Here is a 144,179-nt window from a genome sequence, read left to right as displayed (position 1 = left end):
TACAGTCACCTATTCGATGTGCCGGTAAACCACACACGCTCCACCGAACTATGACAAACATTGAGTCACCCTTTGCTACCTTTGCTTAGAACCATTTAGTGTGCTGGTAAACCACACACGCTCCACTAACGTCTTCGCAAGGGCACAAAGTGTAATTTCATGGAATTGCATCAATTCACTTTTGCCTAAGTAACTAAGATTGGGGATTTGTAAAACATTTAGTTACTTTTGTACTTCATTATACTTATAATGGAAAGTTTTGTCCTATCCTACCCGTTCGTCTAACGACCCTCCACTAGTCAAGAGTGCGGTGGGTAAGAGTGGATACCCATTCAATCGCCATTTTATAGGCAATTTCCTTAAACACCCCTTATAGACCAGCTTCGTGAATGAGGCCTACTAACGGTAAGACTGACTTTTACTCATACATATATATAATGTTATACTTTTAATGTTATATACAGTATAGGGTGTATTTTACACTTTCAAAATATTAGGTGGTCAAATATAGCAATTATACTTTTAATTTTAAACCAAAACTTTTATGGTTTTATTAAACTTCTTTTAATCATACACCTTAATTAATTAATAAAACCATAAGGGTGTGATTTGAACTTTTCAAAACAATACTAGGGTTTTAGAATTTAACATTCCTAAATTAAACTTTTAATCAACTTTTAAATTCCAAAACTTGAGGGCAAGTTTTGAAACTTTTCAAAACAATTAGGTTTTAATCTCACTTTAAAATTTTCGAAATTTAATACTATTTAAATTAAAATTTTAAATATTAAAACTCTTGATTTAATAATTTAAATTAATAGTTTAATTCAAGATAATTATTAAATCATAAGGGATTATTTAAATCATGAAGGATAATTACCAATTAAACAATTAATTTATCCTAATCCTTTTAATCCCTCTAAAATTCGAAAATCATGGGATAGGATAATTCAAAATCTTTAATTACCATATATAACCATTAAAGGATAATTAAAAGATATAGGATAATCCAAATCCCTAAAATTTAGGATCTTATCATGGGGAGGAGGTTAATTTCGAAAATCATAGGGTTTTGCAAACCCTAGATTTCGAAGTCTTGAGGCTTAAGGAAAGGATTTGAAAACCCTTTCAAATTTTCGCAAATTAGGGTATAGAAACCCTAATCTCGAAATTTCTAGCCTCCTAGGGTTTATTGGCTATAAACCCTAATATGTCAAGTTCATACAATTGTATAATACTAATTGAAAACAATTTAACCTAAGGCTTTGATACCACTGATGGATTTTGTACAAACAATCCTATGTGTGCATGCAACCCTAGAATTGGATCTATGTTTTCACTATTAGATACACAACATTATGAACACATAAAGAAACCCTAATGTGGCCTACAATTTTCGAAATTCATGTAGAAGGTTAGATTACATACCTCTTGTTGTTATATTGTAATAACAACTTGAATCTTCAAACCCTAAGTCTTGAAAGCAAGCACCACAAGTGTAGTGTCTCTAATGGCTCACAAACACCAAGAGCAAATGGATAGGTAATAGAGAGAGAGGAGAGGTATAGAATTTCATCCCTAGGAACCCTTAGGAAGGAATGGACGAATTCATGAGCCTTAGGGGTCTTTATATAGGTGTATAGATTAGGGTTTCAGTCCTTATCCTTATCTAGTTGCTTGCCCACCAAGTAACAATAAGATAAGCCTTGAAAGCCCATATCTTTGGACGATTTCAAGGATACATATCTTTTAGATTTCATCCACCCATATTCTAGGATAATCGTTACCCTATTTTGCAACTATCATATAATTACAATTCAGCCCCTCTAGTTTAATTAATTACACTTGATCACAAAATTAATTCCTAATTAATTATTGACCAATATTAATTAAACAAATATGATTTCTCCTTTAATATATTATTCTTATAACATATTAATAAATCATAATAACCTCTTTCTCTATTATTTCTCCAGTCAAGTTGCTTTGGTGAAGGCAACCCAAAAGGACCATGCATAATCGGGTAAAGTATTTACAAAATATGGTTACTGGCTTAGACACTAATCCAACAAAAACATGGGTAGATGTACTAAGACGATGTGTGATAAAATGTTGAGAGTCCTCGATGTTGTTGTTGTTGATTCTGTCATCTAGCGGAGTATAGATGACAACCACAGACTCTTCTAGACAGTCCAGTGGAACGCTAGTAGGCTCGCCACCTGTAGGTGTTTGTGAACGATGTGTTCACCGGTGTACTCCCTCCCCTACATGGTTGCCTTAAGGACATTTATTGCTGAGGAACCCCCTTAGCATTAGCATCCATCCCGATGGTTGATCCTTAGTCTAGGTCCCTTTTGATAGGTGTTTTCGGGACGTAATGTGAGGATAACCGGAATGAGTAATCGGGTTATTGTTGGTTGATGAAATTAATAAACTTATTTATTGTGGGTTGAAACCCCTACGTGCTTACCAGGCTCCCAAGCCTGACCCACTCAGTTTCATGTATTACAGGTAGTGGCGCTCGAGCATAGATGTGATGTTTTGGATGAGGGATTACGGATATAGGCCTGTAGATATGAAATAATGTAGTAAGGCTTATATTGTACTGTTTATGCTTTTGATCTGTATCGAACATGACATCCCGTGTCTTTTTAATGAAATACATTTCTACGGAAATGATTTGATAAATCTTTATCATACTTTTAATTTGAGAACAAATTCCGCAGCACTTTTATGTAAAATATTACTTTGATTTTCAAACAAGCATAAAAAAAATCGGTCTTTTATGGTCGTAAAAATGGGGATGTCACAGTTTAACCGGAGTTTCCTAATCAGGTTGAGTACTAGCGTTAGAGGTTCCTTCATCATTTGACTCTTGAAGCTCTTTAAGATCAATTTGCCTTCCACTGTCCCCTTGGCTTATGAGTTCTTGCTCTCGGAAAACCCCTCTCCTCGTAACGAATACAACATTGTCACTCGGTCTATAGAAGAGATCTAAAGTGCTTTTGTGGGTAGCCGATGAATATACACCACTCACTTCGAGGTTTGAGCTTGTCATGAGTCTCTCGTCTTACGAAAGTCTCACAACCCCAAACCCTAATATTTGCTAATGAGTGAGCTTTCCTTGTCCACATCTCGTGGGGTGCTTTGGCAACCTTCTTCGTAGGGACTAAGTTGAGGATATGGGCAGCAGTCTCTAAGGCATACCCCCAAAATGAGATAGGTAGCGAAGCACGACTCATCATGGAACGAACCATGTCTAGCAAGATTTGATTACACATCTCAGCCACACCATTCAACTGTGGTGTCCTGCCCGGATGATTCTTCACTTCCTGCTTAAACTCTTTGAACTTTTCAAAGGTTTCTGACTTGTGCTTGATAAAGTAGATATACCCATATCTTCTATTAACATCGATGAAAGTCACATAGAAGCGGTTTGCATCCCATGTGGTGGATCTAAAGGGCCCACACACATTGGTGTGTATGAGATCCAATAAACCCTCACCCCTTTCACAAGAACCAGTGAAGGATGACTTGGTCATCTTTCCAAGTAAACAAGACTCATACACGTCATCATCCCTATGGTCGAATGACTCCAACACTCCATCTTTTTAGAGTTGGGCTATGCGTTTCTTGTTGACATATCCAAGATAACAATGCCACAAGCATGCTTTGTCCAAACTATTGGAAGAATCGATATGCAACACATCATTTCCTAAGTTGTCTACAACCATCACAGATTCATATATTCCATTACAAGGCAATGCTTCAAAATAGAAAACACCATTAAAAGCTTTAATAGAACCCTTTTCATTATCAAATGAATATGTAAATCCTTGTCTATACAAACCATGAAAAGAAATGATGTTTCTTGCCATTTCTGGAGAATAGCAATAGATATTTAAATCTAGTCCTAACCAATTACTAATCACTAAAGAGTAAAATCCAATCTTGGTGAAAAGCGACGCTCTTCTGTTCCCCATGATCAAGTTTATCTTCTCATGCTCCACATCCTTATTTATTCTTAGGCCCTACAAACTAGAACAAATGTGAAAACCACACCATGTATCGAGAACCCAATAAATAGCATGTGATGAATCATAAGATCGAATAGTATAAATACCTTTGTAGGACGGCTTGATCTTTCCATCCTTGATATCTTGCATATATTTCGAGCAACTTCATTTCCAATTCCCTTTATCGTGGCAGTGATAACACTCTGCATCCTTTCGGTTTGAAGTGGGTACAGTAGGCCCAACTTTGGTTCCACTAGAAGAGGTGCCATCATAGGACTTTCCCTTATGGTGGCTCTTGGAGGGAGCCTTCCTCTTCTTACCCTTTCCTTGCCAAATAGCCAAGATTGTGGAGGAGTTTGTGCAAAGGATTTTTCCTTGAAGTTGCTCTCAACATTCCTCAATAGACCATGAAGCTTGCTCAACTTGACCTCCTATTTATTCATGTGGTAGGTCATGTAGAACTGGTTGTAGCAAGGAGGCAAGGAGTGAAGAATCATATCACTTTCCAACTCTTCATCGAATTTAACATTTAACTTCAGTAGGCGGTCAACATATCTCTGCATCTTCTGCAGATGTGCAGTGACAGACTCTTCGTCCCTCATCTTGATCGTGATCATCGAAGTGATGATCTCGTACCTCTCCTGCCTGGCACTATGGTGGTACCTGTCAAGTAAATCCTGATGCATTTCATAGCGATAGAAGTCCTCGCATGAATTTTGGAGTTTGGCAGTCATTGTCGCCAGCATGATGCAATGGACTTTCATGGCATCACACTCATGGGCCTCAAAGGTAGCGATCTCCTCGGGAGTAGCAGTGTTGACGTTCACCTCCTTCAGCTCCTTCTCGAGGATATACTCCTTGTCCTCGTAGCGGGTAACCATTCATATGTTCCAAATCCATTCATTAAAATTGGTCTCATCGCAAATTACCCTCCCACACAAATTCATGAGTGAGAACGAGTCGGATGAGGTTGAGCCTGAAGCATTGTTGTTGTTCAAGTTAGACATCTGAAAAAAGAAAAGAGACAAAGTTTGATTAGATAAGAATCCCTAATTAAACACCCAAATGAGAAATTAGGGCTAGAACCCAAAAACATTATTTGCAATTAAGAAGAGGGATGTCGTAATCTAAACAACAAATAATTTGAAGGTAAGTGAATGATGATTCACTAATTCCCACCATGAAAAACAAAAGCAATTAAGTTTTAAATATATTGAAACTTCTAGATCCTTTGAGATTTATTGAACTTTTCAATGGCATGTTTAAATCTCGATATGCCCCTCAAGTTTGTGATTAGGATACCGAGGATCACAAACAGGGTGTGAATAACCATGTAAACGTACATGATGCCCTTAATGTTACAGTCACCTAATCAATGTGCCGGTTAACCACACACACTCCATTGATCTATGACAAACATCAAGTCACCCTTTGCCACCTATGCTTAGACTCAAATTAGTGTGCCGGTTAACCACACATGCTCCATTAACGTCTAGGTAAGGGTACAAAGTGTAATTTCATGGAATAACATCATTTTCACATTTTTCCTAAAGAAACTAAGATTGGGAATTTTTTATAAAAACATTTAGTTACTTTATTAATCATTATACTTTTAATGAGAAATTAGTTGCCCAACTACCCGTTCGACTAACGACCCTCCACCAATCAAGGAAGCGGTGGGTGAGAGTGGACACCCATTAAACTGTCATTTTATAGGTAGCAACCTTATACCCCCCTTACACATCGGCTTCGTGAATTAGGCCTACTAACGGTAAGACTAGCATTTATCTTATACATATATAATAGTTATTCTTATAATATTATAATAGTATAGGGTGAATTTTAAACTTGTAAAATTCTAGGTTTTGGAATTTAATTATTTCAAAATTAAACTTTTAATCAAAAATTGAAATTCCAAAACTTGAGGGAAAGTTTTGAAACATTTCAAAACTATCTAGATCAAAATTCAAATAAACAATTAAACAATTAATTTTGGTGATTATCTAATTTTGACCTAATCCATTTTCATGCAAGATAATGATCAAATAATTCAAATAATTAATATTTATCAAATAAGGAAATAATTATCAAATTAAATGACAAAAATCTTTTATTTTGACAACGATAATCATAAGGAATCAATAAAATTCGTATTTTATCAATTAGAAACAGTTATGGTAATTATCCAAAGTCAAAACTAGCAAAAATCCTGAATATCCCTCTGTCTGACAGCCCAACTTGCTGAGCCCCTTACAGGACTCGACGAGTTCATCCTACTCGTCGAGTATCTCATAGGGCTCGATGAGTCTGTCAAGAAGATAGCACAAAAATCAGTTTTTAGTAATGAACAAATACACCATGTATTAAATACAATAGAAACCAAGCAAGGCTTTGATACCACTGATGGGTTTTGATTAAAAGAACATCCTATGTGCACATGCAAAACCCTAAAGCTTTGGATCTAGGTTTCTCTATTTTACATGCAAATTTATCCAACGCTTGCAAACCCTAATCTAGCATACTATGAAAAACGAGCTCTATAATAAAAGAAGTTTAGATGATACCTTTCATTAGTTACAAGAATCTTCAATCTTCAAGAGCTTAGTATCATAAGTGTACTACCTCTAATGGCTTACAAACACCAAGGCAAGAAGATGATTTAGAATAGAGAAGGAGAGAGGCACAATTTCAGCTATAGTAACTCTAGGGTTTCTTGGGTAGCCGGAATCTTTAGCCCTGGGGTCCCTTAAATAGTTGGGTTGCTAGGGTTTCAGTCAAAACCCTAATTGGATGACTTAGGCCTTAAGCAGCTTCAAGAACCTTCTGGAATAAGGCCCCATGGACAAAATTAGAGTGGGATTTCAATCTAAAATTCGTCCCCCCTTATATCCATAAGGAATCACAGCCCAAACTCAATTATCTTATAATTGATAGTTCCAGTCCCCCTTATTTAACTAATCTTTTTAGCCACAAAATTAATTCTTAATTAATTCTTGATCAATATTAGTTAAACTATATGATTTCTCTTTTAATATAATATTCATATACTATATTAATAAACCATAATAACCTCTCTCTCTTACTCTCTCTCTCTCTCTCTCTCTCTTTCTCTCCACAAGTCATCTTATCCCGTTGCTTTGGTGAAGGCAACCTAAAAGGACCATGCACAACCGGGTCAAGTACATACCAAATATTGTTATGGGCTTAGACACTAATGCAACAATTATAGCATAACCAACATATCAAACATGTATAGATATTATGGGAATTACTTACTTGATCTTTGTCTGATTGCACTCATCGCATCCTTTTTCTCTTTTAAATAAACTTTTTAGAAAAACAATTTCCAAAAATCTCCTAATCCTTAGGTTGAGTTTAGATGGACCCAAAGTTAGTCTGAATCCCTCAAACTAAGGCTCTGATACCAACTTGTAACGTCCTAGATTTCAAACCATCTTTTATTTTTAATTCAAAGATAGTCATTCCAATCTCATTCTCGAGATTGAAAAAAACCACTTGTTTAAGTTTGATAAACCATAATAAAAACTATAGTCATAAAATATTAAAATCAAATATATGGAAGCCTCCAAAAAATATAGCAATAGATGCAATGCAATTAAGGTGCGCCCTTTCTTTTGTCTCCAAAACAACCTGAAACATTTTAAACTTAAACCAATAAGCACAAAGCTTAGTGAGTTCCCCAAAATACCACATACCAATGTGAATGTTATGATACCATCATAGTCTTACACGTACTTTCATTGCTATAGTACCATTACAGTCTTTCCTACTATGATCCCACAATAGTCTTTCATGTAATTGCTATGGTTCCATCATAGTATTTCATACAAGTGCTATTGTACCACCATAGTCTTTTATATAAGTGTTATGGTACCATCGTAGTCTTTCATATAAGTGTTATGGTACCACCATAGTCTTTCATGCAAAAGTCACAAAGACAATCTATCATACTATGACACCTAGTGTCCTATATAGTATAGTGAGAAGATTCACATGTCAAAAAATCTAGATAATCACAACCGCAAATGAATATTAGCAAGGTCGGTCTCATGTACCACCTTGACACCAAATAAGGGTCAAACCTCAGTCTCTAACCCAAAACCCTAAAGTCTGACCCAATATCAAATTAGTCTAAGTCAAAAAGTCAACATGTTGGTTAAAAGGCACCCAACGCTCCCTTCTAGGCCACCCCACGCCCACTAAAGGAAAAATAGTCGACTTGCCAGATAAATCCAACACAAAACAAAAAAAACTCAGAGGCACACCACCGCCTCCAGAAGGTGTGTCGTGCCCTAGCATATCTCATGTTTATTTTCGACTAAAACCATTAAGTCAAAGACTCCAACTGTCATATCTGATTCTCATTAATGTCTTAATGGATAAAGTTTCCAACTTTACCATTTGAGACATTCCAAAAAACTAAGATCTAAAACCTTAAATTATGAAATCTCCAAAAACTCACTATTCTTCATGTATGGAGTAAATAGAGTTCTTATATGCAATCTTTACTCCACCAAATGATCAAATCTAAACTAACCTCATGGAGTCCTTTAAACTCCAACGGAACAAGCCACAAAGGGACTAAAACCCATCAAAATGAACCAATAATACCACTAACTCCTAGATCCATGGATGAAATACAATAAAGCTTGGATCGTTATGACTTACTAAGGTCCAGAAATGATAAAAAGGCTGATCACTTCAAATAAAAAGCTTCCTTGAACAATCTTTCTTGATTCCTTCACTTAGATCACCAAAGGATTGCCAAAAGAGTATTAATTGGATTTAGGAGAAAGGATGAGCTCTAAACACTTCAATGAATGTTAGGGTTTCATTAGAGGTGTTCTTGGGGAGGTGATGCTAAAAATGACAAAACTCTAGGGATTCATGCACTTAAATAGTCCTAAATCCCAAGAAAATGACACCAACCCATGGGCATGGGCGCCCCACATTTGTATACGACAAAATAGTTGCACCTAAATAAACAGAGGCACCCCATGTCTCCATGCTAAATCCTGAAAAATGGTGATTATTTCATTCGTGTCTCCTACTTTGTTCATTGATTCTACTTTTCCTTGGACTTAAAAACCACCAACCAAAAAATGGAAAACACAATCAGAACCCGGGTGTTATAGATTGGAAAGTGGGTTGAGGGAGTGTGTTGAATCAATTGTGGTTTGCTTGCCATTAACAGTCGATTGGAAGGTTGGTGGTAAGGATCGACTTGTTTGAGGTAAACGGCTCGAATACCAATAAAAGGTGAATTAGAGAACAATAATATTAATTTGTAATGTGTGTTTTTACAGAGAGATACATGACACTTAAATAACTAAGAACTATACAAGGTAAGGAAAAAAATACTAGGAGCTACATAAGGAATTATCTTAAGAAACAACAACCTTTATCTAACAAGAATATTCTAGAAAGCTAATTTAATTAAATGTTTTGGGTTTGGTCGTTATAGTTTCACCATCAGGATATGGTCTACATCCATGGGGAGAAACAAACACGACTTGTATTATTAATTAAGCATTCAAAAAAGAAAAAAAAATATAGGTTATAAATCACTTACAAGTGACCAAAATTGAGTAACATAAGCTTTGTCTTCAAAGAAATCACTAAAGAAAATGGCTATTTGGCTGCAAGTAGCTATACCAAGTGGACATTTCAGTGAAAATTTGCAACTTCAAGTTGCAAATTTGGTTTGAATCACAAAACTCAAATAATAGATACATAAAGTAGTCGAAAAGTGTCTAGCATGTGATGATTTTAAGCTGTCCAGAAGATTTTCCAAATGTTCGAACGGTTAAGTATACGAAGCATTGTACAACAAGTTGGATGTGCTTAGGTTGGATCATAGTTATCGATAGCGAATAGCGGTATATAGCGATGGGACACCTATAAGCTACGTAGCGAATATCGGTAAATAGCGACCGCTATTTCGTATTTAGCGATAGGTATACAAATATTAAAAATATATATTATGTAACTATTATAGCTATTATAACCAATAAATAAGCAAACAAACCATTAAACTAGATAAATAACTTAACCAAGTTAGTTTTTAAACATAAATAACAAAAGGCAAGTCTAAAGTCTAAACTCAAAAACCCAAATCAAAGATCATCTAGATCTTCATAGACAAGCTCATCATCATCATCTTGAATAGATGATGGCTCAAAAATTTCATAAGCAACTACATCATTTTCTTCTTCACCCAAGTTATTTTCATCATCCTCGTCTATTAAACATCTTCCTCTGGAGCTCGATGCGGACTTGTCAACAGCCCCCCTATTCCTACTTTTTGTAGAATAAGGTTGCTCACATGCCCCAACAGCATCTGCAACTTGACCCCATGTTAAATTCTCACCCTCGAAGACCGGGGCATCTTCCTCCTCTTCTTCGCCTCCCATCAGCCACTCAGTTGGATCTATAACATTTGCATCGTCCAATATAATTGGGTCAATCGTATCACGCATATTGTACCTCCTTCTTAAAGCCCGGTTATACTTGATATAAACAAGGTCATTTAACTTTTGTTGCTCTAGCCGGTTTCTTTTCTTAGAATGTAACTACATAAAAGTAAGTTAAAAATTATAATCATACAATACAAAGTATATCTATACTTAAACTCAAAAAAACCGAGTTACTTGCATGTTCAAATACGCTCCAATTCCTCTCACAACCTGATGAGCTACAAGTAAGACTTAGCACCTTGACCGCAAACTTTTTTAATGCCGGGGTTGATGCTCCATATTGCATCCACCACTCCGCTAATTTAGTAACAAACTAATATAAAGAATTAAAGATATGTTAAAATTTATAATTATACGCAGTATATTATTTTTATATTATTTACCTGGTGCAATTTTTACTCTCATTTTCTTCACTATCGGGTTCCCGAAGATCCATTGTGCACTTCGGTATATTGGAAGCTCGGCATGAATCTTCATCTCCTCGTCCTCATTCAATGCTAATTTATGAATACACGACATTAATCCACTCATCACTTCATCATCATTTTCCACATTCGGATTTTCATAATACAGGGCCAGATTCAAGTAATACTCAGCAGCATGCAAAGGTTGATGCAATTGGCAATTCCACCTCCTATCACTGATTTTGAAGACTTTTGCATACTTATCTTCTTTGTTTTTGAAAGCATCAGCAATCGCCTCTTTTGCTCTATCCATCGCCTCATATATGTAACCCATTGGAGGCTTTCTCTCTCCATCAACTAACCGAAGCACACTTAACAACAGACAACCAATTTTTACTGCAATATCTATATTGTTCCAAAAGTTAGGCGTCAATATAGTATTTGCCGTGTGCGTGCCTCCATCCAACTTTGAAAACTTGCTTCTGTTCCATTGTTCAGAAGTGAACATTTTTTTTTTAAAATTCCTCTTGTTAGCCTTAAAACAATTTAGGGTGATGAAAGTTGTGGCAAATCGAGTCTTTACGAGCCTCACCATGTCCTTTTGCCCAGTGAACTCTCTCATCATATTAAGTAGCAAAGTACGATTGTAAATATACGTGTTCACCGTGATTGCCTTATCAAGTGTCCTTTTTAAATGTGGCAATTTGAAGATGTCCTCAAATATCAAATCTATGCAATGCGTTGTACAAGGAGTCCAATAGATGTACGGGTATTTCTCTTCCACAAGCTTGCCAGCAAAAACATTGTTGCTAGCACTATCTATGACAACTTGAACAACATCACGCGGGCCGACTTGTTTTATGAAACTGTCAAATAAAATGAACATGTTATCACCGGTATGTGAATAACTAGATGCACCAACCGATTCAAGGAACATACTTCCCCGGGGAGTGTTCACTAAGAAATTTATGAGTGCACTTCCTTTTCTGTCCCTCCATCCATCTGCCATTAAGGAACATCTATATGTTGTTTTTTTAGCCTCATTTTCACACATAATTTTCTTAGTGTGCATATTTTCAAGCTTCAACATCGGGACTTGGACCTCATGATAGCTAGGTGGTTTCATACCGCAACCATGTCTAGCTATCGCTTCAATTGCGGGCCCTACACTATCGTATGTCACAGCATTGAATGCCACACCTGCATCATACATCCAACGTAAAAACTTTTGGACCGCATCTGCTCTTAAACTTTTTTGGACATCTTTATGTTGTGGAGTTCCAACCAAACGCCCATTTTTCTTACCCCCTGTTTCAGATTGGTTGTAATACGCATGCATAGGCCCTTTAGTGTTTTTATTAGTTGCGGTTGATCCGAAAGATGAAATAGGGCAATGCCTCTTTTGAGTGTTCAATTCATCATCATCTACTTCTTCATCTAGATCCACAACATCATCAAAGTGTGGTATGTTATTCATTGCCTCTTTTGCTTGTTTCTTCTTATCAAAAGCTTCTTTATAGAAAGCTTTTACCTCAGCTAGGACTTTTGAACACTTTGCTACGTGACGGTGTCACCAGCAAGATGGTGCTTGTGCCTTGTAATCCCCCCTCTTAACACAAAAGAATAGAAATTACATTGCACACATTGGTTATTTCCTTCAACCTTTGTCCCATAAGCCCATCCAGGATCAGTTTCCCTTTTATTAACCATTTTTAAGAAAGTAGCAGTGATCAAAACATGAATTAGAAGTGTAATACTAAGCCTAATCATCAAACCAAAGTAATACTAAGTCTAACAACAAAACCAATTGAAAACAGAAAAGAAAAAAAATTGCAAAATCTTCCAATCGGACCTGAAGTCGTCGGAGAAAACGTTGCTCGAAGCTAGAGAAATCGCCGACTCGCCAGAATAATGAAGGGGTTCGCTGGTGGGGTTCGTTGGAGGTGGTCGCAAGGATTTGGAGGTAGCGGAAGTCCAAAGCATAGAGGGGGGAGGCGAAGTAGCGAACGACTATTGATTTTAAGTTAGCGTAAGTCGCCAACTCAACCCTAATACGTTTATTCAGCTTTTTATTTAAAACACACACACACACACCTGTCGCTATATTGGCCGCTTTCTGTCGCTATTTGCTCCATAGCGGTCGTTGGCCACTACACCTCGTTATTCGCTATAGCAACCGCTATGGTCGCTATTGATAACTGTGGGTTGGATGTGTTTTTACCATGTTTTATACATATTCGCATCACATTATTACATTATGTATATATTCACTACATGTTCATGCATTTCACAACATCTTGGAATTTTGATCAAAATTATGGTGTGGGTTATTATTCAAAAGTGGGAGTGTCACTCTGTCATGCTATCAATAATATTATTGATTTAACTTTTCCGGACAAATGCAATGTAATTCATTTTGTATATAATATAGTAAAGTGTAGTATGCCTCATTCTTTATTGTTGGTAATTTTCACTGCAGGTAAATTCATTGTTTCTTTAAACAACCTGTCGGTAAAAAAAATGTGGTTTGCATGATATCATAAATCTCTTTTGGCATGGATTTGCATTTACATGTGGGGTTGATCCATTTAAAACATTTTAAAGATTTACCCCAATAACGTGTCAAAGATATTTCATCGTATGAGTTATTTCACAAGTATGAAAAAAAAGTATACGCGGGTAAAGATGGTTTCACTAAAAGTGTATTTCGTTTATCTGCAAAAAAGCAATCCATGTTGAGTGATAAAGTTTATATATGATTGTCATATATGTGCATAAAGAATGTTCACATGAATCAAATTCTAGAAAGAGGGTGAGTGATTTGAATTGTTGAATTTTGCAAGCATATAAAAATACAATTTGTAAAAAGCTTTTGTGAAGACGAACGACTTCCATTTTGATGATAGAAAAATCAAAGAATCAAGGTATGTTTGAAGCATTTGTGAATTATATGACGAAAGTGAAACAATTAGGAGTATGTATATGGGAGTAAATGTATGTTCGTTATGTAAATCTCTTATCACTTTTATGCTTTAATATGCTTTAGCTAAAAGTGTATAATCTTATCTTAAGTCTTAGAATAACCTTTTGAATGGATATATAAGTTAAATTGTTTTAGTGAAATACTGAATCACAAATCGGATTTTCTAATATGTATCACAATGGCACGTATAAGAAATATTAATTAATCATAATTATTATTATAATTAAATGTGAAATGCATTAATTATAGAGATTATTAATGAATTTTATATTTAATTATGGTAATCTTTCTTATAATTAATGTGTTTAACATTTAATTATGATAATAATTGTGATTAATTAATACTTCTTATATATACCATTAGAGCACGTATTAGAAAATCCCATCACAAATAACGAAATTAATTGTTGATGATTTTAGACAAATATGTACTAGATAAGATAACAAGTTTATAAAAATATAATTACTAAAAAATTAAAAATACGTAACCCATAAAATAATATAAATTTATTGCAGTTCTTTATAATTTTTTTCCCTTCAATTTACACACAAATTTAACGAAAACAATGGTATTTTGATTTTTTTTTAAAGAGTATCTAATGTAAAATGGATAAAGTTGTTGCAACCAGAAAACAATTATTGGTGCCACCCTTGTTCAAAACAAAGACGAGGGTATTTTAGTCTTTTAGAATACGCCTCGATTATTTCCAATCACAATAATTAAAAATGGAAAATTAATTGAAAATCAAGAATAGGGGGAAAGGGGGCAGAACCTCCAAATTAGGGTTCATATCACGACCGATAGGAAAAAGCAAACGTAAACCCTAACCCCAGAAGACCAGAGATTCAACACGCGAAATCCATCTCGATTTGCGTTTCACAGACGCAGACAGGAAATCGACAAGAACATAAGGGGGAAATCTAGAGATTAGAGTCTCAATCAACTGTTTTTTGGTAATCTTCATCCATCGTCAACACCCTTTTGTTTGTTCTTTTCATTTCCAAGAATTTGATCGGTCATGCGAGGCGGCAAAGGAGGAGCTGCGGCGTCTAAGGCGGCACTTCCGGTGACCGTCGGATCGGGATCGGGAACAGAAATTAGGTTTAGAGGGGTGAGAAAGAGACCATGGGGTCGATTCGTTGCAGAAATTAGAGATCCATTGAAGAAGGCCAGGGTTTGGCTTGGTACCTTCGATTCGGCGGAGGATGCTGCTCGTGCTTACGACGCCGCAGCTCGGACCCTCCGTGGAGCTAAAGCGAAGACGAATTTCCCCTTCACGATTGCGTCAACGGCGCAACATCAACAAAACCTTAACGATCGCCATCCTTTCTTTGACTCCCCGGAGCACGAAATTATCGTACCTCAGAGGCCGACGTGTAGCGGTATGAGTAGCACCGTGGAGTCTTTCAGTGGCCCAAGACCGCTGACGACGGCGGATGTTGTATTACCTCGTGTACATCACCCTCAGAAGCAACCAGCGGCCACCGATAGTTGTTGCGATTACTGCGATTCTTCTTCATCTGTTGTGGTTGATGAAGAAGATGCTGGGGATATTGCTTCTTCTTCGTTTCAGAAAACCATGCTGCCCTTCGATTTAAACATGCCACCTCCGGTTGATGATTCTCCCATAGGCGATGACCTTCACTGCACAGAGCTTCGTCTTTGAGGATGAACATCTATTTGATGTCTCAATTTTTTTATATTTTTCTGCAGAAAAATGTCTTCTCTTACATTTGACATGGTTAAGCCTTCATTAAGATATATAAGTGAGCCTTATCTGATGAATGAATATGATGTTGTGAGCAAGCTGTTCTTGATTTCTTAAGTAAGCTTATAAAATCTGATAACTCTCTTGATGTCAAATGTTTCTTCTTGTCATTCTGCTTAATCTAAAAATGGAGGATCGATTTCTCAAAGTAACTATCGATTTGTTTCCTTTGACTTTGCTCTATGCTTATATACTTGATTTAATCTCTGTTCTTGCTAGTTCTTGTGTTAGAAACTGTAGTTATCTCCATGCTATATGCTCTTTCTATTGCTTTACATTCTATATAGTGTTGTTTGTTTTGTTTTGAAGAAGAGAAATTTGAAATGTCGTGGAATATTTTGGTAATCCTTTCGTTTTCATTCTTTAAAAGACTTGAGAACAAGGTGTTTGGGGGATCTTGATGAATGCATCTTGTTTGTGACATCAATGTTGTTTATGACACCCATGGGAGGAGAAGAAGATCGAGGTGATTACATATATGACATCAATGGGGATTACAAAGACTCGAGGATGAGTCTTTTTGTATAGGAGGTGGTTATGTCGGAAACTACAGCAAGACAAGTAGGGTGTAATGAAATGTCCTAAATGTGTTGTCACCCCTCACCTCTTTTGCGAATATAGGAGGTTTATTAGGGATATTATTTCCTTTTTAAGCCATTTTTTTCTTATTTTGTAAGAAGTTTATGACTTTATGGTATTCAAATATATTATATAGATTATAAGTATCATTAAATATATTTAGAGTTGATTGTTAACTTTGAGTGTTCATTTTGAAGATGGAACTTTATTTTGGGTTGATTTTGGTTGTGTATTTTCCATGATTGTAAAGTTGATCTATGTAGCTAGAACTTAGAATTTATTCTATGACAGTATTTGTTCTACTTTAAAATTTATCATTTATTAAGATCCAATATAATTTTGTTTAATAGAGGAAACTCCACTTAAAAACTAAAATAATATATGTGAATTGTGTTAAATAAAGCATGTTTGATAAAAGTTTAATCATAACCCCGTTAAGGCATTGACCATATAAAAAATTCTCACATCACATAATAACTATCTTTTTAAAAAATAATAAAATAGGATCATGAATTGTGAAAATAAAATGAATTTTTTTTTATAAATTCTGAAGGTGCTATCTTGGATGTTAATGTTGAAGCTGGTATTTTCCAAAATACATTATTATTTTCAAAATGGTACCTTCTGTTTAAGGTGATGTTGTCATTCTCAAACACGACTTCAACAATTTCCTTCGACAATCCTATGGATAAGTTTAATCACATGTTGCTTTTCTTTAGCACAAACAAAAGTATGTTTTCTCTGTTTTTTATAGTATGAAAACTTTTTTTTTGGAAAATCATGAACATATTAATCTTAGAAATTAGTTGAAAAACTTTGAAACATAAAATCATGCAATATTATCATGTTTGATATTGATGAACTTCTTGGAAAATGATGAACATGTTCAAAAAGTAGGAACATGTTTAAATTGTTTTACAATCAAGCATTCACATTCACATAATATCATTTGTTTTGAAAAAAAAAACGTTATAGATATGACTTATTAGCATGTTACTTCCAATACCCGATTAGATAGTCCCAACAAATGTCTTAGCCATCAACGTTGTTACGACCACTTCATTTAAGTATAAAGTATTTTTAAATTGAGTAAATTGCAAAAATGATCCCTGTGGTATGCAAAATTTTGGGGTTTTAGTCCAAACCACGAGTTTTTTGGAACCATAGTCCTTTTGGAGTGGTTTCTATGTGGTTTTGGTCCCTGGACTTAACTCCCGTTAAGTTGGAACTGTTAAGCCCCCCTCACGTGCCTCACACGTGAGGGTAATTTCGTCATTTCATATGTCAGGGACCATTTTTGCATAAACGTTTTTTTGGATTAATTCCTTTTAAATACCCCCATTTCCTGCGATCTTCTTCCCCAACGTCTCTTTTCTTCTACCCTTCTTCTTCTTGAGCTCCGCTACAACAAAAATGGTGCTATGTTTTTGTGGAAAAGTTGTTGTGGTGAAAACGTCTTGGACCCCTTTGAATCCAGGAAGGAGATTTTTTGCATGCCCTATGAATGATTCCGTTTGTGGGTTTATCGGGTGGCTTGATCCCCCAATGTATGCTAGGTCTAAAGCCATCATACCTGGTCTGCTAAGAAATTTGAATTCAGTGCAGGAACGGTGCAATGAGTCGGTTAGAGGTATGAACATGCTACAGGATCAATGCAATGGACTGATATGCAAGAACAACATTTTGGTGGCAAATGTCAGAGCATTGAAGGATGATAATTTGAAGCTGAAAATGTACATGTTTGGAAGTTGGTTTTTCTTTGTGATTGTATTCTTTTATATTTGGTTTGTGTAGGGGTATACTCTGAAGGGTGTTTTGGTCATTTTGTTGTAATTTTATGTGATCAAGTTTGTAGTGACTTATGATGATAATGATATATGTACAATTTTATGATGCAAGTGTAATGAATGTTTTACCAAAATGGTATGAATGTATAAGAATTAACATATGAATAGAAATGGTATGAATGTGTTACAAAAATATATATATTAGAACCAATTGTACATAACCAAAATGCACATTTCATTAAGATTTGTAATATAACAACCAAAGTTTCTAAACATAACAACCAAAGATTCTAAACATTACCAAAAGGGACACATTACCATACCTAAGATAACAACCAAGTTTTCATAACAACCAACCAAAAATTTTCAACAAAATATTGTAAACATAACAACCAAGTTTTCATAACCAACCAAAATCACAGAAAACTCCATGCATGCATGACACATTACTTCTTGGATTGATTCCCACCTTGCCCTTTACAGGTCCTAGAGTTGTGTCCCTTGTTCTTGCATTTGCTACAAGTAACACTGATATGCTTCCTTGATAGCTCCTGCACTCCATCATTTGTTGGTTTTTGGGAACCTCCTTCTTGTGCAGCATTCACTCCATCACCTTGACTTGCCTTCTGCTTTTTGCTTAACCTTTCACCCTCACTTTGTCTTCTCTTTTTCTTAGGCCTTCCCACCTGAGTGCGATGTGGAGGAGGGATTAGCTTTGTGGGACATTCACTTTTGGGCCATATGGATCTACCCTTAATTGGCTCCACCTTAAAAGAATAAGCCTTTTTCCATGTCTCTAGAAAATACACCTTGTGAACCCATTTGTAAATGTCAAGCTCAGCCTCTGGGTCTTTATGTTGGGTTTTGAGCATTCTAACACTCCTAAGTGTACATGCAACCCTAAATACCTTGGATCTATGTTTTCTCTATTATACATGCAATAAGAATATCCAAGGTATTATCCTAATCTAGCATACAAAACAATGAGTGTAACAAGATAGAATACATACCTCTTTGATGTAGAAAGTCTTCATGAAGCTTGAGTGCCTAGCCCCAATAGTGTGGAAGCCTCAAATGGAATCACAATCATCAAAACACTTAGAATAACTTGAGAGAGTTCTACACTTCATGAAATCGGCTAGCCCTTTGTTTCTCTCTCTAGTGGCCAATTTTTGTCAAGAATAATATCATTATATAGTGTTACAATTAGGGTAAATCCTTAATTGTCATGGCTTTCCATTTCCTTGGATCCATGGGTTCAAATACACCATGGAGCATCCATGGACCATCCTATGGGTTTTAGCCCAACTTGATTATCCATGGAGCATTAGCCCACTATATAAGTATGGATGATTTACACAATCAACCCATATATTTAATTAGTCTTCTTTTGATCACTTAATTAATTCTAGATTAATTCTTGATCAATACTAATTAAATAATCTTATTATTCTTATTATTAATATACTAGAACTTATAATATATTAATAACCATAAGTGTCTTATTTCTCTCATTATAGTCTATCTAAGTGCATGACGGTATGCAACCCAAATGGACCATGCCGGGTCGGGTCAAGTCTTACCAATTATAGTTATGGACTTAGACATTAATCCAACAGTCTCCCACTTGGATAAGTCTAAAACTATTATTGCGTATGACTTCAGGAACCAACTGGCAATCGTAGCTCTCAAAAGCTTCTGTCGAACTCTGACCTTGTAGATGAACTCTGATCTTGTCAATGACTTGTCCATTAGATAAGGGATCATATAATCCTCTGTTCTCATGATATCAGCCGGACAAATACATGGAACAACGTCGTACTTATTATCCAGCAGTTTGTTTCCCGATTTTCGATTTGTTTGACAAAGAACTTAATCGAACACATCAATTCAGTTCTAACCGGCCGGTACATAGGTCACAACAAAATCATCGAGGGGCCCAGATATCGCTTCTATTTCTAGAAGGAACAGATAAACTTCGACTCATATACTTGTTCTACTACTTGTTGAATTGTACACAAAGGCACGTTTTATAACATCAAGTTACTGATGCGTTTACGTGCAATCAATGCACAACCAACTCATAGGTAACAACTCATATCTCTAGGTTTGAAGATTTATATGATATTACCATCTCACGATCACTCGAGATAAATTCCATGAAGTGATACAAGTGAGCGTGGGTTTATTCCAATACTCATAACTTATGAGCACTCATGAATGTTGTAGCAACCATTGCCATGACTAAACTCATTTAGCCATCTACAAACCCGATTCATGACAGTCTTGATTCATACCTACTTCCAACATATGAACAACTGTGGAGTGTTTAAATAACTTAGTCATTCAGAAGGAATAACCTAGCTATTTTGGAAGTCAAAACATGCAAAGTGAAACACAATAATAATCGAATCTAATATGGTCTCAGAACCCTTTTGAATATAAATAAAACCACCTTTTATTTATCACCATATTGATTACACATTATTCAATGTTTCAAATAATCAACTTAAGACTTGAATAAAAACAACAGTCGTCCCATGCTCCTAGCATGTACACTTTGTTTTTCTAAACAATAGTTATGCCATACACCAAGTATGAATACTATGTTTGTCTATGATCTTTTTCTTTGTAAACTAGATCCATTGAACACAACTTCAATGATGCTCTTTTCACACTCCCAAATCCTTACTGCAAATGCAAGAATTCCAAATTCATGTCATTTACTGAAATCTGTTAGATTCTAAACTTATATGCATTGATCCTCTTGTAATGATTATGCACGAAGTCAGAAAGACTTGACAACAACCATTACAGAGCATTCCAAAGGAGCTCAACTTCTATGGAACGGAAGTCTCATATTCAAAGTACATTGCTTTGAACATCCTTCTTGCATTAAGGTTTTCTAATCTTACATAGATTGAATAACTTCCACTTATGGAAACATTTCCATAGTCCCATTTTGACTATCACTTCCGAACAAGAGTTACCTCCTTACAGATTATGTCAATATGGTCCTTCCATAATTATCACTATACTTCCAAATGTCCCTGCGCAACCAATCTTTGGCAAACCTCAGATTGTCCTCGACAATTGCTTAATCACTTTAGTCATATCCAGTTCTAGACTTTTCCCTTCTAAATGCCTTAAGCATTTGGAAAATTTAGAAAGGATGAATATTATAGCACGTGAAATCGATCCTATATCCGAAGCATATGGGACACGATTCATGATGTCTCACATAAAGACATGATACTAGACCAGTCTTTTGCTACAATATTTTTTATTTGCCATGTTTTCAAAATTTAACTATGAAGAGGGATGCCGTAATCATAATCGAATTTTGAAAATGCAATATATATAGAATTTCCTTAAGTCGAACCATTCAGACATAAAATTCATATATATATTCTTGACTAAAGATGATTAAAATCTCAATCTAAGCTTTAGAATTGAAATGAAGTATAATTTCCTCTCCCTTAATTATAGCAAAACAAGTTTTCAACCCCTGCAACTTCACGAATTGAAACTTTGTTTTCTATAATTAACATTGCTAACTTGCAACACTAAACATAGTGATCATGCTCCCACTAACATGATGATTATCAGAATAACACTTATGCTCCCACTAGCTTTGACATATTTCCAGAAATCTGCTAGACTTCTGAAATTTAGATTCATACACCCTTTCTTAGATAGCTCACATGTGTGTCTAAACAATTTTCAGAACTATGAAAAGGGATGTCGTAATCATAGTCTCAATTGCTTAGGCATTTGCCATTTCTCACAAGTCCATGTTAGCGTGCCGGTTAACCACACGCGCTCCACTAACGACTTTTGAAAATGCAAATAACACAATTGCTATCTACGTAAAATCTACTTAGTAAAAGCGTTTCCTCACCATCATTTTCATGAATCGGAGAGAAACATTATGACACTTAGATTTTATAGTGCATGAGTTCCTATCCATGCGAATTTGCCAAAACCATAATCACAAGATAAGGTTAGTGACAAATTTAGCCTTACATGGATTAAACTTATTCAATCTTACTTTCTTGTCACCTTGGTAGCACAAGGCCCACCAATGCTTCCAAGTTGAACTCTGATAACTCACATGCAAATCCAACTTATTTGAAGTAGGTACAGAAATAAGAATTATGTCAACACGATAGGTTGCAAACCTTAAGTCGTGTGCTAGTGATAAATTACAGGTTTCACTCTTGATTAAATCTTGAAACTCTTTCAGGATCTTTAAGGCTCCCACTGTCCCCTTGACATATAAGTTTTCCTAGTCAAGAACCATTCCTTGACAAAACAAATATTCAAGGGATAGTGCGGATTCTTATCAAGACTAACACTTCACACAATTGGTCTTAGTTGGTCTTTGTCTCATCCAAAACATCACAACTTACCAATCTCAAATGTACAAGAGTAGAAACATTTCACACTATATTTGATAAGTGTTTTAAACCTTACTTTATGTCACTCAATGTTACAATCTTGGAGTGTGACTCTAAGAGTTGTTTTGGAACGAAGTATGACTCATCTCCTTGATCTTAACCAATCCAACAATTCATGACCTCTCTTCTTAGCCATAACAATGCACTAAGACGTCCTTAGAGTATGAATTTGCAATATGGTTTCTAAATCATTAAGATGATCATAAACTGATACTAAAGTACTCTCCCATCTTTTCAGATTTGAGAAACTTTTATCCTTCTGCCTAATTTGATTCTTCTTATTCGTTTTGTCATACATTGTATCCTTTCCAATGTTACAGAATTATACTTAACCTTATAAGTATAATCATATTTACTAATCTTTAGTAAATCATGACAAATCAATCTTTGTGGTGGACCTTGACCAGCGCACACCCAGTGTACCTAATTCCTTAGTCCTTCAATTGACTCACATATACATGTGATCAAAGAATTAGTCTTAATTTTTCAAAGATGAAAAATCTCATTCATCATACAATACAACTTGTATGATTCCAAGTTTCTGTCCAATTGAAACTTGGGTGATGAAAAACTTTCTTCATTTGGTAAATTCAGACACTACCACAAATGAAAGAATCAAATCCACTTTCCAATATTGCTATTACTGGAAACATATAAGCAACAATTTTCCACCGATGCCATTGTAAGGATATTTTTTTTAAAATAAATAAAATTAAAACCCCTTTTTTTTCTTTTATTTTAAAACTTTGCGGAAAAACTTATCCTTACAATCCACATGAAAACCTTGTTGTTATCTATTCATAAGCAATATATTATAACTCTTAAGCAACAGCTCAAAATTCTGATTACCGAACCATGCGATCAAAACCCATCTTCGCAATCAAAATCAGCATATACTTCTTTAAGCTTCCTATCTTTTCTTTGATTCTTAAAAGACATCAGCATGTGACCCATTCACATTATGTAATAAGAATCTCCAAATAGAAACTTAGCAGAGTTAGATAGTGGACTTTACCTGAAGTAGAGTCAAACTTATCGACTTTAACATCCTTAGGTAAATTATGGCAGCTTTGCAACCAATGCCCCTTTCTTTGGCAATATAAACATATGGACCCTTTGATAATGGTACACGGGACTATCACAGACTTAGTTTTTCTCTTTACCATTTGGTCAACCGAGTTGACTATGGCCGATCCCTTTCCATTGGGAAGAGAATGCTTTTCTGGATTTCCTGTGTCACTATTGTCAATGTCCATCAAGTTTTGAGGAAGTTGATTTTAACAAATAGATAAGATCATTAAGGGTCTTATCATAGTCTGTTTCATAGGTGTTCCAAAAGAACTCACTATGTGACTTAGAAAGTGATGGAACCACCAACTTTCTCAAGACTTTGACACCCAACTCTCCCGGCTTGTCAATATGTGACTACATCTCCAAGATATGACCACACCAAGACCTTTACTTGTCAATAGGGCTCGAGTGACCTTAAACTTTTCAAGAACCTGTAGGTGAGGGAGAATAATTGGAGGAGATAGAGGAAGTGAAGCATGATGTTGAGGAACATCATCTTCAAGAGATTTGGGAAGATCATAAATGTCTAAACCAGACATGTTTTGGGAGATATTCAAGATAGTTGATTTAAAGTCCTTAATATGACACCCAATATGAAATATTAAAGCTAGGACCCAACAAAATATTTTATAATTTGGAAGAGGGATGCCGTAATCCAAGCTATAAAATATTTGAAGGTAGGTGAATGACGATTCACCAATTTCCACCATGAAAAACGAAATAATTTATTAGGTTTTAATTGGATTTGAAATTCCTAGATCTTTTGAGATTCATTGAACTTTTCAATGGCATGTTTCAATCTCGAGTGTGCCCTCTCAAATTTTGTGACTGGGATGCCGAGGATCACAAAACAAGGTGTGAATAACCATACCAATTCACTTGGTACCCTTAATATTATCACCTAATCAATGTGCCGGTTAACCACACACGCTCCATTGATCTATGAAAAACATTAAGTCACCCTTCGTGGTCCTTACTAGTCCAAGTTAGTGTGCCGGTTAACCACACACGCTCCACCAACGACTTGGTAAGGTACAAAGTGTGAATTCCATGGGCTAGTACCAAATTCACATTTTTCCTAAAGTAACTAAGATTGGGAATTATTAAGATTTTAGTTACTTAGTATTTATCGTTAATACTTTTAATGAAGGGAGAATTTAAAGTCATTGTCCTACCCGTTCGGCTAACGACCCTCCACCAGTCAAGCAAGCGGTGGGTGAGAGTAGACACCCATTAAGTCGCCATTTTATAGGCAACAACTTTATACCCACCTTATAGACCGGCTTCGTGAATGAGGCCTACTAACGGTAAAACGACTTGTTCTTATACATATATATAATAATTAACCATTAATGTTATAAATAGTATAAGTGTTGAATTTTAACTCTTTTAAAATTCTAAGGGCTAACTTGGAATTAAAGTATTCATAAGTGAAAACTTTTCAAATTCCAAAACTTGAGGGCAAGTTTTGAAACTATTCAAAACTAATTAATTCCATAACTTATGTGTTTAAAGTAGCTTTAATCCAAAAAACTCTTCAAATTCCATAACTTATGGAAGACTTTAAACTAATAAGAGAATTAACTTTTCTTTATTTTTATAACTTATGGAATTAATTAAGGTTACACTTTATTTATTTATTTATTTATTAATGAAGTGACTCTTGAATTTCCATAACTTGAGGACAAGTTATGGAGTCATAAAAAAAATTCAATGACACAAGACTCTTCATTTTGTAACCATTACCAACTTTTATGAGTTTTATGAGTCTTTAATGTGACTCTTCATGTAACTTGAGGACAAGTTACACAAACACATTTTATACTCAACTCTTAGATTAAAATGGATTGAAAACAACTATTTCAATTAACTTTTCTATTAATCTAAGCAACTCATAAGAACAAGATAATTCAAATCAAACTTTTTCATGTAATTAGTCTAAACCTTCAACTAATACAAAACATGAATCTATTGACAATTATCTTTGAAAATGGATTAGCATGAACATTACCACATTAAAAAACAAGTTTATAAGTTCAAAAACAACTTAGGGTAATGTTCCTAGTCCATTTCTAGCCAAAAACCTCGAAAATATGCTGTCTGGGGTCCAACTCGTCGAGTTGGATGCATTTTGCCTTGGACTCGTCGAGTCCTTTCATGGACTCGGCGAGTCTGCTGAGCTGACAGCATCAAAACTTGATTTTTCAGCTCCATTTGCAAGTATAACAAGAAAACAAGCCTAGGCTCTGATACCACTGTTGGGTTTTGAGCATTCTAACACTCCTAAGTGTACATGCAACCCTAAATACCTTGGATCTATGTTTTCTCTATTATACATGCAATAAGAATATCCAAGGTATTATCCTAATCTAGCATACAAAACAATGAGTGTAACAAGATAGAATACATACCTCTTTGATGTAGAAAGTCTTCATGAAGCTTGAGTGCCTAGCCCCAATAGTGTGCAAGCCTCAAATGGAATCACAATCATCAAAACACTTAGAATAACTTGAGAGAGTTCTACACTTCATGAAATCGGCTAGCCCTTTGTTTCTCTCTCTAGTGGCCGATTTTTGTCAAGAATAATATCATTATATAGTGTTACAATTAGGGTAAATCCTTAATTGTCATGGCTTTCCATTTCCTTGGATCCATGGGTTCAAATACACCATGGAGCATCCATGGACCATCCTATGGGTTTTAGCCCAACTTGATTATCCATGGAGCATTAGCCCACTATATAAGTATGGATGATTTACACAATCAACCCATATATTTAATTAGTCTTCTTTTGATCACTTAATTAATTCTAGATTAATTCTTGATCAATACTAATTAAATAATCTTATTATTCTTATTATTAATATACTAGAACTTATAATATATTAATAACCATAAGTGTCTTATTTCTCTCATTATAGTCTATCTAAGTGCATGACGGTATGCAACCCAAATGGACCATGCCGGGTCGGGTCAAGTCTTACCAATTATAGTTATGGACTTAGACATTAATCCAACACTTTACTCATCTCATTCAGAGTTGCAATTGCATGTCTGCATGGAATTCCAATTAATTCCCATTTTCTGCAAGTGCATGTTTTGTTCCTAACATCAACCACATGTTGATCCTGCAAAGCTCCTGTGACTTGATACTTGTCTCCCCCATTCCACCTAGCAATGTATTGTGAAGCAACTGTTTTTCTTGCAGCTAGGATGTCTGTTGCTGTGGGTGTTAGTGGACCTTTAGCCCTTTTCATTTCCTTCATGACATTGCATATCCTCTTCATTAGATACTCCCTTATGAATTCTAAACATCCAATGACAGGTTTATCCCTTCCTTTCTCTATCTTCCCATTAAACACTTCACACATGTTTGATATCAACACATCAGAAACTGCTCTTCCTGTGTGTAAATTACAATTAAAAAACATTTAATACAATTCACATACAAGTAAAACAGTTCACTAAGTGAAAGACATAAGGACCAAATTGGAATATATAGATGTACCTGAAAAATGACTCCTTGCCCAATGTTTAGGAGGAATTTGCTTCAACCATTCACATGCCTCCATATCATACTGACTAAACTCCTTCATCAAATGTTCAAAATCAGGAATGGTGGTAGCTGATGCACACCTCCATAAGTGGTCCCTGTACTCTGTTTGCCTCCATCTTTTCCTCATATTGTCATGAATATGTCTGATACAATATCTATGCTCAGCATTGGGAAAAATTTGCTCAACTGCAGTATGTAAACCCTGCAAAAATTAATTTTCAATCATTAGAATTAACTTACAACCACACTTTAAATGACCAAATGTATAAAAACTACTTCCAACTTTACCTTTTGCCTATCACTTATGAAAGTAAAATTTGAGTTTCTTCCAAGGTCCAAGTCATCCCTAAGGTTATCTAAAAACCATTTCCAGCTTTCTGTGTTTTCAGACTCAACAATCCCATATGCTAATGGGTAAATTCCATTATTGGAATCAAGACCAACTGCTGAAAGGACTTGCCCAGGGAATGGTCCTTTCATGAAGGCACCATCAAAACCTAATAAGTCCCTAAGGTATGCCTTGAACCCTTTTTTCAGTGGACCCAAGCACACATAAATTCTTCTAAACTGCCTAGTTGGGGAATCAGGGTTAGGCTCAGAACATACATCTATTTTCACTGTGGTGTCTGGGTTGGTGGCTTGAAGTTCGAGAACATAGTCCCTCAACAGTTCATACTGCTTTGTGTAGTCACCAGTTACATGCTTTCTTGCCTTATCCTTTGCCCTGAACACCTTGTCCATACTAACACCCACTTGGTAGGTCTTTTGAAAGTGATCTTGTATAGCTCTCAAAGGTATATCTGGATTCACCTCAACTTGATCAAAGATTTTCTTGCTGATTAAAGAAGCAGTACAAGCCCTGAGTTTCCTTGTTTGCAAACATGTGTGAGTTTGGTTTAAGGTCCTTATAAACCAGTCGGATTCAGGATTTGACCTAGATGCATGAATGTACCAACCACATGTTACTTTTTGTGTCTTTAATTCTTTACCCTTTCTTTTTGAAGTGGTAGCTTGACGACCCACTTGGCCTTTATTGGTGACAGGTACAACACCTCTACACTGTACCCTAAGCCTTACATTGTCATTTTTTTTAAAGAAAAGATTCCTTCTTGATTCTAGTGCATGCAGATCAATTGCCTCCTTTAATTCTTTTTTACTATTAAATTTATCTCCAACAGAAAAAGATTGTTTATGTACTACCCCAAGACTGCACCTTTTTTCTTTTCTCAAATTCTTGATAAGAGCTCTTCTCTCTCTGTCTTGGTCGGATCCTTCATCCAAAGATTCAAATTCTTCATTGTTAATCACTTCCATATCTTCAGGTTCATGCCCATGAACAACATTTATACAAGAACCTTCCACATCACTTTCAACATTGAGAGTGAAGTCTCCCATGTCCACATCCACATCCTGTATATTGTTGTCAACATCCATTATGTCATCCATATGATCTTCATCTTCTATTTGTCTCTCATCTTCTTCATACTCTGGATCACTATTTTCAGATTCATCATACTCTTCAAAATTTGGATCACTTTCTTGAGATTCATCATCCTCTTCATACTCTTGATTACCCTCTTCAGATTCTCCATCCCCTTCATACTCTGCATTATCATCATCACTCCCAATCAAATTTTCCATAAGGTTATCAAATAACTCATTCAATTGTTCATCAGCATTATTAACAGGGGGGTGTTGTAGCCTTCTTCATCAAAAGTTGATGCCTCTTGAACAACATTTGCAGCCTCCCTAACACCATCCATCTCATCAATATGAACACAAGTTGCTGCCTCCTGAACATTAGTTGAACCATCCAGATCATCATTCTTTTCCTTTGAAATGTGAACAACCTCATCAATATAATCTAAATTAAGCCTCTTGCTACAAGAACTTTCACCTATTTTGGAATTCCCAACCCTACCCCTTCTATACTCTGGTGAGAAACTATCATTCTTACTCCCAAAAAGAATCAGAGACATGAACTCACCAATAGGCTCACCATTACCATGGTTCACATTTTTCATTGGAGAATCTGCATGAACTTGACCCTCAACTTCAGCCCCTTGATCATCATTTTCTGGTAATTCCTCAATGACAACTTTACCCTTTGCATTTGGTGACATGAATTAAGTCAATAAATTTGTCTTTCCATGCTCTGTGTACACCTCAATCAACTTGTTATGTGCAATGTATTTAGAAAGGTTGATAACATCCTGATCATTCCCTAAAGCTCTAAGACCAAATTGAAAGTCACCATTGGGTATCCTAAAATGGTAGTATATAACTGGGGATTCATCAGCGAGTTCAGAATTCCGTGGGTCTGGGTAACCTAGGTCAAGCATTATGGCATCAAGTTCATGCACAAAAAACTCATCAATGTCCAGATAATCAACATAACGCATTTCACCTCCAATGTACTTTATATCAGGTAATTTAGTAAATTTCCCACCGTGATGAAGCTTAATACTAAACCATGTGGGTGCACCAGCTAAAAATCAAAATTATACATATTAACAAAGTTAAAATTTTGCATTTTTTTGTTCTAAATCAATAAGAAAATGCAAAGTATAAAAGTTAAAGAAAACAGAGCAGCTTACCATATACAGTTGATACATCAACAACTTCGCGTTTTGGTCTGATATGCCACATTACGAACACCATTTCGTATTAAACGTATGCCCTTATATGTGTAGTGTCGATTATCTTGTTTGGATAAGCAACGAGGGTTTTTTGCAGGTTCAATGGAGCAGAAGCAAGAAGGAGGGAGTTGGGGAGTTGACGAGTGTTGGGGAAAGTAAATGAGGGGTAAATGTCAATTAATCCAAAAAAACGTTTATGCAAAAATGGTCCCTGACATATGAAATGATGAAATTACCCTCACGTGTGAGGCACGTGAGGGGGCTTAACAGTTCCAACTTAACGAGAGTTAAGTCAGGGACCAAAACCACATAGAAACCACTCCAAAAGGACTATGGTTCCAAAAAACTCGTGATTTGGACTAAAACCCCAAAATTTTGCATACCACAGGGACCATTTTTGCAATTAGCTCTTTTAAATTTTAATATTTCGGAATAGGTTCTGGCGGTTACCCGACAGCTAACGGCTCCTAAAAAGGGAAACCGGAACCGAAACCGGTCCTTGGCGGTTCCTACTTTTAGGAACTGGAACCGGAACCAATGACTTTGATTCCGATTTTCGAAACAACGGTTTCGAAGCGGGTCCTGTTCCAAAAACGGGTACCCGCTATCCATGGTCACCCCTAGTCTTTGTATTCTAACACTTGTTTTTCTTAGTATATATTTTGAATTGGTTAAAGTTTTGAATTTATCAGATTCCGGTATTTGGAGCTGGAGGTGTGACAAGTTCCTTTATATCGTGGTGCGCATGTCATGTGTCTAGGTGTGGGGTGTCATAAGTAAGGCGTGACACACCAGGCCTATTGGGCCAAAACCCTAAGCCTCAATATTTGGGCCTATTTAATGACATTAATCCCTAAGGTTTTGTTATTCCCTTAGCCTCCAACTCCAAAGAGCCTCCATTGAAACCCTAATGTGTAACATCCCAAACTCCCAGGTTAAAATTTTCATTTATAAAATAATAAAAACATCCATTATTCAGAAATCAGAGTTAAAGAAGACAACGTGGAAACTCGAATCATAAATCTTCTGATGTGTGTATAGTCCTGCCTTCACAATCCGATAAGTACCTTCAAAACATTTAATTTACACCTGTAAGAACAAAGCTTAGAGAGTTCCCCAAAAAAATATCTCATATAACACAACATAACAATCAATTATGGGTTATTAGCAACCCTAGGGACTATCAACAGTCCTAGTGGGCTAACAACACGCCATGTGGATTAACAGCACACCACTCGGATTATCAGCAACCTTGGGAACTATCAATAGTCCCATGGACTTTCAGCAATCTAGGAGTTATCAGCAACTCAGTTTAGATATAGCAAAAATCAATATATAAGACCTAGTTGGTTAACATGCATATACTACCACACAGGGAAGTATAATGAGAGGACTCACCTCACAAGTAACAGCTAAACACCACATCTCTAACCCAACAAGGACTGATCCTACATGGCACCTAACAGCAATAAAGAGTGACCACTTAGCCTACACTCCAAAACCCTTGGTTTGACCAAAAGTCAACACATACCAAAAGTCAATGGTCAAAGTCAAAGTCAACAACCAACAATGTCAACCATCGAGCCTCACATCGTGAACAAACCTTGGTCATGTCGTGAGGGCAAACTCAACCCGATTCTAACTCGACTTGCTCCAACTTAGCCAACTCGGTCACGGACAACCCATTGGACAAACCTTACGACATGAACATTCCTCTGTCACGACGTGAGTACAAAAGACACAACAGGTGTAGGTTCGTTCATGGTCACGTCATGACACCCTTAGTGTCACGTTGTCACTATAGTCTGATCAACATTGTAATGATTTAATTCCTTAATCCATTAAGTCATAAACTCCAATTTTCTAGAAGGCTTTATCCATTCCAAAGCACCATAAAAATCATTATTTTTTAGAGATGCATATCCAATGAAAGTCTTAAACACAATCTAGGTCAAAATGACCAAAATAAGATCCTAACTTCAAGCATGCTGCCCAAAAGATCATGAAATATCAAATCCATAGACCAAAAATACTCTTGTGACAAAGTAGAATGCTAAAGTTGCAAACTTTATCACATCTCACAATGCAATCTTCATTAAATGGACCGAAAACAAGCTTAGAATCCAAATCTAGCAACTTATAAGCATAAAGGTGGAAACTTAAATTATACCCAAGGTCCATAAGATAGTTGGAAATTGAGATATTCTTAAGCAAGGCTCCAAAACTCCATCTTGAAATAGATTCTTTCCAAAATCCACCAAGAACTTCAAAAATGGATAAAAGAGAAGAGGGGAGGCTCAAAGTGGTAAAAAGGATGCTAGGGTGTCTCTTAAGGGGTTCTAGATATGATGGAGGATAAGAAAATACCCCTAAACATGAACCCTTTCATTTAAATACCTTGAAAACCCTAAAAATTGTGTGGGCTTGGGCTACACAGTTTTCACCTCGTGACATCTTGCTTATCACCTCGTGAGATGGGTTATTCCCCAGATTCCATTCCGGCTTCAAATAATCACAACTTCTTCGTTTCAACTCTATTTTGACGGTCTTTATATGAACGTGAAGGTATTAACGATCCCCACAACCATATATAACTACTTTTGGCTTAATACATGTCGAACTAAAACCATAATCCATGCAAGAAGCCTAATATATAACTTTTCCCATTTTACCTTTTTTATACAAAGCGCAATTCAATGGCTTTAATCACTTAACCCAATATTATCAACCTCTGATAGGGTCTAAACTTTATTACGTTGAATCCCAAGACCTTTAATTGATCATTTATGGGTTGTTATCTCGATAATAGAAACATCTAAAAACTAGGTGTTACATAATTTCTCTCTCTTTTTCTCTCTTGTGTTCTTGAGCCTTTTGCTCTTTGTTTGGTGAAGCTTGAGGATAAGGTAGATCATTATGGTGTTTTGGTGTTTGATTTAGAAGAAGATCCAACACCCACTTATGTTTTGGACCTTTTTAAGTCAGAAAGTCTCCTCCTTTATGCATTTTTCCTATAGATCTAGGTTGTGGGAGCTTGTATGGTCATTTTTTGTCCCCTTTAACATTGTTATTAGAGTTTTAGGGAACTCCAAGACCTCTACTTGTTATTTAGAACTTTTGTACCTTTAAAAGTGTTAAAGACCCAACCTTTTTCATGATCCATCCATGGATCTGTGAGTTTGATAGATTTTGGTCACTCTTATGTAGTTTTAATTAGTTCTTTTGATGTCACTTTTTAGAGTTTGAGGGAGCTCTAGAGCTTAGTACTAATGTTTAGGATCAGATCTAGACATTTGGTGGAGTAAAGAGTGCATGCATGAGCTCTCTTTGATCCATGCATGAAGAAATGACCATTTTGTTCACTTTTACAACTTAGGGTTTGAGATCTCAGCTGTTTAAGCCATAAAGATGGATAAAGTTGAAAACTTTGTCCATTAAGACATTGAGAAGTTCCACATCTAAGAATTAGGGGTCCTGACTTTTTGGAATAAATATTTAATATAAAGGTGGTTAAGCTTGAAGCAAACCTCACCTATCTGGGTGCCCGACGCGCCTTTTTAAGGCATTTCCCAAGTAATTCGTTGTTTTTTTTTTGGTGTGGCGTGCCTATTTGACTTTATGGATGTTGACTTTGACTTTTGACATTGATCATTGACTTTTTGACAAGTTTGACTTTTGGTCAAACTTTAAGCTTAAGACTGAGGTTTAATATCTGACTGTAATTAGGTGGTTCGTGTTGCTGATCCTTTCGAGTTGTGGGTTTGTTTTGGTTCATCTTTTGATTCAGGGGAATTTACTCATTATACTTTGTGTGACATTTTATGTCCAGTGTGGTAGATTGGTTTAGTACTCTTAGAGTATGGTTAAGTGTTATGTTGGTTAGTCTATTTATCTGGTATGCTTTGATTATAGGGGATGATGGTTATGTGCCTACAAGCCCACCAGAATGGAAGTTGTAGGCTCAACAGGTCTTTGGGATGATGACTATGTGCCTATAGGTCCATTGAGGTGTTGACTATGAGCTGATTATGGCTGGAAGTTCTACAAGTCTTTAGGATGATGTTTTGTGTGTATAGGCCCTTTGAGGTGTAGACTATAAGCCTTATTTGTATGCATTGTGTATGTAATGTTGATCTCTATTATTTTGGGGAACACACTAAGCGGATTGAATATTTGTCAGGTAGCTATATTGTCGGAATAAAGGACCTTGTTTAATTGTACCACACGCACATCACTTCGATTTTGTTATAGACTTTTGCTAATTTTATGTTACTACCCTGTTTTGGAAACTACGACTTTATAGTGTTGAACAAATAAGTTTTTATATTACTTTTGGAATGAAGTTTGATTTTATATTTTATTCTGAAAATAATAAATTTTGGTTTGAAATTTTTGACGTCATACATACAGTCGCACACAAAAACGGTAATATTGTCAAACAGTTAATTAAAAACGGTAATATTGACCGTTGCATTTTTTTCACTCGTTTAAAAACGGTAATATTGTCAAACGGTTAATTAAATAAAATTACTGATTATTTTTTTTAACTTTATAAATACATATATACCTCATTATTTTTACCTACACTTCTATTTATCTATTGATGGGTTTTAGACATAAGACATCCTATGTGCTCATACAAACCCTAATGCTTGGATCTAGGTTTCTCTATTGTACATGCTTTGAATCCAAGACTATAAACCCTAATTCTAACATACATATAATCATATTAACATGAGAATAAGTTTATAGCGTTACCTTGATTGTTATGTAGCAATAACAATCCCAAATCTCCTTGTATTGACTTTGGAAGGCTTAGAGTCACAAGTGTCACTCCTCTAATGGTTCACAAACACCATAAGCAAGAGGATGAAGAGGAGAGACGTTGGAGGCTGCCAAAAACGTGTAGAAACCCTTACAAGAAGCTTAGCCACGTTTTTTGAGCCTTAAGGGTTCTTTATATAGTTGGGCTATTAGGGTTATCTAACAAGGAAACCCTAATTTGGATGCTTAAGCCCTAAGCAACCCATAGACTCCTTTAATTAAGCCCATGGACGATTTCCTTATGGGTTTCCCATTAGAATTCGTCCATCCCTTAATACAAGGCAATCCATGGCCCAAATTGCAATTATCTTATAATTACAATTCCAGTCCCTTAAGTTTAATTAATCTCTTTTAGTCACAAAACTAATTACCAATTAATTATTGACTAATATTAATTAAACAATATGATTTCTCCTTTAATATATTATTCCCATAATATATTAATAAATCATATTTAATCCTTACTCTCCATAATTCATCCTATCAAGTTGCTTTGGTGAAGGCAACCCAAAAGGACCATGCACCATCGGGTCAAGTTCATACCAAAATAGTTATGGACTTAGACACTAATCCAACAGTCTCCCACTTGGATAAGTCTAACAACTATTTTGCGTATGACTTCAGATCCTGATCTGCAATCGTAGCTTTCCAAAGCCGCTGTCAACTCTGATCATATCAGATACGCGTGTCCTTAGATAAGGGATCATATATTCCTCCATTCTAGATATCGTATGAGATATGATTTCAAATCATTCTCTTTGTACTACTTCTCGATTTCCAATTTATGACAACAGACTAATTGAACAAATCAAATTAGCCCTAGCCCGGCCGAGCATTTACGTATGTCATCACTAAACCATCGAGGGGCCCAAAGATATCGCTTTTATCCTACCTTGGATAAAAGGAACGGATAAACTTTGATACAATGCTCGCTTGCACTCACTAACCAAATCACACACAACAATATGTTTTATAACACCAAGTTACTAGTGCGTTTACATATTATCAATGTGCAACCGATTCGCAAGATACAACTCACACATCTCGGTTTCAAGAATATAAGATGTTATCGTCTCACTAATCACTCGAGATAGTGATCCAAGTGAGCGTGGGTTTAATCCAATGCTCAAATCATATTCATAAGCACTCATGAACGTTGCAGAAAACATTTGCTTAGTCTAATACTCTTCTATACAATCCACACACCAATTCACGACAGTCTTCATTCATATCTACTTCCAACATATAAACGACTGTGGCCCGTTTGAATAATTCGATTATTCTTAATAAACTCAATTATTCTGGAAGTCAAAACATGCAAGGTGAAACACAAGAATAATACTAATCCCATATGGCCTCAAACCTTTGAGTATAAACAAAACACGTTTTATTTATCACCATATCGATTACTCATTATTTGTCGTTTTGGGTAATCAACTTCTTACTTGAATTCCAACACTTGTCCCATGCTCCTAGCATGCACACAATGTTTACCTATGGTTCTTACTTTTGTGAAATAGACAAATTGAACACATTTCCAATCATTCTCATTTTACAACTCCAAATCCATTTTCTTAAGTGTAAGAATATCAAATTCTTGTTACTTATAGAATACACTAGATTCTAACACTTTATGCAACGATCCTTTTGTAATGTCACTGCACTAAAGTCTCAAAGACTATTGCCAATGATATTACAAATTCCTCTATCGGAGATTGTTACAAGACAATTCCTTAGATATGATGTCTCTCACTCAAAGTACATTCCTTTGAACATCCTTTTGCATAAAAGTTTCTAATCTAGACATAGATTTTCAATATTTACTTCCCAATATGGACACGCTTCCATATTTTCCATATGACAACTAATTTCTTAATAGAATCTTATCTATTCGTAATGATGTCGATATTGTCCATCCAATATGGAAACATTTCCATAATTTCCAATACTATACTTACAACTACTCACAAGCGACCAATCCTCGTCGAACTTTGGATTGTCCTTTGATAGTTGTTTAATTATTTTAGTCAAAACCAATTCTAGTCCCTTTTCCCTCTAAATGCACTAGACACTTGGAAAATTTTAGAATGGTCAAACATTAAATCATTTGCAATCGATCCTATACTCGAAGCGTATGGGACACGACGCACAATGTTTTATTTTTCTATGTTCTCAAAATTCGAATTGTGAAGAGGAATGCCGTAATCATAATCGAAATTTTAAGAACACACTATGTACCTTTGACTAAATTTATTAACATTCCACAACCTAATCCTTTAGATTTGAAATGAAGCATAATATTCTCTCCCTTAATTATAGCAAAACAACCTTTCAACTCTTACAACTTTGCAAAGTATGACTCTTGTTTTCTATAATTAATATTGCCAACTATGCAATACGTGCCTTAATAATCATACAATCATAACATTTATGCTCCCACTATCATGATGATTATTATAAAACATAACACTTATGCTCCCACTAGCTTCGACATGTATTCATAAACATCTTAACTTTCAAAAAAAACAATACCTATTGAATTTCTTAAGTCCATGTTTCTAATACTTAGTGCTTTGATAATCTTTTATCAAGGCTTCTTGAACTTATACACCTTTGCCTTAGATAGTTCATATGTGTGTCTTAACAATTAAGACTAATTGCCAAACCTCACAATTCAAATTATGGAAAGGGATGCCGTAACCATGATCAAATTCGAGAATGCAATTTTACAATCACTATCTTCTTAAAATCTTTCTTAGTGAAAGCATTTCCTCACAATCATTTTCATGAAGGAGAAATCTTATGACACTTAGATTTAAACGGTTTATGTGTTCCTATCCATGTGAATTTGTTAAAACCAAAGTTTACGACAAATTCAAACTCATATGGATCGAACTTTCTTAATCTTGATTTCTTGCCTTATGGTAGCACAGCTGCCCACCACGTCTTCCAAGTAGTTAAGCAGCTCACCTTTTCCTATCAATGTACTTTCCATTGATCAAGGTCCTTGCCTTTTATGCATTCAAATGAGAACTCATAGGACTCACATGCATAATTAACTTGATTGGATTGGCACAGAAACAAAATAATGTCTTCACGATAGGTTGTAAACCTCAACTCGTGTGCTAGTGATGATCAATAAGGTTTATTTGATTTGTTCTTGAAACCTTTCAAGACCATTAAGACTCCCACTGACTCCTTGACATATAAGATTCTCTTGTCAATAAACATTTGTTGACAACCAAATATTCAAGAGTTAGTGTAGCTTTTATCAAAACACTTCATAAATTTGTCCTAGTTGGTCTTTGTCTTATCCAAGACATCACAATTTTCCACAATTGATGAATGTTATAAACCTTCTTAATACTATTCACTCAATGTCACAATCTTGACTTTAAGACTTGTTTTGGAACGAAGTATGATTGACTTCTTGATTTGACCATTTCTTCAATCTTTGATTCCTCTTCTTGGACATACAATTGTACCAAGACTCACTTAGAGGATCAATTGAGATATGGTTCTTAATCATTAAGACCTATCATAAAGCATAAAAGCTACTCTCCCTTCTTCTTAGAATGGAGAAACTCTTATCTTTCTGCCTACTTGATTCTTCTTATTCGTTTTGATATTGATCTAAACCCTTTAATCAATTCAAAATTACACTTAATCTTGTAAGTGTAATCATATTTACTAAGCCTTTAGTAAATCATGACGAATATCTTTGTTACTCTTATGGTGAACTCGATCAATACACAACTTTGTGTACTCGATCTCCTAGTCCTTCACTTGACACTTTGTCAATGAATTAGTCTAATTTCCAAATATGAAATTTCTCATTCATCGTACAACCAAGTTGCGTGATTCCAAGTTTCTGTCCAATTGAAACTTGGGCGATGAGAAACTCTCCCTATTTGGTAAATTCTTGACATTTCCATAAATAACATAACTAAGAATCATATCCATTCATTGTAGAAATATGCAAACATCAATTTTCATAACGATTTCATTGCAAGGAAGTAAACAAATAAATAAGACAAACCAAAATTTATTTTATTTATTAAAAGCAGCGGAAAAACATTTGTCCTTACAATGCAAAATCTATTGAAAACTATGTAAAAGAAAATTTCTAACAACTCTATCATAACTATCTAAGCTCAAAATCCAATCTTCAAGTCCATGAGATCGAGATCCATCACTTGTGATTAGATTCATCTTGCTCTCTTATCAAGCTTCCTTTCTTTTCACCGATCCTTCAAAACATTCAAATGCAATCTTATCACATCATGTACTAAGAATCAATGAATAGGAACTTAATGGAGTTAGATAGTGGATTCTTACCTAAAGCGTAGTCATACTTTTGACTCTCCCATCTCTTAGATCTCTTAGGTAAATAGGGCAACTTTGTCTCCAATGCCCCTTCTCTTGGCAATAAAAGCAAATTGACTCCTTTGGAACAACACATGGAACTACCTCAGACATCGCCTTTCCCTTATGATCAAACTTTTTGATCATTGCATGTCTTTCATTGCCATTGTCTATATCCATAGAGGTCTTGAAGGCAGATTCACCAATCAACTTTGCTTTTCTATTGCGCCAAACCATTGCTGATTCAGCAGCAATAAGCATATAGGTGAGATCTATAAGGGTCACGTCGCGGTTCATCATATAGTACTCTCTTACGAACTCACTATATGAGTTAGGAAGTGACCGAAGAACCCAATCAACAGCCATCGGTTCACCGACAACGGATCCCATCATTCTTAATCTATCAATGTGTGACTTCATCCCTAAGACGTGTGCACACACCGACTTGCCCTCTTTATGTTTACTTGCCAAAAGGGCTTGAGTGATATTGAACCTTTCAATTTTACAATCTTGTGGGTTAGGGAGAATAATTGGAGGAGGTGGAGGAAGTGAAGCATGATTTCTTGTTCCTCGATCGAATCGTGGAATATCATCTTCATGTGGAATGCTTGTTCCACGGGATTTAAGAAGACCATAGTTGTCGAACTTTGACATCGGGAGAAAAACGAATTCAAGTTAGTTGATTGATTGAGTCCTTGGTAAATCACCCAAATGAAATTCCAAGGCTAGGACCCAACACAATATCCTACAACTCGGGAGAGGGATGCCGTAACCCAAATTTAAATCTATGAAAACTCCTAGATCCTTTGAGATTCATTGAACATTTCAATGGCATGTTTAAATCTCGATATGCCCCTCTAGTTTGTGACTGGGATGCCGAGGATCACAAAGCGGGTGTGAATAACCATGCAAACTACATGGTGCCCTCACATGTTACAATCACCTATTCGATGTGCCGGTAAACCACACACGCTCCACCGAACTATGACAAACATTGAGTCACCCTTTGCTACCTTTGCTTAGAACCATTTAGTGTGCCGGTAAACCACACACGCTCCACTAACGTCTTCGCAAGGGCACAAAGTGTAATTTCATGGAATTGCATCAATTCACTTTGCCTAAGTAACTAAGATTGGGAATTTGAAAAACATTTAGTTACTTGGTATTTCATTATACTTATAATGGAAGGTTTCGTCCTATCCTACCCGTTCGGCTAACGACCCTCCACTAGTTAAGAGTGCGGTGGGTAAGAGTGGATACCCATTCAATCGCCATTTTATAGGCAATTTCCTTAAACACCCCTTATAGACCAGCTCCGTGAATGAGGCCTACTAACGGTAAGACTGACTTTTACTCATACCTATATATAATGTTAGACTTTCAATCTTATATATAGTATAGGGTGTATTTTATACTTTTAAAATACTATGTGGTTAACTTTAACAATTACACTTTTAATTCAATTAAAAGGTTAACCTAAAATTTTATGGATTTATTAAATCTCTTTTAATTATACTCCTTAATTAATTAATAAAACCATAAGGGTGTGATTTGAACCTTTTTCAAAACAATACAAGAGTTTTAGAATTTAATATTTCTAATTAACCTTTTAATCAACCTTTAAATTCCATAACTTGAGGGCAAGTTTTGAAACATTTCAAACCATAAGGGTTTAGAATTTAAATATGCATCAAAATTAAACTATTCAATCAAAATTTAAATTCCAAAACTTGAAGGCAAGTTTTGAAACCTTTTTCAAAACATTAGGGTTTTAACTATTTAAATTTCAAAACTTCAAAACTTTTGGGTTCAAATTTAAACTATAAAACCTAAAGGGGAAAATTGAAACTATTTCACAAGATAATTCAAATCTAAATTACAAATAATCAAACTTTATCTAATAAAACAAGTGATTATCTAAATTTTGACAATTATCTTCTATTTAGGTAAGGATAATCACATAATAATGAAAAAATTCGGATTTTATCACAAAAACGAGTTTATGGTAATTATCCAAAACCAAAACAGGAAGAAAATCGCGAAAACGAGCTGTCAGACACTTTGACTCGTCGAGTCGGGCTTGGACTCGTCGAGATCAACTGACTCGGCGAGTTCACCAAGTGACTCGGCGAGTCAAACCTTCAAAACTCAAAAAAATCGATTTTCAGTGCTTATTACAATCAAATATGCATCAATACAATAGAAACCAATCAAGGCTCTGATACCACTGATGGGTTTTAGACATAAGACATCCTATGTGCTCATACAAACCCTAATGCTTGGATCTAGGTTTCTCTATTGTACATGCTTTGAATCCAAGACTATAAACCCTAATTCTAACATACATATAATCATATTAACATGAGAATAAGTTTATAGTGTTACCTTGATTGTTATGTAGCAATAACAATCCCAAATCTCCTTGTATTGACTTTGGAAGGCTTAGAGTCACAAGTGTCACTCCTCTAATGGTTCACAAACACCATAAGCAAGAGGATGAAGAGGAGAGAGGTTGGAGGCTGCCAAAAACGTGTAGAAACCCTTACAAGAAGCTTAGCCACGTTTTTTAGCCTTAAGGGTTCTTTATATAGTTGGGCTATTAGGGTTATCTAACAAGGAAACCCTAATTTGGATGCTTAAGCCCTAAGCAACCCATAGACTCCTTTAATTAAGCCCATGGACGATTTCCTTATGGGTTTCCCATTAGAATTCGTCCATCCCTTAATACAAGGCAATCCATGGCCCAAATTGCAATTATCTTATAATTACAATTCCAGTCCCTTAAGTTTAATTAATCTCTTTTAGTCACAAAACTAATTACCAATTAATTATTGACTAATATTAATTAAACAATATGATTTCTCCTTTAATATATTATTCCCATAATATATTAATAAATCATATTTAATCCTTACTCTCCATAATTCATCCTATCAAGTTGCTTTGGTGAAGGCAACCCAAAAGGACCATGCACCATCGGGTCAAGTTCATACCAAAATAGTTATGGACTTAGACACTAATCCAACATCTATATCTATCTCTATTTCTTTTACCATTTAAAACACACACAAAAATCAACCAAACACAAAAACCCACTATGGATCAAAACTCGAATACTCCTCCTCCAAACATAAACACATCCACTCCAATGGGTTTTGCGGAATAGGAGGGCTACATGAACCTTCTCAAATCGCAAAACTCACCACAACTTTCATATTCCTGCAATTTTTTCAATCCCACCTCACCCCCACTACAATTCTCTACCTCGCTTTTTATGCAACAAAATGAAAACATTTAACATAACCTTTTTAAAACATTCGGTCTCATGTGACAAACAATCACACAACCCCCACCCACGCAAGAAACGGTTGTCGAGACGCAAGCCGGGGGTAGTCAGAAAGCATCGGGAAAAAAGGGAGATCAAAAAGCCGGGGTAGTCAGAACGCACCGGGAAAAAAGGGAAAGAGGTTGTGGTCCGGGTGGAGCAAACAGAAGCACCTCTAACATGGTAGACACTGGAGGAAGAGCATGTGTTGGCGGTGGCTTGGTGCGGGACTTCAAAACAACCAACTTTGGGGAACGATATGAAGAGAATTGCTTTTTGAGAAGCCGTGATTGTCAAATTCCGCACAATTTTGAACAAGAATGACACATATCGCAATCGTGATATGCTTAGTGGCAGATGGACACAAATTAGTCGGAAGTGCACCAAATTCAATTTCATCTACAACAAACTTTCTTCGCAACGACAAAGTGGTGCGAATGAGTTCGATGTGTTTAGAGCCGTGAGGGAGGAATATCACGTGCAAATGAGTCACCTATTTGAGCACGAAAAAGTTTGTGAGATCGTGAGGAATGATCCAAAATTGATAAAAACGCTAACATCATCGGAACAACGATCAAAGAGGTCTCGTGATTCAGGTGCGGTTGACGTTTCCGACGGACGCACGAACATCGACATCAACGCGGACACCGATGAGCTCCTGGACGAATTTGACGGCATCGAGGAAATCTCTCCGCCACGACGACCCATGGGGCGTGACAAAGCGAAGCGCGCTTAACGGCATGCCGAGGAGAATGAAAGTTGGCTTTGAGAGCACACGGAAATGAAACAAAAATGTGATGCTCACACGGAAATCGCAAATAAAATATATGAATTGCAACGTTAGCATTTGGAGTTTCTTCGTCATGAAGCCGAGCAAGATCGCATATCGAAGGATTTGGCAATTTGTACGACAAACGAAAAAAATATGCCACCGAGACGAGTTGAAATGATACGGAGGATGAAGGCAAGATCGAGAGTAAATACTTGGACGATGAATAGTTTATCAGTGTTTTTTTTTTGTTAAATTGTCGTGTGTTTTTAGGACTTTTTTTTTTCTTTTTTTGCTTTGTAATGCTTTTTTAAGTTTGTATGGTATTTTTAGTTTACTATTTTAATGAAATTATGTTTTATTAAATTGTATGTTTTTTATAGATATATGAAGTAAATAAAAAAAATATAAAACAAATTAGAAATATATGAAGTAAATAAAAAAATAAAACAAATTAGAATAATAGAAATTAAGAATATTCAAAAAAAATAAAAATAGAAAATAGTAGATTTTATCCCATTTATTTGGTATTGCTCATTTTCATCATGGGTGTTATAAAACCAAATTGTTATAAAACCAAATTGAGATAATGATGATGATATAGACATTTTTGATGTTGTAATATGTAATAACATATTATCCATACGCAAGCTAATACCTATTAAGTTGGAAGATCAATATGGTAACTATGAGGGACTCATATGGGTGGTCCTCCCTATGATAATATGGGTGGTCCTCCCTATGATGTTTGACTATTTGTGAACACATATATCGTATATGTTCCATACAGTAAGCCGCAAATTAAAGTGATATTTAGGTGTTGTTTGTTTTTCTTTTAAATCTTTTCAAATCATTTTTTGTTGCACGGCGCCGCACACGCGCAACACTTTCTCTCTCGCACCAGTTTGTTTTTTGGAAGGTTTCAAACTACAAAACATTTACGCGTGTGTTGCGTGGCGCACCATTTGACTTGCCTCTTCAAACCTCTTTAACTTTTATTTTTTCCAAGTGTTTTTTTTTTAGAACTTTGGTATAACTTTTTTTTTTAACTTTTATTTTTTTTAAAAAAAAAACTTTGATCTTTATAAACATTTATTTACGGATTTGATATAATTTCTTTTTATAGTTTTCACAAAAAAAAATTAACTTGGTTTAAAAAAAAAAAAAAACTTTCATTTTAAATTTTTTTTTACCATTTTTGTTAATAATATTTTGAGATTCAGTTGCATCTTTTTTAACATGTGTAATTTTTTATGAATTTTGTAGACATGGTTTGCAATACTTTCTTAATTTATTTTTTCTTTTTTTATGTTTTTTAAAATTAATTTTTTTCTAGAATAGAATTGTTAGTTTCTTTTATATTTTTTAAAGTTTTTTTTAAATTTTAAATTTTTTTTTTACATGTTCTTTTAGTATTGTTTCAATGTTTTAAGATTAGAATTATTAAAATTTCAGTGTTGAGAACTATTTTCAGTTTATAAAATTAGTTTATTTAAATTCTAGCTTACTGCAGCAGTCTGCAGACATTAAAAAACGAACATGTTTCTTATTATATATTGCAGTCGTTTGTTCCTCCTCTTCTGCTACAGACGATTGCAGAGATGATCCGCAGACTTCATGAATTTTCTCTTCGAAAAAACAAAAAACACCTTAATTTATAGTTAAAAGTCATTATGAATATGAATAATGATTGTCAAAAAATAATGGAGCAAAAATATATGAGATTATCTGAAAATTATAGTAATGTTTATGTAATGCTTCGATGCATAGTGTTTGAATATTATTCGCAAAATTGCTGTTTAGTTTGCTGTTATTTGATATGAGAATGCAATCTACTTTTTATATAAAGTTTAAAAAGACACTATTTTCATCATACTTAATTTCAATAAACATTACTATTTATCTTTGTGTAATTTTAGCAAGATTGGGTGTATCATTTATGAATACTTCTCATTTTTCTTTATTATTTACTCAAACCAAACACCCTGCCTAATTTTCGGCCCAATTTTCTCGTCTTAAATATTACTAAAAGAGAAACTTTATTACATCATCTTAAATAATCTGGACCATTGATTGTATTTCAATCTTATTTTTTCCACCCTTAGATCAAATTGCTGACATCATCTTCCCCATATGGAATGTATTTAATTCCAATAAATGATTTTCAATCATCAATCAATAACTTACATTCGTTGAAATGGAATGTATTTAATTCCAATAAAAACTTTCCATATTTTACATCTTGAATTTTCAGTTATGAAGATTTTAATATGATCAATTTTAAAAATATATTACTAACAAATCATTTCAAATAAGGCCTTAATATCAACCATTAATATAAATCCATTTATATTAGTAAACCAGTAATATAAAATCTTTTTTTATTAGGAAATCATTTATACCGAAAAATCATATTCAAATCATCACATACATATACGATTCATCATTGAATCCGCGATTCACATTTATTTTCAATCGTTTCTTTTTTTCAAACATTCTCATACAACATCGTTAATATTGCTTATAACTTCCATCATCATTTTCTGCTATCAACATTCGCTCTTGTGTGTTAGAAGGTCAGTACCTTCTTTCGTTTTTTATATTTTTTTCGATCATTTTTTGCTCCTATATCAAATGTATGTATTCATATATTTCGATTTTCTTTGTCACAAATTACATGAAATCAGTTAACTACTTTTCTGAAACTTTTCAAATAAACGTGAAAAGGTATTAGGTACCTTTAACAAAACAAAAATTAACTATCCTGGGAAGTGACATTAATTATGAAAATTTTACTTTTATATATTAGAGATGATTATGATTTTTTTTTAATTTTTATGTCATAAAAATCTGGTTAATTTTGGCATGATTTTAAAATATCATTGAAATTATTATGTTTTTATATATCATATCAACCTACTTTTCTATCTTCGTATAGTAACAATAAAATTTATTAATTTACACAACAAATATAGATATTTCAAATTTTGTAATATTATTATACCTTACAGAATACAACTCCTTCCAAAATAATTTTTCGTCAGTAATTTCATCCATAATTTCAACAAATTTAAATTTGTATTTTCTTTATATAATTTTTTTTTAATGATCCTGATTTTTTTTCTCCAAAAGTATATCAAACATTTACGTTTTAGATAATGCTGCCTATTATAATTATTATTTTCCAAAAGTATATCCATTTAATGAGGAATTTGATATAATAAAGGAAGTGAATGTTAATTAAAATGAGATATATATTCCATAATTATTACATGAGTTTATTAAAAAAATTAATATCAAGGTGTAAACATTAAACATTTTGAAAGTGAAATTTCAGAATACATACAAACGATAATGTTGTACAATAAAATATAAAAGTGAATAGACTAAAAAAAACACTATTAAAGCAGTCAATCTTGAAAATAACATAGTTATAAAAAATTATAAAGTAAGATTAAAATTATAAGATATTAGGAGATTTGTAAATAGTACATTTAGTAAAAGCGTTACTGTTATTAGAAAAAATAAGAGCGTTAAGATTACTGAAAATACAATATATAAACTAAATTATCACAATAGTAATGAAATGTGATTATTTGATATTTCATATAATTGACAGATATATCAAATTAAATTAATATACTAAAATTATTCAAAGTTGCGCCAAAACTAATGCAAAATTTTTACAAACACTAAATAAATAAGAACAAACATAAAAGCTAGCATTTATATGTATAATTAATTTAAAATAAACCAATCATGATTTAGAAAAGAATCTCCATTGATGATATACTAAAATTAAATCTATATAACATTTAACATTTTATAAATTATATTACATAACTTTATTTGAATAAATGAAATAGTTGTTAATATTTAATGCAATAGAAAAAACGGTATATTGATTGTCAATATATGTTTAAATTAGTTAACATTATTATGCAATGAACGTCTAATTAAAATGCTTATAAATATATAAATATTATAACTATATAAGACGAGGAAAATCGTTCAACTAATAAAACAAAAAAATGATGTCTACAAAGAGATCTTTCAATGATTATATATATTTATCGTTTTCAATGTATTTTCTACATATTTCAATAATACCAATAACCATATATTTTTTTAATAATCATTATACAATATCTATAAACGATTATATGTTTTTTTTTATGTATTTCCCGCGTTTAACGCGGGCTATAACCTAGTTCTATTAGTATGGTGGAAGTTTTTTTAGAGAAGTTGATTTCGTATTCTAAATATATGCATAATAAAGCCACGTAGATGAAAATATCGATTTATTAACTTAAGAATAAAAAATTATGTGAGTTATACTATAACCAGTCAAATAGATAGAATAAAAAATACCTATGTTTATTGAATAAATTAAAGTGACTCAACCCAAAGCATATATATATTAAAAAGGTTAAAAAGTTGAATCAAATAAATTAAGTAATGATAGCAAATATATAAATGTATAATATAGATTAGTAAGCTACTATTATGAGTTGAACAGCTGGTGCATCATAAGGAATGGTTGACAATTGACGCTGTTTTTGTACACGTCTCGTTTTATGTATGGGTTTGTGAGGAGTTAGCAATGGACTATGGACTTGTTTGTCCATTTTTTTATAAGGTTGAAATAAATTAATTTTAAAACATATCGATCGAGTCATAGTAGACAAAATTTTATAACATCTTGAAATAGGTTGGGTACATTTCTTCATTCGTTATTGCAAGTTTCGTATAAAATGATGTAGTAATTATGATTATAAAATGATTTATAAAAATAATAATCAAAATTTAAGAGCTATATGCATATTTATGTAGTCACTTTTAATCAAAATTTAAGAGCTATATGCATATTTATGTAATCAACTCATGGTATTAGGGTTCATCATCACCAAACAAAAGTAAATGGTTATTAGCCCATATTCATAGCGGAAATACACATAATCAAAGAGTAAATTGAGTTAAACATGGTGAAAAACTGAAAACTAAGAAAACCGAAGAATTAATGATGTTCTTCACGTAGATCTCTCTATCCCTTGTTCTCAAATCGAAATCTGATCTTCATAGGGTTTCTAAGAAGTATTTAGTCACTTTAGGTTTCCGGTATATGCACCTCTCTGAACAATGTCTCAAAATGTGACATATATATATATATATATATATATATATATATATATATATATATATATATATATATATATATATATATATATACGGAAAGGATCAAATGAGAACACCTAAAAGGTTGAGAACGCGAGAACAGCTATATTCATTTGTGATGTCATGTATTCATTTGTGGAGAAATGATAATTTTTTACGCACAATCAACATTAATATATTTTTTCTCTTCAATTGAAATTAAAGACGTAAAAATTTATCATTTCTCTAAAATGAATATATGGAATCGCAAATGAATATATTTTGTTCTCGCGTTCTTAACCATTTTGGTGTTCTCATTTGATCCTATTCCTATATATATATATATATATATATATATATATATATATATATATATATATATATATATATATATATATATATATATAGTTGTCATATAATAGGTTTCACGACGTGGAAGAAAGGCTCGCCATGACGTGGGAAACACTTTAAACGTGTATGCTTCAAGTCTTCTATGCAGATAATCGGGAAGGTTCCATGCTTCCACGTCATGGACCAATGAATGTCACGTCATGGGATCTTCTTTTGCATGTTGATACATATTTTATATGCTAGTTTTTAATTTATTTATATTATTTAATCTAACTAGTTAAAACAGATAGGTTGTGTACCTAGTCGCATAATAAAATAGTGAGGTAAGTAGGGTGTCGAACACTTGGGGCATGGGAATGATTTTAGACTAAATAAATCTACTAAAACTTAACTAATTTTAAGCAAACAATAAAGAATTGGGGGTTTGTTTTGATTGTTTCAAGTTCTAAAAACTTATTAACAACCAACTTTTGAAATAGCAAACAAGTATTAAACTAATGACAAAGTAGAAAATGGTTTTGGAAACAAGATTTAAAAAGGATTTTCGTTTAGATTTAATTCACTTATTCCCTATTTATGATTTTCGGATAGTCAAATGGTTTCAATTTTCGTTAATGTTTAACTTACTAATCATTTAATTTAATGAGATTATCTATTCAGTGATCAAGTGGACAAACAATCAAATAAAATAGTGTTTAGTTTGAATTATGCAAGACTTGAAGTATAAACTGATATTAATGTTAGTAAATACCAAGCTCTATATATGAATGTTCATCATATAATAGCTCACACATTAAAGTTACCAAATTTTCTATTTAACCCTAGATTTTTGTTCAAAATACTAATCCTACAACTTTACATTCATAAAATCATAAGATTTAAGCACATCAATATAGATAGTTCATCTAATCCTAATAATACTCAACAATAAATAGAAAATATCAACACTTTAATGCATAAGGATATTTATCAAGCTTAACATAATAAATATGTAACGACCTGAATTTTTCAAAGAAAATTTTTCATTTTTAATTAACCAACCACATTTCCAGAAATCTAGAATTTCCAAAACAATTGTTTCAAATCCATATTCATTACAACTTTATTTTCAAATATCAGGGTATCCCATAAAGTCATCGAGAAAGAGTGCACGCCACGCCTTCAAGCTTTGCCCTTGCCCTTGGACTCAGATGAACCTGAAACAAATCCACAAACTGTAAGCGAATGCTTAGTGATTTCCTCAGAGCATATCCCACACACAAAACACATAACACATATCGAATTAGCCATACGCTACATATATCACATAATTCATGCATTCGAAAATTGAGGAAGCCCTAGAACCCCCCCCCCTGGGTCATATACCAAATGCCACGGGAACCCCGACGTGGTCTTTGTCTGCCATGGGAAGGTCTTCCTGCCTTGGGAACCCCCACAAGGTCTTCCTACCAAACAAACATAATGCAAACTATACAAGCAAATATTTTAGGATGCCATGGAAACCCTCCAAGATCCTATACCAAAAGCCACGAGAACCCCCACGTGGTCTTCCATGCAAACAACCTACTATCATATCGCACATTCAATCAATAACTGTATCTCATAAAATGGGCCGACTTTGGTGCCTTAGACCCATTGATATGGCGAGCAAACTCATCTCTCACGGGCTGAACCGGAAAACTGTAGTCAGATATATCCCACGCTGCTCCTCCCAAACTGGCTATAATCAATGCATAAATGACTCAGCATAATCCCATAAATACCCCCAGGGTCAACCCTGGTCAAAGTCAAGGTATATAGTCAAGGTCAACAACCCATATTGACCTTGACTCGACGAGTACAATCAGTCACTCGTCGGGTCCACTGTTCACTTACCAACTCGTTGAGTCACCTAAGGGACTCGTTGAGTTCCTTGATGTTCACGATCGTAAACCATCAACCATACACCCCTGACCGTGAACCCTTGGCCATAAACCCTTGGTCATGAACCCTCTTGGCTCGCCAAGTTACCAGAGGGACTCGATGAGTTCTCACATGATCGGTTCTTTCCAGTGGGATTAAGGTCTCAATCTTTAGATCCATACTCTCCTAGTGAAGATATCACATAAAGTTGCAAAGTTTACGTGCATGCATAGCCTCACATGGCCATAACACCAAAACTAACATTCAAACAAAGTTCTTATGCATGGAGAGGGAATGAGCTCAATAAAAAATGCAACTTTATGATATTTGGGGCCTAAGAAGGTCCTGATTTGGAACCATATCCTTGTGATAGGTCCAGATCTAAGCTTGCTTCCATTTCCTCAAAGTTGGTCAAAACTCTCAAATAGAATTTATGCTTAAGGTAACAGATTCATACCTCAAATCAATGCCCAAGACGAACTACATGCTAGATCTAGTGTTTTCCCCCCTAATACTTCTTCTTCAAGCTTGGAATCCTCCCCAAAATCTCAAGGATAAGCTCCTAATTGATCTTACTTCACTCACAAGAAGGTGTGTTGTCGTAAACGTTCTTCTATGGTGCTAAGGGAGGCTACTGGGGCGGATAATGATGTTTATAAAAGGGGTAAACCCAAAATTTAGGGTTTTCTTAAAACATCTCGGGCTCGCCGAGTCGGTCCCGTTCCACGTTTCCTGATCTCACGACCCTACTCGACGATTTAACCTCCCAACTCGTCGATTCCATGCATAAATCCTTTCCAATTCAAACCTGGTGTTACAAAATAAACCACTAGATTGAATCTAAAATCAATAAATCAACACATAGTTTCAAAGACCGTATCCTATAAACGAAATTTAGGGCTTTTAACCCATAATTATAAAAAAAAAACTTAAAATTAAGCAAAATTTGAATCACGTGATTAGAACAAAGCAAACCGAGCTAATAGATGTGATTGTGCCTTCAATCTCTTCAAAATAAGATCTCTAATCGAATTATGATCTCCACGGGCTCCTAGAGGTGTCTCTATGTAACACCCGCAAATTCGGGGCTAGGAAAATAAGTTATTATACACCATAATAGTGACTTTTAAATAGGATATTATTTAGGATGAATTATCTTAACCAAGTTATAATATTTATGACAAGGATTCCACACATATAAAGAACACTAAAATCTGACTTCATATGAAGATGTTATGCTTCTTCGAAGTTTCGCGATTAAAACGACACGACTCTGCGTATCATCAAAAGTAATTTTATATAAATTACTTTTTAGCCTAAGGGGTCTAAACAAAAGGTGTGGTATTCATTAAACCGAGAGTGTGCATATAGAGAACGTCTAAATCTGACTTCATTAGATGAAGTTTATGATTTTTCTAAGATTCAACTTAGCAATATACAACTTAAAAATTGAATTTTAGATCGGCCAACTTTTAGCCGAAACAATCTAAACGAGAATCAAATATCTCGTTAATAGGAATTCAACAGTATAAAACAGTCGAGGACGGACGTCGGATGAGAAAAGTTATGCATTTTATATGGACTTTAACAGTCTAAGATAGTGTTTGTTTTTTGTCTGTAGATTTGCGTGACCTCTTTTGTCTGCGCTGCACATACGACGCACAGACATTAGTCTTCGCAGACCATTTGTTTTTTTGAAGACTGCAGACCTAAAAATGTCTGCGCGCCCTCTTCTTGGCACAGATGTGGACCAAAGTCTTCTAACATCTTCAGACATCTTCTAGCACAAAAAAAAACATTTATATCTTTATTTTTTTAAGTTTTTTTTAATTTATATTTTTTCCAACTTTATTAATGATAAACAATTTGAAAAAAAAAATTACAAAACTTTAAATAAACGGATACAAACATGATATTTTTGACAAATTTATAAATATAGATTTATTAAAATAATAGTCGTTGAAGTTGTTTATATAAATATGAAAAAAATCATAATATATTCTTATATTTTTTTGCAAAAATTTATAAAACATTATTTAATATAGTATCGTCAATTTCTCGAGAAAATATTTATGGTACGTTTTAATGGATTTAATTGAAAAACCATTTTATTTCCATCCATTTATGTATCGAATTCTTTGATCACTAATTATAATGTTTAGTTGTATTGTTGCAACCAAAGTTGTTGGTTTTTTATCAAATATATATATGTCAATTCATATCATTTTTATTTTTATTTTTATACAATAATATATAAATGTTGATCTGGATTCGTTAGTTATTTATAACAAAGTCATAAAAATATTAAAAAAATCACTTTGAAGTTTAAAAAAATCAGTTTATTTAGATTTCAGTTTATTTTAGTAGCCTGCAGATGTTAAAAAAACAAACAGTCTGTTTTTTTCAGACTGTAGACGTTTGGTCCACCTCTTCTAATGCAGAGGTCTACAGATGTAGTCCGCATACTGCAGACATTTTGCCTCAGAAAAAACAAACAACACCTCTATGTAAAATAAATAAAGTCAAAAGTAGCCGACAAAATCTAAAGGAAAGTTGTAAATCCCCTCGATAGCTATGCGTGAATATAAAGTACTTCAAAATCTATGTGGAACACATATCTTCTAGAAGGGGGCGACATGGCTCCAGCCAAAAACGAACACATATCAGCTATAGAGAGGGCCGACCAGATCAGTACGCAACGCACATCTGGTCTAGGCATGGCGCACAATATGGTTTTTAGCCCTCTAAATACCTGTTCACCTCCTGATCATTCATCACCCCTTTACAACCGATTCTCTCGACTTTTGCTCTGCCTTAGCCCTATTCTCCCTTAGTTCTAGTATACCGACAAAGCCATGCGACCCTTGACTTCCCAACAAGTAGTAGCTTTCGAGTAAAAGCTTTGCCAGTGCAATTTCTAGACTTTTGTCTAGGGAATCTCTGTAAGTTAAATTACACTCTAACTTTATTTTAGTGTAATTTATATTTAAATTCATAGTCGTTGTTATGAATTTATAAATAAGATTTGTAAGTGATTCCAACATCATATTACTGATTGATCTACTTACGGGGATGATGCCTAGGCCGGATTTAGTAAGGTGTTCAAAGTGAGATTTCCAAACAGTATACTCTTTATACCAAACGGACCCTACCTCCGATATGATCCTACCTAGTTATCCCTTATCAGCTATAGATCACTAGACATTGGAATTAATGCAAAATCTAGACTATATTATCATAGTCACCATAATCATGAAACTAGACTAAGACTTAGAACTATGTACATCTAGGTCTTTTGGAAAAGTGTTAAGGCAAATTCATGTCGTAACCTCGAGTCGTCTACTATTATCAAGTGAGTGCATGGTTACTTTCAAACTTACACATGGATACAATTATCCTAAATGCTTAATTTCTGTGTGTGTTGTCCTTGCAGTGTTTAATGTAGTTGTACAATATGATTGTTACTTGATTAAAGCGTATATTTATCCTACTTAATAATATGATTGGGTAGTCAAAGGTTGTACGAAATAACAAATGAGAGATCCTGAAAAGGCTGTGTGAGATAGTGGTTGTGATAGGTTAGTGAAAGTCATATGAAATAGTAAGTCATGCCTGGCATGTCTATCCCAAGTACTATTGTACTGTTGTGCTAAACCAAAGTACTAGTGTACTATCGTGCCTTCCATAACTATCCAAAGTACTAAGGTGCTATCATGTTGCCGTGTTTACCCAAAGTATTATCATATTGTTGTGCCAAATCAAATAGGAAATATAGGTGTCTGTTGAAAAGTTCCTTTAAGTGAGATCCCTGGAGATCATCATACTAGGATTAGAAAGTGAGGATACTATTAATGGGGTAGTTGGGGTGTTTGAATGCAGAGAAATATATATAATTAAAGATTATAATATGGTGGGTTGAAAACCCTATGTGCTCACCAGGTTTTCCAACCTGACCCACTCAGTTTCTTGTATCACAAGTAACGCTACAAAGGTACTGATAGATAATATAATTATCTGCCGAGAGATTAAAGGATTTCTTAGGGTGCTATAATATTGATTGTAAGGCCCGTTTGTGTTTATCTTTTGTATCAGTTATGATATCCCAAGATTTTTTTTATAATCAATGAAAAACATTTCTTCAGAAATACTTTTACAGGACCAATTCCGCATTTATAAACGAACTTTGATTTACATAAGCATAAATGAAAAGGTTTTTAAATGACAGTAAATTTGGGGATGTCACAGTTGGTATGAGAGCATTAGTTTAAGAGAACTAGTAGTTTTAGGAAAATTCTATACTTCAACTTAAAATGCTAAGAAATGATCGTGAGATAAGTGTCTATTATAATTTAGGTAATACACTTGAATTGACACAAGCACTAGTTCACTTTAGGATAAGATGTCTAATTTTCTTTATATGATACATGACTTATGCATGCTATAGCTATAAGATGCCCTATGATGTCTTAGGCTACCTATCTAATTGATATTATTAGGTTTAGGGTCTGTTGCTGACCTAGGATTAGGAAGTTTTATGTGTTTAGGTTTCTAAACGTTGAACTGACATATAACTTTTCGGAGTGATAAGGAGAATTATGCATCTATGCCTTCTCTATCTTAAATTTCTCATTCCGAACGACTACTTTGGTATACAGAACATCATGGTGAGGGCACGTAGTGGATTAGGAATTCATAATGAAAATCGTTAGCCTAAGCCCCACGTGATCAAGTGTACACCTAAAATTGTGCAGATAAATGAACATGTTACAATGGCAATGATTAGAACCATGTTAGCTAAACATAGGGAGGAAATGAGACAGTTTGTCCAAAAGAACGGAAGAGAACCCTCTATGCCTATTGTACAACCCAAATTGAATGAAGGTCAGTCGGAGGAAGGAAACTATAGCAAAACCGTGAGTCAAGTTAAGCCATAAGTAATTAGGATGAATGACTCAAATGGATGGGTATATAGGAACAAATGCAAGTATAAGGACTTTATGAGTTGCAAAACCTCATCCTTTACCAGAGAAGAATACCCGATGGGAGTTATGGACTGGATTTTGGAGATAGAGCAGACTTTCATCACCTGCGGTTGCACAGGAAAGTAGCAAACCACATATACGGTAAGACAATTTAAGAGATCAATTATTTGTTGATGGAACACACTGGGAAAGATAATAAGCCTAAACGATGCATTGCAGATGACATGGAAAGAGTTCCTAATGCATGTCAAATGAAAGTAGTGTTCTTCTTAGAACATACTAGAACTGGAGAACCAATTCCTGAATTTGAAGAAGGGGAGTTTGATTGTGGAGGAGTACGCTAATGCTTTCACCGATAAGATGGAGTTCACCCTATGTATTTTCCCAGACGAATTATCCAAGATCGATAGGTACACCAAAGGGCTACCATGGGAGTACGTTGTGTCGGTTAAGCAAGCACCTACTTTTAAAGCAGCCGTCTAGGCTGCAAAGTCTGTGGAAGGTATGATCAAGCAGAGAGTCGCCAACAAGATTGAAGTTGGCGAGAAAAGGAAAAGTGAAGGACTCTCAAAGTCTAATAAGAAAGGTAAAATCTCAACGACTGACCCTAACGACAAGAAGTCTGTGGTAGTAATGATGGTGCAATAAATACAAGAAAAAGCATGTTGGGCAATACGAAAGAGAAGTGACATGCTACAGGTGTGGAAGACCAGGTTACTATTCTGACGAGTGTCAGTATAAAGGAAGGGTGTGTTTCGAATGTAAAGAGGAAGACATGTCATGAAGGACTGTCCAAAGAAGAAAGAAGCTGCCAGGCCAAATATTCCGCCAAAGCTAAAAGCGAAGGCATATTTTATGGGGCTTGATAAGGAAACAAGAGGGCAAGAATTTGGAGTTGATTTTATAGAGTACTTGAGAGAATGAGACAAATGATTAGTATTAAGTTGTGTGGCCTGATTTAATAGGCATACATCATAAATAAATCTTGTAATTGTTTTCGAAGATAATGCAATTTCTTAAACAATGTTATGTGCTTTCTGTGCAAATTCCCTTTTGTGATAAATTAGCCGACTGCAGGATATTGGGGATGAGTATGAGTAGGTGTGAAAAGTAGTAGAGGCCTATACTACCGGAAGCATAGGACTTGCACTTGGATCATGGAAAGTCACAAGGTTACTAAGACTCTAATATTTGAACCATTTTGTTCATTTCCATCATTACCTTTGTTTTGGTAGTAAATATTGATATTCCGACCTTAGTGGTCATATCGAATTGAGTCTGACTAATCTACAAAGTGATTTCGACGTAGCGGATGACTTTAGAAAAAGATAAATCAAAGAGATCAATAGAAGTACCACGATCGCCGCTAAAATTAAGCAACCAGTAGTTAGAAGTGATACATGCTAGAATGTGATTATATCACATTAGAACATGAAGGAAGGTATCCTTCCTATTAGAGTCTGACTCAAAGAGACTAGTGTATAACAATTGCATCATACGATGAGAGGTCATTAGAACATGACCCATTAGTCTGTTATGGTAGTCAAAGTAAGGATCTTAATTTAGGTTAAGTCTATCCTAGATGGACCAGGAGCATCCAATTTAGAAGAAAGAGTATGTGCAACACCGCCAACGGTCCAAAATATCTAAGAGTTGGAAACTCGAAGTACATAAGAGTTACAGTTACCACCTAGGATGGAAAAGAAACGTACGGAGTCATTATACAAGTCCTGTTTTGTTGATGATTCTGGGACGCAATCATCATAAAGAGAAGATAATTGTAACATCCGTAAATTCGGGCTAGGAAAATAAGTTATATACACCATAATAATGACTTTTAAATATGAGATTACTTAGGATGAATAATCTCAACAAAGTTGTAGTATATGTGACAAGGATTCCACATATATAAAGAACGTTGAAATCTGACTTCGTATGAAGAAGTTATGCTTCTTAGAAGTTTCGCGATTAAACCGACATGACTCTGCGTATCGTCAAAAGTAAATTTTTGATAAATTACTTTTTAGCCTAAGGGATCTAAATGGAAGTCATAGTAGTTGTTAAACTGAGAGCGTGTATATAGAGAACGTCTAAATCTGACTTCATTAGAGGAAGTTATGAATTTTCTAAGATTAAGTTTACCAGTATACAACTCAAAAATAGAATTTTATATCGGTTAATTTTTAGCCGAAACAATCTAAACGAGACTTTGAAAAACATTCATTTTTGCATTCCTACCACCTATTCCCTTTTATTTACCCCATTTTGTTTCAATAATTATTGTCAAATTCCAAGTGACACAACTATAAAAAGAAAATTCTACATATAACAATTGTCCTAAAAATATATCTAATTTTTTTTGCAACATCTTTATATTTTTGTGGAACTTTTTCTCCTTTTTCATTTCTTTTTATTTTTTTTCAATATTTTAATTTCAACTTTCACATATAAACAAGCAAATAATACTAACTTTTTCTATTAATACTATAGTTCGTGACTTTCTAAGATTGGAGTACTCGAAATATGTTAGGCAATTAATGGAACCCATGACTTTCGATGAAACTCATATGACAATTTTCTTCCCATCCATCCAAGCTTCTATAATTAGGTAGATAGATATAAATATCCCATGGGGGAATATTCACTGAGTCTTAAAGGCCACAAATTGACTCGACTCATAAACTATTACTTATTTATTATATAATTAAACTTAAAGTGCAGAAATTAAACGAATAATACTTGGAACTTGAATCGCTTTATTTTAACAGAAATGACCCAAGAGATACATCATCACCGATAGGCTTTTCATCAAGTCTAGATATTCACAAAGCAAAACAAATTATGCCCCTCAAACGACACAAATGTGTGCTTTTGTCTCATGATTCCACTAGAACTAGGAAGCCACAAATATACTATAACAAATTAACTTAACTAAATTTTAGATTTCGCATCAAACTTTCGACATAACACTAGCAAATTTAGTTCTAACGCAATAATATCAAAAAAAAAAAAATTAAAATTCTAGATTCTCTATTTTAGACCATTTTGTAAATCTATATATATTTAATTTTCGTATTCTTTTTTTTTCGCCCCCTTACTCCACACTTATTTCATACAATGTCCCTACTATTTGAATATAAAATAAATAACACAAAAGCTAAAAGGAAGAAAAATAAATAGACGCCCCCGATGTAGTAGTGGTGAGATCGAAATCGAATGTATTCCACATCATGGGCCAAGGTATTCTACGTACCCACACTTGTTGGTTGTTTTCCATCACAGGAACTAACGTTACAAAGATTAAGAACGAGTGAAAAAACACGAAAAAACAAACAAATGAAAAAGGAATTAAAAACACAAAAATAAAAAAGAAAATTAAAGCAATAAACCAAACCGTGGGTTGCCTCCCGAAAGTGCTTCTTTTTGCAGAGACATGAGCCGGACTCTTTCCCGCTTTACATTGTGGCGGCTATCTCGAGGATCACATCTTCCCATTTGTTGTCTGTATTGAATACTATTAGATTAAGGTGTCTAAGTTCATAACTAAAATAATATATACTTGTAATTATAAGCAAAATCCTTTTTGGGTTGCCCTAATAAGTACTAGAACTGGATTAGAATGACATTTGTAGAGAGTGCATCAATTTATTATTCTATTATATGATTAGTAAATTGTAATAAATGATTTGTTGATATATTATATGATTAATCTATTAATTGGAAATAGATAGTTGATTTGTTAATTTATTATGTGATTAATAAATTAGTATGAAACCAATTGTTGAATAATTGATTTGTTAATTTATATGATTAATAAATTAATATGAAATCAATTAGCTTTGATTAATTATTAATCGGAATTAATCTAGAATTAATTCAAGCTTACTTAGAATTAATTAAAGGTGTCGGGGATGAATTGTAATTGTTGATAGTTGAGCAAGGAAAGACAATTCCAGAAGGTTCTATAAGTTGGACGGTTTTTGTGGGGCTTTTAGGGTTTCTAGAAGCCTCATGAAGCTTATAAGGATAATTGGCTTGAATAGATAAAATATAAATATTTTATTATTCAAATCAGGGTTTATCCTAGAGACCCCCTACATATAGATATCTTCCCTTGGGAATCAAATTTAATGGCTCTCACTTCCTAAAGGGTAAAAAATTTACTTTCCTCTTCTCTCCTCACTTGTCTTCTAGTTCTAAGGTTTGGGTGTGAGCCATTAGAGGCATCATCATTTTGATGCTAAGCTTTCCAAGACCAACAAATACAATGGATTGAAGTTATTTGTTTACTACAACAAATCAAAGGTATGTAACCCTAATTCTTGTATTTTGATTATACTAGGTTTCAATTAGGGTTCATATTAGTTTTGTTGTTCATTGTATGTTACATTCAAAGTGTTATGACATAGATCCTTTAGGTTGCATGTTCCCTTAAGTCTTAAGTGAAATTCTACAAGCACATAGTTTTTGTAGTCTATAAAACCCATCAAATACTCCTTCATAATGCTTGATTCGATGCGTATTTACCTTGAATGTTGTTCCATCCTCTTTAATCAACTAAATTGCTTTGTATGGTAACACCTCCTTCACCATGAGCGGTCCATATCAGTGGGTTTTATGTATAGCTAAAATGTATTTAAATAATGCTTAAAAATATGTATAAATATAGCAGTATCATTTTTTTTAAACAATTGTAATTAATTTCTTTAGATTACAAACAATTGAATATACGTTTATTATTTTGGATTAATGCAATCATATATTGTATAATTAAATTTTAACTAGCCCTTACCACGATGAGAGAATGTGAGGTTAGCCAAGAAGAAAATCAGGTTCGGTTCTGAGGATTCAAATGTCCATGATGAGGCGGATAAAAAAGGCCCTTATGCCTTTCTAATAAACAATTTTACAGTTAACATAATTTAGTAACAATAGAGTAATAGAGTAATATTCACAATTCACTAAACCAAGAACCACCAACATTAACAATAGAGTAATATTTCACTAACCTAACCATACCACCACATCCTATTCTGCCACTCTTGAAAACAACCTTCATATCCTAGGTATTTTCTTATTCCATGCTATAGAATGTCATGATATGATTAACAAGTCTTCTACTGACCCCATGTTTTTCGTTTCATGATTAAGTTCTTAATTATTTGTCTCAAATCTTATTACTCACCTAAAATAAATCACATCTTCAACTGAAACATGCAAAATATTTGTGTAGGCCATCTTAGTTCCTTTTTTCTAATTACCAATTCAATGTCCTCTTTGATTTCATATTCTTTAATTTTATTTTAATTTTTGAAACCTTGTATTCATCATGTTGTTTGATATCTTGAAAATGTTTTGGCTTACTCCATTGAAAGACATCAAAGGAAGAAAGAGGTTTACATAATCTGCTATCTCTTTGAAATGGGTTTTTATGTCCTTGGATACTTTCTCAGGCATTCAAGTAAACAACTGGCAATTATAAATTGATAATCCTCATTCCTTAATTTATAATAATCTATTACAATATATGTATTACTGATTAGCTAGCATGACCAAGAATCAAGAATGAAGAATCATTGATAAAGTGATAACAGGATAATCGACCCTCACCTGATGCCCTGATTTGCTGATTGTTGTCGCTGGAGGTGGGACGCCTGGAAGGCTGCGATCGATTTTTTTTTACGACATCAAACACAATGTGATGTATTGATCGTTGTTGGCTTCCATTTGACGCTGCTTCTTCTGATGATTTTGGAATGCTTCTTCCTATGACGATGCTTCTTCCGATACATCATACATATTATTAAAAAAGATCAGGCCCCTTAAAATTATGGGCCCTGTTCCATTACCCATCTTGCACATGCCCTAAACCCGGCTTGAAGAAAATGAAAAGAGAATGTGAAGTTAGCCTTTATTACAGACATGACCTTGTATAAGAGAAAGTAGAGATGAAGTATTAAAGCAGTGAAATAGTAAAGAAGTAGGAAAAACTAGATTCATTTGTTGTGCATTTACCATTAAGTCGATTGTTATACTTTGTTCTTTTCTTATTGATAACTTATATTGTTTTGATGTATGTTTTTTGTCTAGTATATGCTCTTATTGTATCTATACAATATTTACATGATTTGTCTCTTCATCCAACTTTATTGTATCCTTTTTTCAAATTTAGATACATACTATTATGTATTCTTTATCTTATTCTCTATGTTTGGATAACCTTTTCATATTACATCACATTTTTTAGGTGTAGACACGTGAATAAGTCAATTTTATTTTTTAATCTCACTCTTTTCATGTATGTATTCTTTTTCTTGGGTTAATGTTTCATATTGCAAGAGATTATTTGATACGGACACATGAACATGACAAACTCTCTTTTTTCTTTTTTATATCGAAGGTAGTTGTTGAAAGTTGTCTCCCTACCAACGGTCGGGCTGCCTTTTTCTTACCTTCTATCTTCCTTATTTTTATGGGATTAGGGTATTGTTACTGTAATTTTTAGTTAGTTTTAAGAAGTATCCATTTAAGTGATTGGATAACACATACAATGTTGTAGATCAACCAGGGACGGATCTTAGAGGGAGCCCTGGGTAGACCGTTCTATCCCCTAAGTTTTTAGTCGCTGTAGAAATTTTTTAATAAAATTTTCGGGGTAGTGGAATTTTCTTGATGTGCTTCCCAAAAAATCTACGTGTGTTACCCCTGATATTTTGCTATGGATTCGCGATGAGAGCAACCTATTTGCTTTTTTGGGGCGATTAAGTCAATTTTACCATCTATCAACAACTTGTATACCTATTTCCATAGGGGGCGCGGAGGAAGGGGTAAAGTGGGCAGCTGCATAGAGCCCGATTTTTTTTTGGAGCCAATTGGTTTTATTATGTTATATATGTATATATATTTATTTAGAAATAAAGAAGACTTATAATAACGACAATGGTCTTTTTCATTTGGCTCGTCCAGGGCATTTAGGAAATTTAAATCCTCTAGACCGGCCCTGCCTATTTCAATGAACCAAATGAATTTCTCTTATTTCTAAAGACAAGGTGACCAAATCACAGTAACTCCTATTTCAAATCCAAATATTTTCATGCATAATATGTTGGATCCAACTGATTAGAACACAATATGCATGATGAATCCTTGGCCTAGGTCAACATGAATTCGACAATTCCAACTCCACAAACCTAGTTTTGAGCCATGGGTACGAGTTTTTGTTAATGTTACAATTTTAACCATGTTTGGTTCCAATGTCGGTTTACTTTACGGATATGAGGCCCAATCATTTGGGTATTTTGTCAAACCCCCAAAGACTTGTTCATTTGGATTTCGGCATCATTGATTAACTTAAATGGATTAACTTAATCTTCTTTGAGAAATCAATAATTGATTCGAGTATATAATATCATTTGGATCTTGACAAATGACAAGTTACTTTAAACTTATTAAATAATAAATCAATGATTGTCGTTTTTCTCAAAACAAAAACAATAAAACATATACAATAACCGTTGACAAATGCTTTTGTTTTGAAAAAGAAACTATAAATAAAAAATACACCGCAGCTTAAGTTGGCAAGTGGCAACTTAACCCAGACAGCTGTATATATATTTCATCACAAATTGCGAGCTGCGACCTGAGAGGAACCTAATCCATACAAAATGGAAACTTTGCTCCTTCCCTTCCACGAGATTCAAGCATTATATCACATGTCGCCCCTTTGCCACAACTCCCTATCTTACATGTGTCCTCACACTTTATATTTTTTTTTTTATTTTCCTGAAAACACTTGCTTTAAATCAACCTACTAGGTATTTTCCCCATAAATTAATACTAAAGTGAAAACAAAATTATAGATTGCTTCCTTCAATCTACAAAATATCCCAATACTATTACAAATGTTATGTGGCTGGTCCTTATAGTTTTAAAATTTAATATGATTGGTCTATATGTATAACACCATTAGATTTCCTGCAATGAACAATGTTTTAGGTTTCCTTTGGAATTTTAGAAAATTATATTTTCTATTTGAGTTTTCTGCCAGAAAAAAGATGGTAGCCGAGAAAAATGAGATGGCTGCCGGAAACAATATTGGTGAAGATGATGAAGTAAAGTTTAAAGAATAATAATATAAAATAAACATTATAGTGAAACCCTTCGGAAAGTGTAATTAAGATGGTCGTTGATATGCCTAATTTGCATATATATTTATACTAATAAAAAAGTAGTCCTTTTGTCATGTGTCATTATATTAGACATCTTAATTAATATGATGTCACTTGTCAATCTATTAGTTCATCATTTTAAATTTATTAGACATCCCAATTAATGTGATGTTATTTGTCAATGTATTTATTCTCCATTTTCAATTTTAAAATTTATATTATTGTTTTCATTAATTCACAAATAAAAAATGTCTAATATATATTAAAAATTAATTTTATATATTTATTTGAATCAACGATTATAATTTCACATAACTAATAAAAATATCTCGTAATTAATAATTTATTTAAAATAATTAAATTAATAATTTTGAAGTTTTATTATAAAAAATTAATTAATTTGATATATATATATATATATATATATATATATATATATATATATATATATATATATATATATATATATATATATATATATCAAAATGAATATGTGAAATTTGATGAGTATAGAAGGAAATACATGAAATACATGAATAGTCAAACTGGAATGAATTCAATGAAAATGAAAAACAAATTGAGCAACTGAGGCTTCCTAAATATATAGGATCAATCAATAACATATCCAAAATTGAATATGAATTAAAAATTGAATAAATATTTAACACATAAGAATTGGAAATCGAGTTTGAATTCCAAAGATCCTAAAATAGAAAATGTATTATAAGATGAATGTGGTTGTAAAATCGAGTTTGAATTCTTAGAAATTAATTAACTAATTTTAAATTATATACATGAAAACATATAAAATTTAAAAACATAAGGAAACAAATTAATAAGATACTAAATACTTTATATAACATGTAAATCAGAATAGTTAATTAAGAAAATAAAAAATTACCACAAAATGATAAATGAAAATTGATTTTAAGAATTAACTAGAAAATTACATGTTTCAAATTGCATGTGAATATAACAAATGACAAAAATCATTTTTATTAATTAGAGTAGATGTGTCTGTAAAGAAATTCAATTTATAATTACTTATGTAATGTATATAATAAAATCATTAAGGTACTTAACAATTTTAAACCGATTACTATACTTTTATAAATGAAAATTACATGATTTTAATATTTTTTCATTATTATTATCTAAGTAATCTCAAAATGTCGATGTTATTTATTTATTTATGCCCATATTGAAATAAAAAAATAAAGAGAAATAGTAATTTGTCATATGAAACATTTAAAATTCTATGAAATAAAATTAGAGATACCGATGTTTTGACTTGTCGCTAAAAGCGGATAAATACAAATAATGATAATCAAGTGTCATTTTGTTATTCTTTCTAAAAAAACCGTCATTTAATTTATTTTTGCTGATTAAGTGGTAGAAAGTTTTTTAATTTTTAAAAAAGAATCATTAAAAAGAACATGATCCATTTTAAATGTAGAATATAATCTACTTTTTATAAAGAATAAAATAACTTGGGCCATAATACCATATTATTCTAAAAAAATAATTTGATAAATATCTAGTGATTTATATTAATTTTCATGTTTTAGTGATTAGATTAAATTTATAACAAATTTCGCTGCCATATAAAACTTTATTTTCAAGTTTCAGGGGGGCTAAATGCAATTATAAATTATTGAAGCATAAACTGAGAACATTTAAAAATCAAGGGTTATGTCGTTAAAATGTTTCCCGTCACCTGTATAAAATTATAGATATCAATTCAATCATCCACAGTCCCACGCGACTGTCTCCGACATCTTCGTTTCTTCGATCACGATGGCCATGGATGACGGAAGGGTAGCTCTTCTCGCAGCAAAAAGGAGAGGATTCACTCGCAGCGCCTCCCACGCTTCCGATGAACTCCAGAGTTTCCGATCATGGCTCCGGTGGATGTGTGTCGATCAGTCTAATGGTTGGACTGCTTCGCTCTCGTGGTTCGTCTTCATCATCTTCACCTTCGTCGTCCCTAGCTTTTCTCATTTCTACCTCGCTTGCAGCGATTGTGATAATCGGCATGCCAGGCCCTATGATAGCCTTGTTCAATTGTCTCTGAGTGGTATCGCTACGCTGTCATTTATTTCGCTCTCGCAATTCGTGAGGATCTATGGACTTCGTAGGTTTCTGTTCTTTGATAAGCTTTGTGATGAAAGCGAGATCGTTCGAAAGGGGTATACAGAACATCTCCATGTAAGCACTCTGTTTCTCATTGGTTTTATGTCGTTTTGTTCGATTAAGTTTTGGATCTCTGGTTATGACTTGATTTGAATGTATATCTACATTAACTTGAATTAATTTATGAAATGCGAATGAAAATGATTAGTGATGAGTTATTGATTGTTGTTTTATTATTTTTCTTCTTCAGCGTCATCGCGTTTTAGGATCATTCTGGTGCGATTAGTTAAATTTTGCATACCTGGTTAGGGCTTGATTAGAACAGATTTCAGCTTTTACTTGAATTACCGAATGAATTAAACGAAAAGGACGATCGGCGTTCAGAAATTCATCGCCATTTTATTATTTTCAAGTTCATTGTCATGCCATAAGTTTTATGATTCATTGATTTCATTCCATTGCACAAATCATACTAGTCTCCTAGCGGATTATGATTTATGAAGATCGTAATCCTTGGTTATTGGGAGCTTCCTGTTACATTTGTTGATTCTTCCATGATTGATTAAATTTGGATCTTTAGTTAAGACCTGATTCAAATCAACTTCTGCTTTAAAGTGAAACGGTGAATGAATGAAACAATAGGTATTAAGAAACCGCTTGCCATTTTGTCATTCCTATTCACAATCATCACAAATTAGGATCATTCTACTGCCATTCATTTCATTCTGATTTACATATTACTATGAAGATCAAATCCTATATTTAACAAGCATCCCTTACATCTAAAATGCAGAGATCTCTCAAAATCCTCTCCATCTTCGTTGTCCCATGTTTTGCAGCCGAGAGTGCATACAAGATCTGGTGGTATACTTCAGGTGCAACAGCCATTCCCTTCTTAGGAAATGTTATAGTGAGCGACTCAGTAGCATGCATCATGGAACTCTGCTCATGGCTCTACAGAACAGTGGTGTTTTTCCTAGTCTGTGTTCTCTTTCGCCTCATCTGTTGCCTTCAAATCCTTCGTCTACAAGATTTTGCACAAGTCTTTCAAGTTGATTCAGATGTCGAATCTGTATTAAGAGAACATTTAAGGATCAGAAGGCACTTGAAAATCATAAGCCATCGTTATCGTGCTTTCATAACATTTGCCCTCATCATCGTCACAGTCAGTCAGTTCGCTGCACTTCTTGATACCACCCGCAAGAAGGCTGACCTCAGCATTTTCAAATCCGGTGAACTTGGAGTAATACTAATAATCTTTTTTTTTTCTTTTTTTTTTTTTTAAATCTGAATGCTTGATGTTTAAGTCATGTCTTTTTATGGTTTTTGTTTGTTATATTATTGTAGTTGGTGTCTGTAAGCTTGCTTGCGGGGTTAATGATATTGCTAAGGAGTGCAGCAAGGATCACACACAAGGCACAAGGGGTGACGTGTCTGGCTGCAAAATGGCACGTGTGTGCAACAATTGACATCTTTGAGTCACCGGAGGCGGATACAGAAACCCCAACTGCGGGTGGTGTTTTTGGGCTCCCTTTTGAACCACCGTCTTCTGACTTTGATGATGTTGGTAGTGAAGAAGATGAGTTGGACAACACAAAAATCATACCTGCGTATGCTTATAGCACAATCTCTTTCCAAAAAAGGCAAGCCTTAGGTACGCTTCTAAAACCATATATCAGTCAGTTGTCACATCATCAATATATTAATATATATATATATATATATATATATATATATATTTTTTTTTTTTTTGGCGTATATATGCAGTGACGTATTTTGAGAACAACACAGCAGGGATAACCGTTTTTGGGTTTATGCTGGATAGGAGTTCGCTACATACCATAGCCATGATAGAAATGTCCCTCGTCTTGTGGTTGCTTGGAAAAACCATTAATGAAATTTCATGAAAACCATATCTCATATATCCGCCACAAAACAAAAAAAAATAACAAATGCATGCTTTCGGAAAACTTGTTATCTTCTAGTTTTGCCAAACGGACTGAACCAGTCTGGTTCAGCCTCAGTTTCATCATGTGCACCAAACGCTACTTGAATGTGTAGAAAGGGGTGGAGAAACTCCAAAAAAGGGAAAGGTGTATGGAGAGCCATTTATATGCTTTGTTAATTATTTGTGTTGTTTCTTCTTTCTTTCATTCTTTTGTTATTTATTTCATTGCTGCGTTTGGTCACAGAGTAAACTAGTATGTAACATAAATGCAGTTGGTGATATACATGTCGTATCCAATTGCTCAGCTCTATGTATGGTTTTGTTGAAATCGGACTAAATATATCATCATATATATATATATATATATATATATATATATATATATATATATATATATATATATATATATATATATATTTATTACGGATTTCTGTTTATTTCTTCTTGCTCAATATAATGTTTCATGTCTGATCCCATTTCTCAAATTCCTTGTCATCATTGGCACCAAAGTTGGTTGATTCCATATCTAATGATGGAATTGAGGATTTGGAAACTTATAGTCGACAAGAGAGTACAACTTGTACACGGTTTTTGTTTTGAGAATTTGAAAGTAATTATATTATATAATTCTAAGGTTAAGAAGAGATTAATGTTGTTTTTATGATTTGCTTGTTATATGATCTCAATGGGTCTTATGGAATTATGAGCTTTAAATGATTATTCCAATGGAACCCATCGTTAGAATGGAATGAAAGGATTTCTAAATTAAGTTATGTCTCAATTCTCAAATGTTTTTTATTCAATAAAATGATTCATGAAAGTGTTTGGAAAATATGGAAATGGAAGAAACAACAATTAAGCTTACAATCACCATACAATTGGATCTAGGCATCTTGATACCATTATTGAGATTTGAATCATGTAAGGAGGAATGGAATTATGTTAATGCGGGTTGGGATTAGAATGTATTATGTGTTTAAAAGTAATGTAAGAGAATCATGGATGATCACTTATCTATAAGAAAGCAAGCTAGAGATAACCATAGTCATTGAAGACCTTAATGTGGATGAGTAATGTCTTGGTGAGTTCACTCTTGAACTTGTGAAACCATTAATTTACGTAATGGTTAAAACTTGAATGAAATGTGATTTAATAATTATAAAATAAGTTCTTAAAACTTAATACACCCCTTAGAGTCTTTTGGAAAAGTTATAGGGGGTTTCGGGTGCATTGGGACGATGTAGGATGCTTAAGTAAGATCTTAAGGACGATTTTGTCTCACTTGGCAACACACATGCCTTGTGTCCACCAAGGCAAAATCCACAAGGTGAGTAAATTCGAGTACATGTCCATATCAAATATTTCAATGAAAATTTTGGTATTATTTATGCAATTTAAATATATTGTTTGCTATATGGCCTCTATGGCATGCTTTTGCATTGAATGAAAATCTTATTTTGGAAATGTTTTGCTTAAAAATGCAAATATTAGTTTATGTCTTGTTTGGGCATCTTACCTGTGTATATCATGTTGGGATGAGTTTGTACACTTTGAATGATTAATTTCCTAAAGTGTGAAGGTTATAATACCCTCGAGCAACCTACATGGTGGTCATGAAGAAAGAAAGTCTTGGCATTTTAAGCATAATGCTTATGGATGGTAGTTGCAACTCCATTCCATGAGAAACATGTTGATTGTTGCATGTTTTTCGTAAATGTTATGTTTAGGATTTGTTCGTTAGTTGTGACCTTTGTGGTGTTGACTTCACATATTAAGTCAACCGTAACAGGTTGAAGCAAATAACTTCTACCTAGGAATAACCTTATACCACTTGGATCCCTAGTATATAAGAGACCTTATTTGAGAGTATAGAACTTGGGTTGAGAATTAGATGCATGTGCATGTGCATTGTTTTTTATTATACAATTCCTTTTAACACTTAAATATATATTATGTTGAGAAATGACATGGAATGATTTTGAGACTTTTGAGAAATGTTTTGAATTGGCTTTTGATGAAGAGGAAAGTGTTGGAGGCGATTGTTTTGACTGTGATTTGGGGACCATGGAGATATTGGAATAATGTAAATATATCATATCGTCAATTTTCTAAGAAGCATTATATTTTGACAAAATTGTTCAACTTTTTTTGCAAGTTTGTCAATAGGTACAATAAAATGAAAATCGAATGGATTTTGTGGTTACAAAATTGATTATTAATATCCGTATGTAATTTTGTTCATTTCTAGCTGCTTACTGGTTATTTCTAATAAAAAGTTGGTTGATATTTTTTTTTTCACTCTAAGTAATTGGTTAATAAAACAATAAGACAACAATTTCATGTTTGTTACAAAAAACCATATGTGATTGACATTATATGTGATACATAACACTCTATAAATTATAAACATATCTCAAAAAAGTGAAACGAAAACTAAAAATGATAATATTCAAAACCTTTGAGAAAACATACAAGTCAATTATTGTAACTTTGAATATAAATGAATAAGCATTCACAAACATAAGAGATCTATATTTCTTTTGTTAATTGAATTATATGAACATAGAAACTTGTATATGATTGGTGGTTTAATAAATATATGAATTATTTCCAAACAATTTCTATATGGTAGATGAATGTTTGGTTCATTTTAAAAATCTCTCATGCGGATATCCATATGAATAAGGAACTCAATAATTAGATGCACAATTTGTCCTAAACTAAATATAACTACTTTTGGAAGTTATGCCATAGAGAGTCAATCAATTGGGAAGGTCAAACAAGACATGTTTGGTATGAATTACATGTAGGGTCGATGGTGTTTAATCGGAGAAAACCAGAAATTGGGCAATTTTAAATGAAGTTAATTTATTTATTTATGATACTGTTTTATATTTATATCTTTTAAATAATAATAATAAAAATCTGTAAATTCAAGATCACTCAAAGGTTTGGCGCCTCGCACGACAAGCAAGGGGCAAAAGGGCAAACAAAATATCTTGACTGCAGTTTTCAACTTAGCAACGTCGGCGAGATCTGGAAATTTGGGGATTTTGGTAGATTCTCAAGTGCTGTATTTAAGAACCCTGATCTGGAGTCTATTAGAGAATCTGTAATCTGTGTATTCATAACGTTTGATTAAAATGGAGATTGATTCAGCATCGATTAGTCGGTGCTCTGCAGAACACCAGAAGATCTACAAAGACTGGTTCAGTGTAGCCGATTCAGGTTTCATTTCTCGTTTTCTATCTTCTTCGTTTGGTTTAACTGTTTTTTATGCTTTTTGATCTTAATCTGTACTATTTTTAATTCCAGATGGCGATGGACGCCTCACTGGTGGTGATGCCACGAATTTCTTTGTCATGTCCAATTTATCTCGACCAGATCTCAAGCAGGTTTTGATCTTCATCTCTATTATGCTCTAACTATTTTTTTTTTTCGTTCAATGGAACTGTGGATTATTATAAACCCTAGGTTCTACATAAACCCCTCTTTTATCCGAGCTTGAAAAGAACAGTGGGATGAATTTATTTAGCTATCTCGCCATGTCTAAGGGTTTTACGTCCTCAAGTTTTGATCATTAATTTGATTGCTAAGTGTGCTCATAAGGGCACCGATATTAGCTTGTAGTTCTCTTTCTGCTCTTCTATCTTTGAATCCCAATCTGTTCTAACTATTTCTCTACGCTTGTTCATACTACTTCTTAAGGTATGGGCAATTGCAGATTCTAGACGACAAGGCTTTCTTGGCTTCAAAGAGTTTATTACTGCAATGCAGGTAGTTTTGTTAGCTTTGTCTTCTTTATCTTCTATCCACCATTTCTGTATACATGACTGATGATCCTTTTCGGTGTGTGTGGTGATTGTAGTTGATTTCTATGGCACAAGCAGGACACACATTAAGTGGCGACCTCTTAAATTCTGATGGTAAGCTGTGTAACCACATCTTCTTTTCTTTACACTTTTAACATGTAAATATGTAATATTCATACCTTTGATTACCTTTCTTGTGTTCATGTTATCTTACAATGCAGTTGATTATGAAAATTTGAAACCACCTGTGATGGATGGTCTGGATGTCTTACTAGCTGTATGTATACCTTTCTCTCACCTCAGCTGTATGCATACCACTATGAGCCTAAAAACTAAATATTTTTCTTGAAAATTAACTTGTTTGTTAATGTACGCAGAAGAAAAAGCGTCCAAAAAGTGATCCTGAAATGAATGGTAATCCTGAGGTGCAAACTTCATCATCATCTAGTTGGTTTACTTCTTCAAAATCTGCAAAGAAAGTATGCTTTTCTGTTCTACTTCTCATTTTATTTACTTTCTACTTCTTAAACAAACGAGTCACCATTAAAGTATATGTTTTCATCTCATATTATTTATGCATTATCAGGTTCCTTTAACTGCTGTTACATCAATCATTGATGGCTTGAAGAAGCTGTACATTCAGAAGCTGAAACCTTTAGAAGTCACATATCAATTTAATGATTTTGTTTCTCCTTTATTGGTAAATTAACACCAACCCATAATCCCATATATTATAAACCATCATGTGAACTATCAACCTTTTCCATATTTCCTTTTTATATAGTTTTTTCAGAATCTTACCATGTTCATATGTTTTTGTAGACAAACAGTGATTTTGATGCCAAACCAATGGTGATGCTTTTAGGTCAATACTCAACAGGGAAAACAACCTTCATCAAGCATTTGCTTAGAAGCAGCTATCCAGGTACCCCCCCCTCTCTCTCTCTCTCTCTCTCTCTTTGTTATATGACTTAAGTTTTGACCATTTTTCTAACAGGAGCTCATATTGGACCTGAGCCTACTACAGATAGATTTGTTGTTGTTATGGTATGCTTTCTATCTCCATTTTACTTTTTTGATATGATTCTTAATTGCAGTTTGATATGGGTGTCTAGCAATCTGTTCAAAATTCAAAAAGGGTAAAAATGTCATTTTTCTTTTTCCACAGAATGGACCAGATGAAAGAAGTATTCCAGGAAACACTGTTGCTGTTCAAGCAGACATGCCATACAGTGGTTTAACCAATTTTGGAACTGCTTTTTTGTCAAAATTCGAGTGTTCTCAAATGCCACATCCCGTTAGTTTCCAATTTCATTACAGATAAAAAATTATTTTTATTTATTTATTATCTTTTAAGTTTTTGACATGTGTTATGTATTTTGTGAATAAAAAAAAGCTTCTGGAGCATATTACATTTGTGGACACTCCTGGAGTTTTATCAGGCGAAAAGCAACGCACACAGAGAAGCTATGACTTTACAGGTGTCACGTCGTGGTTCGCTTCAAAATGTGATCTAATCTTGCTTCTGTTTGATCCTCATAAACTTGATATCAGTGATGAATTCAAACGTGTCATTTCATCTCTTAGAGGAAATGATGATAAGATACGTGTGGTGTTGAATAAAGCCGATCAAGTCGATACCCAACAAGTATGAAATCATTTGAAAAAAAAAAAAAAAAAAATCTAAATCTTATACTTGTTCATGTTTAATTAATTTATTAATTTATTGTAGCTTATGAGGGTGTATGGAGCTCTTATGTGGTCCCTTGGTAAAGTTCTTAATACTCCAGAGGTTATGCGTGTATACATTGGGTAATCTTTCTACATATAAAAACACGCTGAGTGTAAAATGACCATTTTACCCTTTTGTGTGATTGATCTTTTTTGTTTTGTTAGTTCCTTCAATGACAAACCTATAAATCGAGTGACTGCTGGCCCGATTGGAACAGAACTATTTGAGAAAGAGCAAGATGATCTTTTAGCCGACTTAAAAGACATACCTAAGAAGGCTTGTGATCGTAGGGTGAGTTTATTTATTTATTTATTATTTTTTTTATAAATAGATTTTCGAACGCAAGAGAATTTTTTATTCTATATATTTTCCATTTTTCGATGTTGTTTACGTACAGATCAATGAGTTTGTGAAACGTGCTAGAGCTGCAAAGATTCATGCGTTCATTATTAGCCATCTTAAAAAAGAAATGCCTGCCATGATGGGGAAGGCTAAAACTCAACAAAAACTCATCGATAACCTTGAAGATGTTTTTGCAAAGGTTCTTTCTTCTGTGACTGTGTACTGTGTACTGTGTACGGATACTGATGGGGGTTTTGTGAACAGGTACAAAGGGAGCATCATTTACCGGCGGGAGATTTCCCATATGTAGAAAGTTTCAGGGAGAGATTGAGTGGGTACAATTTGGACAAATTTGAGAAATTGAAGCCTAAAATGATCCAGACTGTTGATGATATGTTGGGATATGATATTCCCGACCTTTTGAAGAATTTTAGGAATCCCTATGATTAAGATTTGTGAATGTTTTATAAATTATGTACCGTGGTGTGTGATTTCTACTTGTTTATGTATTAATGGATAGAATTGAGTTTTGTTTTGTGATTAATGAGTAAAATGATTGGTGATATCAACAAAAAGGGTTTGTAAAAGAATATACGGGTTGAAATAATTGAAATATATTTTATGGAAAGGCAGAAATTATATTAGATGACTAGAAAGAGCTAGACAAAATTAAATGGAAAAACTAGCAAACCCAATTGAGATTACAATTGGTGTGTCTATTACTAATCCACAAGAAACATTATCATCAAAGATAGTTAAATTAATGATATATTGATCTAAGAGGTTAAACTCGGAGGATGGAAAACCAACAAATTATTGTTCTTGTTTCGTATTTCAGATACACGAGTATCACAATGCAAATTTAATGATTTACAAATAGTAAGAATTTTTTAGAGCATCAACCGACTTTTAATAGAAGAACCTAACAATGAGATAGAACAAGCTAACGAATAAAACGAGACATTACACAAGCTAACAACACTAATCATGCCAATCCAAGCTAGCAATCTTTGCTTTAATAAAGAGGTTAACTGAATCTCATCGTCATCTCTATGGGACTCTTCAAGTTCTTGAATCTCAAATTGTTTCTAGTTTCGAAACGAGCAACACATCACCGCTTGAGCAAAAGCTCTATTATTTATTTATTTACTTTTGTGAGTCCAAAGGGATATCAAAAGAGAAATTGTTGAAACAAACTCAAATGGGAAAAATCAACACCAAAACGTGTAGCATAGAAAATTACATCCCTCCGGATCCCATTATTCACTTATTTGAGCATCTTGATTAAAGGCTAAAGCAAAGAGCCTCTCGAACCGCTCCCTAAGAGGAATATTCAAGCACCAAACATCCTTCTACAAGATAATCAAATTGGGTCGATTCAGTCCCTCCTTTAATCCCCCGACGCCAATGAAAATTACATCCCTCCGGATCCCATTATTCACTTACTCGAGCATCTTGATTAAATGCTAAAGCAAAAAGCCTCCCGAATCGCTCCCTAAGAGGAATATCCAAGCACCAAACATCCTTCTAGAACCTTGTTTGAGTCTCACCCCCACCACTCTATACATGTAATTAGAAGGAATACAACCATTCTCATGGATGTGATTAATGGATCCTACAATCTTTTGCCAAACACCCCCTCCAATTCCTATTTTCGTATCTTCCGAAAAACCATCACCTTCCCCATGACAAAATTTGACAATTTAAACCCGAAGAGCTTCATTGTCATTAAGAAACCGCCACTTCCATTTATAAAAAATGCCGAGGTTAAAAACATCCAAACTACCAACCCCAAGACCTATAAGTTTTTTAATTAAAAAGTAAAAATTTATTATAAAGGTTTATAGTTTTATGGGATAATAACTTAGGAGGGTAATAACATTTCCTGTTTGTCCATATTAGGTCCCCAACGTATTTTTTTGTGTATTTTACACCATTAAGGTTGTTATAACCGTTTATAAATAATCCTTTTACCGGCTTCTTCCTGTAAAAGGACTATTTGTAAACGGTTATAATAACTTTAATGGTGTAATACGCACAAAAAATACGTTAGGGACCTAAAATGGACAAACATGAAACGTTATTATCCTCCTAAGTCATTATCCCTTTATTAAATTTCATATGTTATTTAAATTTAATAATAAATGCATATCAATTTCATTAATGAACTTTCCTTATAACTTCATATTTTTAAACTAAAATCTCATTAATTTGCTTTGATTATTTTATCTAAATGATTTGTTTAAAATTAAAAGAGAAAAAAAAAACACTTTAATTTTAGTAATTCGATATTTTTCTCATTTTTCTTATTAATTCAAATTTCTCAAATGTTTATACATATTTAATTGTTTTAAATACACCCATGTAATACATGGGGCTCACACCTAGTGATGAATAAAACAAGGCATTACAACGAGATAGAACAAGCTAACAACACTAATCATGCCAATCCAAGCTAGCAATCTTTGCTTTAATAAAGAGGTTAACTGAATCTCATCGTCATCTCTATTGGAACTCTTCAAGTTCTTGAATCCCAAATTGTTTCTAGTTTCGAAACGAGCAACACATTACCGCTTGAGCAAAAGCTCTATTATTTATTTATTTATTTTTGTGAGTCCAAAGGGATATCAAAAGAGAAATTGTTGAAACAAACTCAAATGGGAAAAATCAACACCAAAACGTGTAGCATAGATTTTAAGAAGCTGCAAAAGAACGAATATAACAATTAGACAATGTAAATACCAGATGAATGAGTTTCAGATGAGTTCCAAATCTGAAAAAAGAAAAATTAAATGCATAGTGGGGGTGAACAAGCACAAAACTATTGTTTCAATCATGATACAATTATTAAACGAACGGGATTTTCTTGTTCATGTTCGTTCGTTTAACAAATTACTTTGTTCATGTTCATTCATTTATGTTCGTGAACATGCTAAACGAACATAAACGAACAAACATAAACGAACAAAGCTAAAATAAACACAATTGAACATATATGAACATAAACGAACATATAATATAGCAATATAATGAAAATTAATTGAATATAGATGAATATAAATAAACTTAAACGAACGTAAACAAACATCATAAACGAACGTTCACGAACATAGATGAACGAATGAGACCATTGTTCATGTTCGTTCGTTTAACTAAACGAACGATAATTTTTGTTCATGTTCGTTCATTTATTAAATAAACGAACATAAACGAACTTCCTGCCGAACAGTTCACGAACGGTTCGCCAAACGTTCAGTTCGTTTACAGCCCTAGTTATAAGATATCGTTTTATGCCAACTATATAATAGTAAGTGTCAAATCTGTATTAATTGTGTAGTGTGCATGACATGATGAATAATTGCATCAACTACATGTTTTAAGGGTTTTTTTTTGAGTGTTTTTTGAACTCTAAAAGTGCTTTTAGATAAAGTGTTTATTGGCTTATAGTGGTGGTATAATGAGTTTTTTAAAAAGTGTTTATATTAGCTTTTACGGTGAAAAAACCAATAAATCGATAAGTTAAAAAGTGTTTGGCTTAAAAAATATTTTTTGAAGTTATTTTGGTTAAATTTAAAAAATATTTTTTTGAAGCTAATTAAAAAACTATTCTAAAAAGTGTTTTTGAGTTTGCCAAACAATTTTTTTGATTTATTAGCTTTTCAAAAAGCCAATAAACCAATAAGTTGTTTTGAAAAGCAATTACAAACACCCCTTATATGTACTAATATACAATTTGACTGACAATAGTTAGTCTGTTGTTTGTCATTTGTAAAATATTGCCTATATAAGGATTATTGATCATATGAAATAAAACAGAACGAAAATTTGTGAAACGAGTTTACTCTTTTATTTGTCTGTTGAAGTTTTTAACTTTTGAATAACAGATCATATATCCCAAAAAATATCATCCAATAACTTGACAAGCACAAGCCGACGAATATCATACAACTCAAAGATCACATCATTAGTAGGGATGATACGAAAATTTTAAAGATATATGTTATGTTATTCAAAAGTTAAAAACTTTACAAGAAATTTAAGTAATTACACAATAGTAAAAAAATATTAAAAAAAATTAATTACGATTTATTTATCTAGAATGAAAAAGTAAAAATTGGAAAATATGTGTTACGAGACAAACTGGGCATATGTACCAAGATGAAAGATAAATCCACAATAACTTTTCATATTAATAACTTTTCATATTGTAAAAGAAAATTGTTTTGAGTCTGATGTGAAATTCGTACAAAGTTTAGTGGCTATTTTGAAAATTAAACATACATGATTTAAATAAGCCTAAGGCGACCACCAGCACTTGCTCTCTTCTTCAACAGGCGGACTGCAAAAGATCTTACAAGTTATATACCCACCGGCGACGAGTTATCTCTGCGAAGAACCAACCTCCCTAATCCCTATAGACCTCATTTGGTTTGGTTGCTTTATAGGTGTAAAATCTCTGGTATGATCCCTTAAATTCATATACTTAAACGTTGCAGCTGCCCAATTCGTTTAAATGTTGTAAAATTCACTTTTAGTTCGTATAACTGTTATACACATTTCATTTGATAATCATATGAGCACGGCCATCGTCTATTGTGGGTTATTCAATGGTTGTTCTTTCATGCTTTGTACTATTCGGCAGATAGAAACAGAAACCCCAAATGAACACCAGGTGTTCGATGAAATTCCCAAAAGAAACATCTTTCATTTTTTTTTTTTTGAATCTATGTTAACAAATGCTCCTTTTAAAGGAGGAAGTCGTTCTGTTTTTTGGTTTATTCAATTGCATTTCTTTAAATTGCTGTAAAATCATATGTTCATCTTAAACAGCGACAATGTTACCACAACGGATGAAGAAGGGTATCATGGATAACCCGAAGAAACTTGCAACCTTGATTGATCTTGTTAACTTGCCTTCGACACTAAGAGAATTTGTTGGACAATCGCAAAGTTCTAGATTAGGTTGTTTTCGGCGTGTTTGGTCCTACATAAAAGACAACAATCTCCAGGTATTACTTACTAATCTTCTTAATTTCCAACACTTTCTTTTGTCTTTTCCTTTTATTTTCATATATAGTTAATATGTCAAATATTATTACAAAAACTATTACTAGATTAATGTTACTACTGTTGTTCCTTGCTATTAAAGATTGGAACTTTTTTATTTGTGTGGTTTGATTTGTAATCATTAACCAAATTGTTGAGTTAATTTTTTTTTCTTATGATGGTATTTTTGTAATTTAGGATCCAAAGAACAAGAACATAGTCCATTGTGATGAAAAACTGAAGAGTATTCTATTGGGAAAAACTCAGGTGGAGCTAGAGGAACTTCCTATGTTGATCAAGCTGCATTTTCCTAAGAACCAAAAGTGATTAATGTACTGAAGATGATTAAAAAAATAGTACTATTAAATAATAGTAACCAAGTTTTATAGTATATGTTTACCCCAAAACTTTTTTTAAGAAATTTTGCTTCTAAAGTTTCCTTTCTGCTCAATTTTTATGAAATCATGTTAAACTATATAACCTGCTTGACTGATGACGTGGCAATGATATGATAATGATCAGACAAATAGTTTAAATATTATTAAGTGGGTGTTTGGGATTGCTTATTTGAAGTGCTTATTGACTTAAATATGGAGTTTTTTTTTAGTGTTTTGATAAAAAGATTTCATCAGCATTTATTGACTTAAATAAAGAGTTAATAAATTGGTTATTATACATATAAGCTTTAAATATTTGAATACAATTTATGTGGATTTCAACCCGATTTTTTTATGGATACATTTTTGTAGGGATGATTACTCAGCATGCCGAGCTCAACTCACCAACTTGGTGACCAAATGCTGAGAGTGAGAAATTGAATTGACCAATGGGGTGGTTCGCAACGACTACTTTCTCATTATTTATTTCATTAGTATTTTTTATTTCTTTTTTATAAAAAAAAAAAACTCCTATAAATACTACCACCTTACCCTTTTATCTCATCAAAATCATTTTACAACTCAAATATTTTCTCTTAAAATCTCTTCTTCGTCATCTTTATCGAGCATGTTTGATACCTTGTTTGAAACGACCATAAATATCAATCAGGAGGCGGAACAGGAACAGAAGATCGATGAACTACGGCAACAAAATGCAGAGAATGCACGCCGGAGGAAGAGAAAATACATACAAAGATATCGTGAGGTGGCTAATGAATGACTTATGCATGATTACTTTGTTCAGGACATCACGTTTCAAGGATATTATTTCCGTTATCGGTTCCGTATGCATAAAGCTCTGTTTTTGCGTATCATCAACAACATCATGACAACATGTTCATTTTTCAGCAAAAACGGGATGTTAGAGCTACAGTTGGTTTTTCTTCTATACAAAAATGCACCATTGCAGTTCGTCAATTAGTGCTTGTCACTTGCTCCGATGCACTAGAAGAGAATCTTAGGATGTCCAGATGTACTGATATCCAAGAGTTGTATGTTCATCATTCAAATGTACGAACTAGCCTTCACAAATTTTGCAAGTATGTCATGAGATTATATGGTCCACGATATTTGCGCAAACCTACATGTAGTGATATCCAAGAGTTGTATGTTCATCATTCAAATGTGTACAACTTTCCTAGAATGTTTGGAAGCCAATATTGCCTCCACTAGGCATAGGGTGGTTGTCCGAATGCTCATAAAGGGCAATACACTCGAGACGATCATGGTTATCCAACCATCATAAATGAAGAGGTGGCCTCACAAGATTTGTGGATATGTCATGCATTCTTTGGCTCTACTGACTCCCTCAATGACATTAATGTTTTTAACATGTCTTTCTTATTTGACGACATGTATAAAGGGACTGCACCAGATTCTTCCTTTCAAGTATCTGGAACATTGTATAGGAATGAGTATTATCTTGTCGACATGATCTATCTGAAGCGTGCTTGTTTTGTGACGTCATTATCTTGTCCAAATGATCGCAAAATGTTGAAGTTTAAGAAAGCTCAAGAGAAGGCGAGAAAGGATGTTGAGCAAACATTTGGGGCTTTAAAAAAAAGTTGACATATTCTTAAATATCCCACACCTTATTTGGAGAAGAAAATTAGTGAGGTGATGTATACTTGTATCATATTGTATAATATGATTCTCGTAGACGAATTAAATGCAAAATGTGAGTATAACGAAAACGAGATCATTCCACCGACACAAGCTTTTGAGGTTGGAAACCCGGAGTACTCGGTGAGGAGAGCAATAATTCATGATGTTGAGACGCATCATGTTCTTTATAGGGACTTGACAGAACATATTTGAAACGTCGACCATATCGATCTTAACACCCAGCCGGTCGACGATTTGGAAGGTCAATTTTCTGATGAAGATGTCTTTTAGATCTATCTAGGTTTGGTAATTTTAGTTTCTATGTTTTTTATTTTTAACTCTTAAGTGTTTTTTTTTGTACTTTTTGTTGAAATTTAATGAAATTGTAGTTTTACATTAAGTTAGTTAAATTGATTATTCTTAATATAAATTAATTAAAAGAAAAAAAGAATGACAAATATAGCAACCCACGCTATGAAAATGACAAATGTGGCAAGAAACGTGACAAATATGATATGATGTTGATGTTGACCGTGACAAGTATGACACCACACTCTCCAGCCTTATTAAAAAGGGGAAACCTTAAACCCTAAACCATATGACACCTCAAGAATGTAAACATCACCAAATTCCACCCAATTATAGCATTCTACTTTCAGTTTATTTCATGAAATTATTAGAAAGAGGAAACCTTAAACCCTAAACCATATGACACCTCAAGAATGTAAATAGCACCGAATTCCACCCAATTATAGCATTCTACTTTCAATTTATTTCCTACCGAGACTATAAAAATCGACAAAATTGCTATTGTCATCGAAACAATAATATCACAACAAGAAAAAATAAAAGTAAAATGCCATAACAAACAAACAAATAAAAATAAATTGCTATTTCTCACATTCAATAAAAATAACAATTTCATTGTTCAATTATCATCATCTCCTTCACTTTTCCTCTCAAAGCTCACACTTCTAAGACTCTTTCTATACTGAGGAGATGTTAACCTCCTTTCTAATGGCGTTTTCCTCTTACTTACAACAAACCGATTCACCCCCTTTCTCATTGGCATAATCGATGGAAAATCTTCATCAGGAATTTGACTTAATTCAGAAATATCCTTAATCTGTGCAACACGTCTGAACCACCTTTCTGCCTTAGCCTCTTCAGACATATCCAACGGATCAGATTCAATCACTGCTGACCCCTCTAAACTTCTTAACTTGTTACCTGATTCTTCACTTACTAGGGTTTTGTTCCCAATTGATGACCTGGAATCCACGTCATCAGTTCCTGTTTTTTCTTTCACACATGTGTTACTGTTATCATCTTTCTTGGCAAAATAGTTTGGTGGAAATGGGACAAAAGGAACATAGGTGCTAGAACTTGGTTGGTGTCGTTTAGGAGAAAAGGGTATTTCTGTCTTTTTGTTTTCTTCATGAGAAAGAGAAGTTTTTGGGTCTGTGACATTGTGCAAATCTTTCATCTTCTTGAACCATGTTTCTACTTTTTCTTCTTTATCAGGATCTTGAGTCTGCTTGCTCTGAAGATGATTGGAATTGTTGCTGTCTATGGTGACAGGAGAGGGGGCATTTCTGTCATTTTGTCCTCTTTCGATTGTCTTGGTATATCTTGAGTTATCAACTGGTCTGAGCTCCTCACATTCAAGGCATTTAGTATTTCTTGCAAAGTTCATGAAGTTGCATCTGCTCAAAAAGAAAAACTCTATCTGTTCACATGTGTAAATCAAGAATTCCTGTATAATGAATCAAAACATGAAGTGTAACTTACTTTGGGCATATCCAATCACCTTTCTTCATGGTAATATTTGGTCCGAGATTTCTTGAAATTTGTTCTTGATACTGCTCTGGTGATCCAACTTTACAGCTTATATTAGCCATTTCTTGTAACAAGTTTCTGACAAATGATACAGTAGCTTCCTTAATGTTTCTTTCAGGATAAATGATAGGATTGCTTGCATAACTTACTATGCACTTCATCAAGTCTACTGGTCTTGCTTGGAATGATCCCCCTGACTTCAATTTGATATAACAAATAAGATCACAAGCAATTTGTTATGATTGAATGAGACAAACACTATCAGGAGGGAACCTGTAAGAAGGACCTAATTCTTCTCTCGGTTTCATGGGCATCTTTGAACAGAAATGGATAGCAATCATTGATAAGCAGCTCGATGTCCTCCCTTCGAAGCCACCTGAAAGAGGATTCGAATGAACAATTAGATGTCGAAATTGTTCTCGATTTCATTTTTGCAATTTGCATGGGAGCAAATGAAGTAGAAATCTAGGGTTTAAAATTCCATAAGATTGGTATGATATGATGTATAAGGAGATGATATTTAAAAGAATAGAAAGAAGTTCGAATTACAAACCCTAAGATTAAAGGTCTATCACGAGCAAAGGCCAAACAGGAATTCGCAGCAGCGACAAACTCCATTGATAATTTCTCATTCGCAACAATTTCATCCTCGATGTTACTGCTCCAGTTAATGTAACCTAAATTGGATAGAGATTCAAGTAGGCGGTGCCACTCCGGCCATGGATGAGACAGTGAGACTTGGTAGTCATTAGCGGGAATATGATTGTAATCTTGCCAGGTATTATCAGTCGCTCTGGAGTAAAAACTATGCGCGAAATTGATCGGAATAAGTGAATTAGTGCGAGTGAAATGTATGAGGTGGTTGGAGGCAGTGTACAGGGTTGCAACCGGGATGGCCGGAGAATGACGGCGAGCCAGGCCGAAGATAGCGAAAGGGCGGTGATGAAGGAGAGATTTCGGATAAGTTAAGTGATAGAGCAGTCTTGACGAAGCTCTAACCATTTTCTCGGCGTACTGGGAACAGCCGGCGACTACCGTCGATGGAAATGTCACCGGAGGAGAGTATCTGGTAGTTAACCTAACACAGGTCACTGGGTATCCACCCGGAGTACCGGAAAACCCGATATTTATTCTTTACCGCCGGGTGGGAGGCCCAATTTGCTTCGACAAAAGCCCGATATAAGTTGTTCTTAGCTCTAATTCTATAATTATAATAATATCTAGATGAGACCAAAAAAACCGGAACCGAACCGGTCAATGAACCGGAAACCGGTTTACCTCCGAACCGGTTCAGCCTTGAACCGAACCCCGGTGAACCGAACCGTGAGACCGAACAAATTCGATAATTTGACCGTTAGGACCGGTTTAATAAGAACCGGTTTTTGATCCGGGTTTGAACCGTTTTTTTGATCCGATTTTGAACCAGTTTTGAACCGGTTTTGCATATTACCTTTTTTTGTCTTATTCTAATGGCTATATAGCCGTTTATGGCTGTTAGACACTCGATTTTTGGTCCCTTTTGGCCATATTCCCCAATATTTGATAGTATAAATAGCTATTAGATGTTTTGGGTTAACCAAACCTCAAAAAACCTCTCTTACTTCAAAAAACACTATTAATTCAAACAATGGATTCGGCTTCCATTGGTATTGGAGATTCATCAAACAATCCTACCGTTGTTAGCATTAAAGAAACAAATAGAAATCCGGCTATTTGGTGCAACTATGATTTGTGTGTAATGTCGAACGGTACAAAAAGAGCGCGATGCAAGAAATGTGGTGCTTTTTTTAATGTAGAAGGGAATTCGATATTGAAAACTCATATGACAAAAAGATGTCGCGCGGTGAAATTTGGGCCAGGACATAATCAAACAACAATGACGAATGATGCAACATTGTGGAGTTATGATTTGAGTAAAGTTCGGGATAGGATGGCGAAGTTCGTGATTCAAGAATGTTTGCCTTTTAACCACTTCGACAACAAACGATTGACTTCACTCATCCAAGATACTCTCCAACCACGATATTGCTATGTGAGTCGTACTTCTATTAGACGTGATTGTATTGAAATGTGGAAACTTGCAAAAAATGAATTGATTTTAGGATTTCAATCTTTAGAAACCGGTGTGAATTTAACTTGTGATGTTTGGACGGCTCTTCACGGTTCACCGGATGCGTACCTTTGTGTTACCGCTCATTGGATTAATCCAACTAATTGGGTAATGATGAAGCGTACGATTACGTTTGAATTGTTTGAGTACCCGCACACCGGTAGAAATTTATTTAAAATTTTAGATTGTGTGATCAAAACTTATAAACTTGAAGGAAAGATTTTTTCTATATCTTTTGATAATGCTTCAAACAACACCGTCACGGTTGGACAACTAAAACTAAAATATAAACCAATTTGCGATGGTGTTTTTTTTCATAGTCGATGTGTTGCACATATCATTAATTTGGTTGTGCAAGATGGATTAACTAGCACTGAAACTATAAAAAATAGTTTCAAAGACATGCTAAAAGATATTTTTAGTTCTAGTAACGCTCGATATCATAATTATATGCAATTTTGTGTCGATGCGAATGCCCTCTTTTTAGGTCCGAATTGGGAAAATAATACCCGATGGAACTCCACTTGCAAAATGTTTGAATGTGTCTTACGTCAAAAAGATATTTTAAAAATGTTCCATGACAACCTTGCGGACCGTAATAAGATTACGGCTTATCCGGAATCAAGTTGGGATACTATCAAACTTGTTACGGACATGCTTGATGTTTTTAAAAAAGCAACTACTTTTTTATCGGGGGTTTATTATCCTACAAGTTGTTTAGTTTTAAACCAAATTTTTTTAATGTGTGCGAAAATAAATGAGTTTGAAATGAGGAGCACAATGTTTACTAATATGATGAAACTGATGAAAGCAAAGTTAAAAAAATATTTTTAAGAAATGCCTCCTATTATTACTTGTTCCGCCGCTTTGAATCCGGCTCTAAATGTTGGGTGGGTTGAGACTTTAATTGAAAATATTTGTTACAATTTGGGTTTAATGGATGATGACATGGATTATGCATCAAAGGAAGTTTCAAAATTTAACAATTTTTTTCAAAATTGTTTGACGTTTATTTAACAAAATATGGTTCAACAAGCATTCATGATATGATGCAAAATACGGGGGCATCCGGATCCACTTCTCACAAAAATAACGAAACAATTAGGCTTTATAATACTTTGAGGAACGAAAATTCCAAACGAGCTCGGTCTAACACCCCAAGTAGCGAGCTCGGGAGGTACATTGGTTCCGATTTCTTGTCTCAAATGAGTATTCAAGAGTTTGAAAATTTTGATATCTTGGCTTGGTGGAAAGGAAAGGAAACCTAATTTCCGATTCTAGCCGCTATGGCCCGTGATCTACTAAGCTCTCAAGCTTCTACGGTAGCTTCGAAATCGGCTTTTTTTGTTAGTGGCAGGGTAATATCACCAAGAAGAACAAACTAACCCCTTTGTCGGTGGAAGTGTGCATTTGCTTGAAATACTACCTTGATGGCGTGGAAAGGATACAAGATATTGAAGTACTAGAAGGTACATCGTTGCATGCCGAAGCACGAGTATATGAGGAAGAAGTAGCGATGGGAATGTCGGTGCCACTCACCCTAGAAGAGATCGAGTATGAGAGATGATTACGCAACGACATGGCGGATGACGAATAAAAAAATAAAAACAAAAAAATTTGAATGTTTTGTGTTTTTATGTTTGAAGATGTATTAGTTTGACAATTTGGATGTTTTCTGTTTTTATGTTTGAAGTTGTATTATGTATTTTCAATATAAAAAAAACAAAAAAAAATGAAAAAAAGGTTGAAAATTGCTCCAAAAAATATGTTGATTCAAGTTGAACAATTTTTTACATACATCAATGTTTTTCTACATATACACAAACATAAAATTTAAAACCAAAAAAAAAAAGTTAATACATGAAAACATATGTGTATTATTAAGCTAAGAAAAAAAAAACCTTATAGCAAAATGGTCCATATGGACGTGCAGTACGTGTGTGTATATATGTAAGGCTTATAAGCCTTCCCAATCCCCCAATTCCTCAATCCACCTGTGAAGACAATTTTTTTTTTTGGTTTATAACACTCTAGTGCAATATAATCTAAAAAAAAAAAAAAACTCATTCCTATTTTACACTTATTAGCCCAAAAAGAAAAAAAAAAATTAGAAAAGCTTATTTGCGTCGAACCGGTTTTTGCTGAACCGGTTTCTATTAAACCGAACCGGTTTACATATGTTCGGATATTTTTGGGGCTGAACCGGTTTTGAACCGAACCGGTTTGGGGGTGAACCGGTTTTGACTACGTTGACCGGAACCGAACCGGTTTTCTGAACCAATCCAATTCAGAAAAAAAAAAAAAATCGGTTTTTGCATGCCTAATTATATCCGAAGTAAATTGGATGCCTAATTATATCCGAAGTAAATTGGGTTAATGCTATTTTAGCCCAATGAACTATCTTGATTTTTTTTTTCTTCCTAAAAGTATAAACTTTACGACCTGGTAAAAAAAGTCTCATAACATGTGATAACCTGTTTTCGTTAAATATTTAAACTAAGACAAAAATTTATAAATGGTCCAATTCAATTTCCTTTATTTTTAATATAGTCTTTATAAAACAGTTTTTACATGGATAGTTTTTTTTTAGCAATGTAAATGACCCTTAAACATTTTTTAAAGAAAATGTTAAATATATAGGTGAAATACCCCTATAAAAAATACCCCTATAAAGAAACTTATCGATTTCTTCTACGAAAAGAAATCTCCTCAAGATTTTCAATTGAAATAACACAATTAGAATTTGAGAACTTTTAAAAAATTTGATTAGTATACTTACTTTGATTATATGCAATTCTAAAGAACATTAGTAGCTTTAATTTTAAAAAAAATTTTATCCAAACCCGACACCCTCTAAGCTTGGCTCAAGACCTTATTTTCATATCTAGGCATGACAATTAGTTGGGTTCAGGTTGTCGGGTTAGAAAACATAAATTCAACCTAGCCCATGTAATATATAAGTTAGTGGGTTGACTGGTTGGAAACCTCAACCCAAACCTATCCATATAACATGTTTAAGTATATGGGTTTGCGGGTTACTATGTAGAACCCAACCCACATAACCCATTAAATAAATAAGCAATACATTTATAAAAAAAAAATTAACATAAAGTTATAAAAGGATTAAAGTCATTTACATCAAAAAAAGATGTTTTCAACATAAGGTCATAAAGTTGTCGATGTAGGGTCGGAACACAGTACATGAGCATATACTTTCAAAACATTCCTAGAGTCGTTGTTGATGTAGAGAGTGCAACTAAAGTTCCCCCGCCAACTGGTAGAGTCAATGTTTCTGATTGCAAGCCTAATTATGATGAGACCGATTCTGATTATGATACCGAACAAGACACCGAAGGATATGAAGAAAATTCTGATTAGAATAGTTTTTATGTAATGTGTATTTGTAGTATAAACTTTATTTGGGTTCCTAGTTTAAATAGAAATGTTTATTACTATGTAATGTCTATTTGTAATATCCTGCCGATTTCACAGCCATCACACTCATCACAAGTAAAACAAGTTATTTTATTTCAATAAATGCATGTTAATTTGGTAATTTTTGTTTGTGGTGATTATTTGCCAAAAGCTTTGGTAATTGGTTTTTTGTCCGAAGTAGAAGAAATAACAATTTTTTTTTTTTTTATAATTTTTTTTGTTTTAGTTTAAAAATAGTGATGTACTTTTGTAACGCCCCATTCCTGGTATGTGATTCTAAGTATTTTATTTTTCCTTTATAAAGGCTACTCGACGAGTCCATAGCCTTGACTCGTCGAGTAGGTGCGTGCCTGCACATTGTGAGGCGACTCAACGAGTCATTATTCCCGACTCGGCGAGTCGGCTAGGCGAGAGAAAACCCTAAACCTTAGGGTTTGCACCCTATTTAAGCATCATTATGATCGCCCATCCTGTTCTCTATCACCTCCAGAACGTTTCTTCCAAAACCCCAGTCCCCCATAAGTGTTCTTGAGTGTTTCTCACCTTTGTGAGTGATTTTTGGTGCATCTAGAGGCTTGAAGAAGAAGAAGAAAGAAGTTGAAGACTCAAGAAGGGCAAAGTAGATCCAGAAGCTATCTTCCTGTTGGCACCTTTTCTGGTAATTGTCACAACCCCCAAACCAAGGATGGCGGAAACGTCCGGGGGTGGAGGACTTCATGTATAGTATCATAACCACAATTTCAATAGTAATTTAAGCAAACACAACCAACATATATATAATTGAAAAAGTTACATCACTTGTATGAATTACATGTTTCAAAATCAATTACAATATGTTGACAAAATATGAAAAGTTTGACGCCTTAACGTCCCATCCTCAAAAGCACTTGATTACCTGTTTAGTGTTATCCTGAGAATACAAGTTGTTTGAAGAGTGTCAACACAAAGGTTGGTGAGTTCATAAGCTTTTATTAATAAACTTAGTAGAAGTCTTTCACATGTAAATGTCGCGATTGTTTCAGAAAAATCCGATATTTTCCTTGAAATCCGAAAAATGTAGCCTTATAACCAAAGACTAAAATGTATAAGAAATCATCATTACTTAGTAGAAATGTCGTGAGTTTAAAATGATATGGAAAGTAAATTTCTTTATCAACCTAAAACCTACTTCGGTTTTATGAAACCCCGTAAACTTTATGAATTGTTATCTCCCTAGGTGAGTCGCTATAATCATACTGTGACTATGTGAACCCGCCACAACGTTTCTCAGGCGTCGCGAAAATGAAATGACATTTGTCACCCGTAGACCTGCAGGTCCCACTGTAGCTAGCAGCAAGGTGTGGGGTGTCAAACCCAATATAGATCTATATACAAGTATCACGTTCTCCCTCAAGGAGATTCTGATTATAACTACCAGGAATTATATCCCGCACTCGGACGTACGGGGAGAGAGAGAGAGAGAGAGTCTCACAATATAGGTTAACAAGTTTACGTGAATTGTGTGTGAATATAAATCTTTCTTGTATGAATGTACCCTTTTTGTACGAGTGCGTTGAGTGATGTATCATAAACTATACCTATTATAGTTTATCTAAAATGTATGTAATATGTATGAACTCTTTTATGGAAATGTATTAGTGTTATGAATTTATCAAACTATACTTTTTATAATTAAATAATACGTGTTCTAAAATGAATGAATAATATTTAATATGAATGACTTAGTTTCAGTTCATAATAATAAACTAACAAGGAAACACATTCAACTATTAGAACTTATGATTATACACTTTGCTCAACATAATACAAAGTGTTATGATATTTACATGCTGTTGGCTAACTTTAACCATTCTGCCCTGTTTTTGGAAAAATCATAGAAAAATCATACGAAGACGAAAACTAGATCCGTAAATTCTGAGAGTTCACAAAATGTGTCTAGTTTACTCATAATTTTTATCACTATTTTTAATGACCTCCAACTTGGGTGAAAAAGTCCAAAATCACAAACTGGTCCGGATTGTTGTTTGAAATGATAGGCAGTTTTGTAAAAATCACCATAAATTGTAGAAAAATCGTATGGAGATGTGCAAGTAGCCATTTTAAAGCTAAAAACTTGAACTATTTGCACCTTGTACAGTTTTGAAAACAAAAATGTTTAAGATGCCCAAAACAGTCCGTGAATGGAGTTGAACTTTTCTGATGAAGGCTGTTAGAAACATTTAGTTATGTTCTTAGTGTTTTAACTTGTATTCCCCCCCTGAAAACTTGAGAAAACATGAAAATGTAGGGGTATGAACTCACCTTAAGTGATTTCAGTAGATGATTGTTGAAGAATGGAAGTGTTTAATTCAAGAACACTTGGAGATGCCTTGAAGGTTTTCGAGAATCTAACATTATAGTTACGGAGTTTGTGTAAGCAATCAAAGATTTGAGTAGAATGAAGTGAAATAATAATAGGGAGGATGAATTTTTACTTACTAAGTGTGGAAGAACACTTGAAATCAGCCTTGAATCTCGAAAATTTGTGTAGAAAAGTTTGAGAGAAAAGTGGTGTTTGTTACTTAGTGGAATGAGAGAAATGAGAGAAAATGAGGAGTGTGGTTGTTTGTTCCAGCTCAAAAACGTGGGAGTGAGTGAAATTTGAGTGTAAGGGAACATTGAAGTGACATAGGTAAGGTGGGGAGGTATGGCTGGTCATAGAGTGGGTGTGGGGTGGTTGCTTGTGTCATAAGTTAAGGCAAAGTCAACACTCCACCTTAAATAAATTCCCCATTAGATCTTTATTATTTAGATAATGATTTTCATAAAAATGTGTTTAAATTATGAATATTTAGAGTTTATTATGTTGAAATATAATTTCTGGAGAAAATCCCGCTTTAAAATCACGAAAAACGGGCTTAAAATGTTAAAAATATCAAAAATGGGCTAAACGTGACAATTTCCCGAAGTCTGGCCGAGGTTCGGCCTTCTGGTGCTGAACCGAGAGAGAGGGAGGCAGAAACCGAGAGGGGAGAAGAGAGAGGGAAGGAACCGAGAGGGGGAAGGAGAGAACAGAGGGCGCGAAGAGACAGAGGGGCGGAGTAGAGACCGAGCGAGAAGAGACAGAGCGGCGGGTAAAGATCGAGCGAGAAGAGACAGAGCGGCGGGTAGAGACCGAGAGGAGCAGAGCGACCAGAAGAGAGACCGAGAGAGGCAGAGACCGAGGCTCGGTCTCGCATGCCTCAGCCACCAGAGGCTCGGTTCTGGTCCTAAGAGGCCTCTCATTCCGGTTTCGGTTCCTAAAGCCTATTTTTCTCGTTTTCGCCCCGTTTTAAGCCGTTTTTGACCCGGTTAAGGTCCGGAATGACCCGAATGATTCTAAAAAGTTACGGGAACTATTTGAGGGAGATTTGGGAGAGATTTCTCATACTTGGAGAGATTTGGGAGAGATTTGACATTCTTGGAGAGATTTCTCATACAAAGAGATATTTGAGAGAGGTTTCACATACTTGGAGAGATTTGGGAGAGATTTGACATTCTTGGAGAGATTTCTCATACAGAGAGATATTTGAGAGAGATTTGGGAGAGATTTGACATTCTTGGAGAGATTTCTCATACAAAGAGATATTTGAGAGAGGTTTCACATACTTGGAGAGATTTATGAGAGATTTGACATTCTTGGAGAGATTTCTCATACAGAGAGATATTTGAGAGAGATTTCAAGTGTGGCATTTGTGAGTGTTTGGCTCCGCAATGCAAGTTTCTTGAGCCCCGTTAAGTCATGATTAAGGATCCCACACCCTCCCAATGAGTATGCAACATGGTTTTCATCAGTTTAGTTCATTGATTAGCACTAGGGCTTAGGAAATTTTTAACACAAGACTTTTCTCAAGTGATGTTTTCCCATTAATATAGCAAGTTATACAGTATGAACATAACACAAACCCTAATACACAAGGTTTAATAGAGTTGACCGGCTTGACTTGATGACTTGACTTGACTCAAGATTGACGATTGTCACAGTAATCAAGTTCTCAACTTGATCCTTTTGTATATTAGATCTTATTGTCCCTAAATATGATGGTTTTGAGCTCAAAACCCTAAATCCTTTGTGTTGAAGCATTACTATCGATCCATATCTTAAATCTGATCTTCCTTGAGCTCCAGGGGCTCAAGGAAGTCATCTTTATGCAACCATGATCTTATTCTAGACAAGTAATCTTCATAATAGCTAAGCTTTTGGTGTTATTGCTTCATTACACCATGGATACACATAAAGTTAGCAACTTTACGTGTAAGGATAGTCTTAGAGGATCATATCTATGTTTTGGATATATAGAAATCGATTCAAATGAGTTGTTGACGGGTTGCATGCAAGGAATCGACGAGTCGTTATTCTGACTCGGCGAGTTTGGTCGCAGACCCTATTTCTCCTTGTTAGTGAGTTGGACCAGTGAGTAGATGGATTAACTCGGTGAGTTGAGTGGAACTAGGTCTCAGAGTTTGTTGGACTCGGTAATGGGGCGGACTCAGTGAGTCATGGAATGACTCGGCAAGTCGAGTCGCGATTAATAGGATCTGAGACTAGAGTACTCGGCGAGTAGAGTCAATTTGAAAGTTTGACTCTGACTTTGACCAGGGGTAAAAGAGTCATTTTACACTGGGAAGGATTATCAGGTTTTGACCAAATGATTTTTTTATGTATTAATATTCGGGAAGTCACCGGAGCAACACTTAGGGATTTCTCACTCAGGTTGTCAGCAGTTAGACATTCGAGGCGAGTTCCCTTTTCAGTAGGAACGGGTCTAAGGCACCAAGGCTGGCTCGTTAGTAGTATAGCGTTGGGGATAAACCTAGAAGAAAAATATGCATTCTTGATGTCTTTGTGATTCATGCATGTTTATGTTATGTGTTATATGTTCCGGGCTTCGGTCCGATGTCGGGCAAGCCCGATGCAGTATATGTGATTATGTTATATGTTTATATTTATGTTATATCCAGTCTATTCCAAACTTCGATCTGATGTCGGGCGGGGCCCGATGCAGTGGGCGGGGCCAAAGTTATTACGGACTTCGGTTTGATGCCGGGCGGGGGCGATGTAGTGGGCGGGGCCCAAGTTATTCCAGACTTCGGTCTGATGCCGGGCGGGGCCCAAGATATTCCAGATTTCGGTCCGATGTCGGGCGGGGCCCAATATATGTTTATGTTTATGAGTTTTTATGGTATGTGATAGATTGGGGGAACTCACTAAGCTTCATGCTTACAATTTTAGTTTTGGTTGCAGGTACCTCTGGTAACTAGGGGAAGGGCTCGGGATGATTGTATGGCACACACACCACAAATCTCAGCCTAAGAGTTTTACTGTGATCTTCTTTACACAAACAGTTCTAGTGATGATGATGGTGTTTTATGATACTTTACATTGGTTTTTTCTATTTGTACTTGTGTAACATCCGGATTCCCAGGTATATTATTTTATTCATTTATTTTTTTGGAGTTTGTGGACGGACTCGGCGAGTTGGTGCTTAGACTCGCCGAGTAGGGTCGCGGATTCTCATCCGGGTTCATGACTGGACTCGGCGAGTCCATGAGTGGACTCGACGAGTCCACGCTGTTTAATGAAACCCTAATTTCCTGGGTTTGGGACCTATTTAAAGGCCCTTAGGGCCGTGTCACACCCCGCTAAAGCGGAAACACGAGGTGTGGCAGTATAAAGGGTTTCATAGCAAAAGTTAAAAGACAACACCAACCATAGTATTAAAATTCATTACATATTTACAATGGGTTTGAACAACTTTTACAAGAAATTACAATGAAAATAGAAATACAACACATGCGAATGCTCCTAAAAGTGAAGTGTCCCTAAGTGCCACTTACTCGATAATTCCTGAAAAAGCATGTAAAACGAGCATCAACTATACAAATAGTTGGTGAGTTCACAAGTTTATAAAATCGAGTTTGAAATAAGGCTTTTCATAAATACAAGTACATTGCTTTAATGAGAAACAAAGTTGACTGCTATTAATGAATACAAGTTTATTGCTATAACGAGAAACGAGTTTGTATGTGTATGAGCAAACAATGAGTCTCAACTAAACCTATGACTGAAGCCTTATCAAGATCTATGCTTATCGTTCCATAGATGAATATGGTATCATGCACTCCAGCAATAGGGCGAGTGAGGAGTTGTCAATTCCTAATAGCGCTATCCATAATGACCATTGGCTCAAAGAGTTAATGGTTAGAGATAAGGGAAGGGCCTTAGTACGATAAGTTCTCATGTTCCGTGTTGCATAGACATACATAGAGAGACATAGCAATACAATAGCAATCATGTTTGATACAATCAATTTAAATACAACATGCAAATAATAGTTTTTCTGGACATGCTTTTCCACCCCAAAACATAAAACCTGAAAATAGGGGAGTGCGTGAATACTCACAATACATTGAGATGATGCAAATGGTGCCTTGACTATGCTCCACGTGTACCACTACTGATTCCTATAATATTGGTATTCACTAGTGAGTCTCTAATCGAAATGTAACACTAGTATACTTACTACTACAATAAAATTATGCCAATACTGAGTCACAATTGAATATTGATAAATTATAAATATTTTTCTGTGGAAATTAAGTTTCAAAGAATCAATTGTTATATAACAATTTAAACGGAAAATTTCCATTATTGAAATGTTAATATTTAACATTTTAGAGGTGTTCCAATGATTAAATATTAAAAACTAAATCAATTTAGTTCTAAAATTTCCCAAACTTTGCATTTTAGTTTTAATTGAATTCAAAGACCTCCAGATAATTTTTCTTGAATTTTTTATTTGTCTAACTATTTTTCACCACTTTAGTTTCTTGAATAACCATAAAATTATGAAAAATACTAAACAATTAATAAAAATTACCAAACTTCATATTTTGGTTCTAAATGTGTTAAAAGACTACTAGATAATTTTTTATGGATTATGGATATGCATAACCATTTTTCATATATTTAATTCTCTAAATATACAAAAATTCATGAAAAATAGAAATCGGTTAAGAAAATGCCCCAAACTTTTTATAGTAATGTCATTACACATACTTAATCTGTGAAAAATATAAAAATGGGTTTCTAAACTGTTTAACCAATTTTGATGATTTTTATGCATTTATTCTAATAAAAATTGAAATAAATAGAAAACAGTTTCCAAAATTACCCAAACTTTTTGTATTATTGTTATTAAACATTATCTAGCTGGAAAAAAAATATAAAAAACGATTTCTAAACTATTTAACCAAACTTTTAGATTTTTGAGTATTTATTATAATAAAAATTGAAATAAATAGAAAACAGTTTCCAAAATTATCCAAACTTTTTATTTAACTGTTATTATACATAACTAAGCTGAGAAAAATATAAAAGATATTTTTCAGTGGGTATTTATATTTTTCCTTGTTTTATCCCCTTAAATAATCATTAATTGAAGAATAAATAATAAACAGTTAAAATAAATTACCAAAAATTTTGTAACATCATTTACAGTGTAAGTAATCTGGGAAAAATACCAAAAGTGGTTTTCATATTGTATTATCCGGTTTTGGGTATTTATGTGTATTTAAGTGTATTTAACATTAGAAAATTGGAGAAAAATAGTATACAGTAGAGAAAAATCATCAAAATTTTTATGTAACCTCCTACAGTACAACATGATGTTCTGGTAAAAGTTCATGAATTTTGGATAATCAGAACTATTTTTCCTATTTTTAGGCCATTATAATTACCAAAAATTGGGAAAAATAGGAAGGCATTATGAAAAATTATGAAATTATTTTTCTGAGTCTCCCACAATAGTTAAGAGCTGTAGAAATTGTTAGATACAATTTTCACACTTCCTGAAGTGGTTTTGTGATTTATTATACCCAAACAAAAAGAAAATGGAAAACCATACTAAACAGCAACATAAATCGATGAAATTTAATGAGAGGTCATTATTCACCCTAGGGGTCATCCACGAATTTGTTCCGGATTTATAGACCTCTGGAAGTATTTTATATGATTTATTGCCCTATTTTATTGCATTAATTATAATAATTCGAGAAAAATGAATTATCTTCTGGAAATTTACAGAGCATCTTATTTTGTTGATGATAATCTGGGAAAAATCGGATTTGGTCAGAAAATGAGTTTTAGATATTTATTTGGAAATAAATCTTTCATTAACATATTTGAAAGCTTTTTAACAACAACTTTGATCATCAAGCATCTAAGTTTGAAGATCATGTTGTTTTGAAGACCATTCATGAGTTTGAAATGTTCAAAAATCATTTTTGATAGAAAACTTTGGATGCATGTGGTGATTTTTACCCAAAACTTGTATAAAAGGGCATTATGTTGATTTTGACTTAGGTTTTGGTCCTTGGATTTCACCATTAACAACATACATGTTGTTTTTGGGTGAAATCCTACCACCACCATCATCAAAACCGTGAGTTTGTGTGTGTGTATGTTTATGTGTTCATGATCTTTCATTAGAATGGTGTAGAAGAACAAAGAAATGCAAGAAAATCCATGAAAACTTGAAGGAAAATGAAAGGAAATCGTGTTCTACCTTAATGAACACCATTAGATGATGAAGATTTTGAGTATACTATGTCTTCTTGGACATGTTGGCTGTAAAATTTCGTGGTTCATAGTGGGAGGAAAAGAGAAAATGTGTGTGAGAGTGTGAGAGAGAAATGAGAGAAAATGAGGGAAGATGGAGTGTGAGAGAGAAGAAGAATCATTTTGTGTTGGGAAGAGGAGAGGCATCTTGGGAGGAGGGAGTCCGAATTTGGAGTGGAGAGAGGGTCTCCCTCTCTTAAATTTTATAAAATTATAACTTTATTTTATAAAAATATCAAGTTTTTATAAAATATGCACCTTATTTTATTTTTCATTTACAAAACCTTGATTTTTTTGCATAGAAATAAGGTTAAATACTAATGACTTAAATTTTATTTTTCTTAAATGCATTCTCATAATTTTTATTATTAGAATATCATATTATAAGTTTCATAATTATTTTTATAGAAATTTTTAAGGTTAAAGTTTATAAATATGAGTTTTTAGGGCATTTAGGGTTTTTGAGAGTTCGTAAGTCTTTGGATATCAAAGTTAATTGAATTTTGAGACTTCAAACTATTTTAGAGTTTCATAACTCTTATTCAAGTTAGAAATAATGTTTGTAATATTTTTTTATCGATTTATTGGCATTCTATGTAATGATTCCGAGATTCAAGCGAAATTGAGGAATCAAGTATACTAGTCCTACTCTTCAACTTTGACTTAAGTTTCTATGAGACTCTGACCTAACTTTTACTTCTAGGTCAAGTACATGATGTGTGTATATGATTCATGAAATGGTGTTCAAGTCAAAGAGTGACCCTAATATAGATAGTCACTAAAGTTAAGTAGTAGTAAAATTCACATATCAATGTGAAATTTAAGTACACTATCCATTGATTCTAATTGTTTCCAAGTTTCTAGTAGGTTATAACTTAGCTTCTAGTTACTAAGTTTAGTATGTGTAGTGCCTATATGTGCAACTAAGTTTAGTCAAATCTAGAACCGACTCGAATTTTGACGGTTGTCACAGGCTGTCATTTGTGGCTACCAAACCCTAGAGAGAAACCCTAAGAGATCTAGAGAGTTTGTGAGGAAGGAGAGGCCATTTTTGATCATTTTGTTGGTGTGATTGCAAGAAGGAGGTGACCAAGGCAAGAAGAGGCTGAAGGAGGAGCGGTTCTGGTGATTTCAGAGTTCAGAGACTTCATCATGAGGTATTTATTCGGACCTTCTTCCGATTTGGTGTTGATTCTTAGAGTTAGGATTTTCTAAGCCCTTTAGAGAATGGATATGTGGAGCAATTGGTCCCTTCTCGAGTTTATGCTTTGGATTTGGACTCAAAGAGGTCCAGAGACCTTAACCCTTGGAGCTTTATGGGTTATTTTGGGAGCCATGAACTTAGGATGTTGATTTTGGGGCTAAATCACCAAGTGGAACCTTTTAGATGTCCCATGAGTGTCAAGATTTGAGCTTTACGTGTTTATTAGGCTTGGAAAGGTCAGATCTATGGACCAATGGAACAGATCTGACCTCAAGAGGTCAAGTGAGTTTGTACATGGCATGAAATCGCCGAGTCCAAGGGTAGACTCGGCGAGTATGGGTAGGGTTTCCAGTAAATCACTCAGCGAGCAGACCTGCCGAGTTGGGGGAATTACTCAGTGAGTCAGAGAGGGATTAAAGGACTGGAGTTCAAGGTGGAACTCGCCGAGTTGTTCTTGAGACTCGGCGAGTTGAGTAGGGGTAGCCCCACAATTCACGCCAGGTGTGACTCGTCGAGCAAGGGGAGGGAATCGACATGTCAAGTGAGACTAAGGAGTTAGTGGACACATGTAGACTCGTCGAGTTGCCCAAGTGCACTCGATGATTTGGGTCAAAGTTTGACCGTTGACTTTGGTTGACTTTTAGGGTTTGGTTAACAATGAGGGTCTTTGGGCCAAAGGAGTGGTAAAATGGTCTTTTACCCTTCCGAGGGTGCCAAAAGAGGGTTGAGTCTAGTCCTGAGAGTTATATTTATGAGAGTATTACTTTATGTGATTAGGTGGAGGCTAGATCTTATTTCTACCGAGTCAGAGATTTACCGAGACATCTTAGGAGAGTCTTCTCACTATACTTTACCTTGAGTGGTAACTAGAGTCATGTGACAGAGTTATTGTATGCTATCTATGTGATGTGTTGCATTGCATTATTTCTATGTGATTTATGCCATGTGTATATCAGCGTATATCAGAGTTAGAACCGGAGGGTTCACAGAGTTAGGACCAGAGGGTTCATAGAGTTAGGGCCCAAGAGGCCCACAGAGTTATAGCCTCGAGTGGCTAGTATGTGTTATGTGTGGTATTTTGGGGAACTCACTAAGCTTTATGCTTACAATGTTATGTGTTATGTGTTTCAGGTACCAGTGATGATCGCGGGAAGGCACCGACATGATTCGTACACATGCATGGGATTATCTATTTTGATCTTGGGAAACATTTTGTGAAACAAAGTAATGATATAATGGGATTTTGTTAATATATATGTTTGGAAAATGTGTTTTAAAATGCGAAAATTTGATTTAAATTTTACGGTGTTACAATTTGGTATCAGAGCCTTGGTTTGAGGGATTCGGATGCATCTTCGGGCGTATCTGGACTCAAACTGAGGATTTGAGGAGAATTTTGATAATAAAGTAAAATTTTAAAGAGTAAAGAGAGTTTTGAGACAAACAGAGCAGAGCCGTGTGTACGATCAGCCAGCACCCGAACGGTGATTTTCCAAAATACCCTTACAATAAGTGTTAAAAGATACGTTATGCTATGCTATATGATGAATTATGCTATGCATGCTAGAGTATACTAGGTATTCTTATTAGGACTAGAGTGGCGTGATATATGATGCCTTAGTCTAGGGGTTTTGCTGCTAAAGATGCTTGAGAGTGTTTAGATAGCAGCAAGGAGCTTATGAGAGATTTGCTACTGTGTAGCACATGATTAGAGAGAATAGCGTACTTGGGATTTTGGACTCTAGGAGGAGGACTTGGAGTGAATGGTGAGTCGGTGTGGTCGGTAGTATTGGGCCCGTACTACCGAAGGCACCGGGTCAGTGCGCAACCCAAGTAAGAATCCTTAGGGTACTAGAGATCAAGTAGGATTGGGATATCGAGTGTGTATACATCCGAGCAAATTACTGATATCTTATGTTGTATTTCAGAGAGGCATCATGGTAGGGACACGTCACAGACCAAGGACCAGTGAAGGGGGTGTGAGCGACGAGGAGCTCTACCAGATGATTCATGATGAGGTAGCTGCTGTCATCCGCGATGAGATTCCAGAGATGTTCGGGTCTATCAAGACCACCCTGATAGAGAAATTTGATGAGAGATATGCTGCTCTTTCTGATGCTGCTGTTGCTGCGGCCACTGCACCTGTAGCTGCGGCTAGACCGTAGGGTGGTGATACGTTGCTGTTCCGGGAGTTCAGCAACACAAAACCACCGGAGTTTGATGGGACCTAGGACCCGATTGCAGCAATGAGGTGGATATCAGACATAGAGGGATGTTTCTTTACTTGCTCATCTCCTGAGCATTTGAGATTCCGGTTCGCGCTGAACCAGCTTCGCTTGGGAGCGAAGGATTGGTGGAAGTTTGTTACGGCGCATTATTCTCCTGCTGAGCTTGCTGCAGTGACTTGGGAGAGGTTCACTGCTATGTTCCGAGATGAGTTCGTTCCCCAGGTGGAGAAGGAGCGTTTGGCCCAGGAGTTTCTGACCCTTAAGCAGGGTACTGATTATGTCACAGTGATTACGAGGATGTTCCATGAGCGGGCGATGTTTTGCCCAGAGCACGTGTCCTCCGAGCAGGCACGTATGAGCCATTATCTGAGTATTTTGAGGAGGGATATACGGGAGGGCGTGGCGAACTCGACATACCGGACATTTTCTGAGCTTCAGGCAAATACCCGGAAGAGGGAGATAAAGCTGGAGACCCAGGCTAGGGAGGAGGTTGAGTCTAAGGGGAGGGATCGACGACCGGCACAGTCTCAGCCGGAAGCCAAGCGGGCCAAGCCCGCTGATTCGAGATATGGGAGTCAGAAGGGCCGCACTTGTGGTAAGTGCAGTAAGATCCACGATGGGGTGTGCAGAGCGGGTCTTGCTACAAATGTGGCAAGGAGGGGCATATAGCTAAGGATTGCCCCAAGGGGTTTGCGGTATGCTTTCACTGCAACCAGACTGGACACCGCAAGCCAGAGTGTCCACAGTTATGAGGGACGGCCCAGGGAGCACCTTAGGGATCTGCCCCTGCTGCTATCAGAGCTACTGAGAGCCAGCCAGTGAAGGTCGAGGTACCGAAGGCACGAGGGAGAGCCTTCCAGTTGACTGCGGAGGAGGTCCGCGCAGCGCCCGATGTCGTTGCTGGTATGTATTCTTTCATATATTTACTTTTATGTTGAGATATTGTGCTTATATTATGATATGCGTAGGTACTTTTCTTGTGAATTCTGTACCTGCCTTTATCTTTGGGTTTTAGTCAGCACATCACTATTAGTCGAGAGGCATTGAGTCGACCTCTGAGAGTTTCCATAGCTGACGAAAGAGTGATGTATGCCACCGAGGTGATCCGAAGGTGTGTACTCGAGATTTTCGGCGTTGAGTTTCCGATTGATCTAATTCCTATTGCGATGGGAGATGTCTATGTCATCGTGGGCATGGACTGGTTTAGCAAATTTGGAGCAGTTATCGACTGCGAGAGATAGGTGGTGACCATACGAGACCCTAATGGGGGAGTTCTTTCAGTGTACGACTAGGGTAGGCGTTCTGGGTCGGCATTTTGTTTAGCCGCTAGAGCGAGGCAGAGTCTATAGCAGGGCTGTAAGGGATTTGTAGCATATGCGATGGATACGAGGGTTGATTCAAAGAGACTGAGGTCAGTAGATGAGGTTCCGATAGTGCGTGAGTTCCCGGATGTATTTCCGGAAGAGTTACCGGGTGTGCCTCCCGAGAGGTAGGTTGAGTTCAGCATCGATTTGGTTCCGGGGGCTGCGCCTATCGCCAAGGCGCCTTATCGCCTTGCACCTCCAGAGATGCAGGAGTTATCCTCGCAACTTTAGGAGCTGCTGGGGAAGAGGTTTATTCAGCCGAGCAGTTCGCCATGGGGAGCGCCTATCCTTTTTGTTAAGAAAAAGGATGGCTCACACCGGATGTGCATTGATTACAGGGAATTGAACAAGCTGACGGTCAAGAACCGTTACCTGTTGCCGAGGATCGATGATCTGTTCGATCAGTTGCTGGAAGCATCTTGGTTCTCCAAGATCGATTTGAGGTCGGGATATCATCAGGTGAGGGTGCGAGATGAGGACATCCAGAAGACAACGTTCAAGACTCGTTACGAGCATTACGAGGTCGTGGTGATGCCTTTCGGGCTCACCAATGCACCGACGGTGTTCATGGATCTCATGAACAGAGTGTGTAGGCCGATGTTGGATCGCTCAGTGATCGTGTTCAATGACGACATATTGGTGTATTCGAGATCCAGAGAGCAGCATGAGGAACATTTGAGAGAGATCCTCGGAGTTTTGAGATCAGAGAGGCTTTATGCCAAATTCTCCAAGTGTGATTTTTGGTTACAAGAGGTTCAGTTTCTAGGGCATCTCATTAACCAGAAAGGGATATTGGTCGATCCGGCCAAGATTGAGGCGGTGATGAGTCAGGAGGTGCCGAGGTCACCTACAGAGATCAGGAGTTTCCTAGGATTGGCAGGCTATTATCGAAGATTTATCAGGGATTTCTCCAAGATCGTTGTGCCACTTACCAAGTTGACCCAAAAGGACGTTGCTTTCTCATGGGGCCCAGAGCAGCAGGCCTCCTTCGAGACACTTCGCCAAAGGCTATGCGAAGCCCCAGTGTTAGCCCTTCCGGAGGGGATGGAGGACTTCATAGTGTATTGTGACGCGTCAATATCGGGGTTGGGAGCGGTGCTTATGCAGAGGGGTCATGTAATAGCATACGCATCGAGGCAGCTGAAGCCTCAAGAGATGAGGTATCCCACCCACGATCTAGAGTTGGGGCCGGTGGTGTTCGCCCTCAAGATCTGGCATCACTATCTGTATGGATTCGGTGTACCATATACACGGACCACAAGAGCCTGAAGTATCTAATGGATCAGCCCAACTTGAATATGCGCTAGAGGAGATGGTTTGTGAGATCCTGTACCACCCGAGCAAGGCTAATGTTATAGCCGATGCACTGAGCCGTAGGGCGGAGGGCGCCCTGATGCGGGATGTTTGTTTGAGATTGACAGTGATGAATCCGGTGTTGGACACCATTCGTGGGGCCCAGGCTGAGGCCGTGAGACCAGAAAGCCAGAAGAGAGAGAGAGAGAGAGAGAGAGAGAGTTGTTGGGCTGGTATCGGAGTTCGTTACCGATAGTCGGGGGCTTATGATATTTCAGGGTCGGATATGGGTACCGTTTGTGGGCGGGACGCGTACCATTTTGATGGAAGAGTCTCATCGATCGATGTTCTCGATCCATCTCGGGACCACTAAGATGTATTTAGATCTGAAGAAAGAGTATTGGTGGCCCTGTATGAAGAGGGACGTCGTGTGGTTCGTTGAGAGGTGCCTAACCTGTCGTAGGGTTAAGGCTGAGCACCAGAGACCGCATGGTAAGTTGCAGCCATTAGAGGTTCCCGAGTGGAAGTGAGAGCAGATTACTATGGATTTTATCACCAAATTGCCGAGGACTGCGAGGGGCGTCGATGCAATTTGGGTGATTGTAGACAGGTTGACGAAGAGCGCTCACTTGCTTGCTATTAGCGAGAGCTCTTCTGCGGAGAGGCTAGCAGAGTTGTACGTGAGAGAGGTGGAATCGCGGCATGGGGTACCGGTCTCGATTGTTTTAGATCGAGATGTACGTTTCACTTCTAGGTTCAGGAAGAAGTTTCATGAGGAATTGGGTACGAGGCTGCATTTTAGTACCGCATACCACCCACAGACTGACGGGCAGAGTGAGCGGACGATTCAGACGCTCGAGGACATGCTCCGAGCATGTGTGTTGGATTTTCGTGGGAGTTGGGACACGTATTCACTACTAGAAAAACAGCCTTTTACGACGCTCATTGCGCGTCGTAAAACGCTCAGACGACGCGCAAATGCGCGTCAAGGAAGGCCCTGTCATAAAGAGAGACGACGCGCATTTACGACGCGCATTTATGATGCGCATTTACGACGCGCGGTTATGACACGCAATGCGTATCAAGGAAGGCCCTGTCATAAAGGAAGACGACACGTATTTGCGTGTCGTAATCTTACGACGCGCGTGTTTATGACTCGCAATGCGTATCAAGGAAGTCCCTGTCAAGAAAGGCCATGTCATAAATAAAGACGACACACATTTTTGTGTATCGTTATTTTAATTTTTTATTTTTAATTATTTATAGATATACTAGTTTTCAAATTAAATTTGCATTTTCATAATAAAAAATAAAATAACATATACAAAAAATACAATACATTGCACAAAATTTAATGTCATACAAATAATCCTTCCAATAGTAGACAAATGCAACATTTCATGGAAAGATAAAAACAAATCAATAGTTGTAAAAAAAATTTACAAACTAATTAGATACAAGAAGTATCAAAAAAATACCCTCAAATGCTTTTCAAAGTCCAATCTCCATGTCAGCTCTTCAACTCACTTCTCCATCTTCAACTCACTTCTCCATTTTGTTCTTAGGTTCATGTAAGGGCTAGCTCCAGCATCTCTTGCAGTTTCAAAGGCAGAAAGAAGAACAGAACGTGATATTATTTTGCCATTGGAAAGCTATGTTAACTCTTTTTTTTAAAAAAATTTAGAAAAAGAATCTGCTTCTCTAAGATATTATCCAACAACAATGCTAAAACATGTTTAAAAGTTAAATGCAAAAAAGAGAACCTGTTCTATGACAATTCCATTAACAGACCTAGAAAGAATTGCACGTGACTTTATACCCCTTTCAGATTGTGGAGCTTTTTCAGACTCAACTCCATCCTACAAAATACAACATCAATCAAGAAAAATATATAAGTAAACATGCAAAACCACAAAACATACAATAAAACATAATATTATAACTATTAACGATATATTAACCACACCTTTTGCCTCGACACTGTTGTTGCAAGCTTAGAGGATTTCACTTGCTGCAAGGTAACCTCCACCACTTTACTCCCACACACAAAATTCGGGTGTGATGTGTTTATGTAATCCATCTACCCAAAAAAGCAATATTTTCAGCCATGTCACGATAAAAATAAAAAATAGAGATAATGATACGTACCTCCATTTCAACTATGTGCCCAATCATGGTTTCAGAAGGCTGAAGACCATCACTTAAAAAATTCCCTATGACATCATCCATTCTCTTTCTGAGAACAGGAAATCTCTGTAACTCATTCACCATACATCGATGGCCCATCTAAAACATGAACAAATCAGTCAGCTTAGTGTCCAATTATATGAATCTTGCACATTGAAGGCTTGGATCTAGTAAACAAGCAATCTGTCGTCTAATTAGAACTTCAAATGGAAACTGCTCTTGCAAGAGACTCTGCTCTCTCTGTTTTAGGAATTTTATAAATTCAACAGAAGAGATTCACAACTTTACATTAAAAAAACACATCTTTAAAGATATAGTTAATTTTGCATTCAATGCAAAATATCTGAAAATAAAAATTCATGTAAGACATGATATTCTTTCAGAAAGTGTCAAAATTTGAATAAAAATATAAAACATGAATTTTTAGAAAGATTAAAAAGACGTACCTGCAGAGCCATCTTTGAATGAGTTGTGTGGACACTCAAATTGTAGTAGATTTCCAAAAAGAAAATAGAAAAAGAAGAACGGGATATACCCTTTTCTTACCTGGCATGTGTCAATAAGTTGCACAATCCGGACAAAAACCTGTGTATCATGGTAAGGTAGAGCACATAAATTCAATTCATCAATGTTGTATATATGAATCCTGTTGAATAAAATGCAGAATAACATAATAACCGATATGTTGACATACGAAAATGTGAAATGACATGAAAAAGTGAAGCTTGAATGGTAATACATACTTGTATCTACAGATTAGATATTTAAGTGTCCTTAGTGCTGAAGGTAACTTAAAATGTCCGGACAACAGCCTCAAATAAGTTCTCGATCCAGTTCTCTACTCTTATGAAATCAAGACCACCTCAACTTAAAGGTACCTGTTGCAAGTGAAATTTGTGCCACCACGACACTCCCCTTTCCACTTTTCGGGAATTGGTCGGAGGCCTTCATCACTGAAGCTCTCCGAATCTGGCCATATTCCACTGTCTATGACACCAATAATCGAGTTGCTCTCACCAATGGGACTTCGTTCAATTGTTATTGGAAATCCAATAAAGTCCCACGACCTCGTTGTCTGGAGGTGCAACTTTTGACATGGGAATACGGAGACGATCCCTTCATAACCTGCATTTAATTAGGGTTTTAGCCAATCTTAGCAAAGCATATACTACATATATATATATATATATATATATATATATATATATATATATATATGTATATATATATATATATATATATATATGTGTGTGTGTGTATCTACATCCACAATTAGTCAATTATATATAAAAGTTCATGTGGATCGTATCGAGTTCTTGTTTTCACAGTTTATGATGTCATTTTTGATGCATCTCAAATTCTGTGTGGTTAAGAAATTTTGATTGATGGAAAAAAGTAGTCGTACAAACGCACTCTCACTGAATTAATTAAGAGGCTGTGTACGATCAATACTAACATTAAACCATTGTAACTGTTTTGGAAAATGTTTCTCATTTATTTTGTTGCTTTCTTGTTTCTTAATTTTGTATAATTATTTTGTCAATTTTATGTGATTATTTTTTTCTGTTACTTGTATTTTTGTTTCATGATAAATTCTAAAAACTTGAAGGAAATCTAAATGAAGCAAAATCTAGTCATTGATACTTACCAGCCAACTTTCGTTTTTCTTCTTGGGAGAGATAGGTAGCAAATCCATTAAAGCTTCTTTGGTAACCCCTTATCAGGGCTTTTCTTGAGAACCTGGTCCCATTTAAAGATATAAACAAAACATATTTGTGGTTTCAAAAATGAAAATGCAATTCAAAGAAATACCTAGGGCTGGTAATATTTTTCAAGATTTCAAAGTGATGCAAAGAAGGTGAATATTCTCCTTCTGGAAGAAATCATGTAGGCAATAAAAACCTGCAGAAAAGATTAATTTGCATTAGAATCACGAGTTAAATCCAAGATTAATTTACATTAAGTGTTGTCTATAAACGATATCTAAAAAAGGACGGTAAAATTGGGGAAAATTCAAGTAAAAACCAAACGAGGGAAATTTGTAAAATTGATACAACTTAATAAGAAAGACTTTTCTATTAAGTCATTGTATCTGCATTAAGTAAAAAAAAACACTCATATATAGCATTCATGTCCCTATTAAGTAAAAAAAAAGTGACAGAACCTTAGCTAGGTCAAAGGGGCCAAGTTTTACTTTAATAAACGTACGATGAAAGGGGCAAAAGATGTGGGTCCTACACAAAAAAGTATAAATCTATCAACAACCAACATGACAAAAACAAAAAAACTTAAACATGAGATGCTACAATACCGATGTCTTTCCACCTAAGAGAGTTCCTAATTTTTTTTGTCTGTTTAGTGTGCTCATCACTTTTTTATGAAGACAACAGATACATATGTATAGGAAAGTTAAATTCCAAGTCAAAGCAACAAACAATTCAAATTCGAGAAAAGTTAAAATGTGCTAAAGACATAACCCTTTCTCCCAAATTATCCCGCTTCTGTATAAAACACTTATTAAATCAACCCACTACTATATTAAAGGCTAAAGATAAAGTTAGAAGTAAAGATAGCAATAAAAAGTCAACCAACACTTTAATAAAGGCTATGATTTAAAATAACATTTTTGATAAAGTTAGAAGTAAAAAATGTTGCTTGGTTGATAAACTGGAAAGGAAAAAAGCATTAACCAAGGAATGTCATTCCATACCATATGAGACCCTTATTTTTTTCATTCCATGTCTTCAAGGAATGACAGTTACCATTTTACCCTTTATAAAATATAAAGGCTCATTTTCAATCTACCAAAATAACCCTTCCAAATCATTTTAATCCACTTGGAAGCCAAACACGCGAGGGCTGGTTCGGATTCGGTGTCACGGCGCTGCGATTTCGTTCCAGACCCGGTCAACAGTAGCTCTAGCAAGATCTTGAGTCATACCCTGAACTTGACTAGTAAGTTTTTGGCGAGTAGAAGTCAACTCCTTAATACCAGCATGTAATTGCATAAGCTCAGCACACATAGCTTCTACTCCATGAAGCTGAAGGAAAAATCATATGAATTTTTTTATAATCATATATGTAAATGAATTTGATAATCAGGTTTGCGTAGCAATAAACAAATAGTCAATCGGATGAAATAGATCTGTGTTAATGAACATATTTGAAGCAGTGGCGGAGCTTGAATAACTAACTTGGGGGGACCGAAAATATTATGAACTGAAATTAACATTCTTAAAAAAAACCAAATTGTTTTCAACAAATAAACACCAAAAACATATAGAAAAATGATTACAACTCAGCCCGACAACCTTTAATATCTTTAAATTCATCAATTCGTTTCTTTATCATCTACCTTTCTTTTGTAAAAATAATCTAAGGTTTTCATCTTTCCCATGATTATATCTATAAAAATCAAAATGAAGGAACAATTATTCAATCAAAATAAAAAATATAACAATAACCAATAACTCATTTAACAATTAACAATATGTGAAAACTGAAAAATGAAAAAAATGAACTGAAATAAAAAGTGATTAAGTGAAAACAGATCAATGACCAAATGACTAAATGACCAAATCAATAATCTCTTGTTGATTTTCAGTTTTGTTTGAAGCATAAGTGCATAACCAAATGACCAAATCAATAATTAGTTTTGTTTGAAGCATAAGTGCATAACCAAATGACCAAATCAATAATTAGTTTTGTTTGAAGCATAAGTGCATAACCAAATGAGCAAATCAATAATTTTCTGTTCCTTTTTGGTGTCCTACAGCTTACATTAAATCATAAGTCATAACTGTCAGCAATTAATTTAATCCAAAACTGAAATCAAAAGGTTATTAATTGGCATTTGGCAAATGACAGCCAAGTTAAAAAGAAATTCTAATTCCTAATTTGGAGTTTGGACATTGAGAATTAGGGAAACTCAAAAACAGCAAATAGTAGCAGCAATGCAGTAGCAGCACAACAATGAACAATCAACATTCAGCAATCAACAATCAAAAGAATTAAAGAAAGAACAGCAGAAGTAGAGAACTAGAAAAGAAAGAACAGGATTCGCCGATTCGGGAATCGGGATTCCATACGAGACCATACCTGATTTCTGATTTTCTATTTTCTGTAAATGGCGACTTCAAGACTTGGCGAATGGCGATGGCTGATGGCGAGACTTCAGACTCGAGAGTGAGACCAGGCGGAGACAGCGACAGTGCGACACAATGTAAGACAGCAATAAAGGTCACAGAAAGCGAGAAGTGATTTAGCGAATTGGGAAATTGGATGAACGATTTTGATTTCTTGAAGAATCGCTTGGAGAATTCCTATATTGGACTATTGGAGATTTGGAGCCTATGAGGGATCGGAATGGGCCAAAGCCCAAATTTAAAAAGAGCAGGCCAATAACAAAAAAATTTTGAACTATAATTCCTGCTTCTAGCCCAAAAATCAGGGGGGGCCACTGCCCCTCCTGGCCCCAAAGAAACTCCGCCCCTGATTTGAAGTCTATGTGACATTTATCGAACATAAATCCACTTTTTCTCAAATTTATTTAAGCCTTAAATTAATGATTTAAGGCTTTGTTTTGATTTTTTTTTTCTTAAAAATTCTCATCTCAATCTACAACTGTGAGACCTAATCCTTCCATTGCGATTTAAATAACATTCAATTAACTAAGTAAACCACATCCATTAATTAAACACAAAAAAAATAGATCAGACCAACTGAAGCTGAAATTGGATAACACTAACGATATTAAATAGGGCTAGAATGTGAGAAATTAGAAGATTTGAACAACACAAAAAGAAAGAAGGGATAAGAGATTACCAGTAGAAATGAGAAATTAGAAGATCCGAACAGAGAAATCTTTAAATTTGATCATTTATAACTAAAAAAATTGAAATATCACAGGTGAAATTAGATGTAAAACACATACCTCGACGATGTGGTTTTACCCAAGAATTCAGTGGTTCTGAGCATGGTGATGTACATTGAGTCGATTTCATGAGGGCTTTGGGATAGGATGAGGGTTTTTGGTGTTGGTAACCCTCCCTAACCTACACCTACACCTAAATGTGGTGGTGTACCACTACCATTTGACTCTCCTCTATTGTTCCCCTGGATTCTAACTACCAACAACATTCAACATAAAAGGGAGAACAGAGAAAGGAGAAGAAAAATCCATAAAAAAGAGAGCGAGAATAAAGATAGTAAAAAATGAGTAGATGAGATGGTCCAACAACCTACCTGATGGAAGAGACCGAGGGAGGAACAATGAAGACATGTTGGGACAGTGATGGAAGCGAGGAGCATGGTCGTCCAGGTTTTAGGGGAGAAATCAAACTAGTTTCTTCCTTATTTTTGGAGGACGGATCTGAAGAGATCGAGAAGAAAAATCCATAGCTGGATGATTTTATGACGAGGAGGATGGTTGCGGGGAGGTGATCCTATACTCACCGGAGAAGAAGTAAGCCTGAAGTGAGATCGTCGATTTTTGTAGAGGCCTGGGAGGACCGATCGAGAATCGGAGAGCATTTTGAATTTTCTTGAAAAAGCCCTAGGTAGAATGATTCTTGAAAAAGCCCTATGAATTCAGATGAGAAATTAGGGCTCGTATGAAGCTGTATCTCTTCCGTCGAGAACCCTATGGGTTTGATATGTTCAAAAGACGGGATTATATTGCAATTTTGTTGTGGAAAAAAAGAGGATTGGTGATGTTATTAGGGTTTTTTGGGTATTAGAGTGAGAGAGATAGAGAGAGAAAAAGAGAGAGATAGAGAGAGAGAGAGAAGAACGATGGAAATAAGGGAGAGGGTAACAAGAGTGAGAGAGATAGAGAAAGAGAGAGAGAGAGAGAGAGAGAGAAGAAGAAGAAGAAGAAGAAGAAGAAGAACGATGGAAATAAGGCAGAGGGTAACAATGGCGGCCTTTCAAACGTTTGGGATTTTCGTTTCCCCCCAGCTGCAAAAGAAAAGAACGCGCCTTTCATTAAAAAAATATAAAGCGACATTTCTAGACGTCACCCATTTTTAAATAAGTGCCCTCCGTGTTTTTATTTTCTTTTGTTCAACATTAATTTTAGGGCACACATAAAAGCGTGTCCACTATCCTTCAAATTTTAGAAGAGATAACATTATTTTTAGGGCACACACTTTAGCGTATCGTAAATCACCGCGTGTCATTGTTTACGCGTCATTAAAGGCCTGTTTTCTAGTAGTGATTTGCCCTTGGCAGAGTTTTCCTACAACAACAACCATCATTCGAGCATTGGTATACCACCCTTTGAGCTGTTGTATGGGAGGAGGTGTCGGACCCCCATTTGCTGGGGAGAGGTAGGGAAATGCGTGATGGGTAGTACAGAGATCGTGCTTCAGACGACTGAGCAGATATAGCAGGTTAGACAGAGGTTTTTGACCGCTCAGATTCGTCAGAAGAGTTATGCGGACAGGCGCCAGTCCGAGCTCGAGTTTCAGGTCTGCGACTTCGTGCTCCAGAAGGTCTCTCCTTGGAAAGGAGTGATCCGATTCAGGAAGAGGGGCAAGTTGGGGCCCCGATATATTGATCCTTTCAGGGTGATCGCGAGAGTAGGCAGGGTAACCTACCGTTTGGAGCTACCTGCAGAGTTGGGTCAGATTCATGACACCTTCCACGTGTTGCAGCTGAGGAAGTGTATAGCCGACGAGTCGGCAGTGGTACCATTAGAGGATATTCAGGTGGATGTGAGCCTGAACTATGTTGAGAGACCGGTGGCAATTAGAGATCGGAAGATCAAGGTTCTGAGGAACAAGGAAGTGCCTCTGGTGCAGGTCAAGTGGCAACATAGGAAAGGGTCAAAGCTGACTTGGGAGCCGGAGCACGAGATGCGTGAGCAGCATCCAGAGTTGTTTGCAGACTGAGACTTCGAGAGCGAAGTCTGATTCTAGTGGGGGAGAATTGTAACATACGGATTCCCAGGTTTATTATTTTATTCATTTATTTTTTGGAGTTTGTGGAGGGACTCGGCGAGTTGGTGTTTAGATTCGCCGAGTAGGGTCGCGGATTCTCATCCGGGTTCATAACTGGACTCGACGAGTCCATGCTGTTTAATGAAACCCTAATTTCCCTTGTTTGGGACTTATTTAAAGTCCCTTAGGGTCGTCATTTGCGGCTACCAAACCCCAGAAAGAAACTCTAAGAGATCTAAAGCGTTTGTGAGGAAGGAGAGGCCATTTTTGATCATTTTGTTGGTGTGATTGCAAGAAGGAGGTGACCAAGGCAATAGGAAGCTGAAGGAGGAGCAGTTCTGGTGATTTCAGAGTTCAGAGACTTCATCTTGAGGTATTTATTCGGACCTTCTTCAGATTTGGTGTTGATTCTTAGAGTTAGGGTTTTCTAACCCCTTTAGAGAATGGATATGTGGAGCAATTGGTCCCTTCTCGAGTTTATGCTTTGGATCTGGACTCAAAGAGGTCCAGAGACCTTAACCCTTGGAGCTTTATGGGTTATTTTGGGAGCCATGAACTTAGGATGTTATTTTTGGGGCTAAATCACCAAGTGGAACCTTTTAGACGTCCCATGAGTGTCAAGATTCGAGCTTTACGTGTTTATCAGGCTTGGAAAGGTCAGATCTATGGACTAATGGAATAGATCTGACCTCAGGAGGTCAAGTGAGTCTGTGTATGGCATGAACTCGCCGAGTCCAAGGGCAGACTCGACGAGTAGGGGTAGGGTTTCCAGTAAATCACTCAGCGAGCAGACCTGCCGAGTTGGGGGAATAACTCAGTGAGTCAGAGAGGGATTAGAGGACTGGAGTTAATGGTGGAACTCGCCGAGTTGTTCTTGAGACTCGGCGAGTTGAGTAGGGGTAGCCCCGCGATTCACGCCAGGTTTGACTCATCGAGCAAGGGGAGGGAATCGACATGCCAAGTGGGACTAAGGAGTTAGTGGACACGTGTAGACTCACCGAGTTGCCCAAGTGCACTCGACGTGTCGGGTCAAAGTTTGACCGTTGACTTTGGTTGACTTTTAGGGTTTGGTCAACAATGAGGTCCTTTGAGCTAAAGGAGGGGTAAAATTGTCTTTTACCCTTCCAAGGGTGCCAAGAGAGGGTTGAGTCTAGTCTTGAGAATTATATTTATGAGAGTATTACTTTATGTGATTAGGTGGAGGCTAGATCTTATTTCTACCGAGTTTGAGATTTACCGAAACATCTGAGGAGAGTCTTCTCACTATACTTTACCTTAAGTGGTATTTAGAGTCATGTGACAGAGTTATTGTATGCTATCTATGTGATGTGTTGCATTGCATTATTTCTATGTGATTTATGCCATGTGTATATCAGCGTATATCAGAGTTAGAACCGGAGGGTTCACAGAGTTAGGACCAGAGGGTCCATAGAGTTAGGGCCCAAGGGCCCACAGAGTTATAGCCTCGAGTGGTTAGTATGTGTTATGTGCAGTATTTTGGGGAACTCACTAAGCTTTATGCTTACAGTGTTATGTGTTATGTGTTATGTGTTATGTGTTATGTGTTTCAGGTACCAGTGATGATCGCAGGAAGGCGCCGGCATGATTCGTACACACACATGAGGTTATGTATTTTGATCTTGGGATACATTTTGTGAAACAAAGTAATGATATAATGGGATTTTGTTAATAAATATGTTTGGAAAATGTGTTTTAAAATGCGAAAATTTGATTTAAATTTTACGGTGTTACAACTTGGATAGTTATGGTTTTATGATATATTAAATTGAAATTTTTGGGATGTGATTTTTAGGTTGTTTCAACTTTGGCATCAATAAATGCATGTTGATTCGATAATTGTGCTTTTGTCCCAAATACAAGAAATAACAATGTACTTTTGGTATTTCATGTATTTTAAGTGAAAGAAATAGCATTGTACTTTGGTATTTCTTGTAATTAAGGTTCTTTAGCAAAAATAGAGTAAATTATTTAATTTCAAAGTCTCATGTATTTATATAATGATCAATATCAGATGCATGTTGATTTGGTAATTGTGTTTATGTTTTAAGTGCAACAAATAGAAATGTATTTTGGTTTTTTGTCCCTAGTTTAAAAATAGCAATGTACTTTGGCTTCATTAAATGCATGTTGATTTAGTAATTTTGGTTTGTGGTGATTATTTGCTAAAAGCTTTGGTAATTAGGTTTTTGTCCCAAGTGCAAGAAATAGCAATGTACTTTAGTTTTTTTTTAGTTTAAAAATAACAATGTACTTTGGTATCAATAAATGTGTGTTGATTTGATAATTGTGTTTTTGTCCCAAGTGTAAGAACTAACAATATACTTTTGATATTTCTTGTATTTAAATGCAAGAAATAGCAATATACTTTGGTAGTTTTTGTTTATGTTAGATAATTTAACTTATAAGTTTATATATATGTTGTTATTTATTATGTAGTTGGAAAATCTTTAGGTAATGCTCAACGACCCGACATGTAGGGAGGAGTTTTATGCGTTTTTTCAATCGGGGAAAGATCAAGAAGGAAACGATGGGAATAGAGATGATGGTTCGTTGGATAATTAATTTGTGTTTTGTATATTACACTTGTCGTGATATTTTTGCTACTTGTTAGAATTGTAAAACTTTGGTTGTTTATTTTGATATGAAATTAATGATAACACTATTTGGTATCTAATCAGATGTTATTATGTCTTTTTTCTGCATTTAATATCGTTATGTATCAATTTTTTTTGCACCCAATTTAAAAAAAAATTAAAAAAGAAAAATGTTATTACCACGACAAGGGGTACAAGAGCATTAGCAGCGACAAATATTTTTACCGACGACATTTTGAGAAATATCGATAGAATAGTAGCGGCGACTTTTTACTAGCGACGTGTCGCCATTATTAGCTTTACCGATGACTCTTCTAGACTTTAGCGGCAACTTTTGTCGCCACTAATTCCCTTTTTTGTTGTAGCGGGTGTCAAAACGCTATAAGTTGATTTGCTATTTTTAGTGTTTGACAAAATGATAAAAAAAAATGCTTCCTAGAGATGTTGGAAAGCTATAAGTTATAAAGAGTTTTGATAAGTCAAATGTTACGTTAATGACTTATCAAAAATGACTTATCTCTAGTTCGACACCGTTATAAGATGTTTTTAACAATTAGTCTATCCAAACAATTATGTTAATTTATACCGGTATGGAACTGATAAGGCTTAACGATGTCGTACCCTAATTATCGGCGATATCCGACATGGTTTAATGCACCGTCGATGAACACCGGGCCGTGACCTCAATTTCACCACTGGTGTACTATTGGCGGTAGGTTTTCACCGACTGCAAAAAATTGAAATTGTGACCGTTTGGGGAAAGTGAACGTTGCCAAACGGTTGGCAACGACTATATGGCACATTTTCCTTTAAAAAAAACAAATATATTATATATACAATTCATTTTTCCAAAATTTAACCACACTACACACTCTCTACAAACATTTTTCATTGAAAATGTCTTCCAACAATCTGAACTCTTCCAAATAAAATGCTTTAAACCAAATTGTTAACAACTTTTTAGCACTTTTCGGCTACGATCCGTCATCACCACCACCTTACCGGCCACAAATGGATGATGTTACTAGCTATTATTCATAATTCAAAATGCTCCAACAATTCCATTTCCAATCTCAACCCCAAACCCAATTTCCATCCCAAACACCTTTCACACCTTCAACCGAAATTGTTTCTGATTCTGAGCACGAAGAACAACAACAACCTCAACAATAAAAGAAAGGGAAGGCCGATCCGAGAAGATGGACACAAAAAGAAGAAGTTGAGTTAACAAAGGTACGAGTCGGCATATCTGAAGATGGTGGCATGGGAAAAGGGTCAAAATCGTGATTAATTTTTGTTACGCATCACAGAGCGATTTTGTAAGGGAATGGGTCGAGATCCAGATTATCGGACCTCCGACCAATGTAACTAGAAATGGAATCTTATGAACAAACTCGTGACACGTTGGAATGGAATTTACACAAACTTTGAAAAGCAATGGGCTAGCGGAGAAAGTGAAACGAGTTTATTGTAAAAACACACGCTACATTCCAAGATGATATGCTAAAGCCTTTTAAGTTTATTCATGTGTGAGAAGTTGTCAAAAGAAGCATTAGGTGGAGGGAACTTGCAACACATGAAGAAATTGTTAATTTGCCAAAAAGAAGCCAAACATCTTCATATTTGAGCTCACAAGTCTCATCGGATGGTCACGTAGGTTCTAATCTTAATGATGATAACGACGACATCGAAGAAATACGCCCACCTCCTCCTCCAATGGGAAGGGACAAAACAAAAGTTCGAGTAAAAGGAAAAGGGAAAACGACATCTTCAAATTCGTCAGTCGGAACCAAGCGGTCAGCTAGATCAGAAGAAATGATGACACAAATGACACAAACAAATTCAACTTTGGAGAAACATATGACTGAAACCGTCCAACTCACAGAATGTTCATTGCTAATGCAAGATGTGAGACACTTCGACCCCGAAGATCAAGATGAGGCTAAAATGGTGAAGCAGTCGATTCTTTTAAAAATATAAACTAAACCACAAATGAAAGTTCAATGTTTTTTTTTATTTATTTTTTATTTTTTTTAATAATTTTAACTTCATGGTTTTTTTTAGGTTTTTAGTGTAATTTTTAATTTTTAGGATTTTTAAAATGTAATTTTTAAAGTTATGTTATTTTTTAGTATGGTTTTTACAAAAAAATCATTGAAATTAATTAAAAAGAAAAAAAAAACCTCATAGGTAAACCATTTACCAGATTCTAATCCATATATGAAAATTGTAAAACCTGTAAAAGTTGATATTAATATTTTTTTACTATTACCCTTTAACCTAATAAGTTAAAAAGCTCTTTTTTTTTAAAACTTAGAGCAAAACCGAATGAAGTTCATATTCTAATAACAACAATACAACATGATATATTGTAGCATGAATAATTATAGAGTCAAAAAAATATCAAATAGAAACAGTTTCCGAAGAGTATGTTTTCAAATTACTGAAGAAAAAAAATATTTCTTACCACATAAACATAAACATGCCATGGATTCTAATTTTTTGCAGAAATAAAATACTAGATTATCATATAAATATAAAATTTATGTGGTAAAATTTATTCAAATAAAAAAAATATGAAATACTAAAATGGAATAGTCATTTGGAATTCTCAAAAACTATTTTCACTTCACATAACTAGATTCCCGACTTTTCAATCTCAAAACCAAATTCAATGATCAGTTTCGCCTTCCGGAATTATTCGTGTGGATCTTGAACCCACATGACATTTCCTTTGTTCTTCTTACTTGAACCTCCCATGGGCCATTGGAGTGAATCCAATTACACCCTCTGTAGTGGGAGCCTTCTTCGACAGTTGCCACTTGCCACAGTGGAGGAAGGGAAAGAGAACTTATGCCAGGGAGGTGGTTGTGGTGGGTGGCAGCTGGGAACGGAGTCTTGACAGCGATGGCCAATACTACGCTTCAACAGCATCTTATCATGAAAGAGATGATACATTTCCTGGTAGAAATAATTACGCTGCGTAATTTCCGTTACCTTTTTTACTTTTAAGCAAAGAATATTATCCTCTTCTTTGACCAAACAAGTGGCTTTTATTTCTCCACCTGTTCCCATATCTTCTTTAACTTACACTTCGAGGGTTATTCAATTCATCACATTGATCAAGTTTTTCTGCTAACTGTTTCGTATGAATTTTCTCCAACAAGATTTAATTTTATATAAGGGAATGGCGTCTTCTTCAACTTCATACATTCCTAAGAGCTTTAAGTATGATGTGTTTTTGAGTTTTAGAGGTGTAGACACTCGTACCAATTTCACCGATCATCTTTATGAAGCTCTTCAGCAGAAAAGCATTTATACTTACAGGGATGACGAGAGAATCAAGAAAGGGAAAAGGATCAACGATGAGCTTCTCGGATCTATTGAAGACTCAAAATTCTATATCATTGTTTTCTCCAGGAACTATGCGTCTTCTTCTTGGTGTTTGGATGAGCTTGTGAAGATAATGGAGTGTCACAAGACGACTATGCATACTGCTTATCCCGTATTTTATGATGTGGAACCCACAGAAGTCCGCAAGCAGATCGGGGCAGTTGGAGAAGCCTTTGCCAAACATGAAAAGGAAGAGGCTGCTGGGAAATGGAGAGAGGCTTTGAAAGAAGCAGCCGATCTCGCAGGGTGGGAATTAAAGAAAACTGATGATGGGTAATTAAATCCTTTCACATATCTCTACAATATTCTTTTATTTTGTTTCTTTCTAACTACGTTTTAGAAGTGTTACATGGCATCTTGTGTGTATATGGTGAAATTCTAACACCAATACGAGTCTTGTGGAAAGATTAAACAGGAAACATGATTATATGTTATAGATCTCAAAGTAATTGTTTTCATCATAAACAATTAAATCTGGGTGAACTAATTAAATCTTATTCAAATACAGGCATGAAGCTAAACTCATCAAAAGAATTGTTGAAGAAATTTCATTAGAGTTACGTTCCATCAATTTCAGCGTTGATGAAAAACTAGTTGGCATAGAGACACGGATCAATGAGATCACATCATCTTTAGGAACTGGTTCTGATGATGTTCGCATGATTGGGATCTGGGGTATAGGAGGTGGTGGAAAGACAACTTTGGCCAGAGCTATTTTTAATAAAATTTATTTCGAGTTTGAATGCAAAAGCTTCATTGAGAATGTTCGGGAAGTTTCGAAAGCTTCTTTGTCCGGTTTGAAGTTGTTGCAAAAGCAAGTCCTTTCAGATGTCCTAAATGATCAATGCATCAACATAAGTAGTATTTATGAAGGGAAAAACATGATGAAGAAGATGATGCGTAATAGAAAGGTTCTTCTTGTTCTAGATGATGTGGACCATATAGACCAGCTTGAGGCGTTAGCTGGTGATCTTAATTGGTTCAAGCCGGGAAGTAGAATTATCATTACAACAAGAGATAAGCAAGTGCTTGTAGCACATAGGCTGAAGTTGATTCATACTCTCAATTTGTTATCAAATAAGGAAGCGATTTGCCTCTTCAGTAGGTATGCATTTGGGAAAGAGACTCCAATTCAAGAGTACGAAGAACTATCAGGACAAGTTGTATGTTATGCTGCTGGTCTTCCCTTAACAATCAAAGTTTTGGGTTCGTTTCTCTGTGGTAAAAATAAGAGTGAATGGATAGATGCCCTAGAAAGACTAGAAACAATTCCGTTAAATGAAACTCTAAAAATATTGGAATTAAGCTATATCGGCCTAGAGGAAGATTACAAGGAAATATTTCTACATGTCGCATGCATATTGAAAGGTGAGCTGAAAGGCTATGCAATCCAAGTGCTTGAAAGTTGTGGATTTCATGCTAAAAATGGTTTAAGGGTTCTTGAGCAAAAATCTCTCATAACTATTTATGATAATCATGATGATGAGCATGTTGGCATGCATGACCATTTTGAAGAAATGGGCAAGAATATTGTTCGTCGTTCGCACCCGGATATGCCTAACAAATATAGCAGATTGTGGGATAGCAAGGAAATTGAAGATATATTGGCTAATGACTTGGTAAGGATCAAAGTTTATTTGTAAATTGGAGAAACTAACACATTTTAATTTGTTGCAACACAAGTTTTTTGATAATTACTATTTATTGGTTATAGGGTACTAAAGCAACAAGATGTATAAAATTCCACAAGGGGGGACTCGATCCGGAAACCATTATGAAAGGTCTTAGAAAGATGAAGGAACTGAGGTTTCTTGATGTGGCTTTGCGAGATTTTTACTCGATTCAAGAAACGAATAATGAACTCATGCCAAACTTTCTAAATGCTTTAGGATTTCTGTGTTGTAATTGGAAATCTAATGAAACTCCATACTTTCCAAATGCTTTACAATATCTGCGTTGGGACGAGTACCGTTTTAGGTATTTACCCAAAACATTTCAAGCAAATGAACTTGTGTCACTTGAGATTGCTGAAAGCGATATCATACAACTCTGGGAAGGGAGAGAAAGAAAGGTAAAATTGTGGTTGATTCTTGTTTTACATGATTCTTTAAATGCTACACTACTATTGATGTGTTATTAAAACAATATTCATTTTCTTGTTTTGCTTATTATGCTAGGTTCTTGACAAGCTCAGATTCCTTGACCTTAGTTATTCTATGTTGAGGACCTTTGACCTTGGGCTTACTCCAAATCTCGAGAGGTTGAATCTTAAAGGATGCAGTCATTTGGGAGCACTTTACATGCCCGTTGAATGTGTAAAGCTTAAATATCTCAAGCTTGATGGTTCAAAGCTGAGGACACTTGACCTTGGGTTAGCTCCAAATCTTGAATTGTTAGATCTATACGATTGTTATAATTTGGTAGAACTTCATGCACCCAATGGATTCTTAAACCTCAAATACCTCAACCTCAGAGGGTCAAAGTTGAAGACCCTTGACCTTAGATTGGCTCCGAATCTTGAGACGCTGTTTCTTTTTAGCTGCAACGATTTGGTAGAGCTTCACATGCCACGTAGGTGTCTAAATCTCAGATCCCTATTACTCAATAATTCAAAGTTGAAAACCCTTAACATTGGTCTGACTCCAAATCTCGATGTTTTAAGTCTTACAAGCTGTTACGATTTGGAAGAACTACACATGTCAGATGCATGTCAAAAGCTCACATCCCTCTTCATTAGTCGTTCAAAGTTGAGGACTCTTAACCTAGGGTTGTCTCCGAATATCACAGCTTTGCATCTTCAGGAATGTGATGATTTGGTAGAACTTCACATACCTCGTATTTGTCTAAATCTCAGATCGATAGTACTCTATAACTCAAAGTTGAGGACCCTTGACCTTACGCTGACTCCAAACCTCAAGTCTTTATATCTCCCAAATTGTTTTCATTTGGAAGAACTTCACGCTTCCATTGGATGGCTTAAAAATGTTGTCGACTTAGAGTTAAATGGTTGTTTGGGGTTTACATCTTTTTCTTTTCACATAAAAAATCACAATTCTGGTAGAGAGAATGAATCACCTGAGGTTCGTATTGCAGCTCGGTTACATTTCACCTTAGAAAGATGCCCATTTCACCCCGACAATAAATTGCCAAAGTTTGAGTTTGCATGTTTTCGTAAAGAAGAGCTACCCTCATTGACTAGAAACCTTGAGAAGCTTATTTCTATGGGATCGTGTGCGTGCAACAAACTTGAAACTTTTTCAAGAAGCATCTGTGGGTTACAACGTTAATGGATGCTTCGTTTAGAGACAGTATTCCAGATGTGCCCAAATGAGTTTATTGTCTTCGAGTTAAAACCTGCCATGACGTTGCAGATCCAGAAGGTGGCATTTCTTTTCCATGCATTATACAACGTCATGTCATTAATATATGCCATTTGGTGTGTAAATTGCTACTCAAATTATTATGTTGAATTTTAATAGGTTTGTCGTTTAATAAATCATTCTATTATATTTAATAACTGGAAGTTTAAAAACGTTAATAACTATAAATACCAAAGAGCATATAGCCCAACAATATCAATTTTATTGAAATCGAAAGTTCAAGTCTGGTCACCAAGAGTCTATATTCACCAAATTGGAAGATATGAAGGATGATATAACCAAATTGAGTGAACCTTAATTTGGTCCTTCACCAAAAGTATGTTAGGGTGATAAAGCATGTTATATTTCAGTACCATTACGGGCGGCACTTGGATTACATAGGTGTGTTAGGATTTGCATCCTTGATACATGTAATTTGTTCTAAAAGTTAAGAACCATAATCATAATATGGAGATCTAGGGAAGCATTGAGGGATGGTTTTAGGTTTAGAACTACAAAAGGAGTCTTGTACTATATCAAATGTACTTGCCATTTGTTAGAGGTATATTTTATATGCTTTAAGTTATGTTGTATTGGATTGATTTCTTTGTAAAGGCCCATACGGCTCATATAGTCTAGCTAGCCTAACTTTCCTATTATTTTTTGTATCTTTTGTATTTATATGGTGAGAAGACAATCAAAGTTTTTATGGGAAAATCTGTTATTATAAATAAAGGTAATTTTGTCATATATCAATCTCTAATAAGTTTTTGATACTTGTCATTTTGTAATATTTTTTAAATAAATAATATCCATATGTCAATTTATAGTTTTTTCTAATTTTTAAAATTAAAAAACCACATAATATTTATACTTAGACCGCTAAGTATGAGCAACGCATACGGCGTTATGCTAATTTGGCAGCCTCATAATGGCGCCATAACGCGAGCACACCGCCCCACCCATCCCGTTATTAGCCGTTACGTGATGACGCGTTGACATGGTAACGTGTAATTTTTCGAACATTGATATCTTTCACTCGTTTAAAAACGGTAAATTCAAAAAAAATACTAATTATTTTTTTTAAACCATATAAATAAATATATACCTCATTCTTTTTACCTATACACTACAAAAATACTAACCTTTAGCGGCAACGAAAGTCGCCGCAATTGATCATCTCTGCCGTCGCTAATGCTATTAGCAACGACATATCGTCGCTAATGCGTCGCCGCAGTTGGTTCGTAGCTAATAGCCCATGTCGTCTCTAATACTGTCATCGCTAATAATTGTCGTCTCTAATACACTGATGTCGTCTCAAATAGTGTCGTCCTTATTAATATTCCGGCCACCGGTAGGATTTTTCCGGTGATACTCTCTGGAAGCCATGTCGTCACAATTGACAGTAGTCGTCTCTAAAGGCGTCGTTGCTAATGTTTATTTTTTTTTTTCAAGAAAAACTTATTTTTTATAATATTAATTTATATATATTATAAAATACTGTTTTGATAAAAATACATATATAAATACATACGACATTATATAAAAACATCAAAAATACCATATTCCATTAACTATTTTCCAAACAAACATCAAACATACCATATCTAATAAATCTCAAACAAACGTTTAATATATATCATACATAAACTATTTTCCAAATCAAAAGTAACATCCTCCATATCATAAAACAAGAAATACTAGTTGTCTTCGTCTTCCCCACCGTCCTCCCCATCGTTGTTTTCCTCGTTGACTTGGTTTTTAAACGAGCGAATAATGTCTCCAATGGCCGTCACAAATGTCGGGTTTTGAAGAAAAGCGTTCACATCAACATCCTACAATTAAGTCACAAACAAATAAGTTATGAACAATTCAACAAGCCATCAAAGCACCAAATCAATTAAGTCTATAACAATTTAAGAAACTACCGAGCTACCAAAAGTTACTACAAATACATTAAGTTCTTAACAATATAACAAAGCAACCAATTTTTTTAAGAATTTAACAAGTACCTGCGTTGGTTGCGATGCTTGTGACTGTGGCTGCCATTGGGATGAAGCACTTGTACCCGCAGTTGAAGAAGCTTTAGGCCCAATGCCTCTCACATGCCCCCTTCGAGTACCCAACACCTTCTCAAATATTACGATCCAATCAATGGTGTCTGGATCACCACCAGAGTCGGCTATGTGATGAGTCTGTAGAGCAACCTCAGCAACTAAGGCATTCTGTATTTCAAAAAGATTGTTAATATACGTTAAAACTAACAAAAAAAATTTAACAATCTACTTCATTTTTAAGTAATAATAACTTACATATTGCTCTTCAACCAATGGATCAAAAAATTCCCCTCTTTTATTTACATGCGCACGATGAAATACTTCAAGTCTATTCAAATTCTGTTTAACATTACAAAATATGTTATAGTTGAATAAACATTAAAAAATATGTTATAACTGAATAAACATTATTGTAACTTACTTTTTTGAAACAAGCACTACCGTAGCTGCACGTCCCTCCACGATTATTCACTACTTGCTTCTTCCGGCATTCTTTGTTTCCAGCGGATCGTTTTTGATGTTTTTCTGTTAAGAAATGGTCAATAGCAGCATTCCAACGCTGCTGATCCATACCCCTAGGGGCTTGAGCCCTTGCTGCCTCCACATTCCCTGCAAAATCATCAAAACGGTTTTTTGCAATATTTTTGCGGCCTCTATACCGCGCACATATCCGATTATTCAGTGATGCCCAATAAGTTGAAGCCATGGGATGATTTGTAATCGCGTCAAAATCAAACCATCTCTACAAAAAAAAATAGATAAATTAAAAATAAATCAAAATTAAAAATATTAAATATATAACTTTATAAATAATTTACCGAAAGATAATGCAACATTCCAACCCTTTCGGCTTCATAAACCTCTGTCCATGTGTCTTTATCAAAACCGATGTCCCGCCACATATAGCTCCCAACCTCCCGAATAAAACATTCATACACCTCCCCAATCGGCATGTTAGTATTTACGTCAAATACTATCTTAAGAGGCCGTTCATCGTTAGCTTTATAGAGTTTGTGCATTTTTTTATTTACCGCCATGCCTCTTCGTTTCGGAGGCACCACTGCATATAAAAAATATTAGTCAGAATAATTTTTTATATACATACAATGTGAAATACAATGAATTAGAATAGATTTTAATTACCATCGTTTTGGTGATCACCAAAACCCCCACCGAACGGATGTGGTGGCTCGTCACCACCGTCGCCTCCATGACCCATCACAGCAGCCATGAGATGGAGCAATGCAATCCAAAAAAATGACATCCTGAAAAATTATAACACAATATGAATATATATATATATATATATATATATATATATATATATATATATATATATATATAATATGACTACAACAAATACAAACCTTATTTTACTAATTAAATGTAAAAAGATTTTTTAATCATTCTCGCCCCCAGACACTTCAGTGTCTGCCGATACATCACTATCATAATCAGAATCTTCCTCATCATAATCAGTCTCGCAATCAGACACATTATTGATGATACTCGTTGGTGGGTCAACTTCAATATCATCTTCAATCGATTGAGAATTTTGAAAGTACTGGCTAAAGTCAATTGAGAGAGTGAAATTGGAAGAAGCATTACTAAGAACGACATCGGTTGAATCATTGTCGATATTTTCAATGGGATCATGATCAACATCATTCATCGGTAGATCCCAAATTCTTCTATGATTAACATTTTCAACAACCCACCGTTGGGTGTCATTTTCGTCACTTGGAGAAGGTTCTTGGATGTAAAATACTTGCTTGGCATGCGTAGCAAATATGAGTTGATCTTCGCTGCTCAATTCGCGTTGTGGGTCGATAGTGGTGAAATTATTATCAGATTTAACTCCTGCAGTATCGAACCACTTGCAACGAAAAAGTACGGTGGAATATTTATGAGGATAATGCAACTCGATAATCTCTTCTAGCTGACCATAATATTTCTGCTTATGCTCTCCCTCAGTTAGAACCCCCGAGTTTTGTGTTGATCGTTGAGCGTCACGCATAAGTACCATATACCTAACACCATTCACTATGCAAGCGGTGTAAGTAAAGGCATGCGCATGCACACCGATTGAAAGAGCTGATAACTCCTTATTAAACTCTAGAGATTTTTGTTTTTGCATATCATAGACCTTATGAAGGAACCATTTAGGAAATTCGATTTTTTTCATCACTTTCAGGATGTAATGATTTGAATTCACTACATTGATGAAAAATTATATATATATATATATATATATATATATATATATATATATATATATATATATATATATAGTAAAAATGCGAAATTAAAAAAAGACAATGAATTAAAAGATAAGAACACTTACGCAATATACTTTCTGACTTCCTCACAATTATCAAGCACAAACCAATGTAAACGTTTTCTCTCCTCTAGACTGAGATTTTTCATTTTCCTTCCGCTAGTTGGTCGACACTTAGACTGAAACACCCATAGCTTTGTTTCTTCTATGATAACATCCTCGTTTCTTTCAAGGCGATTGAATCGAGTCTCAACATCTTCAAGGTACATTGAACAAAATGATAATGCCTCTTCAGCGACATAACCCTCAGCTATAGAACCTTCCGGCCTCGCCTTGTTTCTGACATAATTTTTTAGTTTTTTCATATACCTTTCAAAGGGATACATCCATCTCATACATACTGGGCCTCCAGAAATTGCTTCATCAGGTAAATGCAAAACTAAATGAACCATAATGTCAAAAAACGCAGGAGGATAGATCACTTCTAATTTGCACAATATTTTAATAATGGCTGGTTTCGCTTCTTTCATATCCTTCACCTACAATGTTCTTGAGCAAAGTTGCTTAAAAAACATACAAAGCTCTATTATTGGTGTATAAACACCTTTCCCCAAAAGACCTTTAACTCCGATGGGTAACAAACGTTGCATAAGAATGTGATGATCATGAGATTTCAACCCAATAATGTTAGTATTGGTTTCATTCACTTTCTTACCGATGTTAGATCCAAACCCATCTGGCAGTTTCACATTTCTTATAAACTTACAAAAACGAATGCGGTCAGCTTTCGTGAACGAGTAAGGTGGATGGGGTTTATGGAACTTGTTTCCATTCTTTTTCAACCATAGATTTTTCTGAATGTTCAATTTTGTCAAGTCCGCCCGAGCATTTGATGTGTCTTTAGACTTATCATTCATCAGAGAAGTACCCACAAGACTCTCACCGACATTTTTTTCAACATGCATAAGATCGAAGTTGTGCTTCAGCTCCAGAGAAGACCAATACTCAAGTTCAAAGAATATGCTCTTTTTGGACTAATTCAACTCGAAATCCTCACGATCTCTCTTAATACCAGCTCGTTGAGCAGCTACTTTACCCGGTGGACGAAACAATAGACGAGTGTGTTGCGCTTGTATTTCTTCCTCACTAAACTTTCTTGGAGGACCTCTTGTCTCATGTTTGCCATTATAGTCCAAACTTTTTCTCCATGGATGGTCAGCATCTAAGAACCGGCGATGACCAATATATACGACTTTATTTGATACTCGGTATGACGGGGTGTCTTCGTTGCAAGTCGGACAAGCTTTGTACCCGTGTCCGCTCCAACCGGATAAACTACTACGAGCAGGAAAGTCGTTTATTGTCCATAACAACATCGCTTTCAAATTGAAGAATGTATTTGTCGCTGCATCTTTAGTACGTACTCCAAAACTCCATAATTGCTTCAACTCATCCACCAACGGTCTAAGGAACACATCCAAGTCCTTCCCGGGTGCTTTGGGGCCGGGAATCAACAAGGTCAACATGAAAGATGACTCTTTCATGCATAGCCATGGTGGAAGATTGTAAGTGGTGAGTATGACAGGCCACGTGCTGTGAGGATTACACATGTTACCAAACGGATTAAAACCATCAGCAGCAAGCCCTAAGCGTACGTTTCGGGGTTCCCTCGAGAAGTCAGGATACTTCATATCAAATTTTTTCCATGAAGTACCATCAACGGGATGAATCATCGTACCATCTTTGGATTGTCTGGTACTATGCCAAATCATATCTTTAGCTGTGTGTCTTGAACAGTACAAACGTTGTAGTCTGGGGGTCACAGGAAAGTATCGTAAAACCTTATGAGCCACCTTCTTACCCTTTGTATTTTCATCAACCCACCGACTCTCATTACAAACTGGACATTTTTGCAACAACTCGTGCTCTTTCCAGAAAAGAAAGCAGTCATTTTTACATACGTGTATTGACTCATAACCTAAGCCGATCTTTTTAAGTGTCTTTTTTGCTTCGTAATGTGATAGGGGGACCCTGTTTCCTTCAGGAAATGCAGTTTGCAACAACTCAAGAAGCTGATCGAATGAACTATCAGTCCATTTGTTGAGCACCTTGATATGCATCAGCTTTGCTAAAAAGTCAAGGGACGAAAACGAACATCCAGGATATAATTTGAATTGGACTTCCTCTAACAGCTTTTGAAATCCAACATCAACACCTCTATCGTCTGTATCTAGGTTCCCTTCGTTGCAGTTGGTATCATTTTCAATCACACCTCCCATAACATCATCAATAACATCAGCCATCTCGTTACTACGCGGTATGTCTTCGACAACCGGGTGAGTTGTATTTTCGTCGTGATACTTCCATATAATATAATGTGGACTAAAACCATGTTGAAGTATATGGAATTTCATTATGGCTAGTAGTATAAATTTATTGACATTGCATTTGTTACACGGACATCTAATTTGACCTTTGTTATCGACATGTGGTTTGGACCTCTCGAGAAAAGATTCAAGTCCTTGTTGGAACAAGGTAGAGTTACGGTTTTCAATAGTAGTCCACGTTTTATCAATAGACATGTTGCAACTGAAACATAAGTTAAGTTTTAGTGTTTACTCTACAAGAAGTAAAACTTGGATTGAATATTTATAACAACCGAATATTTCTTAAATTTTTTTTTTATTATAGCATGATACTTTAAACGATAGTATATATATTTGTTATTTATATTATCGTTTTTTTTTTTCATATTTTGATTTGTCAACTTATTTTTGTTTTTATTTTTCTATTTTGATTAATTATAACTTAGTAGATTTAGCGTAGCGTTTTAACTTTTAATTTTTTTTATTATTAAGTTTTACTGTAAATGATATTATATATTTGTATTTATTTAATTAGTTTATTCTGGTTTATTATTATTCTTCTTCTTTTTCTTTTTAAAATCTTTTTGACTAATTTTGATTTATCAACTTATTTTAGTTTTTATTTTTCTATTTTGATTAATTATAACTTAGTAGATTTAACATAGCGTTTTAACTTTTAATTTTTTTTATTATTAAATTTTACTTTAAATGATATTATATATTTGTTATTTATTTAATTAGTTTATTATGGTTTATTATTATTCTTCTTCTTTTTCTTTTTAAAACCTTTTTGATCAATTTTGATTTATCAACTTATTTTTGTTTTTAGTCTTCTATTTTGATTAATTATAACTTAGTAGATTTAGCATACGTTTTAATTTTAATTTTTTTTTTATTATTAAATTTTACTTTAAATGATATTATATATTTATTATTTATTTAATTAGTTTATTATGGTTTTTTTTCTTTTAAGAACCTTTTTTACGAATGTTTCTTCATTAACTTATAGAAAAAATTATCTATTATGATGCATTCATTTTATTCTTTTAATATACAATAAAATATATTTCTAATAATCATATGAATATTCTTAAATTTTACATACAAATTCATGATGAACATTCAATAGTTTCACAAATATATATATATATATATATATATATATATATATATATATATATATATATATATATATATATCAATTTCACATATAAATTTATCAAACTCATACATGATCAACAAGTGAATATATATATATATAAACTACTCAATTCATACAAAACATATCAAATTAATCAACTGAAACACACATTCAACCAATTGAAAAAAAAACAATTTCACAGTTCCAGTTTATATCAATCCAAAGAATTCAAAATAATCAAATTCACAGTTTCAGGTTCATAAACCATTTCACAGCAAACCTTCAAAATAAATAATTTTACAGTTTCCATCAATTTAAACTAATCAAACTAACCTGTCTTTGCCAGCAAAATGAAAGCTAGACAGTGGTGAAGCTGCTGAAACGAAGAAAAAAAAACAAATCACTTCAAATGAGAATCGGTGGTGTTAATTGGAGTACAATCGCCGGAGATATGAGCACGAAAACTAACCTCGCCGGAGATATGAGCACGAAATCGAAGCTCCCGTCGGAATTGGAGGACAATCGCTTTGGAGTTAAACCGCCGGTGGGACTCGGTTTTGGAGGACAATCGGCGGTGGGAGAAGGGTTTGTAGCCCAATCAGCGGTGGAGAGCGTTGGGAGTCGCCGAAGTCGCCACAGAAACTGCAATCGCCGGTGGTGTGAAAGAAAGGAGAGGAACGTTCGTCTGGGGAAGACGAACTGGAACATAAAGGGCTAAGCTATTAGCGGCGACGCTAATAGCGGCGACATGTGGCTATTTGCGGCGACAAATTGGAGGGAATCATACGCGCACTTTTTGGCGATTACCAACCGTTGGATTTGGTTGGAATTGTAGGGTCAGATTTCGTTTCAGGGTGCGTCAATGGATCGCTCCCTTTAGCGGCGACATGTCGCCGCTAAAGGTGTCGTCTCTAATGCCTTATCACAGGAAGAAACCCTATCCGTTGGATTATTTTCCAAACCAAGGGTCACGATTGAAAGTAGCATATCTCCGACGGATCACTGGTGGATTTCTTTAGCGACGCCGCTAATAGCGACGACAGTGGAGTTTTAGAGGCGACATATAGCGCGTCAAGTCTGGTGTCGCCACTATTGCTTGTGTCGTCCCAAAAAACGTCGTCCCTAATACTCCGAATTCTTGTTGTGACACTTCAATTTCTCTATATTTATCTCTATTTCTTTTATCATTCAAAACAGAAACACAACAAACAACCAAACACAAAATCTCACTATGGATCAAAATCCGAATACTCCTTCTACAAACACACTACAAGAAAAACGCGATTTTGCTAGGGATGGAATCCGTTGCAAAAAGATGAAATTCCGTTGCAAAAGACGAATAGCTATGGAATTTGCAATAGAACAATTCCGTCCCAAAAAACTCCGTAGCGAAGGTATTGCAACGGAAACAATAATTCCGTCGCAAATGTGACAACGGAATGAAATCCGTTGTAGATGGTATTTCGTAGTAGGATTCCATTAAGAATTTTGTTTTAGTTATTCCATCAAAAATTCCATTGTAGTCGATCCATAGCAAAATCCGTGGTGATAAATCCCTAGCAAAATCCATGGTGTTGAATCCCTAGCTAAATATGTGGTGATGATTCCCTAGCTAAATCCATTATGATCACTCCCTAGCTAAATCTGTGGTTTTGATTACATAGCAAAATCCATAGACAATTTTGTACAAATATATAAAAAGAAAAATATCAAAAAATCAAATAAGATTTATATCATAAAACAAAATAAAAATATTTATTACATGGAAATATCAACACTCTATGATCTACTACTTTCCCACATCCGATGTAACTAAACTAGACATAAAAGAATTTATACATTTGTTTTTATTAAATAAAAACTTGGTTTCTTCAACCACATCCTCATCCATGCCCCATGAAATATCATCCGCAAGTGGTGCTTCTCTTTTTTCTTTTAGAAGTGAAGCTTCCATGTTACACTTCTCTTGTCGAATTTTAAAATTTTAAAATTTTGTAAGTCTTTTTCCTTTTACAACAAACAAGAAATAGTTAATGAACTTTTATGGCATTATATGAAATGAAAATAGGCTTCACATTAATGAGATAGTTGAAGGGCCTTACCGGAGGCATTAAGTAAGTTGGTCCTTGAAATATCTACAACCTAGTTGAACTGTACGTAAAGAAACAAAAGCAAGAGTACGTGTTAAATTCAAACAAATGACGCAAAACGATAAAATAATAACATAAAAAAGAAAGAACTTACTGGCCAAATCGAAGAACATCACCAACATTGAGCTGCATATACACCTTTTTCTTCTCCTAATTAGTGAAAAGGGATAAAAATATAAAGATTAGAATGTCCATCATACATTAGTTAGTTGTATTGATGTATGAAGTTGAAATGAAAGTTTAAGTACCTGGTTCTTGTTTATGAATGTGCCATGTGTACTACTAAGATCATACATGAAAGTACCACCAGATTTGTTGAAGTGGAGAGCTAGCAGAGACGAAAGTATGTGATTAAGTTGAAATCCTAATGTTAAAGACATTATCAAGATCGTAATGATTTCTTAATCAAGGATTGAAAAGCACAAAAAATAAGATAAACAGGTTGCAGGGTGAATAAATTTGTTCTATCATGGAAGATAAAAGGTAATTCTTACCAACATGAAATCGAGATATGGTTGGATGCTCAAGAATATAATCATAAAGATCTACTCTCCTGAAATGTTAGCTCCATTCTCATACCGAGTCAATATCAAGCAAATATAACTTAGCAAAATCATTAAAATTAGGTTTAACCATTGCACATAATCATCCTCTATTTGTTTCAGATAATTAATCATCGCTTTTCTTAAAATATGGTAGATGCATAAGTTATACCCGATTTTCTACCAATCCGAGCTAAATAACACCATTAGGATTATTCACTCTGTCGTAAGGATCTTTAGAAGCTCTATCCAACCCAAAGTAATAAGGAGAAGAGTTCAAATCTGCAATAGAATGAACCCTAACAAACACATGAGGCCTAACAATTGAGCCATGAGAAAAAAAATATATTAGAAAGGTAAGTTGACCTAGACAGCTTTAGTAAATTAGACAACGTAGGAGTCGACGACAAAGGATTCGAGGTCTGCTCTTTCGGCGGGTTTGGTGGTGAACGACGTCCTTTAGGAGTCTCGTACATGTGGAAGAAGATTGGGATTGTTTCACTGATTCTTCCTCCATGGCTGGTCGTTTGCATTCTGAGGGTTATCGCCAACACAAAATATGAATTTAGAGAGAGAGAGAGAGAGAGAGAGAGAGAGAGAGAGAGAGAGAGCGAGAGAGCGAGATAGATTGTTTCAAAGAGGAAAAAGATATTCGATGAAGAGGTGGTTGCGAGGGGTAAAGCCTAAACAAACCAGTAGGCAGCTTTTTCTGTGTACCAGATTAATGAGGAAATGAGGATAGGTTATTTTATATTTGGATTCCTTAAAAATTCAAAATACTTTAAAAATATAAGAGGGAAAATCGAAATATTTTAAAAATATAATAGGGAATATCAATATCTATAAAAACTACTGTAACGTCCCAAAAATTCATTTTTAAAAACATTACTTTAGAAAACATTAATAGTTAGAAACATTGTTTGATCAAACCATAACAAAACGTAAACCATGTCTAAAAGCCAAATCATACAATCATCCAAATATCAGAGTATAAATCCCAGATAATCTCATAAGTGCGGAAACCAGTGTGTGTGTATGATGTGCCACTACCGCACCGACTCCTTCCCCTTAGACGAAGAGGTACCTGAAATCAAAACTGTAAACTGTAAGCACAAAGCTTAGTGAGTTCCCCCCATCGTACCACATACCATACAATCAAATAACACGCATACTGCCAGGCTATTATGGGGTGCCTGACTACCCGGTACGGCCATTCTGGGGTGCCGACTACCCGTGTCAAGCCATTCTGGGGTGCTGACTACCCATGTCAAGCCATTCTGGGGTGCTGACTACCCATGTTAAGCCATTCTGGGGTGCTGACTACCCATCGGTCCTAACAACCGATCCTCGGGGACTAGTCCCCTCCCACTACCACTATCGCATATAACATTACAGGCCAGCATGCAAACATATCATCACGTACTGTCAGACTTTTCTAGGGTGTCTGACTACCCTCCGGTCCTAACAACCGAACTCTACTGCTACTATCACATATAACGTATCATGCTAGCATATAACATATCAAATAGTAGCAACCTAGATGATATCACAAAGACAATCATCTAACATATGAATCCTACTGGTGGGCCGGCATTGTGGCCTTAGACCCACCGCTACTGGAAGGTAACTCACCTGATACTGCTGAACTGCAGCTGCTAATCCCTTTGACCGCTACCTGACCTCTGTCTCCGAACTGCTGCTCCACTAGTTCCTCGAGCTACCAATATCAATATAACACTTAGTCTAACTGACCTCCAAAGGTCAACTAAGTCAACTCCTGCCAATGCCAAAGTCCTGGTCAAAGTCAACCTTCCAGGTCAACTCTACTCGCCGAGTCACCATACTGACTCGCCGAGTTCAATGATTCTGAGTTATGTCCTGCCCAACTCACTGAGTCATCCCTTGACTCACCGATTCTCGACTCAACCAGAAAATATAGGGACTCTTCGACAAGACTCACCGAGTCTAAGGCTATCTTCAACTTACTCGCCGAGTTTTTCATTCAACTCGCCAAGTTCCAGGCCATCTTCAAGCAACTCGTCGAGTCCACCCATGTGACTCGCCGAGTACCACCGGTCTGAATCTATACAGAAGCACTCCAGGCCATGCAATTGATCCAAAACATAGATCTAACCTATTACAATCCATCCATCACGTAAAGTGGCAAACTTTTCGTGAATCCAAAGAGATCTAAGCCTTAATCACTTTAGAACTAGGGTTTGGGACATGCTAGCTCCATTAACAACACAAGAACAGGGACTTTAATGCTCTTAGGACCTTCTCCACTCCAGATCTGAGGTAGCAACCTCAGATCTATCCTTCAAACTCAAGATGTCACATATCCAAGCTTCCCACACAACCTCAAAATGAGAATCTAGAAGAATACAGCTCAAGAACGAGATATTACCTCCAAAGAATGCCCCAACAGCAATGAAACTCGAATCCAAGCAAAACCCTTTGATCCAAGCCTCTTCTCCTTCAAGGTTTCTTCAACAAGCACCTCTCCAAGCTCCAATTCGCTCAACAATGGTGTTCCTCCACGAAATTAGGGTTTCTGGGGCTCAAGGGGGGAACAAGGAGGCGGGGGAGGAAACATAATGTTCTTTATATATGGCTCATTCCCTGGATTTAGGGTTTTTCTTCACCCAGCACCTACTCGCCGAGTCCATCTTTGGACTCGCCGAGTCCATCTTTGGACTCGCCGAGTAGGCCACTTGACACGCGACCAAAGTCGCGACCCTACTCGCCGAGTCCATCCATGGACTCGCCGAGTCGCCCTTCAAAATTTACACTTTTAGCCCTTCAACTCTACTCTTGATATTTCGGGATGTTATAATTCTCCCCCACTTATATTAGGCTTCGTCCTCGAAGCCTACGGCAACTCATCTCCAAAAATATTCCCACAACACGCCACCTGGCCTTAACTGGACCAGATCCCTCAAGGCATACCCATCGAAAATCGAACTCTCTTTCTCTTCCTCTCGGTGTCCTGACCACCGTCTCAAATCGGGCACCGACTTTACCCTCTGATAACCACACACAACAACTGAGTACCACTCATGATGCAACACTGCTCCAAATCACAACCATTACTCGACCCATATGAGCAATACATAACTATACACCACCCGATTTCCGATCTGAGTCCAACTCTATCCATTCCATGCTGACAGAAAGACACATTCTTCAGAGCAACTCCCATGAGTTCTCTTCTTGCAATCGCATGCACATGCTGAACTAGCTCTAGCACTCTCGGGTTAGGAAAATCCATCACACTGACGACCCTCAAAACATCCCTCAGGATGAACCACTGCTACACAATTCCTTCACTGAAACAAGCTGGGAATCTAAAACTCCATACCTGCACACTCGCACTGCTACAGACTGAAAATTCTGCTATTCCAAATCTGGCTTCCGGATGAACTGAGACCACCCAGGTCCAATTAATAAGGCTGAACTTGCAGTCCGACACAAAATTAATACTGCTCAAAAATACTACAAACATCTGAACACTGAACTGCCTGGAACACTGAACTGCCCGAAGCACTGAACTGCCTGACACACTGAACTGCCTGAAGCACTGAACTGCCTGCAACACTGAACTACCTGAAACACTGAACTACCTGAAGCACTGAACTGCTTGAAACAGTGAACTGCCTGAAACACTGATCTGCTTGAAACACTGATCTGCTTGGAGCGAAACCTTTCTTTAGAACTAGCTTCCACTAATCATCCTGTTACTGTGGTCCTAACGGCCTCCCGATCCAACCGACCGGTTCCAATCGTCAACAAATCCAAGACTATAATAATGGCTCTCAGGCTAATGGTAACCCTTAACATACATGAATCCCAATGGCTCACTGCTTCCCTAATCTCATGACCGTGTTGACGATCCATCTGTCGCATGGCTAGCTCAACCATGACTAAACTCTAGAAAATTCGAAATCTAACCCATGGACTTCTAAATGCTTGCTGCTGCACACGAACTGGTGGGTACTACTGCTTTCCCCCTTTTTGCATCCAGATAACGCGCTCATGCTGTCTATTAACCTAGCGAATGCTATGGCCACACCCGTAGACCTATAACTCCCTAATACTGCCTGGCTGCTAGTGAACGCTACGTCTACCTCCGCAGGCTTACATCACTCTACTACTATCTGACTGCTAGTGTACGCTACGGCTACCCCCGCAGACTTACAACACTACTACTACTATCTGACTGCTTACCAATCATTATCCCGGTGACTTCCCGACTATCCCTACTTCTGCTAGCAATTCCTCATCCTGACTTCTCAACATCAGTCCTCAATCATCGGATGCTACATCAACCTTGACATCTTATATCCTTGATTAAATTAACGTCCGTTGAGGAATTCTTCAACTTGATCCCCAAACCAACCGTCTACTAATCCATAACAATGAAACTAACATTGGGAAAGTTTCCAAACTTCCAACTCCTGAATCCACACAACCCTATATGCTGTCTCTACCCTCGACTACTAATACGGAACATCTTGTGCTAACCTTTTTCAAGATCCTTCGCCCGACTCAATAGAGTCCTATCGGCGGTCCTCCAACCTGGATTCCCAATCAGCTACTAACCATATCAATTACATGAACTAACTGCTGGGAAGTTCCCCAAACTCCCAATTCCGAACTCCTTGATCCACCTATTACTATGCTACTATCCTTTCTATACTAGGATTGCGTATTCATTCTGGGTCAGCATGCTCTTGCCCTCGCATACTCGGAGGGTTCTCCCCCACTTCGATCCTGTCCACACCTCGCTGCTCAATGAATAGAAATCCAAATCCTTGCTACCATTACATAATTAATCTGCTGAGGAATCCCACACTTACCATAGCTAGGGATCTAACCATTCCATTTCTAAAACTTATACGGCTCCAAATTAGCGAGACATACCTGATGGGTTTTGGTTATAAGACATCCTATGTGCTCATACAAACCCTAATGCTTGGATCTAGGTTTCTCTATTGTACATGCTTTGAATCCAAGACTATAAACCCTAATTCTAGCATTCAAGTAATCATATTAATATGTAATTAGGTTTAAGATCATAACTTGATTGTTATGTAGCAATCACAATCCCAAATCTCCTTGTAATGTGAAACAACCCAAAAATACGACCCAAAAATTTTTGTTTTCAATATAATCAAAGTCATAATCAGAGTGTCATATAATAAAACCATACATGAAGTATTCCAACATAATAGAAAACACCGTGCGGAAACTGTATCATACTATGTCAAATCAAAACAAACTAAATCAATCCCAGGCTAAAAGCTGAGGCTGTGGTGTGTGCGATGCCGTCATCCCGAGCTCTTCCCTTTGCTTGCGGAAGTACCTGAAACCAAAACTGAAACCGTAAGCACGAAGCTTAGTGAGCTCCCCCAAAATACCACATACCATACAATAACAATAACATATAAACACACTTTGGGCCTTGCCCACTGCATCGGGATGAAGCCCGGAAACTGCATCGGACCGAAGTCCGGAACTAACCGGGACCTTGTCCCTTGCATCGGACCAAAGTCCGGAACTAGCTGCATCGGACCGGAGTCCGGAACTGACTGGGACCTTGTCCCCTGCATCGGACCGAAGTCCGGAACTGACTGCATCGGACCGAAGTCCGGAACTGGCTGCATCGGACCGAAGTCCGAAACTGACTGCATCGGACCCAAGTCCGGAACTGGCTGCATCGGACCGAAGTCCGGAACTGACTGCATCGGACCCAAGTCCGGAACTGAGCATAGTATAGCATATCACAACAACTAGCATGAACACATATACTGCATACTACATCGGGCCGTAGCCTGGAACACATAATATATAACACATAAAACATAGCACACAGATCCTGTCTGAACCACGAAGGCATCAAACATACTAACTACTGCATCGGATCAAAGTCCGGAACTAACTGCTAACTGGACGGGCTGGCATTGTGGCCTTAGACCCGTCCCTACTGGGAGGAAACTCACCTCGTAAACTGGCGGCTGAGTGTGTGGCTCTGAAAGCTAACGGTTGCTGCTCCTGAATCTCCTTGGCTACAAGTCCATAAACACACTCAATCAAATACTAAACACTGCACTTGGGGTAAAATGACTCTTTTACCCTTGGTCAAAGTCAACTCTCTTTTGGGGCTGACTCGCCGAGTTGGGCCGCCCAACTCGCCGAGTCTCACTCTCACTTTCAGTCCTTACTTGCTGCGACTCGTCGAGTGTGGCATCGACTCGACGAGTACCCTCTAGATCCAAGAACTCAGACAATCTTCATCCGACTCGCCGAGTCGTATGAACAAACTCGACGAGTTGTTCTTGATCTTAAGGAGATTGCCTTGGACTCGCCGAGTTGCATGAACAACTCGTCGAGTCCCTCCATTACTGAGTCTACCCTCAACTCGCTGAGTCCACTCTCTAACTCACTGCATCCACTCGACACTGCTAAAACGAAGGAATCGGGGACTCGCGACCCGACTCGCCGAGTCGACGCCATGCAACAACTTTTTACTCGATTTTGCTTGAATCCAACACATTCAAATGATAGATCTGGGTCCAATAAGCTGATTTACCACGTAAAGTTTCCAACTTTACGTGCACAACCTCATGAATAAGGAAAATAAGGCTAAAAGATGCACAAAATGGGTAGATCTATGATTAATATGCAAAGTAACTCCAAAAAGATAGTAGATCTGGGCTCTACAACACCCCATCATTCAGATCCAAAGATATTTCGACTTATTAAGACATTCATGCAAACATAAGGCTTGGAACAAGCATCAACTAGCTCTTAGGAGAGCTCAAATGGAAGTTTAAAGCATATAACAAGAAGGAACTCCGAAAATACCTCAATTAACTCAGATTTGCCCTTGGATCTTTGCACCACAACTCTTCTCCTTGCTTCTTTCTTCTTCTCCTTCTTCACACCTTCACAAAATGGCACCAAAAACACTTATAAGCTCTCAAGGGAGGGTTAGGGTTCTCTCACTGTGTTCTCAGGGTGAAAGTGGCGAGAATGGGGCTATAAGGTGGTTTAAATAGTGGGCAAACCCGAGGATTTAGGGTTTCTCCCAGACGGACGGACTCGCCGAGTCCGGGATATGGACTCGCCGAGTCCCCGGCTCCCGCGTGCTCAAACTACGCGACCCTACTCGGCGAGTCAGGCTAGAACTCGCCGAGTCCCTATTGAAAACTTAAACAATTATCAATGAATTAACATACCGGGAACGGGTCGTTACAATTCTCCCCCACTTGTCTCAGACTTCGTCCTCGAAGTCTGCTACGGCTGGATCCGCAAATAACTCCGGGTAGTGCGCTCTCATCTCCTCCTCAGCCTCCCACGTCCATTCGGATCCCTTCCGGTGCTGCCACTGCGCCTTCACTAGCTGAATTACCTTGTTCCTCAAGGTCTTGATTTTTCGGTCCAGAATCGCGACCGGCCTCTCAATATAATTCAGGCTGCTATCAACCTGAATATCCTCTAGGGGAACGACTGCTGACTCATCCACCAAACACTTTCAAAATTCTTTTTAGAAAACGTTTTTATTTTCATAAAATCTTTTATTTCCCTTAGTTTGAGTTCAGATACACCCGGAAGCGTATCCGAATCCCTCAAACCAGGGCTCTGATACCAACTTGAAACAACCCAAAAATACGACCCAAAAATTTTTGTTTTCAATATAATCAAAGTCATAATCAGAGTGTCATATAATAAAACCATACGTGAAGTATTCCAACATAATAGAAAACACCGTGCGGAAACTGTATCATACTATGTCAAATCAAAACAAACTAAATCAATCCCAGGCTAAAAGCTGAGGCTGTGGTGTGTGCGATGCCGTCATCCCGAGCTCTTCCCTTTGCTTGCGGAAGTACCTGAAACCAAAACTGAAACCGTAAGCACGAAGCTTAGTGAGCTCCCTCAAAATACCACATACCATACAATAACAATAACATATAAACACACTTTGGGCCTTGCCCACTGCATCGGGACGAAGCCCGGAAACTGCATCGGACCGAAGTCCGGAACTAACCGGGACCTTGTCCCCTGCATCGGACCAAAGTCCGGAACTAGCTGCATCGGACCGGAGTCCGGAACTGACTGGGACCTTGTCCCCTGCATCGGACCGAAGTCCGGAACTGACTGCATCGGACCGAAGTCCGGAACTGGCTGCATCGGACCGAAGTCCGAAACTGACTGCATCGGACCCAAGTCCGGAACTGGCTGCATCGGACCGAAGTCCGGAACTGACTGCATCGGACCCAAGTCCGGAACTGAGCATAGTATAGCATATCACAACAACTAGCATGAACACATATACTGCATACTACATCGGGCCGTAGCCTGGAACACATAATATATAACACATAAAACATAGCACACAGATCCTGTCTGAACCACGAAGGCATCAAACATACTAACTACTGCATCGGATCAAAGTCCGGAACTAACTGCTAACTGGACGGGCTGGCATTGTGGCCTTAGACCCGTCCCTACTGGGAGGAAACTCACCTCGTAAACTGGCGGCTGAGTGTGTGGCTCTGAAAGCTAACGGTTGCTGCTCCTGAATCTCCTTGGCTACAAGTCCATAAACACACTCAATCAAATACTAAACACTGCACTTGGGGTAAAATGACTCTTTTACCCTTGGTCAAAGTCAACTCTCTTTTGGGGCTGACTCGCCGAGTTGGGCCGCCCAACTCGCCGAGTCTCACTCTCACTTTCAGTCCTTACTTGCTGCGACTCGTCGAGTGTGGCATCGACTCGACGAGTACCCTCTAGATCCAAGAACTCAGACAATCTTCATCCGACTCGCCGAGTCGTATGAACAAACTCGACGAGTTGTTCTTGATCTTAAGGAGATTGCCTTGGACTCGCCGAGTTGCATGAACAACTCGTCGAGTCCCTCCATTACTGAGTCTACCCTCAACTCGCTGAGTCCACTCTCTAACTCACTGCATCCACTCGACACTGCTAAAACGAAGGAATCGGGGACTCGCGACCCGACTCGCCGAGTCGACGCCATGCAACAACTTTTTACTCGATTTTGCTTGAATCCAACACATTCAAATGATAGATCTGGGTCCAATAAGCTGATTTACCACGTAAAGTTTCCAACTTTACGTGCACAACCTCATGAATAAGGAAAATAAGGCTAAAAGATGCACAAAATGGGTAGATCTATGATTAATATGCAAAGTAACTCCAAAAAGACAGTAGATCTGGGCTCTACAACACCCCATCATTCAGATCCAAAGATATTTCGACTTATTAAGACATTCATGCAAACATAAGGCTTGGAACAAGCATCAACTAGCTCTTAGGAGAGCTCAAATGGAAGTTTAAAGCATATAACAAGAAGGAACTCCGAAAATACCTCAATTAACTCAGATTTGCCCTTGGATCTTTGCACCACAACTCTTCTCCTTGCTTCTTTCTTCTTCTCCTTCTTCACACCTTCACAAAATGGCACCAAAAACACTTATAAGCTCTCAAGGGAGGGTTAGGGTTCTCTCACTGTGTTCTCAGGGTGAAAGTGGCGAGAATGGGGCTATAAGGTGGTTTAAATAGTGGGCAAACCCGGGGATTTAGGGTTTCTCCCAGACGGACGGACTCGCCGAGTCCCCGGCTCCCGCGTGCTCAAAATACGCGACCCTACTCGGCGAGTCAGGCTAGAACTCGCCGAGTCCCTCTTGAAAACTTAAACAATTATCAATGAATTAACATACCGGGAACGGGTCGTTACATAATGACTTTGGAATGCTTAGAGTCACAAGTGTCACTCCTCTTATGGCTTACAAACACCAAGAGCAAATGGAGAAGGTATAAAGAGAGAGGAGAGAGATTAGAATTTGTCCTTAGGACTTCTTGGGAACAAGTACACGAATTCTAAGACCTTAGGGTCTTTATATAGGTGTAGAGATAGGGTTTCAGTCATTATCCTTATCTAGTTGCTTATCCACAAAACAACCATAAGATAAGCCTTGAAAACCCTTATCCTTTATCCTTTGGACGATTTCAACGATCCTTATCTCCTTGAATTCGTTCAACCCATATTTAGGATAACCATTACCATATTTTGTAACTATCACATAATTACAATTCAGCCCCTCTAGTTTAATTAATTACACTTGATCACAAAATTAATTCCTAATTAATTATTAACCAATATTAATTAAGCAAATATGATTTCTCCTTTAATATATTATTCTTATAACATATTAATAAATCATAATAACCTCTCTCTCTCTCTTTATTTATTTCTCCAATCAAGTTGCTTTGGTGAAGGTAACCCAAAAGGACCATGCACCATCGGGTCAAGTACATACCAAAATAGTTATGGACTTAGACACTAATCCAACAGTCTCCCACTTGGATAAGTCTAATAACTATTCTGCATATGACTTCAGATTCTGATCTGCAATCGTAGCTTTCCAAAGCCGCTGTCAACTCTGATCCTATCAGATACGCGTGTCCTTGGATAAGGGATCATATATTCCTCCATTCTAGATATCGTAAGACATGATTTCTAATCATTCTCTTTGTACTATTTCTCGATTTCCGATTTATGACGACTGACTAATTGAACAAATCAAATTAGCCCTAGCCCGGCCGAGCATTTACGTTTGTCATCACTAAACCATCGAGGGGCCCAAAGATATCGCTTTTATTCTTTGAATAAAAGGAATGGATAAACTTTGATACAATGCTTGCTTGCACTCACTCACCGAATCACACACAACAATATGTTTTATAACACCAAGTTACTAGTGCGTTTTCATATTATCAATGTGCAACCGATTAGCAAGATACAACTCACACATCTCGGTTTCAAGAATATAAGATGTTATCGTCTCATCAATCACTCGTGATACAATTCATGGAGTGATCCAAGTGAGCGTGGGTTTAATCCAATGCTCAAATTCATATTCATAAGCACTCATGAACGTTGCAACAAACATTTGCTTATGTCTAATACTCTTTTAGACAATCCACACACCAATTCACGACAGTCTTCATTCATATCTACTTCCAATCATATGAACGAATGTGGCCCGTTTGAATAATTTGATTATTCTTAATAAACTAAATTATTCTGGAAGTCAAAACATGCAAAGTGAAACACAAGAATAATACTAATCCCATATAGCCTCAACCCTTTGAGTATAAATAAAACACCTTTTATTTATCACCATATCGATTACTCATTATTTGTTGTTTCGGGTAATCAACTTCTTACTTGAATTATTACAGTTGTCCCATGCTCCTAGCATGCACACAATGTTTACTTATGGTTCTTACTTTGTGAAATAGACAAATTGAACACATTTCCAATAATTCTCATTTTACAACTCCAAATCCTTTTTTCATAAGTGTAAGAATATCAATTCTTGCTACTTATAGAATATGCTAGATTCTAACACTTTATGCAACGATCCTTTCGTAATGTCACTGCACCAAAGTCACAAAGACTATTGCTAATGATGTTACAAAATCTTCTATCGGAGATTGTTACAAGACAATTCCTTAGATACGATGTCTCTCACTCAAAGTACATTCCTTTGAACATACTTTTGCATAAAGGTTTCTAATCTAGTCATAAATTTTCAATATTTACTTCCCAGTATGGACACGCTTTCATATGTTCCATATGACAACTCATTTCTTAATAGAATCTTATCTATTCATAATAATGTCAATATGGTCCATCCAATACGATGCTTTCAACTACTTACAAGCAACCAATCTTCTTCGAACTTTGGATTGTCCTTTGATAGTTGTTTAATTATTTTAGTCAAAACCGATTCTAGTCCCTTTTCCCTCTAAATGCGCTAGACATTTGGAAAATTTTAGAATGGTCAAACATTAAAGCATTTGCAATCAATCCTATACCCGAAGCGTATGGGACACGATGCACAATTTTTTATTTGCTATGTTCTCAAATTTCGAATTGTGAAAAGGGATTCCGTAATCATAATCGAAATTTTAAGAACACACTATGTGCCTTTGACTAAATTTATTAACATTTCTCAACCTAAGCCTTTAGATTTCAAATGAAGCATAATATTCTCTCCCTTAATTATAGCAAAACAACTATACAACCCTTACGACTTTGCAAGGTATAACTCTTGTTTTCTATAATTAATATTGCCAATTTGCAAAACTTTCCATAATAATCATACAATCATAACTTTTATGCTCCCACTATCATGATGATTACTATAAAACATAACACTTATGCTTTCACTAGCTTCGACATGTATTCATAAACATCTTAACTTTTAGAAAAACAATACCTATTGAATTTCTTAAGTCCATGTTTCTAATACTTCATGCTTTGATAATCTTTTATCAAGGCTTCT

General features: G+C 35.7%; 7 protein-coding genes and 3 long non-coding RNA genes across 10 annotated transcripts; 6 read left to right on the top strand and 4 right to left on the bottom strand.

Moving 5' to 3' along the window:
- Window positions 1-10,153: 10,153 nt before the first annotated feature.
- Window positions 10,154-12,627, bottom strand: LOC145016806 (uncharacterized). Its single transcript, XM_078975008.1, has 4 exons — window positions 12,552-12,627; window positions 10,913-12,459; window positions 10,704-10,826; window positions 10,154-10,609 (listed from the first exon to the last, which is right to left on the bottom strand). The coding sequence occupies exons 1-4, from the start codon at window positions 12,625-12,627 to the stop codon at window positions 10,154-10,156; spliced, it is 2,202 nt and encodes a 733-aa protein (XP_078831134.1).
- A 1,090-nt stretch (window positions 12,628-13,717) lies between these two features.
- On the top strand, window positions 13,718-16,435 carry LOC145015621 (uncharacterized). The gene is made up of 2 exons (XR_013665981.1): window positions 13,718-13,841; window positions 16,040-16,435. It is a non-coding gene; the product is annotated as an uncharacterized LOC145015621 (long non-coding RNA).
- Window positions 14,616-15,707, top strand: LOC145015620 (ethylene-responsive transcription factor 3-like). Its single transcript, XM_078974089.1, has one exon. The coding sequence runs from the start codon at window positions 14,920-14,922 to the stop codon at window positions 15,565-15,567; it is 648 nt and encodes a 215-aa protein (XP_078830215.1). The 5' UTR covers window positions 14,616-14,919; the 3' UTR covers window positions 15,568-15,707.
- A 48,911-nt stretch (window positions 16,436-65,346) lies between the features above and the next one.
- LOC145017447 (uncharacterized) lies at window positions 65,347-68,010 on the top strand. The gene is made up of 4 exons (XM_078975476.1): window positions 65,347-65,809; window positions 66,528-66,977; window positions 67,082-67,388; window positions 67,502-68,010. The coding sequence occupies exons 1-4, from the start codon at window positions 65,399-65,401 to the stop codon at window positions 67,639-67,641; spliced, it is 1,308 nt and encodes a 435-aa protein (XP_078831602.1). The 5' UTR covers window positions 65,347-65,398; the 3' UTR covers window positions 67,642-68,010.
- A 2,610-nt stretch (window positions 68,011-70,620) lies between these two features.
- LOC145017679 (EH domain-containing protein 1-like) lies at window positions 70,621-74,212 on the top strand. Its single transcript, XM_078975668.1, has 15 exons — window positions 70,621-70,910; window positions 70,998-71,077; window positions 71,391-71,459; window positions 71,551-71,608; window positions 71,716-71,771; window positions 71,872-71,973; window positions 72,081-72,194; window positions 72,317-72,419; window positions 72,492-72,541; window positions 72,663-72,791; window positions 72,891-73,142; window positions 73,227-73,306; window positions 73,391-73,517; window positions 73,624-73,767; window positions 73,833-74,212. The coding sequence occupies exons 1-15, from the start codon at window positions 70,826-70,828 to the stop codon at window positions 74,016-74,018; spliced, it is 1,635 nt and encodes a 544-aa protein (XP_078831794.1). The 5' UTR covers window positions 70,621-70,825; the 3' UTR covers window positions 74,019-74,212.
- A 3,660-nt stretch (window positions 74,213-77,872) lies between these two features.
- LOC145014019 (SWIB/MDM2 domain superfamily protein) lies at window positions 77,873-80,083 on the top strand. Its single transcript, XM_078972372.1, has 3 exons — window positions 77,873-78,027; window positions 78,399-78,577; window positions 78,813-80,083. The coding sequence occupies exons 2-3, from the start codon at window positions 78,404-78,406 to the stop codon at window positions 78,939-78,941; spliced, it is 303 nt and encodes a 100-aa protein (XP_078828498.1). The 5' UTR covers window positions 77,873-78,027; window positions 78,399-78,403; the 3' UTR covers window positions 78,942-80,083.
- A 1,450-nt stretch (window positions 80,084-81,533) lies between these two features.
- LOC145018369 (zinc finger protein VAR3, chloroplastic-like) lies at window positions 81,534-83,635 on the bottom strand. Its single transcript, XM_078976267.1, has 4 exons — window positions 83,049-83,635; window positions 82,769-82,871; window positions 82,448-82,692; window positions 81,534-82,362 (listed from the first exon to the last, which is right to left on the bottom strand). The coding sequence occupies exons 1-4, from the start codon at window positions 83,495-83,497 to the stop codon at window positions 81,585-81,587; spliced, it is 1,575 nt and encodes a 524-aa protein (XP_078832393.1). The 5' UTR covers window positions 83,498-83,635; the 3' UTR covers window positions 81,534-81,584.
- A 10,168-nt stretch (window positions 83,636-93,803) lies between these two features.
- On the bottom strand, window positions 93,804-96,740 carry LOC145014537 (uncharacterized). The gene is made up of 3 exons (XR_013665557.1): window positions 96,626-96,740; window positions 94,463-94,523; window positions 93,804-93,906 (listed from the first exon to the last, which is right to left on the bottom strand). It is a non-coding gene; the product is annotated as an uncharacterized LOC145014537 (long non-coding RNA).
- A 20,810-nt stretch (window positions 96,741-117,550) lies between these two features.
- LOC145015466 (disease resistance protein RPV1-like) lies at window positions 117,551-121,476 on the top strand. The gene is made up of 4 exons (XM_078973942.1): window positions 117,551-118,176; window positions 118,412-119,522; window positions 119,618-119,974; window positions 120,081-121,476. Exons 1-4 carry the CDS (start codon window positions 117,659-117,661, stop codon window positions 121,188-121,190), a joined length of 3,096 nt encoding a protein of 1,031 aa, XP_078830068.1. The 5' UTR covers window positions 117,551-117,658; the 3' UTR covers window positions 121,191-121,476.
- A 9,414-nt stretch (window positions 121,477-130,890) lies between these two features.
- On the bottom strand, window positions 130,891-131,591 carry LOC145014396 (uncharacterized). The gene is made up of 4 exons (XR_013665523.1): window positions 131,503-131,591; window positions 131,349-131,404; window positions 131,207-131,246; window positions 130,891-131,111 (listed from the first exon to the last, which is right to left on the bottom strand). It is a non-coding gene; the product is annotated as an uncharacterized LOC145014396 (long non-coding RNA).
- Between the last annotated feature and the right edge of the window lie 12,588 nt (window positions 131,592-144,179).

Source organism: Lactuca saligna, chromosome 9 (assembly GCF_052625555.1).
Source record: "Lactuca saligna cultivar CGN05327 chromosome 9, ASM5262555v1, whole genome shotgun sequence".
Taxonomy (NCBI): Eukaryota; Viridiplantae; Streptophyta; class Magnoliopsida; order Asterales; family Asteraceae; genus Lactuca; species Lactuca saligna.
Note: the sequence above shows the minus strand (reverse complement) of the source record. Positions and strands in the feature narration are given on the sequence as shown.

Bases quoted from the DNA above. Each gene is read 5' to 3' on its own strand.
- LOC145016806 (XM_078975008.1), bottom strand. From the start codon at position 12,627: ATGGTTAATAAAAGGGAAACTGATCCTGGATGGGCTTATGGGACAAAG. The intron at 12,460-12,551 runs GTAATTTCTATT...AGTGTTCAAAAG, and splicing joins AAATAACCAATGTGTGCAAT to TCCTAGCTGAGGTAAAAGCT. The intron at 10,827-10,912 runs GTAAAAATTGCA...TCTTTATATTAG, and splicing joins CGATAGTGAAGAAAATGAGA to TTTGTTACTAAATTAGCGGA.
- LOC145015620 (XM_078974089.1), top strand. From the start codon at position 14,920: ATGCGAGGCGGCAAAGGAGGAGCTGCGGCGTCTAAGGCGGCACTTCCG.
- LOC145017447 (XM_078975476.1), top strand. From the start codon at position 65,399: ATGGCCATGGATGACGGAAGGGTAGCTCTTCTCGCAGCAAAAAGGAGA. The intron at 66,978-67,081 runs GTAATACTAATA...ATATTATTGTAG, and splicing joins TCAAATCCGGTGAACTTGGA to TTGGTGTCTGTAAGCTTGCT. The intron at 67,389-67,501 runs GTACGCTTCTAA...GTATATATGCAG, and splicing joins CCAAAAAAGGCAAGCCTTAG to TGACGTATTTTGAGAACAAC.
- LOC145017679 (XM_078975668.1), top strand. From the start codon at position 70,826: ATGGAGATTGATTCAGCATCGATTAGTCGGTGCTCTGCAGAACACCAG. The intron at 71,772-71,871 runs GTATGTATACCT...TAATGTACGCAG, and splicing joins GTCTGGATGTCTTACTAGCT to AAGAAAAAGCGTCCAAAAAG. The intron at 73,518-73,623 runs GTGAGTTTATTT...GTTTACGTACAG, and splicing joins AGAAGGCTTGTGATCGTAGG to ATCAATGAGTTTGTGAAACG.
- LOC145014019 (XM_078972372.1), top strand. From the start codon at position 78,404: ATGTTACCACAACGGATGAAGAAGGGTATCATGGATAACCCGAAGAAA. The intron at 78,578-78,812 runs GTATTACTTACT...TTTGTAATTTAG, and splicing joins TAAAAGACAACAATCTCCAG to GATCCAAAGAACAAGAACAT.
- LOC145018369 (XM_078976267.1), bottom strand. From the start codon at position 83,497: ATGGTTAGAGCTTCGTCAAGACTGCTCTATCACTTAACTTATCCGAAA. The intron at 82,693-82,768 runs GTTCCCTCCTGA...ATCAAATTGAAG, and splicing joins GAATTAGGTCCTTCTTACAG to TCAGGGGGATCATTCCAAGC. The intron at 82,363-82,447 runs GTAAGTTACACT...CTTTTTGAGCAG, and splicing joins GGTGATTGGATATGCCCAAA to ATGCAACTTCATGAACTTTG.
- LOC145015466 (XM_078973942.1), top strand. From the start codon at position 117,659: ATGAATTTTCTCCAACAAGATTTAATTTTATATAAGGGAATGGCGTCT. The intron at 119,523-119,617 runs GTAAGGATCAAA...TATTGGTTATAG, and splicing joins ATATATTGGCTAATGACTTG to GGTACTAAAGCAACAAGATG. The intron at 119,975-120,080 runs GTAAAATTGTGG...TTATTATGCTAG, and splicing joins GGGAAGGGAGAGAAAGAAAG to GTTCTTGACAAGCTCAGATT.